Genomic DNA, 124,010 nt, shown 5'->3' with positions numbered 1-124,010 from the left:
AGGGTCTCCTATATCCCCTATGGGCGTAGCTACCATCCCCTAGTTCCCACCCTGACCTGTGGAAGGGCCTTTTCTTTACCGTACATGTTAACCCCCCAGTGTCCATACAGTCAGTGGTCCCCGACAGGCATGACTGCCCACGGCATCTTCCATCTTCTCAGGTCATAACATTTCCATGCCACTAGGAGCCCGTGTATCCATACACGGAGCTCCGACCACCACTCAAAAGGAACAGGGCCTGCTCCAAACCATCCTGCAGGCCCGATAGAAATATGTCCAGCCCAATATCATTGAGGTGGACCACATCCGCGATCATGAATCACCTATTGTCACCCTCCAGCTCGCGGTGACGAACCACCACCCATTCTGGCATTGACCAGGCGGCGAGATCGCTCAATGGCCTCAGCGTCCCTGGCCCCTTGCCACTTGGTACAATCTCTGACCATACCAAAACCAGCTCCGTAAAGAAGCCAGATAACCTCTCCACATCAATTTTTATGACGTTGATGAGCTCCGGAAAACGGGTAAAACAAAGGTCGTTCCCACCGGCATGGACGACCAAGTTCATCGGAGATCATACCATTCCAGCAATGCCCACTGCTTCTGAAAGAATTTGCTGTCAACGCATGCCTGGAATACCACGCCAGTGGGCATCAATGTTCGGAACACCCAACGATCTTCCACCAGGACGGCAACTCGCCCTCTGGGCCGCCCGCTGGACATACGAATACCCCAGGAAGAACACAGAAGCCACCGGAGACTCTGAAACAGAAAACAAGTTAAAGAAGCAACTCCGGACGAACATATCCTGCATAACAAGTCGAACGCCATCTCCCATTGCGTTGAATGTCCTCCACGGCCAGCCCCGCACGTGACGCCTCAGTTGCCGCACCAATCCGAAAGGAATGTGTGCCAAATTCAGCCACTGGGGCACCAACAATGCCAAGGCACCGCTTAAAAACTGCCTGGAACTGGTAACGCGTCAGAGGGGAACCGTCAGCATGCGCGAAAAAATGGTCCCCAACAGTCCAAACCGCCAAATAACCCAGAATCGCCCGAACTCGCCTCCCCGTCCACGGACCGCAAACTAACCCAGGTCCCTTGGCCCATCTGATCCGTTTTCGACCTGCGGATACGAAACTGCAAAATGCCGTTTGAGCAAACGACATCCTCAAACAACAAACCACCCACGCCCGACTTAGACGCGGGAACCAGCTCACCAACCCGAAAAGCACCAAAAAGCGCGGCGCAAAAAGCAGCAGAAAAAAGCAACGACTCAAATTGGGAAGGACAACACTCCTCTGTGGCCGCCAGCAGTGCCACCAACAAGGCATGGGATACCGGACGCCTGCGCTACCGCCGGATGTGGGTCCTCTACCAGCCCTTCAGCGCCTGCTGAATTAAAAAACACTTCGTCACATCTTCCCAACCCAAAAGTTGAAAGTAAAAACTGACGCCCGCCAGCCGACGGCGGGCCACCAAAACGAAAACAGCAGCTGCGCGTAAGGATAACAAATAGTCAATGGTTACCGATAAGCGGGACTCCCCACAGACCTCTACCGGTTGTCCAGCAACCAGGCCCCACCAAGCACACCACGCCTTATCATGTCCTGCCCAAGTAGCAGCCGCTACAGATGATTGGATAAGGGGCATCAATCGACCGTCACCAAGTCCCACACCAACCGGGGGCAAGGAGTTCCCTCCAGGGCCGCGTCCGAGCACATCCTCCGAAAGGCCTGAAACTGAAAACGGGACAAAGCATCAGCAATCACATTGTCAAACCCTGGGACATGGCGGGCCCAAAACTAAATATTCAGCTCCAGACAGCGAAGTACCAGATGACGAAGCAGAGACAACACAGGAAGAGAAGAGGATGTTAGACCATTAACACAGTGAACCACACTCACATTGTCGGACCAGAAAACAACCCGGCGGTTATTAAAAAGATGTCCCCAAAGCTCCACCGCCACCACAATGGGAAAAAGCTCCAGCAACGTAAGGTTCCGACATTGCCCATCCTCACGCCACTCCCGAGGCCACTCCTCGGCGCACCACGCACCATCAAAGAAGGTCCCAAAACCCAAAGACCGCGTCTGTGAACAGTTGCAGTTCACCATTGGGCAATTCAGCCGCCTGCCAACAAGTAAGACCATTGTAGCATCTCAAAAATTCCCTCCAAACCAAAACATCAGCCCGCAACTGCCGGGAAATGCGTATCCTGTGCTCAGGATGACGGGCCCCTCTCGTGGCCAAGGACAGCCTCCGGGAAAAAACCCGCCCCATAGGCATGACCCTGCACGCAAAGACAATGTGGCCCAACAACACCTGCATTTGCCGTAATGTACCCTTCTTAACCTCACAAAAAACTTCCACCAAACCCAACAAAAACTCCAACTACTCACTCGGCAAACGAAAAACCATTTCAACTGAGTCGATCTCAATGCCCAAGAACGACATCACAGTAGCAGGACCCTCTGTCTTGTCTGCCGACAAAGGAACCCCAAGTTTCCTCATAAAGAAACAAAAGGAATCCAAAAGAAAACGACACCTGGAGGACCCGGCTGGGGCAACAAACAAAAAATCATCCAGGTAATGAATAATAGAGGAACTGCCTGTTTCCACCCGAACCACCCACTCCAAAAACGAACTGAACAACTCAAAGTAGTGGCACGAGATGGAACAGCCCATAGGTAAACAAACATCAAAATAAAACAACCCATGAAACCGACACCCCAGCAAATGGTGACCTTCCGGATGAAACGGCAACAACCTGAAAGCCGACTCAATGTCGGACTTGGCCATCAAGGCCCCTGCTCCCGCACCCCTAACCAGGGCAACAGCCCTCTCAAAAGAGACATAGGACACAGACGCATCCTCCTTGGGAATTCCGTCATTCACCGAAGAACCCTTCGGGTACGAGAGGTGATGGATGAGTCGGAACTTCCCTGTCTCCTTCTTGGGCACCACGCCCAACGGGGAAACCCGCAGATTGTAAAAAGGTGGGAAGGAAAAAGGGCCCATACACCTACCCAAAGCTACCTCCTTGCCAATCTTATCCCGCAGCACCTCTGGTCGCTCACGGGCCGATTTTAAGTTATCCGGAAAAACACAACCATCCGTACTCAACACAAACGGAATAAAGAACCCACATTCAAAACCATCCTCCAAAACCACAGCGGCCTCCCTAATGGGGTACCGCTCTAACCACGGGCGCATCTCGGCTACCCTCACCGGGGTCCTTCCCTCCTGCAGCAGACGCCGGGCGGGCTGCTTCGATGCCCAAGGACATCGCACTGCTGCATGTCCCCCGCCGCAGGAGGAACACTCATGCTTGTACTTGCACAAGCTGAGAAATCGGTAGTGGCCCTCATTGAAGAGCCAACAAGCCCCGGGCCTTCGCACGGCCACTGACCCCGTAGCCCCGGGCTGACCAGCGGCCCCCGATTGAAAGGACGGCCCTTTCTGGGACATCATCAGGCGCAACCAGACATCAGTTGCCTTAACACCCCAACCAACCTCCGGCTGCAACGCCAGCCGCCGACGAAATTCTTCATCGTAACGCCACCAGGCAGAACCCCCATGGGCCTTGTAGGCGTTATAAACGGAATCCATATAAATAAAAAGCTCCGAACAATGTTCGGGATGCTTCTCACCCATAACACACCCTAAAACAGCAAAGGCCTGCAACCAGTTACCCATGGTTTTGGCAACCTTAGGCCCAAAGGGTACCGCCTTCTCAGACTGAGGTCTCCGCTCCTTATCTATGGTATGCTGGTCCACAGAAACCAGGGACCACAAATCCACATATGCATTACCCCAAATCTTCCCCTTAACCTAGTCCTCTACATGCACCCCCAAAGGGCTAAGCCCACAAAAAATTGCCTCCTTGTGTACACCCGCTCTGACCGGGGACACTGGTTTTTCCCCCGGCGGCCCCTCCAGCTTGGATAAAACGGCCTTCAGAACAGACAAAACATCAGCAGACCCACCCCAGCACCCCAAGCCCGCGCAAAGTCGAACTCACCAGTCCGCGCAGGAGCACCAGAAGAAGTTGAAGGGCAACTGGAAGAAGCATCAGGCAATGGATCCAACACCGGAGCAGGAGGTGGAGCTGAAGCCGGATCCGGAGCTGGAGCCACGCTGGGCCGCTCGCATCCGTGCGACGACCTCCTAGGGGACCTGGAACATCGCCGACGACTGCCACGCCGGGGAGCCCTCTTATCCGGGCTCGCTGAGCTCCAGGAGCTGTCTCTTGAGAAAGATGGCGATCGCCAGCGGGACGAGCGGGACCTCCGAGACCGCGCTCAGCACCTATGGTCCCGGCGACAACTGCGGTGTGACCGAGCACGAGACTCAGCAGCCTTGCACCGCCTAGAGCGGCCAGAACCCCGGGAGGATGATCTGGAAAGCCGCCTGCGTGTACTCCTAATGGACCCCCTTGAAGCCCGGTCACGCAGGGGCCGGCTGACCCGCTGCTCAGACACCTGACCCCCAGCAAGAGACAGTGAAGGGGCAGTGGGGGGGGGGGCATGAGGTGGAGGTGGGGGCGCTAGCTGCGGGACATTTATAGAAGAAGGGCCAGCTGCATCATCCCCGGGGCCCATACAGTCTCGGGCATCCTCAAATAAGGGGTCATCCTCACCCAAATCTACAGGGGGGGGGGGCACAGCCAGTCCACCACCATGTGGCAGGCTGACTGCAGACACCCGCACCGGCGGCGTGTCCGGAACCTCGTCAGCCAACGAGGAGGCATGAGATCCGGCCGAGGGGGCATTATTATTACCCATATTAGAGGCACCGTACCTCCCACTGAGCTGGCCAGGGACCGCCGCAGGTACTGAGGGTGCGCGCGCGACTAACGGAAGTGTGCGCGCAGGAAGGGGCGAAGCCATCTCCCGGGCCTTGGCAGGAGCCGCAGCAGGCCCGGGCGCAGGCAAAGAGGACAAAGACCGAGCTACAGCACGTCCCCGCCGTCCGCTGGTATTAATCCGCGGCGGGCTGGGACTCAATCTGGATGGGGGATGGGATTGCCTACCCGTCCGGCGCCGAAACCGCCGACGGTGGCAGGGACCGAGCTGAGGAGGGAACAACAGCAGAGGCCAGGTCAGGAAGGAGCCGGGATAGGAGCCCAGGGTCAGCCAGCAACCGCTCCTGGATTGCCAACCACACAGCCTCATCAGCCATAGCGAGCACCTACGTCTCTCGTCGCTGGTGAGGTAAGAGGAAGGGAGGAAGCAGGAGGGTCTCCTATATCCCCTATGGGCATAGCAACCATCCCCTAGTTCCCACCCCGACCTGTGGGAGGGCCTTTTCTTTACCGTACATGTTAACCCCCCCAGTGTCCATACAGTCAGTGGGACCTATTCCTATTACGGACAGGTCCCATACACACAGTTGCTACCAATGGCACAAACATTGTCAAAGCTCTGCGTCGAGGTGGCATGACACACTTTCCTGGCACACATGCTGAATCTTGTCATCAAACGTTTCTTGAGAAATTGTGGTGGTCTCAGCGATGTGCTGGCTATGTGCAGACAAGTTTGCATTCGGTTTAGCCGTTCCTATGTAGTTAAACATGTCCTTCCTGAACTACAGTGCCAAAATAGTTTTCCTCAACACCGCCTCATTTATGACATTCCAACGCAGTGGAACTCAACATTACACATGTTGGGCCTTTGTATCAGCAGTGCAAAGTGTTAAAAGACTTCCTAATGCAACAGACAGACAATTTTTGGAGTGTCTTGAATGTGCAGCACTCAGTGATGTGTCATGAATGTGCCGCCCTCGACAATGTGTCCTGAATGTGCAGCACTCAGCGATGTGTCCTGAATGTGCCGCACTCGACAATGTGTCCTGAATGTGCAGCACTCGGAGATGAGTCCTGAATGCGCAGCCCTTGGCGATGTGTCATAAATGTGCAGCACTCGGAGATGTGTACTGAATGCTCAGCACTTGGCAATGTGTCCTGAATGTGCAGAACTAGGCAATGTGTCCTAAATGTGTAACATTCAGCGATGTGTCCTGAATGTGCCGCACTCGACAATGTGTCCTGAATGTGCAGCACTCGGAGATGAGTCCTGAATGCGCAGCCCTTGGCGATGTGTCATAAATGTGCAGCACTCGGCGATGTGTACTGAATGCTCAGCACTTGGCGATGTGTCCTGATTGTGCAGAACTAGGCAATGTCTCCTAAATGTGTAGCATTCAGCGATGTGTACTAAATGTGCAGCATTCGGCGCTGTGTTCTCAATGTGCAGCACTCGCAATGTGTCCTGAATCACATGACTTGTAAATTAACACAACTTAATGAACTATTGAACAAATGTGCTAGTCTTGTCCAAGCCAATGCATATGACTGAGCTCAGCAGTGGAGCACAAATAGCAAACAGCAGCTTTAACTTTGGGTGAACCTGCCCATCTATGGATTACATGGGTGACCATTTATTTTAGCAGTTAAGATGTAATATCACACTTCACATGTAGTGATGGCCAGCCAAAACGTCAATGGGTGAAATGAGCTGATCCCCAGGGTGGTCTAAATGATACACCTCCTTATATTGTAATATTGATAGAATTGTCTATTTATAGGCTATGAAGTCAGGTTCCTTAGATCCACTGATGTCTCTAATTTTAATCACTCTCAACTGGAACTGATTCTCACCATGCCAGACTCCAGCACAAACCAGTGGGCAACCATAGAAATATAGAATGTGTCGGCAGATAAGAACCATTTGCCCCATCTAGTCTGCCCAATAATCTGAAGACTATCAATAGTCCCTGGCCCTATCCTATATGAAGGATAGCCTTATGACCATCCCATGGATGTTTAAACTCCTTCACTGTATTTGCAGCAACCACTTCTGCAGGAAGGCTATTCCATGCATCCACTACTTTCTCAGTAAACTATCCCATTGACTTGTATGGGACTTTAAACATAAACCCCGTCCCTGGCAAATGGGGGTGAGTAAGGGTTAAATCACCTATCCTATGTTTGTTGTTGACATATAAGTAACATAAGTGCCAAGTTTCATGTTAATATCTTTAGCCGTTTGGACGTGATGCTGGAACATACATACACACATACATACACACATTGAGTTTTATATATATATACTAGCTGAGTAACCGGCGTTGCCCGGTTTTTCTTTCCTAATCCTTTTTGGGGAGGAAAATAAACAAAGGAGGAAGCTTTTTCCCAACCCCACATCCCGACCTCCTATCCCGTTCTCCTATCTCGACCTCCTGTCCCGACCTCCTATACTGTCCTCCTATCCCGTCCTCCTATCTCGACCTCCTATCCCGACCTCCTATCCCGTCCTCCTATCTCGACCACCTATCTCAACCTCCTATCCCGTCCTCCTATCCCGACCTCCTATCCTGTCCTCCTATCTTGACCTCCTATTCTGTCCTCCTATCTCAACCTCCTATCCCGACCTCCTATCCCGTCCTCATATCTCGATCTCCTATCTCGACCTCCTATCCCATCTTCCTATCTCGACATCCTATCCTGACCTCCTATCCAGACCTCCTATGCCGACCTCCTATCCCGTCCTCCTATTCCAACCTCCTTTCCCGTCCTCATATCTCGACCTCCTATCTTGACCTCCTATCCCGTCCTCCTATCTCGACCTCCTATCCCAACCTCCTATCCCGTCCTCCTATCTTGTCCTTCTATCCCGACCTCATATCTCGACCTCCTATCCCGAATTCCCATCTCGTCCTCATATCCCGACTCGTAATATGTGTACCAGGTAATGAAATAGCTCCAGCCGTACAGAAATTATATGGGAACATACATTTCCTATTGATTTGCATGGGACTTAAAAAAAAAACCTGACCCTCACAAATGGGGGTAGTTAAGGGTTAAATTAACTATCCTATATTTTAAGTGGACATATAAGTAACATGTGACCATGTATTATCGAAATATCTCCAGCCGTTTGGAAGTTATGCGGTAACATATATTTCCCATTGACTTGCATGGGACTTTAAACATAAGCCCCGCCCCTGGCAAATGGAGGTGAGTAAGGGTTAAATTACCTATCCTATGGTTGTTGTTGACATATAAGTAACATGTGTGCCAAGTTTCATGTTAATATCTTTAGCCGTTTTTGTGGAACATACATACATACATACACACACACACATGTTGAGTTTTATATATAGATAGATAAATCCTGACTGTTACAACTGCAAGTAACAACCCAATTCTTTAGATGTGATCAGAATGTAGGCCCTAAATATACAGCAGATAGAATATATGACTATGACAAGTGTCCATGAACTGGTTAATAGTTACTGATCTTGTGCTGTTCAGCACTGCCCTCTGGTTTATGAGAATCAGAGAATTGTAGTTTTGTTTCTCTCTTCCTCTCTCAGCCAGTGGCAAAGCTACAGGGTTCATAATATCTGCAATTTTGAACAGGCCCTGTAACCAGGAGGGCCCACAGGGCCCCTTGCCACTATATTACATGGTTCGGGCCCTCTGACTGACTCGTTCCATGCTCTAGTTCCACCCTACCTGGCGCCAGCCCAACGCCGGCGTTTTGCCTTAACTGTAGGGTGAAGAGGGGCATGGTAGAGCCTGTAGGGTAAGAGTAAAACTCTCCTCCCTTAGAGTATACATGTGTATGCTGCTGCACCCGCTACCATCCTGACATGCTGAGGAGGAGGAAGGGGGGGAGGTCACATGGGGACAGGGGGGGACATGGGGGAGGTTACAGTATGGATGGGCTGAGGCAAGATATTGCTGCGGCTGGTGATAGGCTGTAGCGCCGTGTGACGTCTTGGGCTAAGGGAAGTGGGAAGTAGACAGCCCGGCCAACCGATCAGCTGTTGCGGAGCTCCGGGAACATAGGAAGGAAAGTGAAAGTTTGTTTTCTCTTTTTTTGCAGCCCGGGAAGGATGGAATAGAAATAGTCCATACCGGACATCTCGTTTAACCCCTTAAGGACGCAGGACGTAAATGTACGTCTTGGTGCAGTGGTACTTAACGCACCAGGACGTAGATTTACGTCCTGTACATAACCGCGGGCATCGGAGCGATGCCCGTGTCATGCGCGGCTGATCCCGGCTGCTGATCGCAGCCAGGGACCCGCCGGCAATGGCCGACGCCCGCGATCTCGCGGGCGTCCGCCATTAACCCCTCAGATGCCGGGATCAATACAGATCCTGGCATCTGTGGCAGTAAGCGATTTCAATGAATGATCTGATCGCCCACTGCGCTGCTGCGGGGATCCGATCATTCAGAATGCCGCACGGAGGTCCCCTCGCCTGCCTCTGTCCGGCTCCCGGCGTCTCCTGCTCTGGTCTGAGATCGAGCAGACCAGAGCAGAAGATAACCGATAACACTGATCTGTTCTATGTCCTATACATAGAACAGATCAGTATTAGCAATCATGGTATTGCTATGAATAGTCCCCTATGGGGACTATTCAAGTGTAAAAAAAATGTAAAAAAATTTAAAATTAAAAGTAAAAAAAAGTGAAAAATCCCCTCCCCCAATAAAAAAGTAAAACGTCCGTTTATTCCTATTTTACCCCCAAAAAGCGTAAAAAATAATTTAATAGACATATTTGGTATCGCCGCGTGCGTAAATGTCCGAACTATTAAAATAAAATGTTAATGATCCCGTACGGGGAACGGCGTGAACGTAAGAGAAAAAGTCCAAAATTGCTACTTTTTTAATACATTTTATTTAAAAAAATTTAAAAAAATGTATTAAAAGTTTTTTATATGCAAATGTGGTATAAAAAAAGTACAGATCATGGTGCAAAAAATGAGCCCTCATACCGCCGCTTATACGGAAAAATGAAAAGTTACAGGTCATCAAAATAAAGGGATTATAAACGTACTAATTTGGTTAAAAAGTTTGTGATTTTTTTTAAGCACAACAATAATATAAAAGTACGTAATAATGGGTATCATTTTAATCATATTGACCCTCAGAATAAAGCACACATCATTTTTACCGTAAATTGTACGGCGCGAAAACGAAACCTTCCAAAATTAGCAAAATTGCGTTTTTCTTTTTAATTTCCCCACAAAAATAGTGTTTTTTGGTTGCACCATACATTTTATGATATAATGAGTGATGTCATTACAAAGGACAACTGGTCGCGCAAAAAACAAGCCCTCATACTAGTCTGTGGATGAAAATATAAAAGAGTTATGATTTTTAGAAGGCGAGGAGGAAAAAACAAAAACGTAAAAATTTAATTGTCTGAGTCCTTAAGGCCAAAATGGTCTGAGTCCTTAAGAGGTTAAACTGCCCCTTGTTACGCCAAGCGCTCCGGGTTCCCGCTCCTCCCCGGAGCGCTCGCTACACTCTCGCTCCCGCAGCGCCCCGGTCAGATCCACTGACCGGGTGCGCTGCGATACCGCCTCCAGCCGGGATGCGATTCGCGATGCGGGTGGCGCCCGCTCGCGATGCGCACCCCGGCTCCCGTACCTGACTCGCTCTCCGTCGGTCCTGTCCCGGCGCGCGCGGCCCCGCTCCCTAGGGCGCGCGCGCGCCGGGTCTCTGCGATTTAAAGGGCCACTGCGCCGCTGATTGGCGCAGTGGTTCTAATCAGTGTGTTCACCTGTGCACTCCATATTTATACCTCACTTCCCCTGCACTCCCTCGCCGGATCTTGTTGCCATTGTGCCAGTGAAAGCGTTCCCTTGTGTGTTCCTAGCCTGTGTTCCAGACCTCCTGCCGTTGCCCCTGACTACGATCCTTGCTGCCTGCCCCGACCTTCTGCTACGTCCGACCTTGCTTCTGTCTACTCCCTTGTACCGCGCCTATCTTCAGCAGTCAGAGAGGTTGAGCCGTTGCTAGTGGATACGACCTGGTCACTACCGCCGCAGCAAGACCATCCTGCTTTGCGGCGGGCTCTGGTGAATACCAGTAGTGACTTAGAACCGGTCCACTAGCACGGTCCACGCCAATCCCTCTCTGGCACAGAGGATCCACCTCCTGCCAGCCGGCATCGTGACAGTAGATCCGGCCATGGATCCCGCTGAAGTACCTCTGCCAGATGTCGCTGACCTCACCACGGTGGTCGCCCAGCACTCACAACAGATAGCGCAACAAGGCCACGAGCTGTCTCAACTGACCGTGATGCTACAGCAGCTACTACCACAGCTTCAGCAATCATCTCCTCCGCCAGCTCCTGCACCTCCTCCGCAGCGAGTGGCCGCCTCAGGCCTACGACTATCCTTGCCGGATAAATTTGATGGGGACTCTAAATTTTGCCGTGGCTTTCTTTCACAATGTTCCCTGCACTTGGAGATGATGTCGGACCAGTTTCCTACTGAAAGGTCTAAGGTGGCTTTCGTAGTCAGCCTTCTGTCTGGAAAAGCTCTGTCATGGGCCACACCGCTCTGGGACCGCAATGACCCCGTCACTGCCTCTGTACACTCCTTCTTCTCGGAAATTCAAAGTGTCTTTGAGGAACCTGCTCGAGCCTCTTCTGCTGAGACTGCCCTGCTGAACCTGGTCCAGGGTAATTCTTCCGTTGGCGAGTACGCCGTGCAATTCCGTACTCTTGCTTCAGAACTTTCCTGGAATAATGAGGCCCTCTGCGCGACCTTTAAAAAAGGCCTATCCAGCAACATTAAAGATGTTCTGGCCGCACGAGAAATTCCTGCTAACCTACATGAACTCATTCATCTAGCCACTCGCATTGACATGCGTTTTTCCGAAAGGCGTCAGGAGCTCCGCCAGGATATGGACTTTGTTCGCACGAGGCGTTTTTTCTCCCCGGCTCCTCTCTCCTCTGGTCCTCTGCAATCCGTTCCTGTGCCTTCCGCCGTGGAGGCTATGCAAGTTGACCGGTCTCGCCTGACACCTCAAGAGAGGACACGACGCCGCATGGAGAATCTCTGCCTGTACTGTGCCGGTACCGAACACTTCCTGAAGGATTGTCCTATCCGTCCTCCCCGCCTGGAAAGACGTACGCTGACTCCGCACAAAGGTGAAACAGTCCTTGATGTCAACTCTGCTTCTCCACATCTTACTGTGCCTGTGCGGATATCTGCCTCTACCTTCTCCTTCTCCACTAAGGCCTTCTTGGACTCCGGATCTGCAGGAAACTTTATTTTGGCCTCTCTCATCAACAGGTTCAACATCCCAGTGACCAGTCTCGCCAGACCTCTTTACATCAATTGCGTTAACAATGAAAGATTGGACTGTGCCGTGCGTTACCGCACGGAACCCCTCCTAATGTGCATCGGACCTCACCACGAAAAAATTGAGTTTTTGGTCCTCTCCAATTGCACTTCCGAAATTCTCCTTGGACTACCCTGGCTTCAACACCATTCCCCAACCCTGGATTGGTCCACAGGGGAGATCAAGAGTTGGGGTCCCTCTTGTTTCAAGGACTGCCTTAAACCGGTTACCAGTACTCCTTGCCGTGACCCTGTGGTTTCCCCTGTAACCGGTCTCCCTAAGGCCTATATGGACTTTGCGGATGTTTTTTGCAAAAAACAAGCTGAGACTCTACCTCCTCACAGGCCTTATGACTGTCCTATTGACCTCCTCCCGGGCACTACTCCACCCCGGGGCAGAATTTATCCTCTCTCTGCCCCAGAGACTCTTGCTATGTCTGAGTACATCCAGGAAAATTTAAAAAAGGGCTTTATCCGCAAATCCTCCTCTCCTGCCGGAGCCGGATTTTTCTTTGTGTCCAAAAAAGATGGCTCCCTACGTCCTTGCATTGACTACCGCGGTCTTAATAAAATCACGGTAAAGAACCGCTACCCTCTACCTCTCATCTCTGAACTCTTTGATCGCCTCCAAGGTGCCCACATCTTTACCAAACTGGACTTAAGAGGTGCTTATAATCTCATCCGCATCAGAGAGGGGGATGAATGGAAAACGGCATTTAACACTAGAGATGGACACTTTGAGTATCTGGTCATGCCCTTTGGCCTGTGCAACGCCCCTGCCGTCTTCCAAGACTTTGTTAATGAAATTTTTCGTGATCTCTTATATTCCTGTGTTGTTGTGTATCTGGACGATATCCTGATTTTTTCTGCCAACCTAGAAGAACACCGCCAGCATGTCCGCATGGTTCTTCAGAGACTTCGTGACAATCAACTTTATGCCAAAATGGAGAAATGTCTGTTTGAATGTCAATCTCTTCCTTTCCTAGGATACTTGGTCTCTGGCCAGGGACTACAAATGGATCCAGACAAACTCTCTGCCGTCTTAGATTGGCCACGCCCCTCCGGACTCCGTGCTATCCAACGTTTTTTGGGGTTCGCCAATTATTACAGACAATTTATTCCACATTTTTCCACCATTGTGGCTCCTATCGTGGCTTTAACCAAAAAGAATGCCAATCCTAAGTCATGGCCTCCTCAAGCGGAAGACGCCTTTAAACAGCTCAAGTCTGCCTTTTCTTCAGCTCCCGTGCTCTCCAGACCTGACCCATCTAAACCCTTCCTATTGGAGGTTGATGCCTCCTCAGTAGGAGCTGGAGCGGTCCTTCTACAAAAAAATTCTTCCGGGCATGCTGTTACTTGTGGTTTTTTTTCTAAGACCTTCTCTCCGGCGGAGAGGAACTACTCCATCGGGGATCGAGAGCTACTAGCCATTAAATTAGCACTTGAGGAATGGAGGCATCTGCTGGAGGGATCAAGATTTCCAGTTATTATTTACACCGATCACAAGAACCTCTCCTATCTCCAGTCTGCCCAACGGCTGAATCCTCGCCAGGCCAGGTGGTCTCTGTTCTTTGCCCGATTTAATTTTGAAATTCACTTTCGGCCTGCCGATAAGAACATTAGGGCCGATGCTCTCTCTCGTTCCTCGGATGCCTCGGAAGTAGAGCTCTCTCCGCAACACATCATTCCTCCTGACTGCCTGATCTCCACTTCTCCAGCCTCCATCAGGCAAACTCCTCCAGGGAAGACCTTCGTCTCTCCACGCCAACGCCTCGGAATCCTCAAATGGGGTCACTCCTCCCATCTCGCAGGTCATGCGGGCATCAAGAAATCCGTGCAACTCATCTCTCGTTTCTATTGGTGGCCGACTCTGGAGACGGATGTTGTGGATTTTGTGCGAGCCTGCACTGTCTGTGCCCGGGATAAGACTCCTCGCCAGAAGCCCGCTGGTCTTCTTCATCCTCTGCCTGTTCCCGAACAGCCTTGGTCTCTGATTGGTATGGACTTTATTACAGACTTACCCTCATCCCGTGGCAACACTGTTGTTTGGGTGGTCGTTGATCGATTCTCCAAGATGGCACATTTCATCCCTCTTCCTGGTCTTCCTTCTGCGCCTCAGTTGGCAAAACAATTTTTTGTACACATTTTTCGTCTTCACGGGTTGCCCACGCAGATCGTCTCGGATAGAGGCGTCCAATTCGTGTCTAAATTCTGGAGGGCTCTCTGTAAACAACTCAAGATTAAATTTAACTTTTCTTCTGCTTATCATCCTCAATCCAATGGGCAAGTAGAAAGAATTAACCAGGTCCTGGGTGATTATTTACGGCATTTTGTTTCCTCCTGCCAGGATGACTGGGCAGATCTTCTACCATGGGCCGAATTCTCGTATAACTTCAGAGTTTCTGAATCTTCTTCCAAATCCCCATTTTTCGTGGTGTACGGCCGTCACCCTCTTCCCCCCTCCCTACTCCCTTGCCCTCTGGTGTACCCGCTGTGGATGAAATATCTCGTGATCTTTCCACCATATGGAAAGAGACCCAAAATTCTCTCTTACAGGCTTCATCACGCATGAAGAAGTTTGCTGATAAGAAAAGAAGAGCTCCCCCCATTTTTTCTCCCGGAGACAAGGTATGGCTCTCCGCTAAATATGTCCGCTTCCGTGTTCCCAGCTACAAATTGGGACCACGCTATCTTGGTCCTTTCAAAATTTTGTGCCAGATTAATCCTGTCTCTTATAAACTTCTTCTCCCTCCTTCTCTTCGTATTCCTAATGCCTTTCACGTTTCTCTTCTTAAACCACTCATCATCAACCGTTTCTCTCCTAAACTTATCTCTCCCACTCCTGTCTCCGGTTCTTCAGACATCTTTCCCGTAAAGGAGATACTGGCCTCCAAAAAGGTCAGAGGAAAAACCTTCTTTTTGGTTGACTGGGAGGGCTGTGGTCCTGAAGAGAGATCCTGGGAACCTGAGGACAATATCCTAGATAAAAATCTGGTCCTCAGGTTCTCAGGCTCCAAGAAGAGGGGGAGACCCAAGGGGGGGGGTACTGTTACGCCGAGCGCTCCGGGTTCCCGCTCCTCCCCGGAGCGCTCACTACACTCTCGCTCCCGCAGCGCCCCGGTCAGATCCACTGACCGGGTGCGCTGCGATACCGCCTCCAGCCGGGATGCGATTCGCGATGCGGGTGGCGCCCGCTCGCGATGCGCACCCCGGCTCCCGTACCTGACTCGCTCTCCGTCGGTCCTGTCCCGGCGCGCGCGCGCCGGGTCTCTGCGATTTAAAGGGCCACTGCGCCGCTGATTGGCGCAGTGGTTCTAATCAGTGTGTTCACCTGTGCACTCCATATTTATACCTCACTTCCCCTGCACTCCCTCGCTGGATCTTGTTGCCATTGTGCCAGTGAAAGCGTTCCCTTGTGTGTTCCTAGCCTGTGTTCCAGACCTCCTGCCGTTGCCCCTGACTACGATCCTTGCTGCCTGCCCCGACCTTCTGCTACGTCCGACCTTGCTTCTGTCTACTCCCTTGTACCGCGCCTATCTTCAGCAGTCAGAGAGGTTGAGCCGTTGCTAGTGGATACGACCTGGTCACTACCGCCGCAGCAAGACCATCCCGCTTTGCGGCGGGCTCTGGTGAATACCAGTAGTGACTTAGAACCGGTCCACTAGCACGGTCCACGCCAATCCCTCTCTGGCACAGAGGATTCTGGCACAGAGGATCCACCTCCTGCCAGCCGGCATCGTGACACCCCTTTTTGCCACCTATACCTTTTTTATTATTTTGTCTATGGGACTGTGTAAGGGTCATTTTTTTTAATCATATTTGCACTTATCATTTGTTGACTGGACGTAGTGAGATCTACTATTCATAGGGATTTACTCTGTGTGTATGTTCTGTGATAACTTGAAAACCACTTAATAGATTTGTCTCACATTTAAAATCATAGCATATTAGGGGAGGATACACAACTCTATACAATTTGGCAGGAATCGGTCAAGCAGAAGAGGATTAGTTCATATGTTCTAGATAGAAGCCCATGTGCTGCAGTGTTGGATCGATCCATAATTGTAGGTAGTGACTGTGCACTGGTTTGGTCCACAGTTTGCTAAGCTGTGGCAAATCTACAACTCCCAGCATGCACTGATAGCCAAAGAGCATGCTGGGAGATGTAGTTATGCAACAGCTTGAGGCATGCAACTATAACTTCCAGCATGCCGAGACAGCAGTTTGCTGTTCGTGCATGCAGGGAGTTTTAGTTTTGCAACAACTGGAGGGTCACAGTTTGGAGACCACTGCACAGTGATCTCCAAACTGTGGCCCTCCAGATGTTGCAAAACTACAAATCTCAGCATGCCCTGACAGCCAGCAGCTGTCTGGGCATGCTGGGAGTTGTAGTTTAGCAACATAAGGAGGCTCACAGTTTGCAGAAATCACTGCATGGGGACAATTAGCTGATATCGCCTAGACAGGAGCACTAGGATGGGTATGGGGGGTTATAGAGGGCTTTGTGGGCTTGTGTGATGTTTTATTTCACAGCTCTGATTACACAGCTCTGATTCCTCACTGATCTCCCAGCACTGAGGAAATCGGAGCTGTGAAAGGCAATTTTTTCAACTGCCTTTGCTGTGATTGGTCAATCTGGATTGCACAGCAATCGGGGATGGGGCCAGTGGCGGGGGGGGGGGGGGGGGTTGTCCCGCGGACGATGCATGTGATGATCAACTGTCTATGACCGCTGAAGTCACTTCTCTGTCACAGCATGTTTACATGCTGTGATAGTTTAGCTTCAGGACGAGCCTTAGTCGGCAAGCAGTTAAATGGGTTGCAGGATAAACAAAATAAACAAAACATAAAACAACACCTAGGCTGTCTAGCCATTTTCTACACACGTAGCATGCCCTGACTACTAACTGGGGGGGGGGCTTTTCCCTGCCAGTTTAAACATAATAAATCCTGCCACCTTAAAGGGGTACTCTGGTGAAATCCTTTTTTCTTTTAAATCAACTGGCTCCGGAAAGTTAAACAGATTTTTACATTACTTCTATTAAAAAATCTTAATCCTTCCTGTACTTATTAGCTGCTGAATACTACAGAGGAAATTATTTGCTTTTTGGAATGCTCTCTGATGACATCACGAGCACAGTGCTCTCTGCTGATGTTATTATAATAATAATAAGTCTTTATTTATTTATTGTTGCCCTTAGTGGGATTTTAACCCAAGGCCCCAGCACTGCAAGGCAGCAGTGCTAACCACTGAGCCACCATGCTGCCCTTAGCATACATCTGCTATGCATCTGCTATGCATCTGCTATGCATGGTTGCTAAAATGGACAGAGATGTAGCAGAGAGCACTGTGCTCGTGATGTCATCAGTGTTCCAAAAAGAAAGGAATTTCCTCTGTAGCATTCAGCAGCTAATAAGTACTGGAAGGATTAAGATTTTTTAATAGAAGTAATTTACAAATATGTTTAACTTTCTGGCACCAGTTGATTTAAAAGAAAAAAGGTTTTCACCGGAGTACCCCTTTAAGACAAAGTTCAGACACACTTGCCTTTGCCAATGCGTTTGTCATGCACTCCTTTACTGGAAAAAAAGAGTATACCACTTGTGTTTCCATGGCTTGTCACAGTCCACAGTAATATGGGTCACTTCATGTCCACCACAGCCACCTGCTGTGTGCCCGTCTGGCAAAGGGTCATGGTGTGGTGGACCATCGGTGTATGGCGGGACCATGGGTGTAGCGGTGTAGGTGGTGGGATCAGATGGTATTAACCCCAGGGGCAAGATGTTGTTAACCCCTAGTGTTCGTGATGCCAGGATTTCGGTACCGGAACCACACGTATGGTAGCTCTGCTATTCCAATGGATAGTAGTGAAACTCTACAAACCAGATATGGTTTAACATAGGCTTTACAGAGTTTAAGACAGATGTTATTATCTTCACAGCTAGGTCAGATTCCCAGAGAGGTGGCCAGGAACTCAGAAGACCTTGAAGCTTGCTGGGACCAATTATACTTGTTATAGACTTGAGACAATTATCTTGAGGCTTGACTATATGCAGGACTTGACTACTTGTAGTGACAGCAGACAACATAGACTTTTGACTTACTGGAATGACTGTAGCTTTGTGGCCTTCCAGGTAGCTGGTCACTAGCACTGAGATCTGTACTGGCTGGTTCTCAGTAGCAGATGGAATCTGAGAGAAATTATAATGGCCGCCCCTTTATATATTGGGGGGGCTGGACTAAAGCCCATTGTTCAAGTTGCTGGTCATAGGTTAAGCTGGTGCTCTCTGGGAGAACATGTGACAACAAATCATGTGACTGCATAACATAACATGTGACAGACTTACAGGTCCTTGAGACAACCTCTCACAGGTCCTCTGCTCTATTTAAACATTAGGATCCTGTCTATACATTAAAGCAGTATACACAACATTCTGGAAACAACAGGGGGAGACCTTGCAGGGGAGCCTCCAGGTCACTGAGGGTCTCAACCTGACAGGGCCTAAGGGTAGTGCAGGACCATGTCCTGTACTGGGACATTACAAATCCCCCTACTTAACACAAGTCGTCCTTGACGTAGGCGCTGTCAGAGTTGAGGGACGAAGTGGCCGTGGGGCCAGATGCAGTCCTGAGGCATTTTTGCACAAACGTCCATTTCAGGCTGGTGAAATAACGGATAACATTAGAGTCTTTGTATAAATTGTCCATACACACTCTGACTTGTGATTGAACAGGATTAGTGATAACATATAATTTTTCTTTAAGGACCTTTGACTATGCATATAACAACTGGACTATGCATATTACAGTTAACTATACACAACATGACATTTCGACTAGGTACATAACATACTATGCATGACTAGACTATATACTAGACATTGTATACATGACTAGACTTAGAACTTTAAACTTAGACATTTTCTGATTGGGTTGCCTGAGGCTCTCTGCCCAATGCATTGGCTACTGGGGTCCCTTGGCATTTAAAACACATCTCCCCAGAACACTATTAGTTTTTTCTAGACATATCTATGCTAGACAACTGTTATAGATAACATTATGACATTACTGTTACCTCGTATTGACTACGTGCATTACTTTAGTATCAGCAGTACTTTCTGGCCAGCAAAAAGTATCCTGCTGACGAACATAATGATATATGACATTAGATACATTTGACATACGACAACAAGTAGACTGTGAAATGTTGAGTGCTACAGTACTACCGTATGTGACTGAGGTATACAATACTTATGTAAACATGACTGTGTGTACTTTAGTGTGCATTAACCCCTTAAGGACCCAGCCATTTTATACCTTAGGACCCAGCCATTTTTTGCACATCTGACCACTGTCACTTTAAACATTAATAACTCTGGAATGCTTTTAGTTATCATTCTGATTCCGAGATTGTTTTTTCGAGACATATTTTACTTTAACTTAGTGGTAAAATTATTTGGTAACTTGCATCCTTTCTTGGTGAAAAATCCCAAAATTTGATGAAAATTTTGAAAATTTAGCATTTTTCTAACTTTGAAGCTCTCTGCTTGTAATGAAATTGGATATTCCAAATATTATTTTATTTTATTCACATATACAATATGTCTACTTTATATATGCATCATAAAATTGACGAGTTTTTACTTTTGGAAGACATCAGAGGGCTTCAAAGTTTAGCAGCAATTTTCCAATTTTTCACAAAATTTCCAAAATCACAAATTTTCAGGGACCAGTTCAGGTTTGAAGTGGATTTGAAGGGTCTTCATCTTAGAAATACCCCACAAATGACCCCATTATAAAAACTGCACCCCCCAAAATATTCAAAATGACATTCAGTCAGCATTTTAACCCTTTAGGTGTTTCACAGGAATAGCAGCAAAGTGAAGGAGAAAATTCACAATTTCCATTTTTTACACTCGCATGTTCTTGTAGACCCAATTTTTTTATTTTTTCAAGGGGTAAAAGGAGAAAATGTATACTTCTATTTGTAGCCCAATTTCTCTCGACTAAGCACATACCTCATATGTCTATGTAAAGTGTTCGGCGGGCGCAGTAGAGGGCTCAGAAGGGAAGGAGCGACAAGGGGATTTTGGAGCGTACGTTTTTCTGAAATGGTTTTTGGGGGGCATGTTGCATTTAGGAAGCCCCTATGGTGCCAGAACAGCAAAAATCCCCCACATGGCATACCATTTTGGAAACTAGACCCCTTGAGGAACGTAACAAGGAATAAAGTGAGCCTTAATACCCCACAGGGGTTTCACGACTTTTGCATATGTAAAAAAATTTAAAAAAAATTTCAATAAAATGTGTACTTCCCCCCAAATTTCACATTTTTGCAAGGGTTAATAGCAGAAAATAGCCCCCAAAATTTGTAACCCCATCTCTTCTGAGTATGGAGGTACCCCATAAGTTGACATGAAGTGCATTATGGGCGAACTACAATGCTCAGAAGAGAAGGAGTCATATTTGGCTTTTTGAGAGCAAATTTTGCTCAGGGGCATGTCGCATTTAGGAAGCCCCTATGGTGCCAGGACAGCAAAAAATACCCACATGCCATACCATTTTGGAAACTAGACCCCTTGAGGAACGTAACAAGGAATAAAGTGAGCCTTAATACCCCACAGGGGTTTCACGACTTTTGCATACGTAAAAAAAAATAAAAATTTTGCTCGGGGGGCTTGTCGCATTTAGGAAGCCTAAATGGTGCCAGAACAGCAAAATAACCCCCACATGGCATACCATTTTGGAAACTAGACCCCATGAGCCTTAATACCCCACAGGGGTTTCACGACTTTTGCATACGTAAAAAAAAAAAAAAAATTTTGCTCGGGGGGCTTGTCGCATTTAGGAAGCCTAAATGGTGCCAGAACAGCAAAATAACCCCCACATGGCATACCATTTTGGAAACTAGACCCCTTGAGGAACGTAACAAGGGGTACAGTGAGCATTTACCCCCTACTGGTGTCTATCAGATCTTTGGAACAGTGGGCTGTACAAAATTTTTAATTTGCGCAGCCCACTGTTCCAAAGATCTGTCAGACACCAGTGGGTGTAAATTATCACTGCACCCCTCATTACATTCCGTGAGGGGTGTAGTTTCCGAAATGGGGTCACATGTGTTTTTTTTTTTTGCGTTTGTCAAAACCGCTGTAACAATCAGCCACCCCTGTGCAAATCACCTCAAATGTACATGGTGCACTCTCCCTTCTGGGCCTTGTTGTGCGCCCCCAGAGCACTTTGCGCCCACATATGGGGTATCTCCGTAGTCGGGAGAAGTTGCATTACAAATTTTGGGGGTTTTTTTGTTCCTTTTACCTCTTGTCAAAATGAAAAGTGATAGAATTGGGTAGAGGAGACTCCATTTTTGTGTTCAAAGACTCCATTTTGTATGAAGACTTGATTATTCTCGGTCTAAGTGACTGTATTCTATCTTTCTTGTTTTTTTCTACATAACAAACTTTAAACTTTTGAACTAAGAGACGATGGGTACCTTATCTTCAAGAATGCAGACACTTATCTTTTTTCTATCCCAGATGCGTCCTTGAAACAATGGTTCATTATATTTGAGCTTAAGCAATGTATATTTTGTATCTAACTTTCTTCTGCGAAAGATTTATGGTTTTCCTGTGTTTGTTCAATGTAGAGTTTACTGCGCACGCCTAATTGAAAGTGGGCTATAAAATACTCCTGAAAAGAGGGCTAGGGCAGTTCTGCCTTCAGCTTACAGAGACAACACTTGTGTTTGTGTCGTGATTTTGAATGGCAGGTAGTGTTGGAAGGAACGTTGGGTGACTGCAGCCCCATACAGGCTTTCCACACACAAATTGGGCATCTGCCGACAGAAGACGTCTCGGCCTTTGAGGTCGAACCTAACATTATTTGGCGCCCGAACAGGGACCCGCTGGCGAATCACAAGGAGCATCTCAGCTATAGTGCGGGAACACTACGGCTCGGGCCTCCGGAGACCACAGATTGAAATCACCTGGCCAGGTAAGAAAAAGCTTTATTTTTCTTATATCTGTGCCCTCCTGAGATCTGTGGCTGTAGCTCCTGCACTTAGACTGGGATTTAGAATAGCTAAACTCCTGTGATAGTGGGTCTATTTGAATAGACAAAGAACCCGATTCCTTCTGTCGGTTGGATAAGTACTGTGTTACTCCGCAAGGAGACATGGAATGAATGTATGAGCCAAGAGAGGATGGTATGTGATTTTATGAGGGTATTGCCGAACTGATCTGTGAAAGCGCCTAACGGGGTCACAGATTATGCTTAAATCCCATATTATCACATAAACCATTATCTGGTTGTTAGTATGAGCCTGGAATACATCATAAATCCAGGACAGGATTCGTGTGATAAGCCCGTGTATTCTGGGGGAATAAGGTGTGGTAAAACACATCTAGAACGGACACTGACCCTATGAGAGTGATGTGGATGACGGTGAAAAGGCCAGGTGAGCCTTTTAGCATATTAGTCGCCTAGGAGGACGGCAACGAGGGAAAGACACCTTACGAGGGTTTCCCCAATAAGCTACCTAGGAACGGACGGCTAGTATGAGTTAGCTAATGTCTAATACAGAATTGTCATGCATCACAGGTAAAGGAAAGGAGAGCCTTTTAATCAGGTTAAAAGGCCAAAATAGCCTTTTTAACCTACTAGCCGCCTAAGGAGAAGGCAACGAGGGGGGCATACTTTCCGAAGTTCCCCCCAATAAGCTACTTAGGACCGGTCGGCTAGAGATGGGTCAGCAAAAGTCCAAGAATGCAGACGAAGAACCCCAGATACACGCTCTTAAAACAATCCTTGAAGAATTACACGGCAAGGACAGGTTGCCAACCTAGCCCCTGTACACCTACTGAGGGACGAGGTTAGAAAGATGATAGGAGATAACCAGTATCAGACAGTACCTTTAAATAGGCACCTGTATAAACCATGGAGTCCTGCGGAATGTATGGCTCTTGTGCAAAATGCCCCTGACCCACTTACTAAGCCTTTGGGTTTTTGTAGGTACCTGACTCAGGTCATGGAATCTGATAATGCCACATGGCAGGATGGGGAAAACTTTTGCAGGTTAAAAATGCCACCCACCATGTTCTCTCAATTTATAACTGTCACTCATGCAGCTAGACCCAATGAACCCAGGGGAGAGACCTCCAGACAGACGTTTACTAACTCTCTTAAAACCTTTTGCACGCAAAGACAGAGAGAGAGGGGGACGGTAGCAGTGGGCACTCAAACCCCGACCCAGACTGTATCTGACTATTACCTTGGTCTAGAGCAACATTACATAGACGAAGGATTAGACATGGACAGTGACGTAATACAGAGACTGTTTGTACGTGCTTTTGTGGACGGTTTAAGACCCCAGAGAAGGGAACAACTGAAAGCCCAGGGGGTAGGACCTGACCTACGGGGAGCCCCTAAAAAGACTACAATAGCATATGTCTCTGAAAAATCCCAAGGTGGGGGTCAGAATAACAAAGGAGACAGACCGCGGAAACCCCCAATTTGTTATTATTGTGGCAAGTCAGGACACATAAAAAAAAACCTGCAGAAAACGTATTGCTGACGAGGGGAGTGACAAGCAGGACTAAAGGGATGTACGGAGTTAAGAATGAAATCAGAATGTGACAGTGATGGAATACTGAGTAATCAGCGTTTGGAAAGATAGCAGGTTATGGGAATGTTGACAAGTTGAGTTGACTAAAGCTAAGTGAAGGAAATAGAAGCTTTCTGTGAAATCTATGTGTATGTTTGTTATTTCCATACAAATTGTTTTGTCTAGTTGTGTTGTCCACTGTGTATGCAGGACATGGGGTGTTTAACATGCTACATTTTTACGTGAGTCTTGTGATGGTAGAGAACGTGAATTGAAACTCTTTTTTTCTCTTATGTGAGGTATGATACCTTTATGGTCTAAATATGGCATCTAGGGACTAGCCAGCGCCAAAAATTCCAAGAGGAGGAGCTTGTACGTTACATACTGTAGACAAAGAAATAAGTGTTTACCTTATGGGATAGTTTGTGAATACTTTTTAGTAAATGTGGAAGTTGCCGGATTAGTGGAAATTCTGGAGTATGCTATGTTTTAGTTGAATGAAGCGGAATATAATCTCTCAGTGAGACTGTTTTAGAAGGCTACTGATAAGCTTTTTTGCGTCCAAGTATATATATATATATATATGTATATATCTTTGTGTCACTATCAGTTTTGTTTGGTTGTGATTTCTGATCTCCAAAGATAATATTCAATGTTTGTGTTTGAACACTAGGTCTTTGTGACTTTTTTGTTTACTAATCCTGATCCTGTGTCTTTATCTGTTTAATATTATTTTTCCCTATCTAATTGTATGTCACTGATCATTCTTGGATTAGTTATTTAACCCTTGCCTCTTCTTGCTTATGCTGTTCTGTTTAACACCCTTGTATTGTAGTTCAGGAATAGGCTGGTACCTAGTTGTCATGCGATCTGTGATTTATTGCTATGTGAATCCCTTTTTGTGTTTGTATTTTTTGAGTCTTTACGGTCCGTCTGTGTAAAAGTTGATACAGCACTCTAACCTGTGTGTGAACAGCTCGATGCTGCAGAGGGGTGCAGCCCACCTTCCTGTCTTTATCTCTAAAGACTTTCTGTGTGAGAGCGGCATTCCTAGTATGTTTCCCTTTGTTTTTCTTGTGATTATTTAAATGTAGTTTATCTCTTATGATAAAAATATTAAGTCACCTTTTTATTTTGCGTAATTTTGCCATAGTGCTGAAACCTTGTTGTCTTATTGGGTTAAAATTCTGTTCTTGTGAAAGCTTGAGATAATTTCAGAATTACATTTTGGTTTGTGAGAGGGAGTCAACCTGTTGATTCCATTCACTGACTTGTAGCGGCTTGGTAGTCTGGACTTCTTTCCAATCCATTACACTCCTCTGTACACTAGATAACTGTGCCCTTGAATCCAGCTTCATTGCTCTCTGGTGGAGAATGACTGGATTCAGAGGGGGGGAAGAGATGATGGGAGAGGGGCATAATTTATTACAAACTCTGTGTATAATAATGATGATGATGAATGCCTGTATAGAGTTAATATTACAGGAGACAGCAGGGTTCTCACATGATGGGGTATGTATTCTGCATGACACCAAGTAGTCAAAAGAACAAACTCTCTACCTGCTTGCCCAGGGCAATAAGGTAATGATTTGGCTGCACTAACTGGAGCTTACAGACTTGGCTGGGGTAAAACCGCTAACAGACTTATCTGAAAGACTTTTCTCACCTCTTCAGGCAAACCAATAAAATATGCAGAGAGTTGTAGCACTCATGGAGGGGCTGCTAATGTCAGAGGAGGTGGGAATTGTCAGAATTAGGGCCCATATGAAGACTGGTACCTTAGAAGCCAAAAATAATGAGTTGGCTGACACCACTACAGAGGCAGTCGCCGCACTGCCAGTGATATCTGTCAGAGACGTGGAGGTGAGTGTGGAAAAAAAAACCTTCACAACAGGCAGATGTTGCTGTAAAAAGAATCTTGGAGGATGTTAATGGACAGAGGAGAAAAGACGGCATATGGGGGACTTCTGCAAAAGTCTGCCTGCCTAGAACTCTGCTTCCCAATGATAGTCCAAGTAATACATGGTAAAACACATTTGTCTAAAGGGGCCATGCTGCAAGTCATAGACAAATCCTGGATAGCCCCTGGTATCTCCACTACCGTAGTAGCTTTTCTTCAAGCCTGTATGACCTGTGCTTCATACAATCCGGGGAGGACTATACCAGCCCCATGAAAGTATACCCAAAGCCACTCTGTCTGCTCTAGAGAGTCCAGGTAGATTACATAAGCTTGACCCCTTGTTCAGGCTATGTGTTTTGTCTTGGTGTGTGTTGATCTCTTTAGGCTGACCTGAGGCCTACCCCATGGGGAGGATGTATTATAGTTATAACATTTAGTATGAGAATCTGTCCTCATATGTGCAGTTCTTGTGAAAGTATCTGAAACTAACATGTGGGCAAGTGTTGTCTTTCCTTCCCAGATCCGGACAGCATTGAACCCACACGCTACAGCCTGGAGACTACGTGTATGTAAAGAAGTCCCTCGAGCCCTGATTTGAAGGACCATATCAAGTCCTCTTGACTACAGCCAGCTGGATTCATGCGTCACACTGCAAGAAGGCGGTATCTGACCATGACAATACTTTGGTTTCTGTTTAACTGTCTAATATGTTACATCACAACCTTACATGATGAGCTAGAAAAGCATCCAGATTACAAATTCTTGAAACACCACTTAATGGTGGCACAAAATCTCACAGTGACAGATTGCTGGATATGCACACATGCTCCTACATCTGCCCAGAGTATGCCTTATTTGGCTATCCCTGTACCACCACATGAGATGTTCCAGGGGAATTGCTTCAACACATTAGCAAGCAACAAGCCACGGTACACAAAACATTGGAACACTTCAGTGGGGATTCCAATAGTGGGGTGGATTGGGCAACCCTGGTGGCAGGGAAACCTGAGCAGTTTTGGACAAGGACCACAGCAGATACTGACCTTTAAGGGGGGCTCCTGGGTAGCACGTGAAGTCACACAAATACTAGACCTAAGACGAATACCCACATAGGGGATAAAGGTCAGTTTTAGCAGAACATTTGTAAGTACTGATACATTTAAGCCTAATCAAATAGAGAGGGGCTTACATGACAAAAACTGGCTGAATAATACACTTTTTCCTCAAGGTACCGAAGAAGAGTGCCATAACATTACAGGACATCAAAGATGTAATGAATCCTCATATTATCAGCCCTATGACCCGACATGTAATAACCCAGATATAGGTTACTGTGGTACATTAGGACAGAAACCTGGATGGTGCTATATGACTAACGCCTCAAAACTGGTTGACATAGTTAATAAACTGATAAATCAACATTCCTCATATTGGGAACTCCCAAGAGACACATATTGGGTATGCGGAAGGGGGGGCCTACAAGTGGTTACCAGTAGGGGTTAATGGTACATGCACCCTAGCCAGACTCACTCCCTCGACTTTTGTGATACCCAACAAAGACGTTGACATGAGAGCAGTCCCAAGACACATGCTATGCCGAAGAGCAGCTGACAACAAGGAAAGAGAGAATGGAAGACCACATGTAGTTCAGATGGGAACAGCCAATAAACTCTTCAGCACTCTATTTGTATACCCCATGATGATGCAAATATGGGACAAATTAGTTGAGACAACTGACTACCTTGACGACCAAATATATGACATTCTGGAAATCACTAACACCTCTGTGTCTGTACAACTAACCAGCACACAATAGTTCTTGATTACCTTACAGCTGCTCAAGGGGGAATGTGCCAGATTATAGGCCCCACTTGCTGTCATTACATAGACACCACAAGTACCATCCAGATGCACCACCAACTTGAGAACGTACTAAAACTAAGGGAACAGTACGCTAAAAACAATGAGAAAAATAAAGATAAGTGGTGGGGAGATACTTTCTTCATAATGAACCCAGTCACCTGGTTGATAGGTATTGGAGGATGGGTAGGAGGTGCCATACATTTTATATTACAAGTCGCAGTTGTTATTCTTTTATCTTATTTAGTTATAAAGCTTTTGATGATAAGCATAAGTCGCTGTAAATATAGAATCGGTAAATACTGAGTATTGTTTACTTCAAATGAATGGGTTAACATAAACATTTTATGTTGTTTTCCCAGGATGTAGAAGGAATAATGACCAGCATTTGTTTTCAGGTTCTCATGTCTCCTCTTTTTTTCGTTTGTTTTTAGATTGACATCACACCTGAAACACTCTTCCTGGTGAGGATGCCGGTCCATTACTCAGGGGACGGAGCCAATTTAAGAAGACTTGGTTCCCTCAGACAACTCGCGGTCTGGGATAGTACCTGAGGAAAGACCTGCTATACACCTGACCTGGAGGACCCAGTTCTTTCAGATGATGATGTCAAAGGGGGAAATGATAGAATTGGGTAGAGGAGACTCCATTTTTGTGTTCAAAGACTCCATTTTGTATGAAGACTTGATTATTCTCGGTCTAAGTGACTGTATTCTATCTTTCTTGTTTTTTTCTACATAACAAACTTTAAACTTTTGAACTAAGAGACGATGGGTACCTTATCTTCAAGAATGCAGACACTTATCTTTTTTCTATCCCAGATGCGTCCTTGAAACAATGGTTCATTATATTTGAGCTTAAGCAATGTATATTTTGTATCTAACTTTCTTCTGCGAAAGATTTATGGTTTTCCTGTGTTTGTTCAATGTAGAGTTTACTGCGCACGCCTAATTGAAAGTGGGCTATAAAATACTCCTGAAAAGAGGGCTAGGGCAGTTCTGCCTTCAGCTTACAGAGACAACACTTGTGTTTGTGTCGTGATTTTGAATGGCAGGTAGTGTTGGAAGGAACGTTGGGTGACTGCAGCCCCATACAGGCTTTCCACACACAAATTGGGCATCCGCCGACAGAAGACGTCTCGGCCTTTGAGGTCGAACCTAACAAAAGTATAGGGCAACACCAGCATGTTAGTGTAAAAAATTTATTTTTTACACTAACATGCTGGTGTAGACCCCAATTTCATCTTTTCATAAGGGGTGAAAGGAGAAAAAGCCCCCCAAAATTTGTAAGGCAATTTCTCCCAAGTACGGCGATACCCCATATGTGACCCTAAACTGTTGCCTTGAAATACGACAGGGCTCCGAAGTGAGAGCGCCATGCGCATTTGAGGCCTGAATTAGGGATTTGCATTGGGGTGGACATAGGGGTATTCTACGCCAGTGATTCCCAGACAGGGTGCCTCCAGCTGTTGCAAAACTCCCAGCATGCTTGGACAGTCAACGGCTGTCTGGCAATACTGGGAGTTGTTGTTTTGCAACAGCTGGAGGCTCCATTTTGAAAACAGTGGCGTACTAGACGTTTTTCATTTTTATTGGGGAGGGGAGGGGGACTGTGTAGGGGTATGTGTATATGTAGTGTTTTTTACTTTTTATTTTATTTTGTGTTAGTGTAGTGTAGTGTAGTGTTTTTAGGGTACAGTCACATGGGCAGGGGGTTACAGCGATTTTCCCGCTGCGAGTTTGAGCTGCCGCGCAAAATTTGCTGCATCGCAAACTTGCAGCCTGATACTCACTGTAAGCCCCCTGCCCATGTGAATGTACCCTGTACATTCACAAGGGGGGGGACCTCCAGCTGTTGCAAAACTACAACTCCCAGCATGCACAGTCTATCAGTGCATGCTGGTAGTTATAGTTTTGCAACAGCTGGAGGCACACGGGTTGGGAAACACTGAGTTAGGAAACAGACAATGTTTGCCAACCAGTGTGCCTCCTGTTGTTGCAAAACCACAACTCCCAAACATTCTCAGGCATGCTGGGAGTAGTAGTTCGGCAACATCTTTAGAGCCAGATGTTGCCGAACTACAACTCCCAGCATGCTTGGAGTTGTAGTTTGCAACATCTGGAGGACTACAGTTTGCAGACCACCAATACAGTGGTTCCCAATCTGTGCCCTTCCAGATGTTGCAAAACTACAACTCCCAGTATGCCAAAACTGTCCAGGCATGCTGGGAGTTGTAGTTCTGCAACATCTGAAGGGCCAGATGTTACAGAACTACAACTCCCAGCATGCCTGGACAGTAAGAGCATGCTGAGAATGTGTAGTTTTGCAACATCTGGAAGGGCACAGTTGTCTCCAAACTGTGGACCTCCAGATGTTGCAAAACTGCAACTCCCAGCATGCCCAGACGCCAAGGGCTGTCTGGGCATGCTGGGAGTTGTAGTATATAGGGTCCCAATACAGCAATGCATGTCGCTTTACGGCGACGTGCATTGCTGTAAAGGGCCCGACCGCGGCTGAAGATCTACTCACCTGTCGCCGCCGCCGCCATCTTCCTCGCCGGGATCCGGGTCTTCAGGGACGAGGTAAGTACCGGGGCCGGTCCCCAGCACTCCCCCGTCCCCCGCCGCGTTCTCCGGTCTTCCTCCCATCCTCTCCGGACTTCAAGGGGCCGGGCAGGATGGGAGGAAGTAACCGCCCCCCTCCTGCGATTGGTCGGTTAACTAACCGACAGATCGCAGGGAATATAAGGAGGTGGCAGGTTTGCCACCTCGCTCCTAGTCTTCACCATGGTCCTGGCTGTCTGTGACAGCCGGGATCATGCGAAATTACCGGGCGGTCGGGAGAGACCCGATCAGCCCGGTATCGCCGCAGATCGCAAGGGCGATTTCCCTTGCGATGCCCCCCTCGGCGTTTGCCCTGGATCCCTGCTGAAGGATTTCAGCAGGGATCCGCTTCCGATCTCCGCCGGGTGAGCGGCGGAGACCAGGAAAAGACATGACGTATGCATACGTCATGGGTCCTTAAGACCCAGGGTGTGATGACGTATGCATACGTCATGGGTCCTTAAGAGGTTAAGGTATCACACATACTGTTTGTTATATATGTACAAGATGCTGGTAAAGGGGTGCCATGTGCTCCTCCCAACTACATCAGGACAACCCCCTGTAAGGAGACAACCAGACATCAGAAATGGCTGTACACAATGACTTTTGGTGTACAATAACTTATATACATTTTATCTGACATTGATAACACAATATAGGACCATAACATTAGGACCACAACATTTCAGTGTACCTCCGTAACCATTTTTACTGAACCACAATATATTACTCTGAGCATTTACACAACAGTTCATGTACTGCTCAGTAGTCCATGTACACAAGAAGTTCATGGTCCAGTCAACTCAGGGTCCCGGTTCTGAGGAGACTGGTATGCAGCTATATACTGTACAATCTCCTACCTCAAGGAGTCTCTCGGACGGAGCCGGGCACATTACTTACTAAGAACTTTTCTTGACAAAGTCTTGTCAGGCACTAATCTTGAACCTTTGCAGGATCTGAAACAACAAAGGTGTGCTACTGCACAACAGTCAGTCAGTCTTGCAACCAAATCTGGTTATTTTTACTGTACACAAAGTTACTATACAGCTTTCATTCTTTCCCAGTCTTGCCTTCTAGGTGGGGTCCTAGGCTGTAAGATATACCTAGGGTTACAAGACTTGGTCCCTTGCATGGGGTCAACATGGGTGTCCCAGGATACATGGGACAATCTGGAATTGGTGATGGTGGGGCAGACTGTAACCCCCACCTGCACTGCAGTGGCTTGTGCCACAGAGGGATTACTAGTTGGTGTCTGCTCTTCAGGCCAAACCTCCGCCACAATCAGACATCAGAAATGGCTGTACACAATGACTTTTGGTGTACAATAACATATTCATTTTATCTGACATTGATAAAAGCAGAACATACAAGTCCACATAAAGCCAATCATTTGAATCCTGGCCAGGGGACCAACGCTTCCACATCGAAAGAAAGGATCGCAGCACACAGATTTCTGGCAAATTAAGGTGAAATGTATTCCATCCTCAGCACAATAAAAAGAGTGCAAACAATCTCACATCGTCTTTCTCAAGCATGTTCAAGTGAATTTCAGGGGCTCTTTAAATAGTCCAAAAACTGTGTACAATTAATTACATACAGTGAAATCCAATAATACTAAAAGTGCATAATCATAAGTGTATACATAACATCTATAAAAGCTGAGGATCCAAATGTGAACATACAACATAAATGTGCCAGTTACAGCACAAAAGTGAATCATAAAGTGCATGATGCTCAACATATATCATAATTAATAGTTAAATATAATTAATTGGTAAACATACCCTTACCCTGACAGTAGCGGATAATAGAATCATACATAGCGTGGGTAAAAAACAAATGCGCAAGTGCAAGCCTAAAGTCTGCGATCGCATCAGGAGAAAGCCGAAACAAGGCTACGTCAAAGCCAATGATGAAGCTGCATTATGCATGCCACATGATCTTGCGAAGGCACAGAGGTAAGTTTCTGTCATCAAGGTTCCATTTTTAAACCGAGAACAGTCCATAGAAGTTAATAGTGCTTTGCCCATCACATAGATCATTAGGCGAGGAATGAGCTGGTGTAGCGCACATCATACATTGAACCAAGCAAACACATCGGGGCTCATCCATAATTCCAAAATCGGGTAACATACCCTGAAACTGAAACTCAAAGAGATGCTTTGAATATAAATAGTATGCTTGGTGGAAAGCTGCCAGTATCGGCCCCGATCCTGTGTAATGGGGCAGAAGTAGAACTATAGAAGATGAATGATCCTCTTGATGCAGGAGAAAAAATGATGCTATGATTATATATATATATATATATATATATATATATATATAAATATATATATATATATATATACACACATATATACAGTCATGGTTGTAAATGTTGGCACCCCTGAAATATTTCTCACAGAAAAGGATTGCAGTAACACATATTTTGCTATACACATGTTTATTCCCTTTGTGTGTATTGGAACTAAACCAAAAAAGGGAGGAAAAAAAGCAAATTGGACATAATGTCACCAAACTCCAAAAATGTGCTGGACAAAATTATTGGCACCCTTAAACTTAATATTTGGTTGTACACCCTTTGGAAAAATAACTGAAATCAGTTGCTTCCTATAAAAAATGTCGACGGATAGTTCGCGCTGACACTGATGCTCTGTGAGCCTGCAGGACAGCTTGAATATCTTTGGAACTTGTTTGGGGCTGCTTATCCACCATCCGGACTATCCTGTGTTGACACCTTTCATCAATTTTTCTCTTCCATACACGCCCAGCAAGATTAGCTATAGTGCCATGGGTTGCAAATTTCTTGAATTTCTGTTGTCCATGCTTAGTGTGGCACACACAGATACACAATGCAAAGACTAAGTGAACTTCTCTCCTTTTATCTGCTTTCAGGTGTGATTTTTATATTGCCCACACCTGTTACTTGCCCCAGGTGAGTTTAAAGGAGCATCACATGCTTGAAACAATCTTATTTTTCCATAATTTTGAAAGGGTGCCAATAATTTTGTCCAGACCATTTTTGGAGTTTGGTGTGACCTTATGTCCAATTTGCTTTTTTTCCTCCTTTTTTGATTTAGTTTCAATACACACAAATGGAATAAATGTGTATAGCAAAACATGTGTTACTGCAATCCATTTCTGTGAGAACTACTTCATTTTCTAGAAAAATGTCAGGTGTGCCAACATTTACGGCCATGACTGTATGTACATATATATATATATATATATATATATATATATATATATATATATATATAATGTATAGTAACACTCACGGTTCAGTAGACAGGAACACTGGAGGTAGTAGAGCCGCTGGACCTGTGTGACAGATGACGCGGGCCGTACCAGGGAGCAGAGTCTAAGGTGCCGCAGGTTTTCACCTGAGCCCGCCGCAAAGCGGGATGGACTTGCTGCGGCAGGTGGCACCCAGGTCACTACCCCTGGCACGACTCGACCACAAAGGTGGCAGAGGAGATTCGAGGTACAGATGGGAAACAGCAACTTATAGTTTCGTTAGCAGAAGGTCAGGGCTGGCTGCATAAGTGCGTAGTCAGGAACGAAGCAGGAGGTCAGTAGGCAGGCGGCACATGAGCAAGGTCAGGAATGTAGCAGGAGGTCAGTAACAAAGCAAGGCAAAACACAGTAGCGCTTTCTCAATGGTACAAGGCAACAAAGATCCAGCAGGGATGTGGGTGAGGAGCAGGAACTTATAGAGGAGACACATGTGTTGCACATAATTATGGGCGTACTGGCCCTATAAATCTTAAAGCTCTGGCGCGCTTGTGCCCTAGGATACAGGGACATGCACGCTGGAGCTGAGAGGCAGAAGAGGAGGAAGCAGGGGACCGAGGTGAGTGATGGACTGGGATTCACATGCGGGCGCGTCCCGTCATGCGAACCCTAGCCCCGCCAGCAGCAGGAGAGAGCAGGGAAATGCGCTCACAGCCAGCACTGACGGGCAGAGCACAAACCATAAGGGTATGTTCACACTGATTAATATGTGCGAGGAATTCTTGCTGAAAAAATCAGCTCAGAAATTACTTTTTTTCGCGCGGAATGTGCGCAAACATTTTTTTTGTACGAATTCTGCGGGAATTCCGTGCAAAATCAGCACGAATTCCACGCAAAAGTGTGGCGGACTGAAACATTTTTTTACATTGACCACGGTCTTGGTGGCAAGAACCTCTTTGACCTTAAAGATATCAGCAGAGCCAGAGACTTGTGTGGGGACAAGATTCTTTAGTGAAAACCGGTTTATGACAAGGGGCTGGAGGAGAGAAACATGAAATGAATTAGGAATACGTAAAGTAGCAGGCAAACGGAGTTTGTAAAGTAGCAGGCAAACAGAGTTTGTAACTTTTTCAAGACTTGGAAGGGGCCAAGATAGCAAGGACCAAGCTTGTAGCAGGGTATCTTGAACCAAATATACTTGGAGGAAAGCCAAATCTTGTCCCCAGGAGAGAAGGACGGAAGAGATCTTCTACTCCTATCAGCTTGTGCTTTCATGCGTGAGGAAGCATGAGACAGAGACTGACGAGTTTGTTGCCAAATGGAAGTGAAGTCCCGGACAAGCTCGTCAACAGCTGGCACTCCGGAAGAAATTGGAAGAAGGGAACGGAGATGAAGACCATAAACAACAAAAAAAGGGAGGAGAAGACCTTGTAGACTTGGAATCCTTATGATTATATGAGAATTCTGCCCAAGGGGGAAGGTCAACCCAATCGTCCTGGCGAGCTGAAACAAAATGACGAAGATAAGTCTCCAGAATTTGATTAACCCTCTCCAACTGACCGTTGGACTGAGGGTGGTAGGCAGAGGAGAAGTCCAGATTGATGTAAAGACGGGTACAAAGAGCTTGCCAGAATTTATAAACAAACTGAACTCCTGGACCCGGAACGATATGCTGTGGAAGACCATGCACACGAAAGATATGAAGCAAGAAATACTACGCCAGCTGTGGAGCAGATGGGGGCCAGGAAAAGGGATGAAATGTGCCATTTTGGAAAACCGATCGACCACAACCCAAATGACCGTGTTATTATGGGAAGGAGGCAGATCGGTAATAAAATCCATAGCGATGTGGGACCAGGGAGTCTCCGGAATCGGCAAAGGCTGCAAGAGTCCAGCTGGTTTCTGCCGAGGAGTTTTGCCACGGGCACAAGTATCACAGGAACAAAATCGAAAATGTCACGTTCTAGAGAAATTAGGAGTAAAGTTTTGCGTACACCAGGATGACCTGCCAACAGAGAAGAATGACCCCACTTCAGTACCTTGCGTCTCAATCTGGTGAGCACAAAGCATTTTCCAGGAGGCACTTGCTGAATATCGGCAGGAGCGACAGAAATCAAGCGATCAGGAGGAATAATATGCCTTGACATGGAGTCCAAACCTATGACGTCAGAGGACCTGGAAAGAGCATCAGCTCTGATGTTCTTGTTAGCTGGAAGGAAGTGAATGTAGAAATTAAATCTATAAAAGAACAAAGACCACCTTGCCTGACAAGGATTCAATCGCTGAGCAGACTGAAGGTACAGAAGATTCTTATGATCTGTGTAGATGCTGTCCGGATGAGAAGACCCTTCCAATTAATGTCACCATTTCTCCAAGGCAAGCTTAATAGCGAGGAGTTCTCGATCTCCAATGGAGTAGTTCCTTTCAGCAGGTGAGAAAGTCTTGAAAAAGAAATCATAAGTTACAGTCTTACCCTTGGCATTTCTCTGGGTAAGAATGGCACCGGCTCCAACAGAAGACATAAACCTCCAAAGTGAAGGAAAATGCAGACTTTAAATGGGAGAAGGCCTGTTTGGCCTCAGGAGGCCATGTCTTGGGATTAGAGCCCTTTTTGGTGAGAGCCACAATCGGAGCAACCAAGGAAGAGAAATGTGGGATAGATTGATGATAATAGTTTGCGAATTCCAGAAAGCGTTGAATAGCCAATAGGCCAGAAGGACTAGGCCAATCCAATACCGCAGACAGTTTATCTGCATCCATCTGCAGGCCTTGATGAGAAACAATGTAGCCGAGAAATGGGAGATTAGACTTTTCGAATAGGCATTTCTCCGATTTGGCATAGAGATAATTCTTCCAAAGGCGTTGAAGAACCTGATGAACATGAGTACGATGCTCTTCTAAGTTGGTAGAGAAGATCAAGATGTCATCTAGGTACACGACAACACAGGTGTAGAGAAGGTCTCAGAAGATATCATTGACAAATTCTTGGAAAACGGCAGGAGCATTGCAGAGGCTAAAAGGCATCACGAGATAGTCAAAATGTCCATCACGAGTATAGAAGGCCATTTTTCATTCATCTCCCTCGCGGATACAAATAAGGTTATATGCACCCCATAGGTCCAACTTAGAGAAGACCTTGGCCCCTCGGAGACAGTCAAAAAGTTCGGAGAAAGGAGGAAGTGGATAACTATTTTTGACCATAATCTTGTTAAGTCCCCTGTAGTCAATACAAGGTCAGAGAGAACCATCCGTTTTCTCAACAAAGAACAATCCTGCTCTGGCAAGAGAAGAGGACTTACGGATAAAACCCTTTTGGAGGTTCTCCTGGATATACTTCGCCATAGCTTGGGTCCCAGGAACCGATAACGGGTAAATTCTTCCACGAGAATGGTACCCGGCAGTAAATCAATGGGGCAATCATAAGGATGATGTGGAGGTAGAGACTCGACCTGCTTCATGCAGAATACGTCCAAAAAATCTTGGTAAGGTAGAGATAGACATGGTAAAGGAGGAAGACGAGCAACAACTTTAGGCTGGACTGGCCTGAGACAAAGATTTTGACAGTGCTGTCCCCAACGAATAATTTCTCCATTTCTCCAATCAAGTTGCGGAGAATGACGTCAAAGCCAAGGTAGACCAAGAAGAAGCTGAGAGGTACAGTGAGGAAGCACATAGAACTCAATCTTTTCTTTATGCAAAACTCCCACTTGCATGATGAGAGGCTCAGTACGGAAAAGCACTTTACAGTCCAGATTTTGTCCATTAACAGAAGAGATGAACAAAGGCTTGGCAAGGCGAGTAACAGGAAGATGATATTTAAGGACTAAAGATACATCAATGAAATCACCTGCGGAACCAGAGTCCAAAAATGCATTAGCGCTGAAAGAAAACTTGACAGAAGCGTAGCCTTGTACAGGGATGGTCAAGCGAGGAGAGGTAGTATTCACACCTAGGGACGCCTCTCCCTCGAGCCCTAGGTTCGAGTGTTTTCCGGATACTGTGGACGAACTGAACAGTCTTTGAAAAAGTGTTCTGGGCTAGCACAATACAAGCACAAATTCTCACTGCGTTGTCGTGACCTCTCTTGTTACTTAAGACGAGAACGTACTACTTGCATAGTCTCTTCGGCAAGAGACGCAGGAAACCGTAGAGGTAAACGTTGGAACACGGGTGCCAGGCGAGGATATCTCCGTATTTGGGCAGGTTACCTCTCTAACCCTAGTTCTTACTGCCTCTCAGCAAAACGCACATCAATATGTGCGGCCAAGTGGATAAGTTCAGTCAAAGAAGACGGAGGACCACGTGAAGCGAGGGCATCTTTAATCCTGCTTGACAGTCCTTTTTTGAATGTGGCACACAAGGCCTCATCATTCCATGCTAGTTCTAAGGCTAGTGTGCGGAACCGAACCACGTAGTCACCAACGGAAGAATTTGACAGAGGTTCAGCAAAGCCATCTCAGCTGAAGAGGCACGTGCTAGTTCCTCAAAGACACTGCGGAATTCTGCCAGAAAAGCCGTCAAGTTGGAAGATACCGGGTCTACGTGGTTCCAAAGGGGTGTAGCCCAGGCCAGGGCTTTTCCGGACAGTAGGTTAATGACAAAGACACTTTAGCACGTTCTGTCAGAAACTGTTCAGAAATGAAGACTCTGCATAACTTGGAATCACCATCATACTTAGAGGGTAAAGGTATACATAGCTGGGGGCCTGAGGACACTGCAGGGACTGGTGGAGAGAGTGGTGCTGGTTGCGGGTGCTGCTGCTGTTGTTGCTGCATGGCCAATAGGTGTTGCATCATAGCAGATAGCTGTGAGAGTTGCTGCACCTGTTGGGCCAACTGCTGCGACTGACGTACCACAATGGAGGGAAGATGCGCAACTTCAAGCAGGGGTACCTCAGCTGGATCAATGGCCAGATCCTACTGTAACACTCACGGTTCAGTAGACAGGAACACTGGAGGTAGTAGATCTGCTGGACCTGTGTGGCAGATGTTGCGGCCCGTACCAGGGAGAGGAGTCTAAGGTGCTGCTGGTCTTCACCAGAGCCCGCCACAAAGTGGGATGGACTTGCTGCGGCAGGCGGCACCCAGGTCGCTACCCCTGGCAGGACGCCACCACACAGGAGATTCGAGGTACAGATGGGAAACAGCAGCTCGTAGTCTGGATTGCAGAAGGTCAGGGCTGGCAGCACAGGTGCGTAGTCAGGAACGAAGGAGGAGGTCAGTAGGCAGGCGGCACAGGAGCAAGGTCAGGAACGTAGCAGGAGGTCAGTAACAAGGCAAGGCAAAACACAGTAATGCTTTCTCAATGGCACAAGGCAACAACAAAAATCCAGCAGGGATGTGGGGGAGGAGCAGGAACTTAGAGGAGACACAGGTGTTGCACATAATTATGGGCGTATTGGACCTTTAAATCTTAAAGCTCTGGCACGCGTGCCCTAGGAGAAGGGGATATGCGTATCGGAGCTGAGAGGCAGAAGAGGAGGAAGCAGGGGACTGAGGTGAGTTATGGACTGGGATTCGCATGCGGCACGTCCCACCGGCAGCAGGAGAGAGCAGGGAAATGCGCTCACAGCCAGCACTGGCGGCCGGAGCGCAAATCGTAACATATATATCTTACAGCCTATAGATTAAACTTCTAACCTTACAATTACAATGCATATTATTTATGATATTCAGTGTATGACATGAAAAAAATACAATGTAACTGTTTCTTTTTGCATTTTTTTAAATATATCTTATATAGCGCTACCACATCACAAGCCATCACTGTGACCATAACATGATAATCGGTTACTTACTTCACATCACGGAGAAAACAAAACTAAAGTTGTTTACCTTTTCCCACAACCGATCATACGGCTCGATTTCCCTGTGACCCTTGACCTTGGTAAAACTATTCCCTCATCTCTACTGGTAATGTTTTCATTCCAAAAGATATTTATAAAATTATCAAAAAAGAGAAAAATGACAGATGTAATGTCCAAGTTTCCCAGATTCATGTCAGTGTTTTATTTTAAGATGATCTTTTAAGATGATCTTTTATTTCAGTGTTTCTCATTCACTACTAATAAATCCTGACTGTTACTTTAAGAATCTGTAACTGCAAATAACAACCCGGCTCTTTAAATGTGATCACAATGTAGGCCCTAAATATACAGCAGATAGAATATATGACTATGAGAAGTGTCCATGAACAGGTTAATAGTGACTGATCTTGTGCTTTTCAGCCCTGCCCTTTGGAGAGAATTATAAAACCCGCCCTCTGATTTTTGAGTGTCAGAGAATTGTAGTTTTGTCTCCCTTTTCCTGTGTCGGCCATGGCGTCTTCTGCTCTGAGAGACGAGCTGGACTGTTCCATCTGTCTGATCACTTATACAGATCCTGTAATGCTGAGATGTGGACACAACTTCTGCCGGGTCTGTATTGATCGTGTGCTAGATACACTGGACCAGTCTGGAGTTTATTCCTGTCCTGAATGTAGAGAACAGTTTCAGGAGCGGCCTGCACTGATGAGGAACATCGCTCTGAGGAAAATAATGGAGAACTTCCTGGTTACTGATCCAACACCGACAGAACCCGGGATCTTCTGCACTTACTGTGTGGACTCTCCTGTCCCTGCTGTGAAGTCCTGTCTGCACTGTGAGGCTTCTCTGTGTGATAAACATCTGAGAACTCACAACAAGTCACCAGAACACGTCTTATCTGAGCCCAGAACTTCTCTGGAGAACAGGAAATGTTCTGTCCATAAGAAGGTCCTGGAATATTACTGCACTGAGGACGCTGCTTGTATCTGTGTGTATTGTTCAGCAGGAGAACATCGGGGACACCAGGTGGAGATGATGGATGAGGCCTCTGAGAAGAAGAAGAAGAAACTGAGAAATGTTCTCCAGAAACTGATCACGAAGAGAGAGGAAAGAGTCCAGAAACTGGAGGAGCGTAGGAGAAAAGCTCAACAAAAAGCAGCTGGAGAAGTGGAGAGAGTCACTGCCCTGTTTATAGACATCAGGAGACAGCTGGACGACCTGGAGAAGAGGGCACTGAGTGAGATCTCCAGGCAGGAAAAGGAAGAGTCACTGTCACTGTCTGCTCTGATCCATCAGCTGGAAATAAAGAAGGACGAGCTGTCCAGGAAGATGAGACACATTGAGGAGCTGTGTAACATGACGGATCCACTGACTGTCTTACAGGATCCAGACACAGGTGACTTGTGTTATCCTGAGGAGGGGGAAGGGGATGAGGACACAGGGGGACATGATAAGACACATGATGTAGATGATCTGGATGCGACTGTGATCTCAGACACATTCCACACATTATGTGACATAATATCAGGTATAAGGATCTATGGGGAGGATCCTGCAGACATATTACTGGATCTAAACACGGCTGGTAATAATCTCCTTATATCAGATGACCAAAAAACTGCAACATGGACAGAAGAGAAGCAGAATCGTCCAGAAACAGCAGAGAGATTCCAGAAATATCAGGTGATGAGCAGAAGGAGATTTACCTCAGGACGACATTACTGGGATGTGGAGATCAGTAGATCAGGATCGATGTGGAGGGTGGGGATGTGTTATCTCAGTATAAACAGGAGGGGAGATCAATCATCCATTGGAAATAATAACAAGTCCTGGAGTTTATATGGTGAGCAGGGGTATATTAATGAGTATTTAGTGATACATGACGGTAAAGTGACCCAGTTGCCTCACAATATCTCCAGTAATAGAGTCAGGATCTGTCTGGATTATGAGACCGGGCAGCTGTCCTTTTATGAGCTGTGTGACCCCATCAGACACTTACACACCTTCACCACCACCTTCACCGAGCCCCTTCATGCTGCATTATGTGTATGGGGAGGTTCTATAAAGATATTAGGGGGAGGCAGAAACTGGGAGAAACCATCATAACCTAAGAAAATGCTAAGAGAAACAGAGATTCTGATTGGTGGAATATTTAGCGAATGGGATGAATGAGAAGGCGGGGCTACAGTGGATGATTCCTACATGGTCTAAGTGATTGACACATTTCTACATATTGGGGCAGTCAGGTGTTTAGAGGATTATTTCTGCCAAAATAATATTAAAGGGGATTTCACAGGGTAATATTGTCTAAGACCAAAGGGTAGAAATTTATACCTATCATAGTTATAGTGCCCGCTTTAAAGCTTTTACAGTAACCAGCAATGTACACATAGTGCCTCCATAATGTTTTCTCTATTCTGTAGATAACACCATAATAGTGTCTCCGTTTCTTGCACTCTGCATGTGCATGTAAAAGTCTATATTATATATACATATATATACACAAAAGCAATTCCCTTCTATAATAAACCTTGTGAGTCATCCTGACATGATCTAAACAAAAATTAACCCCTTAATGACCCAGCCTGGTTGTACCTAGAAGCATGGGTCAAGTTCTGGAAAAAAAAGTGTGGGAACTCACCCAAGATTTCCACTTAAAGGGGTACTCTGACCCTAAGACATCTTATCCCCTATCCTTTGGATAAGATGCCTGATGCTGGGGACCCCCGCAATCATTCATGCAGCACCCCGCTATCATCAGCCTCCGGAGCGAACATCGGTGATGTGACGTCACGATACTCTGGCCCAGTGATCGTGATTCATCAGAACGGGAGTGATGTTCACTCCGGAGGCTGATGATAGCTGGGTGCTGCATGAAAGATTGTGGGGGTCCCCAGCGGCGTGACCCCCTGCGATCAGGCGGGTGAATTTTTTTAAAATATGCACTTTTGCAACTTTTAGGGGCTTACGTTTTTAAGTAGCGCACATGACTGTAAAACTGGCATGTTCTTTTTACTCTGTGGGTCAATATGATTACAACTATTCACATATATACATAGCTCTTGTTAAATTACACAAACTGTCCTATTCTGACCCCTATACTAATTTTATTTTCTTGTTTATGGGGCTGAATAAGGGTAATTTTTTGTGCCGTGATTTTTAGTTTTTATCGGTACCATTAAGTTTTTTTGAAAATATATATTTTTTAATGATGTAACTGTAATCTGCCATTTTGCCATGTTTTTTTCCCCCCCACTGTTCACCATATGGGATCAATAACATATCTTAATATTTGAAAAAATTCTGCACACAGTTTTATCAAAAATCTGTTGTTTTATGATTTCAGTTTTATTAAGGAGAATTTTTTTCTATTACACTTTTTCAAAAGGCCTTTGGTTGCCATGGAAATCGGGTACCCTCCTTATATGCTGCTGGGGTGCAAATTGGGCACCTGACAGGTTCAGCTCTTAACAATGTAAGCTCTTTTCTATGGATCGTAGCATTTAAGGAATTAAATGACCGACATTACATGATCACTGTGGCAGTCATTGCCTTGAGTACCAGTTGCTGATAGCAGCCATCACTCACCATCTACGAGTTTCTAAGTTTGCTTCATAACAGCATGATGACATTTTCAGCATGGTGCACCAAGGCACAGGTACATCGTAGGTCATTAAGGGGTTAAAGACATTTTGGCGAGTACTGGTGGGAATCCATTGACAGACCTGCATTAGGCTCTGTTCACATTTCTATCAGAGACTCCGCTCTATTTTTCAGGAAGAATAATGCAGCATGGAAGGTAATTCTCTACACCTAAAGGACAGACACCGCACCGGAACCCAAAGATCCTCATCAAATAACTTGGGTCCTTTGGGTGCCGCTGGTGTCAGTTATGTGATGGATCTGGTAAAAGGCTTACACTGAAGCATGCGCAGGGGCTGGCATTCTCCTTGGCTCCACTTGTGATCCATCTGGTAATGCTCTTGCACTTTGTTCTCCTCTTATACATCCTGCACAAGCTCTTTATACTGAGTATTGGAGTAGAGCTTTGTAGTTGTACCTAGTCCATGAGTTATTATTACATGGCGGTCACTGTTTATCTGCAGCTCCATCAGTTTAAGACTCTTGGCTGACTACAAAAAGTGTTTACAAGCTGTGATACTTGCCAAAGGGGGCAGTACAAGATATTAACTCTGCAGGGTGTCCAAACTTTTGCAGACGCCATTTTTTTGTTTTCTGTTATTTTGAAAGTTTGTCATTTGAAATGATGGAAATAAAATCTAACTTTTGTTGACATATTATAAGAATGTCTAATCTGTAATTTGACGCCTTTTGGAGATTTTACCATCTTTCCTTGGATTCTTTACGTACATTCATACACATTTCTACCTGGGGTGCCCAAACTTTTGATCCCCATTGTATTAGGTAAATAATAAAATAAAATAGTTTTAAAAAATTTGAAAAATCCCCTCCCCAATAAAAATTATCGAACATATTTGGTATTGGCGAGTGCATGAATGTCCGATTTATCAAAATATAATGGTAAGGACAACTTATGGTGAACGGCGTAAACGTTAAAAAAAAAAAAAGGTTCAAAATTGCTGCTTTTTGCTCACATCACATTCACAAAAAGTTAATCAAATAGTCACATGTGGTGGCCCATTACGGAAGTTGCTGCCCTGTCAGGCAGCCTTCTTGCAGTGTCCCCCTAGGCACCCTTACACCTGTCCCCTTATGTATATATTGTTTGCCTGTATAATGCATATAGAAAGTGTTGCTACTTTCAGAAAGGTTGACATGTGATCATCAGTTTTCATGTGAGTTGTCATGTGGTTGTAACCCAGGAGGTATCAGAGACCATGTGACCTAAGCATGACCTATGGGACCCCACCAGAGTCCTGCAGCCAAAAGCTACAAGAAGCTAAAGTCACAGCTTAGCCTGTCTCAAGTCAAGTCAGTCACTGTAATTCATTATCAAGTCAGAGGGGCCTGCACTAAATTGTCCAAATCTACTGCAAGTCCCAGCAAGCCCTTAAGGTCTCTGAAGTCACTGGTCACCTCCATCGGCCTGTCTGAACTGTATAGACTTTTCAACCTGTCTAAACTCAGTAAAGCTACCGTTGTCCATAACTTGGCGTCGGAGTCATTATTGCCCCTGTGCCTAGCCAAGGATCCAGCGGTATACCTTCAGATGGTATTGAGGATAAATCACGCCCTGGCCTCACGAATACAAGGGGTTAATGCCATCTGCCCTAGGGTAATTCCACCTGCCCTGCATCAACCACAACTTTTGGTGTCATGAACAGGATATGGGTGTGTGCCTTATGCCTAAAGTCCTCCCCAGTCTGAACTGTGTCCAGTATTGTCAGAGAATCGCATGCCGATGCAAATAAAATTTGTGCCAGAAAGTGTACGGGACTTTGCCAGTGAAAAGTGTTTCACCCGAGGCGCTTGTGAAATAGAGGGGGAGGTGAAAAAAGGACTGTTGTTTGCCATTGGAAAACAGTGCTGAAGTTGTGAATACTATGTGCAAGTAATGTTCCATGCAAATTTGTCTACCACCCATACCTGAAAGGGTTAATCTGTTGGAAGAAAAGGATCCCATCAGCGCAGCCCTGATCCTCCATCCCTAAGCTGGAGGAGCGAGGCATGCAGCGCTCCCCCCCATGGGCATAGAAATCAGGGGGGGGGGGCGCAATGATGACGGGATCCCCGGCAGTAGTAACCAGGGTCAAAATCAGGGCAGGCAGTATTAGGGGGCCCGGGCTGTCTACTTGCTACCTGTAGCCACTGGTTCAGCGGCAGCTTGTTCCAAGTGGCCTGTTTGTTTAGAAGCTCCTGAGGTCAGGTCAGTGAAGCTCCTGATAGCCTGACGCCATCCTGCCGGATCCCGCTCAGCTGCTGGGGGCTCTGAGCCAGAAAGAAAAGCCTGTGGATCCTGACAACAAGTACCTGCAGCAGTGATTGGAGGAGGGCACTCTGGACCTGAAAGAGGTATCCGCGCTGCCCCGACCATTACCTGCCCCTTTGTTAATGATCCTGCTCACCTAAGGGAACCACCCCACCACATGCCTCTCCCCATGTACCTTCTATTAGCAACTGCCCCATACCTTGTGGGAATACCCCTCATTCCCTGTAAGACCTCATCCCTGTACCTTTCCCCCACCTGCCACATTTGACCCTCTTGTACCCAGACCCCATCCCATGTGATGTGACCCTATGTACCTGCCCCCCTCTATAGTACTGGGACATCCCGAGCCTCCAGAACAGTGTTTTCCAAACTGTGCCTCCAGCTGTTGCAAAACTAAAACTCCCAGCATGCCCAGACAGCCAAAAGACAGCAAAAGACAGCCTTAGCATGCTGGAAGTTGTAGTTTTGCAACAGCTGGAAGCACCCTGTTGGGAAAACAGAGCTCTAGACTTTAAGAAGATGCAGTGGAACTGTTGCTTATAGCAACCAGTCAGAATGCCCCTCTAATATTTAACCCCTTAAAGGGGTACTCCGCCCCTAGACATCTTATCCTCTATCCAAAGGATAGGGGATAAGATGTCAGATCGCCGGGGTCCCGCTGCTGGGGAGCCCCGGGATCGCTGCTGCGGCACCCCGCTATCATTACTGCGCAGAGCGAGATCGATCTGCACGTAATGACGGGCAATACAGGGGCCGGAGCATCGTTACGTCACGGCTCTGCCCCTCATGACGTCACGGCCCGCCCCCGTCAATACGAGTCTATGGGAGGGGGCGTGGCGGTCGTCACGCCCCCTGCCATATACTTGCATTAAGGGGATGGGCCATGATGTCATGAGGGGCGGAGCCTTGAGGTCATGCTGCTCCGGCCCCTGTCTCGCCTGTCATTACGCACAGAGCAAACTCGCTCTGTGCAGTAATGATGGCGGGGTGACGCAGCAGCGATAACCGGGGTCCCCAGCAGCGGGACCGTGACGATCTAACATCTTATCCCCTATCCTTTGGATAGGGGATAAGATGCCAGGGGCGGAGTACCCCTTTAAGGGTCTATTCACACGTACAGTATTCTGTGCAGATTTGATGCGCAGTATTTTCTGCTGATGATTTCAATGTAAACTAAATGACTGAGCACAGATTCTAATCCTGCGCATCAAGTCTGCACAGAATACTGTACGTGTGAATAGACCCTAACAGATTTTTCATTTTTGCACTTTTTTCCACTTCACCTTCTAAAAATCATGGGGGAGATTTTTTCAAAACATGTCCAGAGGAAAAGTTGCCCAGTTGCCCATAGCAACCAATCAGATCGCTTCTTTCAGTTTGCAGAGGCCTTGTTAAATCTCCCCCCATAACTCTTTTAATTTTGCACCTGCAGACCTATATGAGGGCTTGATTTTTGCGCCACCATTTGGACTTTATAGTGACATAAATAATTTCACCACAAAATATGCCAGCTGTATCTACTATATACATATATATATATATATATATATATATATATATATATATATATTAGGGGTGTGAATTGGAAAGAATCTGGTGATATGATACGTATCGCGATACACATATGACGATACGATATATCGCGATTCTGCCTCAAAAACGATATATTGCGATTTTTACGCACGCAGTGATACCAAATATGTTTATTTTTATTATGTTTACATGTTTTTATATAGGAATAGGGAGTGATCTGAACTTTTAATATGGAAGGGGTTAATGAGTGTCTTTTACACTTTTATTAAAACATATTTTTTTATTTTTATACACTTTATTAGACTTTTAGGAGGAATCATTAGATGAATAGAGTTCTATTGAACTCCGTTGATCTGTGATCCATTGATAGAGCGTAGTAAAGCCAGGCTCTATCAATGACAGAGCCACGGGACAGCAGGAAGCAGAGGTAAGCCCTCCACAGTGGATCGCCCGCCCGCGATCGCACTGCACTGGGGCGATCCACCCCACTAGCCCACCAGGGAGCATTCACAGGTCCCTTTAGACGCCGCTGTCAGCTTTGACAGCGGCAATCTAAAGGGTTAATAGCCAACCGCGGCGATCGCCACATGCTGGCTATTAGCGGCGGCCCCCGGCTACTGGATGCAGCTGGGGGCTGCAGAGTATGGAGCGGACGGCAGGAGTCCGGAGCCCGCTGCATACAGACTGCTGAGCGCCGCATGCTGGCTACTAGCGGCAGCCCCTGGCTACTGAAATCAGTCGGGAGCCCGCTCCATACACCCAGAGCGCCGCCGCACTTGTCTGGTCCGGCCCTTCTTGCACGAGCTGGAAAAATACACCTGCCCGGCGCCCGTAACTGCATGTCCCAGGCGTCGGGAGATACGAATTCCGCATCCCTAAAAAGATTGATTAAAAAATATTTTTAATCGATACAGTATCGCCAAATGAAAAATCGCGATAATCGAGTGAATCGATTTTTTCTTACACCCCTAATATATATATATATATATGTATATATATTATACACATATACAAGAAAAGGCAGAAGCGGCACTCCAATTCAAAGTGAAATAAGTAGGTGTTTATTCACACATCTGTGATACACGCAACGTTTCGGCTCATCAATAGAGCCTTTCTAAAGCATTCTTAATATGCTTGAGAAAGGCTCTATTGATGAGCCGACACATTGCGTGTATCACAGATGTGTGAATAAACACCTACTTATTTCACTTTGAATTGTAGTGCCGCTTCGGCCTTTTCATATATATATACGTGTGATTCTGTATCCTAAACTAGTGTTTGGTACAGTGTGTCACCCCAGTAGTAAGGAGATTATATGAGGAGGAGGTTTGTTACAGTGTGTAACCCCCGTAGTAAGGTGATTATAGAAGGAGGAGGTCTGTTACAGTGATTCATCCCATTAGTAAGGCGATTATATAAGAAGGGGGTTTGTTACAGAGTGTCACCCCAGCAGTAAAGTAGGGCGTGTCAAAGGGTGGAGCCAATGGGCGTGGTCAAGGGGGATGGCAAAATAAGCTTTCATCTAGGGTGGCAAAAATCCTTGCACCAGTCCTGTGTGAACCTGCTTTCATCTGTGAAGAGCACAAGGCGCCAGTGGCGAAATTGCCAATATTTGTGCTACCACTAGAATGAAAGCACCGCCAGCATTCAAAAGTGACCAAAACATCAGCCAGGAAGCATAGGAACTGAGAAGTAGTCTGAGGTCACCACCTGCAGAACCACTCCTTTATTTGGGGGGGGGGGGGGGGTCTTGCTAATTGTCTATAATTTCCACTTGTTGTCTGTTCCATGTGAAATTGATTGTCAATCAGTGTTTTTCCTGAGTGGACAGTGTGATTTCACAGAAGAGTCATTGACTTGGAGTTACATTGTGTTGTTTAAGTGTTCCCTTTATTTTTTTGAGCAGTGTGTTTTCTGTAGGTTTTGTATATTCTTATGTGGTTGTCGCTATATGATCTTTTTTGGATGTATTATCCTAGGTTAGTGCAGTGATATAGCTTCCACACCACCATATACAGGCTTTTCACACTGTACACATAGGTTTTGTTATGACGGATCTGGCAGAGCGTTGTGGTACGCTCCTGGTATTTTATCTTTTTGCCCGTATCATGCACACTCACCATCACTAGTCGTATGAAGACATCCTCGTAAGGAAGTCCTTATACCCCAACTGAGTACAGTGGTCCCTCAACATACGATGGTAATCCGTTCCAAAGGGACCATCGTTTGTTGAAACCATCGCATGTTGAGGGATCCGTGCAACTTAAAGTATAGGACAGTGGTCTACAACCTGCGGACCTTCAGATGTTGCAAAACTACAACACCCAGCATGCCCGGACAGCCATTGGCTGTCCGGGCATGCTGGGTGTTGTAGTTTTGCAACATCTGGAGGTCCGCAGGTTGAAGAGCACTGTTAGAGGAAGTTGTACTCACCTGTCCCCGCCACTCCGGACCGTCACCGCTGCCCGGGATGTCGCCGTCCATCCCTGTCGCCGCGTCCCCGAGGTGTCCCCGACGCTCCGGCAAGGCCTCTGCTTCCCCGGCATCCGCGCGCTCCGTCGCCGCCATCACGTTGTTATGCACTCCGTTCCTATTGGATGATGGGACGGCGTGCGCAGCGACGTGATGGCGTTGATGGAGAGCGTCGATGATGCAGGGGTTTCCCAAAGAGGACGCGCCGGAGCCCCGAGGACATGCAAGAGACATCACCGGAGCACACGGGGCACCGTAAACGACTGAAGCAGTCTGCGCTGTCAGATAGCTGTTTATGCGATGGCCCCGACATAAAAAAGCATCGCATGTTGATGCTGCCTTCAACATGCGATGGCCTCTGAAAGGCCATCGCATGTTGAAATTATCGTATGTCGGGGCCATCGTAGATCGAGGGGTCCCTTTAGCTCCGTGTTGTCCCGAGATCATGTGATCCTCATGTGATGTCCCTTTCCTCAGAGAAGACACCGCACACCTCTGGTTCCTGTGAAGCCAGAACATAGACTGATTTATTGAGGTAAAACAAACAGTTTTCATATCCCCCTCACCAAGGCATGAGGTAATCAACAGTTTCGAATCCCCCCTCAAGGCAGGTCACATGACAAGATCACATTCCATTGCCCTGTGTGTCTGTTGTTGCCGGGCAGAGTCTCCGCAGGGGATGGTGGGAGACACACATTTCTGACCAGGGCTCCAGTCCTGCAGGAACACACAGGAACGGAGTTCCTTTGCTTTTTCCAGAGGAGGAAGACCGTCCCTGTTACATTAGTCCTGCAGGACCCACCTCTGAATTATTCTTACCCTCCCTCATCTCCCCTGGCCCAGACGGCTAGATGCTGGAGGTGTAGGACCTGTGATGATGTCACCATCACATGTTGGGGGCGGAGCTTAACTGTGGAGGAGAGAAGAGATCTTGGCTGAAGGACCTGTGTGATGCTGTGGAGGAGAGGAGAGGTCACATGTCACCACAGTGAGGTAATTACATGAGAAGGTTTGTTACAGTGTGTCACCCCAGTAGTAAGGAGATTACATGAGGAGGAGGTTTGTTACAGTGTGTCACCCCAGTAATAAGGAGATTACATGAGGATGAGGTTTGCTACAGTGTGTCACCCCAGTAGTAAGGTGATTACATGAGGAGGAGGTTTGTTACAGTGTGTCACCCCAGTAGTAAGGAGATTACATGGGGAGGAGGGTTTGTTACAGTGTGTCACCCCAGTAGTAAGGAGATTACATGAGGATGAGGTTTGTTACAGTGTGTCACCCCAGTAGTCAGGTAATTACATGAGGAGGAGGTTTGTTACAGTGTGTCACCCCAGTAGTAAGGTGATTACATGAGGAGGAGGTTTGTTACAGTGTGTCACCCCAGTAGTAAGGAGATTACATGGGGAGGAGGGTTTGTTACAGTGTGTCACCCCAGTAGTAAGGAGATTACATGAGGATGAGGTTTGTTACAGTGTGTCACCCCAGTAGTCAGGTAATTACATGAGGAGGGGGTTTGTTACAGTGTGTCACCTCAGTAGTAAGGAGATTACATGAGGAGGTGGTTTGTTACAGTGTGTCACCCCAGTAGTAAGGAGATTACATGAGGAGGAGGTTTGTTACAGTGTGTCACCCCAGAAGTAAGGAGATTACATGAGGAGGAGGTTTGTTACAGTGTGTCACCCCAGTAGTAAGGATATTACTTAAGGAGGAGGTTTGTTACAATGTGTCACCTCAGTAGTATGGAGATTACATGAGGAGAAGATGTGTTACAGTGTGTCACCCCAGTAGTAAGGAGATTACATGAGGAGGAGGTTTGTTACAGTGTGTCACCCCAGGAGTAAGGAGATTACATGAGGAGGAGGTTTGTTACAGTGTGTCACCCCAGTAGTAAGGAGATTACATGAGGAGGAGGTTTGTTAAAGTGTGTCACCCCAGTAGTAAGGAGATTACATGAGGAGGAGGCTTGTTACAGTGTGTCACCCCAGTAGTAAGGAGATTACATGAGGAGGGGGTATTTTACAGTGTGTCACCCCAGTAGTATGGAGATTACATAAGGAGGAGGTTTGTTACAGTGTGTCACCCCATTAGTAAGGAGATTACATGAGGAGGTGGTTTGTCACAGTGTGTCACCCCAGTAGTAAAGAGATTACATGAGGAGGAGGTTTGTTACAGTGTGTCACCCCAGTAGTAAGGAGATTACATGAGGAGGAGGTTTGTTACAGTGTGTCACCCCAGTAGTAAGGAGATTACATGAGGAGGAGGTTTGTTACAGTGTGTCACCTCAGTAGTAAGGAGATTACATGAGGAGGTGGTTTGTTACAGTGTGTCACCCCAGTAGTAAGGAGATTACATGAGGAGGAGGTTTGTTACAGTGTGTCACCCCAGTAGTAAGGAGATTACATGAGGAGGGGGTATTTTACAGTGTGTCACCCCAGTAGTATGGAGATTACATAAGGAGGAGGTTTGTTACAGTGTGTCACCCCAGTAGTAAGGAGATTACATGAGGAGGAGGTTTGTTACAGTGTGTCACCCCATTAGTAAGGAGATTACATGAGGAGGTGGTTTGTCACAGTGTGTCACCCCAGTAGTAAGGAGATTACATGAGGAGGAGGTTTGTTACAGTGTGTCACCCCAGTAGTAAGGAGATTACATGAGGAGGAGGTTTGTTACAGTGTGTCACCCCAGTAGTAAGGAGATTACATGAGGAGGAGGTTTGTTACAGTGTGTCACCCCAGTAGTAAGGAGATCACATGAGGAGGTGGTTTGTTACAGTGTGTCACCCCAGTAGTAAGGAGATTACATGAGGAGGAGGTTTGTTACAGTGTGTCACCCCAGTAGTAAGGAGATTACTTGAGGAGGAGGTTTGTTACAGTGTGTCACCCCAGTAGTAAGGAGATTACATGAGGAGGAGGTTTGTTACAGTGTGTCACCCCAGTAGTAAGGAGATTACATGAGGAGGTGGTTTGTTTCAGTGTATCACCTCAGTAGTAAGGAAATTACATGAGGAGGAGGTTTGTTAAAGTGTGTCACCCCAGTAGTAAGGAGATTACATGAGGAGGAGGCTTGTTACAGTGTGTCACCCCAGTAGTAAGGAAATTACATGAGGAGGAGGTTTGTTGCAGTGGGTCACCCCAGTAGTAAGGAGATTACATGAGGAGGAGGTTTGTTACAGTGTGTCACCCCAGTAGTAAGGAGATTATATGAGGAAGGGGTTTGTTACAGTGTGTCCCCCCAGTAGTAAGGAGATTACATGAGAAGGAGGTTTGTTACAGTGTGTCACCCCAGTAGTAAGGAGATTACGTGAGGAGGAGGTTTGTTACAGTGTGACACCCCAGTAGTAAGGAGATTACATGAGGAGGGGGTTTGTTACAGTGTGACACCCCAGTAGTAAGGAGATTACATGAGGAGGAGGTTTGTTACAGTGTGTCACCCCAGTAGTAAGGAGATTACATGAGGAGGAGGTTTCTTACAGTGTGTCACCTCAGTAGTAAGGAGATTACATGAGGAGGAGGTTTGTTACAGTGTGTCACCCCAGTAGTAAGGAGATTACATGGGAGGAGGTTAGTTACAGTGTGACACCCCAGTAGTAAGGAGATTACATGAGGAGAAGGTTTGTTACAGTGTGTCACCCCAGTAGTTAGGAGATTACGTGAGGAGGAGGTTTGTTACAGTGTGTCACCCCAGTAGTAAGGAAATTACATGAGGAGGAGGTTTGTTACAGTGTGTCACCCCAGTAATAAGGAGATTACACGAGGAGGGGGTTTGTTACAGTGTGTCACCCCAGTAGTAAGGAGATTACATGAGGAGAAGGTTTATTACAGTGTGTCACCCCAGTAATAAGGAGATTACACGAGGAGGGGGTTTGTTACAGTGTGTCACCCCAGTAGTAAGGAGATTACATGAGGAGAAGGTTTGTTACAGTGTGTCACCCCAGTAGTAAGGTGATTACATGAGGAGGAGGTTTGTTACAGTGTGTCACCCCAGTAGTAAGGTGATTACATGAGAAGGAGGTTTGTTACAGTGTGTCACCCAAGTAGTAAGGAGATTACATGAGGAGGAGGTTTGTTACAGTGTGTCACCCCAGTAGTAAAGAGATTACATGAGGAGGAGGTTTGTTACAGTGTGTCACCCCTGTAGTAAGGAGATTACATGAGGAGGGGGTTTGTTACAGTGTGTCACCCCAGTAGTAAGGTTGGGCGTGTCAAAGGGCGGAGCCAATGTGTGGGGTCAAGGGGGCGGCAAAATTAGCTTTCGCCTAGGGTGCCAAAAGTCCTTGCACCAGCCCTGCTGGTAGTTTCAAAACTACAACTCACAGCATGCCCAGACAGCCAAAGGCTGTCTGGGCATGCTGGGAGTTGTAGTTTTGCAACATGTGGAGGACCGCAGTTTGGAGACCACTGTGCAGTGGTCTCCAATCTGTGCTCTTCCAAATGTTGCAAAACTACAACTCCCAGCATGCCCAGACAGTACAGGCATGCTGGGAGTTGTAGTTCTGTAACATCTGGCCCTTCAGATGTTGTCAAACTACAATTCCCAGCATGCCTTGGCAGTCTGGGCATGCTAAGAGTTGTAGTTTTGCAACATCTGGAGGGCTACAGTTTGGACACCACTACAGTGGTCTCCAAACTGTTCTCCTCCAGTTGTTGCAAAACTATAACTCTCAGCATGCCCTTCGGCTGTCTGGGCATGCTGGGAGTTGCAGTGTTTCTCTACCTGTGCGCCTCCAGCTGTTGCAAGTCTATAACTCCCAGCATGCACTGACAAACAGTACATGCTGGGAGTTGTAGTTTTGAAACAGCTGGAGGTGCACGGGTTGGGAAACACTGAGTTAAGTAACAACTCTCAATGTTTTGCAACTAGTGTGCCTCCAGCTGTTAACTACAGCCCCCATGATGGAAGTTGTAGTTTAACAACATATGGAGGCTCCCTTTTTAGGTACACGCTGCATTATGTGCGCTTTTCCCAGGGGAGAGCACAAAAATGTACTAACCCATATTTCTTGTTTTTCTTTTCTTCTCATTTCAGATACGTGAATGCGGAGGACTACTTCGGATTCGGTGGAATGCGACGATGACCAGCATTTTTTTTTAATTTCAATAAAATGGTTAACGAGGGCTGTGGGGGAGTGTTTTTTTTTAAATAAATTTTTTTTTCAATGTGTCCTTGTTTTTTATAATTGGATTTTAAGGGTTAGTAGTGGAAGCCGTCTTATAGACGGAATCCATTACTATGCCAGGGCTTAGCGTTAGCCCCAAAAACAGCTGGCGCTAACCCCCAATTATTACCCCGGTACCCACCGCCACAGGGGTGCCGGGAAGAACCGGTACCAACAGGCCCAGAGCGTCAAAAATGGCGCTCCTGGGCCTAGGCGGTAACAGGCTGGCGTTATTTAGGCTGGGGAGGGACAGTAACAATGGTCCTCGCCCACCCTGGTAATGTCAGGCTGTTGCTGCTTGGTTGGTATCTGGCTGATACTGAAAATAGGGTGAACCCTATGCGTTTTTTTTTCTTTCTCTAAATTAATAAAAACGTGTGGGGTTCCCTAATTTTTTCAGTATCAGCCAGATACCAACCAAGCAGCAACAGCCTGACATTACCAGGGTGGGCGAGGACCATTGTTACTGTCCCTCCCCAGCCTAAATAACGCCAGCCTGTTACCGCCTAGGCCCAAGAGCGCCATTTTTGACGCTCCGGGCCTGTTGGTACCGGCTCTTCCCGGAACCCCTGTGGCGGTGGGTACCTGGGTAATAATTGGGGGTTAGCGCTAGCTGTTTTGGGTGCTAACGCTAAGCCCCAGCTTGGTAATGGATTCTGTCTACAAGATGGCTTCCACTACTAAGCATGAAAAGTCAATTATAAAAACCACAACACATTGAAAAATAATTTTTATTTAAAAAAACTCCCCCACAGCCCTCGTTAACCCTTTTACTGACATAAAAAAAAACGCTGTTCATCGTCGCAATCCACCAAATCTGACATAGTCCTCCGCATTCACGTATCTAAATTTCGAAGAAAAATAAGACAACAAAAAGTTTCCAAACCCCAGCAAAAACGCTACAAAAAAATGCAAGAAAAACTGACAAAACGCAGGAGAAAGCTGGGACCGTTTTTCTGGCATTTTTGCTGGTGGACAAAAAACCTCAATGGAATCCTGACCTCACAGCAATAGAACAAAATCCCTACGTCCACTTTTCCTGTGCGGTAGAGAAGGAAGGTGTACGGTAGAGCGAGGGGGGGCGATTCTATATCTGCACAAGATTTATCAAAGGAGTGTACAGCCTTAGTAAATTCTGAGCAAGAGTGTAAATTAGACAAGAAGTGTAAAGGGGTAGAACTGTGTCTACAATAGACACATAATGATACATGTCCCCCAATGTGTATATATATATATATATTGTGGCAGTGTGGCAAGGAAAGGGTGTATTTCCCTTGCTATCTCTGCAGAATGCTCCACTTGTGGCCTGATTAATGAGGTATCAGGAAGGGAAAGTGTGTGTTTAAAAAGAAAAGGAACAGAATAGTTGGGGCTCTTCCTAGGAGACAGCATGTGGGCTGTAGGGAAGAGACAGAGGCTGCTGAGGAGTACACAGCCCGAGCTATGAGGGGCTCAAAGAGAGTGACATTGTGAGTAGAAGGTTGCAGGGGGACATATGTTTAACCGGCTGAGGGAAGCTCAGCGGTTGTTAGTCAGGACAAGCTGATCTGTTTAGTCAGTGACCAGACGGTCTAGGATTTTGTTTTGTTCCTGCTTTTTGTTTATTTCTTTCCCTGCAACCTGTCTAATAAAACTGGCAAGGTGCCAGATTTGCATTATAAGCGTTTGTTTGCTGGTTTATTGAGAAGAAACGCATCCTGTGGCCTGGTCCAGGACGATCCCCGAGCTAATCCCCAAGACGGATCGTCACATTTTGGTGGAGGATGCGGGCATACACGTTGCTAGGAGCAACCAGTGGTCAAGTTGCAGTGAAGTTGTTGCCAAGAGAAAACTACCGTGCATGGTGCAAGGGTGTACTCTTTCTCAGAGAGGAGACAGTGGGACGAGCCCAGCTGTGGAGTACAAGAGCAGGACTGCGCCTGTGGTGAAGTTGTTGCTAGGGGCAACAGATCGCATCAAGCGAGTGGGCACTCTTTCTCAAGTAAGGAGACAGGTGGACGGGCCACCTGCAGAGTGCAGATTACGTTTTGAGACTGTGTATGAAGGCGTTGCTAGGGGCAACGGAAAAATTTTGTTGGCAAGCGGCTAACATTTCGGCAGAGGACTGTACTGTGTTTGCAAGGTTTGAAGTGTTGCAAGATGGATGTCCTGATAAGTGCTTTGTTGCAGACTGCTGCAGCGCAGGAGGAAGCAAGCTTTGCAGAGTTTGAAAGGATTGCTACACATGAGGCATGGCCCAAGACACACTGGGGAAACTTGGTGTTTGGATTCATTGGAGGAGATGCCCAAAAAGTTCATTGTGAACTGGATCCAAAGATATTACGGGACTATGAGAAAGTCAAGACAGAGATCCTGACTAAAGTGGGAGTAAGCCAAGCTGAAAGACTACAGTGTGCACTGCAGCCTAACAATGACACTGGGTTTAAGGTTGCAGAGCTACTTAAAGAGCAAGTGGAGCGATGTTCTGCAGCAGAGAAGCAGGTGAGAGGTGTCCAGCACCAGCCCTTAACTGACTGTCACGATTCGGCTGGCAGGAGGTGGATCCTCTGTGCCAGAGAGGGATTGGCGTGGACCGTGCTAGTGGACCGGTTCTAAGTTACTACTGGTTTTCACCAGAGCCCGCCGCAAAGCGGGATGGTCTTGCAGCGGCGGTAGTAACCAGGTCGTATCCACTAGCAACGGCTCAACCTCTCTGACTGCTGAAGATAGGCGCGGTACAAGGGAGTAGACAAGAGCAAGGTCGGACATAGCAGAAGGTCGGGGCAGGCAGCAAGGATCGTAGTCAGGGGCAACGGCAGGAGGTCTGGAACACAGGCTAGGAACACACAAGGGAACGCTTTCACTGGCACCATGGCAACAAGATCCGGCGAGGGAGTGCAGGGGAAGTGAGGTATACATAGGGAGTGCACAGGTGAACACACTAATTAAACCAACTGCGCCAATCAGCGGCGCAGTGGCCCTTTAAATCGCAGAGACCCGGCGCGCGCGCGCCCTAGGGAGCGGGGCCGCGCGCGCCGGGACAGGACCGACGGAGAGCGAGTCAGGTACGGGAGCCGGGGTGCGCATCGCGAGCGGGCGCCACCCGCATCGCGAATCGCATCCCGGCTGGGGGCGGTATCGCAGCGCACCCGGTCAGTAGATCTGACCGGGGCGCTGCAGTAGCGAGGATGTTGCGAGCGCTCCGGGGAGGAGCGGGGACCCGGAGCACTCGGCGTAACACTGACTGGACGGCAAGAGATTCTGGTAAGACTGTTCCAGGGGTTATGGGGGCCATGTTTAGTGACTATGAGACTGTGCATAAAAATGATGGGACTGTGCATAAAAAGGCTGAGTCGGAGGGTGGTGTTTCCCTAGTTGACTGTGTGAACAGTGTTCAAGGTGGTACCAATATATGTCCAGTTGCAAAATCATGTGAGGGTGGAGAACCCCTCATGGAGACTGATGGGACTGTTCACACTGTGCAGATCGGATTGAAAAAATCTGGTGAACAGAAAATGTTAAATGCAGGACTGGGAGAAAATGTAACAAAACACACTTTGCCTGAGTTAGGTCCTAGTGCTATGAACTGTCCTGTAAATTTTGAACATGTGCAATCTGATAATGTTTTTGTTGAAAAACTTATGTTGATGTGTTCAGATGTAAAGAGTACTGCTGCCACCTCTGACAGGACAAAAGAAAACCTGTGTGAGCTGGAAATAGAAGGTAAAAAGATGACGGTTTTGTTAGACCCTAGATGTGTAAGAAGTCTGGTAAAGTCCAGCAGGAGAAAGCCAGACCCCGCTATAATGTCTATGCAGGCTGGTAATTGGGGTTATAAAATGGTTAATGTCTGTATTTCTACTCCCTATGGTACTATAGATCACAAGGTTGCAATAGAGCCCTCCTTGGAGTATGATGTAGTACTGGGGACGGATTTTCAATTTTTTTCAGCAATTATGGGAAGACTGTCGGGTAACTAGAGCAGGTACACCTGATAGGCCCACAACACTTGACTTGCACCACACACTAGTGGAGAGTTACTCAGCAGAGGCTGAGGACGGGGAGTGTCAGCAGTCACTAGATGTAGGTCAGATAGGGGTCTGCCAGACTGCTGGGGGAGCTGAAGACCAGACCCTGAGTCAAGTCCAAGAGGATCCAGCGACTCAAGTGACAAGTGTGCCTCTGACTGAAACAAAATCTTCAGTGAAACCAGAAACGGATCAGGTACAGGAACATGGGTTCCATCTGCCATCTGAAGATGAGCCCAAGTTGGGGCTAGAGTTGCACGGTCATCTGGAAGAGGTGACTGGAAAAGAAGCTACAGAGATGTCTGTGGATAATGCAGACGTACTAAAGAGAGTACATGTGGAGCTGGGTGCTGCGCTTACTGTCACAGACAGAGTCCTGAGTGAAGGAGATGTGATGTCTGGACCAGAGATGGATCGTGACCAGGAAGGTCGAACCACTGGACCCAGGAGCCCTAGACCTTTCTGCTGGGCAGCAGAGAGATAGTGTTGAAGTGAAAGAGAAGTCTGCCAGTGAGCAGAGAGACAGTCCAGAGAGACTGTCCAGGAACTACCCTGAAGCCCAAGTGACCAAGACCCTTGAAAAGGGGGAGACTACTCCTAAAGGTGGAAAAGAGTCTGAACGAGTTGGCTTGAAGGAAGAGACAGGCCAAGCACAGGTGACTGTCAGAGGACAAGAGAATGTCACAAGGTCCAGCAGCGAGAGTAAGGAGACCGCTGTAAGTAAGAGATCTCGGAAAAAACGCGCTGGTCTTGGTAAAAAAAGGGAGCAGATCCAGAACCTTGAAGAAACCTTACAGATGGTTTCTGCTAAATTGTCTCAAAAGGAAGAAGTGGTTCATCACCTGACAGAGGAGAAAGAAAAAATGCTTGCAGACTTGAATAAAGAGCAGGAAGCAACGCTTCAGCTGCAGAAAGATATGGAGCGCCACAAAAGTGAGTTTGCGGCTCTGCAGGATGAACTGTCCCGCTCCCAGGGTCTTATGACCAGCAAGGAGAGAATTGGAGATTCTGGCCAAGCAGATCTCATTCAAGGATGAAGAAGTGAATGTCCTGTGTGGGGCATATCTGGCTCTACAAAGTGATCACAAGGCTAGGTTGGTAGCCATGGAAGAGCTGGAGAAGGAGAAAGTGGTAATGGCTCATAAGGTGCAGAGCCTGAAGGCGCAGAACGAAACGCATATTAAGTCTCGCGCAGCTGCCTTGGATTCACTGGGTACTCAGCTCTCTGAACAAGAGGCTCAGCTAAAAGTCTATGAGCAGAAAGTGTCCAAGATGGCGCAACTGAATAAAGACAATGAGCAGATGAGAGAACAACTGCTGTCCCTGGAGGATACTGTCAAAAACTTGACAGAATTGCTGGAAAGTGAGAAGAAGAACTCTGCTAAGCTCAAGAGTGAGCAGCAGAAATGTTTAAAGCTGGAAGGGGACATGAAGGTCCTAAAAGAAAGCAGTGACCAAGTTATAGCAGAATTGGCTAACGAGAGGTTAAAAGTGTCTCAGATGGAAATTGAGGCCAAAGCCACAGCGGTCCATGTAAAAGAAGAAAAACTGCTTGTGAGGCAAAAGCTACTGGAGACAGGGATGCTTTCTCTAAAAAAAGCGGAGTGTGAACAATGGACGCAAGAAACAGTAGAGTCTGAAGACCATGAGAAGAAGCCATATGAAAGGTCCTCTGAAGCTGATACTGAGGTGAAACCATATGGGAAGTCCTCTGAAGCTGAGACTGAGGTGAAACCATATGGGAAGTCCTCTGAAGCTGCAGAGATATTAACATTGCATGGTGAAAATTCTGAGGAAGAGAAGTTCTCTGAGGTAGAAGTTAAACCAGAGATAACTGCAGAAGCTGCAAGTAAAGTCAGTGACACATCTGAAGGTGCAGGTGAAAAACTGGCTAAAGGAGCCAAGAGTTCTCAGCCTAAAAATGAGCCTGTGAAAGTCTGTGTCCCTAAAGAAAGGGCTAATAAGAAAGCAGAGTCCTTAAAAAGAGGTCACTGTGATAGAAGACTGGGTCGTGGTGGAAACCCTGAGAGGCACTGGATTAGAAAACACTGGAAGAAAGTCCGCAGAAGTAGAATTTGGAGAAGAGTCCGTCTCAAGGAGAAGAGGGACAGGTGCATTAAAGGGAAGCCCCCTGAAATTGTGGAGGATGACTTGGAAGACCTGCAAATGGGTGATACAGGCTCGGTTGGCCACCAGCAAAGTTCGTGCAATGGTCATACCAGTGACAGAAAAAAGACAATGGCCTAGAGCATCTGCCTTGTCCGCACCTAGAGTCCAGAGCACTGCACAGACCAAGATGAAGAACCTGGTGTTGGAAAGGTGTGACATGAATGGAGCTTTTTACAAGGAATTTGTCAAAGGTGACCAAAAGTCTTTTGTGCTCGGTGGCTGATGAAAGTGCGAATGAAAGAAGGGTGCACCATTGAAGTGGTGCAGATAAAATCTACTGATGAAGGAAGCCAAGTGCCTCAAAATCTGTTGGACTTAGTTGTTCAAGGAAAAGGAAAGGCAGTTGGACTCTGCCTTTTGAATACAAGTGCTCCTTCCCGGTGGTCTGAGCAGAGGGGGGGGGGGGGGGGAATATGTGGCAGTGTGGCAAGGAAAGGGTGTATTTCCCTTGCTATCTCTGCAGAATGCTCCACCTGTGGCCTGATTAATGAGGTATCAGGAAGGGAAAGTGTGTGTTTAAAAGGAAAAGGAACAGAATAGTTGGGGCTCTTCCTAGGAGACAGCATGTGGGCTGTAGGGAAGAGACAGAGGCTGCTGAGGAGTACACAGCCCGAGCTGAGTGGCTCAAAGAGAGTGACATTGTGAGTAGAAGGTTGCAGGGGGACATATGTTTAACCGGCTGAGGGAAGCTCAGCGGTTGTTAGTCAGGACAAGCTGATCTGTTTAGTCAGTGACCAGACGGTCTAGGATTTTGTTTTGTTCCTGCTTTTTGTTTATTTCTTTCCCTGCAACCTGTCTAATAAAACTGGCAAGGTGCCAGATTTGCATTATAAGCGTTTGTTTGCTGGTTTATTGAGAAGAAACGCATCCTGTGGCGTGGTCCAGGACGATCCCCGAGCTAATCCCCAAGATGGATCGTCACAATATATATATAGGTATATGATAAAGGATATATAGTGATGTGTAATGAATGTATATAATACTAATATAGGATATATAAATATTGATATAAATATTGTATACTATTCCTCCTTCCTTCCTTCCTTCCTTTTCTAAGTGTTAACAACCTTCTAGTCTCCCTATGTAAAATGTACGGTTTAAGTAATTCCCAACACAGGGTTAATAATACAAAGGTTTATTCACTAACACACTATATAACTTTAGCTAACATATATACATATCCGTATAATATCAATGTATCTCAGTGTATACAACAATGGTAACTTCAATACATTAACATTATACTAGTCACATTACAATTTAACCCAATACAATATCTTACCCACCCACCTAATTACACACCAATACACAAGCACTCAATCCAGAAAAGCTTTCTGTCCCTAAGGCTATAGGAGTTAGTGATAGTAATGAGAGGGTCAGTGCTTGAACAGGGAGAGAAGGGGTTTGTGGGTCTTGGGATAGGAAGGATAGGGTTAGACTGTGGAGTGGAGGTTACTAAGAGAGGGAAGTTGGGGCAAAGTTATAGGTTGCAGGGAGGAAAGAGGATGAGATTACTAAGAGAGGGAAGTTGGGACAAAGGTAGAGGAGGAAAGAGGATGAGATTACTAAGAGAGGGAAGTTGGGACAAAGGTAGAGGAGGAAAGAGGGTGCCCAGGATTATACTTAGCGGATTATCAGAGTGTTGGCAGATGAGGCAGGACAGCAGTCTATATTTCTTGGGCCTGGATCCTCACTGCCTCATGGAGTTGTTCCCGTGTTGGTGACTGCCTCTCAGGATGACTCTTTCCCTCCCATTCAGCTTGGTATATATATCTAACGTTATACAATATCCTAAGACCCTCCTATCTGGCCAAATATCCCCAGGTACCAACACAGGTTTGGTGGGCCCATACCAGAGAATGTTTGTAGACAATGCCACCTGTGCTTTGGCCTCTCTATGACCTGGCCAGATATCCCAAGGCTACCATGATACGTGTATGGAACAGGTTAGGTGGGCCCATATTTTGGAATGTTATACAACATCCCAAAATATGCCCCTGGTCTAATGGCCATTATATTGTGTTTTATGACATGCCCCAAGTCATGTCCTGTTTGTACAACATTTCTATCCTACAAAGGTCTTATATAGGGCATAGTTGATGTGAGATAGATTAATATAAATATGATTATATGACGCTTCCCTTCACAATCCCCCTGTTGTCGGGAACTCGACAATGCAGTTTGGGAAGTGTCATATTGGGATGTATTTACCACCTCAACCCTGTATGTTGTTGGCAATGGTCCAGGATGGAATGAAGTATAATTTTACATTTAGGTACTTAGACACCACCCATTTCCACAGGTGCACTTTTACTGCCAGTCACCGTAACCCACCATCTCTATCCACAGAACACACAGTCTTTGCATTGATCTTCCTTCTTCTTTGTTGGGTCTAGATTGAAGTCCTTTTAATATGAGTCCTAACTTTGCCCGGACATTTTCTGTGTCTGTCAACAGCCTATCCTGATGTTGTCTCCATTTAAGTTTATCTGGTCAGACTCAGGAATGGCCTCATTTATTCAACAGCAGAGTCTTTGAGTCAACCTGGGCAGCTTTAACCTTGGCTTGTTACCCAGTCAACATGACAGTCCATTGTGCTGACACAGGCGGCACCACCTTGGTCCTCAGGTGTCATTAGCGCAGAGTGGCATCTTTACAACTTGTCGCAGGCATGACTCTTTTTTTTTTAAAGCTTCTCCTTGTCACTTTGATTGAAGTAGGGATTTTCATTGGTTTGGTAGTCTCCGTGGACAGATAAGCAGGTCTTTACCAAGGCAGATCAGAGCCTGAGTAGTGGGGAATGTCTCAGTACCTAAGTCCTAATTTTGGGGGGAATACCACCTTCCATTCCCCTGTTGCTGACACTCAGTCCATCCCTTATGAACCATACCATTCTGAGGGTTGAAAGGGCAATTACCTTGAATAATGTGGGTACCTTACCTGTCCCTATGGGTCCAAACACACCTACAGTACACTCGGACATAATGGGGACTACCCACACACACACCCATATATCTTTAAAGATTTAAAGAATATTTAAAAACAATACACCCAACCCAAATCAAATGATGGTTATTGACTCTGGTACACATAGAGACTCGTGCCAAATAGCACATCTGGTCTACACATTCAAAAACACATGGGTCACAAACCCTTGTGTAATTGGGCTGTAAATGTATGCAGACCCATGTAGGTGGTCACCCACTTACATCTAGAGTGTCTATATGTACTCTTTAAAGTAAGCACGCAACATAGATAAAAATAACATAATTAACATTTACAATAGATTCATAGATATCTTCAAGTATGTAAGGACCGTATCAGTATGTATTATGTCCTTGACCCCTGTCTTCGCAAAAGTTCATGATGCTGTGTCTGACCGTGCTGTAATTGGTCAGCCAGCCTCTTTGTTCTTCTGTAAATTAAGAAGAGTCCTATATACATGAGGGCAACCAGGATTAGGAGAATGATGATTGGATGAATAAACAAGTTAACGAAAGATGTGGCTTTTTGGCTGTATCCAAAAAAGGCTCTCCCACCAGGACACAGAAGAGTCTCTTTCTAAAGCATGCACAACCCCTGTAATCTTGGTTGTGTCATGTTGTAACTGGATAGTGGCTTGACTCTCCGTCTCTCTCAGCTTCTGCACAATCTTCTCTTCGCTGCTAAAATCTAAAAGAAGACGCTTTAATTCTGTGCCAAAGCCGAGAGGAATCTTCTGAAGCCTCACTGGGGTGTCAGGGCGGATGTCGAGTCTCTTCTCTGGAGTGATTGGAGTTCTTCCTTTTTGATCAGCTACATCAATTCCTAGAACGGGATTAAGGGTACAATATGCTCCTGGGAGGAGTTCTCGTGATAAATGATATATATATATGTGTGTGTGTGTGTGTGTGTGTGTATATATATATATATATATATATATATATATATATGTATATATGTATGTATATACACAGTATGTATAAATAGTGATTCTATAGATATATATACATATATATTTAAATAATTAAATAGTGATATGTGTATGTGTGTATATGCATATATGTGTATGTAAAAAAAAAAAGTAACCGACCCCTAATAGGTCCCCAAGGGTCTGCTGTCACCTGATCTGTGTGACCCGGGGCCCTATTAGAGGTTCAGGGTGCTGCGTGTGCCACCATTATTTATTTATTTTTGGCCGCAGCTTTTTTTTTTCCTGTTACAGTTACACCAAGCACCACACACTACATACTTCCCTGCATCCTCCCCCCCCCCCGCCACCATAGAAAAAAGGCGATGGCCCGCCGGGCATTTTCGGCAGCGGAGGCTTACGCTTTTTTAGACTCTGACTCCGAATCTGCCAGTGAGGACCAGGAAGATCCTACTTTTTTGTGTTCTTCCTCACCTTTATCATCATCTAGCAGTGATGATGAGTACCCTGTACTGCGGCTGAGACGCCGCTAGGCGAGGCCACGCACCCCCCATGAAAGTGACCCAATGGCCGACACGTATGCCGCAATGCCGCTCGTAGTAATAGTCCGGCCCCCCAAACATGTGCAACGGAGCCCCCTTCCGGTGACCCTGTCTGGAGCCCCCAGAGGGTTATCAGCCATAGATTCTTGAGTATGTTGGCGACTCAGGAATCCGGATTGACCATGCTGGATTCACTGAAATAGACTTTTTTACGTTTTTTTTTTTTCAGTGACAGCCTGGTCAATCTAATGGTGGAGCAAACGAACTTGTTCGCCCAGCATTTCATTGCCCATCACCCAGATTCGTTTTTGGCCAGGTCCAATGAATGGCGCGCCATTGATGCAGTGGAAATGAGGACATTTCGGAGCCTCACTCTGCATATGGGTCTGGTCAAAAAAACAAGTGTCCGTCGTTACTGGAGCGGGGACATCCTCTATCAGACCCCGCTTTACAGTATGGCGATGACACGGAAGCGGTACGAGGCGATACGGAAATGCCTGCATTATGCAGATAATGCGGCATATCCGCCCCGAGGTGATCCCGCCCTTGACCGGCTTTACAAAGTGTGGCCGGTCATCGATCACTTTGGGGCCAAATTTTTGGAGGCCTACGTACTGCTCAGGGACCTCTCTGTAGATGAGTCTCTCAGCAGTTTTAAGGGGAGACTCATCTTCTGCCAGTATATTCCCTCGAAGCGGGCGCGGTATGGCGTGAAACTCTACAAACTCTGCGAGAGTACCTCCGGGTACACTTGCAGGTTTAGAGTATATGAGGGACGAGATTCCCGTATTGAACCCCCAGAATGTCCCCCCAGTCTGGGTGTTAGCTGGAAAAACGTTTGAGACCTTGTTGGACTATATAGTATAGGTAAGTGTTTCTAAAACTAGGGATCCTCTAGCTGTTGCAAAACTACAACACCCAGCTGACAGCTGTTCTTGCATGCTTGGAGTTGTAGTTTTGCAACATCTGGAGGGCCATAGTGTGGACACCACTGCCATATAATGATGCCAGACAGCTCAGCAATGCCCAGGGTATTTGTAGGAAAAATATCAAAAGGGCCGGGGCTCAAGCCCCCATTCTAGTCAACCTTTACACGTCCCTGGCTATGTGAGAGCAGGAAATAGCCAAAGGCAGCACTTCGGCTCTCCCATAGCAGTTTGAACAAACAGACCCCCCCCCCCCCCCCCCCCCACAGCGATCTGAAACGTATCCACTATCCTTAGGATAGGGTATAAATTGTTAATCCCAGAGTTCTCTTTTAAGTTTGTTACTGTGAGAAATGTAAGTTAGTGTCTTTGAATAATAGTATAACACAAGAAAAACTAAAATACTGTAACCAAATTAAACTTACTTTTATTAACACTTATAAAAACAGGTCACGAAAGTAAAAAACTAATGACTGATCAAATTATAACATGCCAAATTTTAACAGAAAAACAAAGCTAAAACTTTTAAACAATATATTATAATAAATGTATAAAGAATGTTTTATACAATTTTTTGTCTTAGGATAACTATAGTAGAATAACAATTTTCAGATAAAAAAAGAATATAAAAAACAATATGAAATAAATAACGTTACTATTCTGATTCAAATCTGCTGGAGTATTATTTCAGTAATTCTTCTCCATCAGGTCTAGGTATAGGAGCAATATTGTCTGGCAGACTTTCCCTTCTTGATTTCCATTGACTTATGTTTGGATCACGCACAACCTCCACAATGTCATCCAAAACATCAAACAAAGTTCTGCGAGGTCGATTCATACACTGCCTTCACTATCCAGGCTATCCTCGCCTTCAAATATTCATACTTGTGGCGTAGTGTACCAGTCGGGTCGCCTGATAGTGTTGCCTTTTTCACAATTGCCTGAATTCGTTCAACATTACGATTATGGTCTATGGTGGCTATCTGTGTCCTAGCCACCGTAGAATCTATAAAAAAATTTATCCTTTTCGGACGATACTTGAGGACAAGGCTGTGGTACACTTCTAATTCACCTGTGTGACAGAATGATGACAACTGTCTGATATGCTTTAGTAGTATTGGATTCAGGGCGATTTTTGATAATACTTTGTGTGCTGGTAGTTTGGGTATCAACCATTCCGTGTTAGAGTCTTGCTCTTCGGTGAGAGGAGGATGTTGGCATTGTGTATATTCAGAATCCTCATCATTCCACTGATGTTCATTGCACACATGATGAACCACTGACTTCCATCTATCCACTAGCACTTGTGGATCTTTTTGGCAGGTACGAGCACACCACCATAAGTGTTTTTTTATTGGCTGTATCCATTTCATGAGAATTTCAGTTTATTTATTCTTTGCTCCTGCTGCAATTTCATTACCTACAGATTTAGCCAAGTGCCACACATCAAATTGGTATGTATGCATACTTTTCTCGAATAATTTTTCTAATCGATACATGTCGATCTGTTGCCAACATAGCTATCTGCACATCATTTGCTATAAGTTCCTCAATTGTCTTTACAAAGGTGTTTTTTTCAAGGGCAACTGATGTAGTTCCAGCGTGTAGTTGCTCAACATTGAAGGCACAAATTTTTTTGCTGTCTGTATCCATCAATGTGTATGTTGTATATTTCGCGGAAAATCCAGGGGATTCCGATTGGCCATCTCCTGTTAGATGAGCCGGAATCAATTTTACATCGTCCAGTACATTTTTTTGTTCTTTTCGCTACTGCATATCAATCCCGGGAAATACATATAAGTTTAGATTTTTGTAGAAAGTACTTTGCAAAATCGATAACATGTTTAAAAATTTAAGAAAGTTGATTACTTTCAAAATACTGCTTCCACTCACAACACTTGCAGCAGAAATTAGGATATTTCTGGCAGAGCAGCTTCTAATAGTGGGCTGAGACTTCCATAATTTTCTTACATGACCTTTGTTGCATCGTACATCAATAGAGAACATGCTTCCCTGTATATATTTTTTGAAGTATGTTAGACGACAGTCACTTTTTTTTTCTTGACTGGGCAGGTGTTACGCCGAGCGCTCCAGGTCCCCGCTCCTCCCCGGAGCGCTCGCAGCATCCTCTCATTCGCAGCGCCCCGGTCAGACCTGCTGACTGGGTGCGCTGCAATATCACTCCCAGCCGGGATGCGATTCGCGATGCGGGAGGCGCCCGCTCGCGATGCGCATCCCGGCTCCCGTACCTGACCCGTTCCCCGTCTGTCTTGTCCCGGCGCGCGCGCGCCGGGTCTCTGCAATTTAAAGGGCCACTGCGCCACTGATTGGAGCAGCAGGCTTAATCAGTATGTTCACCTGTGCACTCCCTACTTATACCTCACTTCCCCTGCACTCCCTCGCCGCATCTTGTTGCCATTGTGCCAGTGAAAGCGTTTCCTTGTGTGTTCCTAGCCTGTGTTCCAGACCTCCTGCCGTTGCCCCTGACTACGATCCTTGCTGCCTGCCCTGACCTTCTGCTACGTCCGACCTTGCTCTTGTCTACTCCCTTGTACCGCGCTTATCTTCAGCAGTCAGAGAGGTTGAGCCGTTGCTGGTGGATACGACCTGGTTGCTACCGCCGCTGCAAGACCATCCCGCTTTGCGGCGGGCTCTGGTGAATACCAGTAGCAACTTAGAACCGGTCCACCAACACGGTCCACGCCAATCCCTCGAGGATCCACCTCCAGCCAGTCGAATCGTGACAGCAGGGTACCATTCTGATAAGTTTTTAAAGGCTGATTCAAATATTAGGAATTTCTTATCCATCTTCATTAATTGCAAATGTCTTCAAAATCATCAGGAATAGTTGGTTCATCCTCATCACTAATAAATTCTAACAATTCATCTGGCTCATCCTCCAAGTCACTCCCGTGAAATGAGGTCTCATGTGGATCAATATATGTAGAAATGGTGGTGGCATGTTCCAACATTTCATCAATCCCCTCCTTAATTACATTTTCTTCCAATTCTTCTGTAACTTTTATTGGTGATACTGACTGTATATCTTCCTCTTCTGTTTCTACTTCTGGTAGAACACTTTGATTTGACTGAGGGTACAGTTCCATCTCTATGGGGTTAGATTCCTCTAGTTGGCAAAATTTTACACAATAATTTTGCTCCTTCATGAACTGTAGATATTGTAGAGTATAGAGTCATGTGAGAAGATTTTTTAGGCGTTGATGTTCTTGCAGATGATAAACTATGCTGAGTATCTGAAGTTTTTTATAAATCAAATGTATCTGATTGTAGATCTTGTTGCATTACAGCTGCATTCATGTCAAATAACATTGTCGCAGGATCTTCAGTATCTGTTCCGCTTTCAGTTCTCACCGATTCATCTGCCACAGCACCCTTGGTACAAGATGATCCTGCTATTGCAGCCGATGTACTCGGTCCGGCATCAGAAATGTCCTCTTGATGAATAAGTTTCCTACATAACTTACTCCTTTTTTTTTCTTGCCACTGTAACTCTACTTGCCTTGAGTTGGTAAAAAAGAAATGGTGTTGTGTTAGTGGCCATATTGACTCTTTGAGGACCACATAGTCTTTTGCGTCTATTTAGAGATTCTGACATTATTTTGCTTGGAGTTGTTAGACCTAGTGAAGTTGTAAATGATGTTGAGTCTGAAGTGAAAGAAGTAGAAACGATGTTGTAGGAGTTTCTGTTATTACCTCAGGAACTGTTGGAGGATAACTTGACACATCGGATGAAGTAGTCATCTGAGATGTTTTTTGCCTCTTGTGTACAGGTGGATGCTCAAAAGTGCTCTTTGTTGACCCTGTTATAACTGTCGAGGTTTTCGGTAGGACTGATGTCATTGGTATTGGTAGTTGAGATGTACTACTGGTTACCGTGACAGTTCCTGAAGATGCAAGAGTCCAGGTCACAACTGTACTTGTAGTAGCCACTGAAATTAGTTGACTTGCTGTACAACTTGATGTTGATGAACATGTGACAGTGCAGGGCAGAAACTGAGGGACAGTCGATGGTGAAGCAGATGTTTAAGTTCCAGGTCTTGATGGTGTATGAGGAAAAATGGTAGGGACTGCATCCTTTCGTAGAGTTCTTCTTCTTTCATCATGGGTGTCTGAGAAATTGTCAAAATGCAGTGAACACATACGAACGCTATCATTCACCTTGCCATTCAGGACCTGTTGCACTTTTTCATCAAGGTTCTGAGTAAACTGCCCGGTATTTTGCAACCAGATTCTTATTCGTTCAGGATCCATTGGAAAGCTATGTAAGATGACTCCAGAAGTACGTTTGCGCCATGTAGTTGGGCATCCCTTTACAATACAAGAAGGCATGCTATAATTTTGAAAGTACAGTGGTCCCTCAACATACGATGGTAATTTGTTCCAAACGACCCATCGTTTGTCGAATCCATCGTATGTTGAGGGATTCGTGCAATGTAAAGTATAGGAAGTTATACTCACCTGTCCCCGCCGCTCCGGACCAGGTCCTCACCGCTCCCGATGCTGTCCCAGGGGTTCCCGATGCTGTCCCGCTGCTCCGGCATCTTCTTCGGGATCCTCCGGTGTCTTCCGCATCTTCTCCAGGGTCTGGGCCTCGCTTTCTGGTGACGCTTCCGGCACGGCGAGGCCCGGACCCTGGAGAAGATACAGAAGACACCGGAGAATCCCGAAGTGGACCCGGAGCAGCGGGGATAGGTAAGTGAACCTGTCCGGGATGCTTAAACTGCTTAAGCATTTTGCGCTGTCGGATAGCAGTTGATGCGATGGCCCCGACATATAAAAGCATCGTATGTCGATTTGATCATATGTCGGGGCCATCGCATGTCGGGGGGTTACTGTATAAGAAAAAATATTATTATTTATCCATATGAATTACTGTTTATAGTATTTTGTTTTTTATTATTTTTTATATATATATATATATATATATATATATATATTTTTTATGAAAAGCTGTATTGGAACATCCCCTTTTTATATTTGGCTGTTTGGACAGACTTAAAAAAAATGTATAATTAAAATGTACAATCTCATCGGTTGCCATGTACAATCTCATCAGTTACCATTCTTCCTGTGAAGACGTTTGTATAAATACCCCACATACTTTTTACAGGATGGGGAGTTCCCTTTGTCTATTCTTTGTATGATATAGGGATAGAACAAATGAAAGATTTCATAGGAGATTGGGATAGGCCAAAAGATGGATGCAGGGAAATTTTGTACAAACTATGGGAAATGAAGAGTGGTGAAGTTGCCCATAGCAACCAATGAGATAGCTTATGTTATTAATAAAAATTATTTGGAAAAATAAATAAAGCTATATGATTGGTTACTATGGGCAACTGTACTAGGGTACCTCTGCACTGTTTTTGATAAATCGCACTAATAAGTCAAAGGCTACTTTTCATATAAGAGAGGGATATATATATATATATATATATATATATATATATATATATATATATATACTGTCCTTTTTTTTCCTGAGACGGATAAGTTTGAGGATTACTAGATGGGTGGAAGAAGGGGGATGCATGGGAGGGAGGACTGGACATAACGTCTATTTTTCATATAAGAGAGGGATATATATACATACAGGGATGTGCACAGGGTGACTATGGGGGGCTCCAGCCACTGCCGCCCTTTTCATATTTCTCCTAAAAGAGCCCTGGGCTATCATTATATGGCAGTGGTGTCCAAACAGTGGCCCTCCAGATCTTGCAAAACAACAACTCCCATCATGCCTGGACAGCCGTCAGCTGGGTGTTGTAGTTTTGCAACATCTAGAGCAGTGTTTCCCAACCAGGGTGTCTCCAGCTGTTGCAAACCATGGTGCCTCCAGCTGTTGCAAAGCTACAGCTTCCAGCATGCCTGGACAGCCAACGGTTGTCCGGGCATGCTGGGAGTTGTAGTTTTGGAACAGCTGGAGGTGGGGAACCACTGACCTATAGTATATTGTCAGGTTGGGAAACACTGACCTATAGTATATCGTTCAACATGCTACAAAAAACTACAACTCCCAGCATGCCCGGACAGCCGTCAGCTGGGTGTTGTAGTTTTGCAACATCTAGAGCAGTGTTTCCCAACCAGGGTGTCTCCAGCTGTTGCAAAACTACAACTTTCATCATGCCGGACAGCCAACAGCTGTCCGGGCATGCTGGTAGTTGTAGTTTTGGAACAGCTGGAGGCTCCCCAGGTTGGGAAACACTGACCTATAGTATATAGTCCAACATGCTACAAAAAACTACAACTCCCAGCATGCCCGGACAGCCGACAGCTGGGTGTTGTAGTTTTGCAACATCTAGAGCAGTGTTTCCCAACCAGGGTGTCTCCAGCTGTTGCAAAACTACAACTTTCAGCATGCTGGGAGTTGTAATTTTGCAACAGTTGGAGGCTCCCCAGGTTGGGAAACACTGACCTATACTATATACTACTATATAGTCCAACATGCTGGGAGTTGTAGTTTTGCTACATCTGTAGGGCCACAGTTTTGACACCACTGTTATATGGGCATTTATATAAATTATTATGGGATGTGCCCATTTTTTTCCCCAGTTCAGCCCCTGCCCCCAAAATGTCTGTGCACATCCCTGTATATATGTATGTGTATATATATATATATATATATGTATGTAAATATATATAAATAAAAAAAATAAAAAATAAAAAATATATATATATATATACATATATATACACACACAAATATATATATATATATTCATGTGTTATATATATATATATATATATATATATATATATATTAAATCATGTAATATTTAGCATAATTACCTTATGGTGATGAAAAGGACAAATTGCTGATAAATCCAGAAAAGAACAGATACTAAGTTTGGTCAAGGAACAATGAAAGTTTATTGGAAACACACTGCTTTTATACAAAGAGGGCAGATACAATGCAAATTACAATTTATTTAGGATGAATAAATTATTCTTACTTATCCATGCTAGATAACACAGGGTAACAAACCTCCAATGGGAAGTCTGCTTTCCCTGTTGCCAAGGGGAGACAGACTTCACCAGCTATGGCGGCTGCGCTCGCTAGTTGGACCAGGGATGTGGAATTCCTATCGCCCGACGCCCGGGACTAGCAGTTTTGGGCGCCGGGCAGGGGAATTTGTCCGGCCCTTAGTCCGGCTTCGGGCAAGCAGGGCCGGACCTGACAAGTGCGGCGGCGATCTGCAGTCTGTATGGAGGGGGCTCCCGACTCCTGCCCGCTCCATACTCTGCAGCCTGTGTCCTCCGAAGCAGAGCTCTCCAGACGTGCGGGGGGAGATGAGGGGGCGTGGCTTCTTGCTCCCCATGCAGACCTGCGTCCTCTGCCTTCACTCCCCCACAGCTGTAGCTTCGGAGAGCTGAGGGGAGGAGGCACGTTTGCACGGGGAGATGCATGCGGCGCTCTGCAGTATGTATAGAGCGGGCTCGGGATTCCTGCCCGCTCCATACTCTGCAGCCCCCGGCTGTTCTCAGTAGCCGGGGGCCGCCGCTAATAGCCAGGATGCGGCGACCGCCACGGCTGGCTATTAACCCTTTAGATCGCCGCTGTCAAAGCTGACAGCGGCGTCTAAAGGGACATGTGAATGCTCCCTGGTGGGCTAGTGGGGTGGATCACCCCCCCCCCCCCCGCAGCGCGATCGCAGGGGGGAGATCCACTATGGAGGTAGCCGGAGGGCTTACCTCTGTTCCCTGCTGTCCCGGTGTGAGGTGGTTTTTTTGCGCCCCCCGTAGATCCATGCGTCCGCTCCTCCCCCAGCTCTCCGAACATTTCCGAAGCTAGAACCGGGGGAGGGCAGAGCAAGGGGAGGGAGAAGGTCCACGCCCCTCCCTCATCTCCCTGAGCTCGGCTGGACGCAGATCTCTACGGCCAAGCCCCCTCCCTGAGGACATAGATCTCCACGGCAGGTCCCCTCCCTCATCTCTCCTCCCTGAGGACATAGATCACCACGGCAGGTCCCCTCTCTCATCTCTCCTCCCTGAGGACGTAGAGCAGTGCTCCCAATGAGCTCTATGTGTAAAGGGGGACATACTGCACGGGCTAAATGTTCCCCTTTAGCCCGTCCTTGCTCTGCCCTCCCCCAGTTCTAGCTTCGGAAATGTTCGGAGAGCTGGGGGAGGAGCAGACGCATGGATCTACGGGGGCGCAAAAAACCACCTCACACCGGCTCTGTCATTGATAGAGCCTGGCTGGACCAGACTCTATCAATGGATCACAGAGCTCACAGATTAATAGAGTTCAATAGAATCTATTCATCTGTCTGAGGAATCTAATGATTCCTCCTATAAGTGTAATAAAGTGTAAAAAAAAATTAAATTAAATTTAAAAAGTTTTAATAAAAGTTTGAAAGACAGACATTAACCCAGTGGTCTTCAAACTGTGCCCCTCCAGATGTTACAAAACTACAATTCCCAGCATGCCAGGACAGCCGTTGGCTGTCCGGGCATGATGGGAGTTGTAGTTTTGCAACATCTGGAGGGCCACAGTTTGAAGACCGCTGCATTAACCCCTTCCATGTTAAAAGTTCAAATCACCCCCTTTTCCTATATAAAACATGCAAACATAATAAAAATAAACATATTTGGTATCGCTTGGTGCGTAATTGTACAACCTATTAAAATATAACATTATCTATCCCGTACGGTAAATGTAAAAAAAATACCAAACCACAGATTTGCAATTTTTATAATATCCCAGAAAAAAAAGTTAAAAAGCGATTAAAAATTCAGATCATTACCAAAATGGTGCCGATACAAAAAACTGATTATGGCGCAAAAAATGACCCCTCATACAGCCTGGTATGCGGAAAAAAAATAAAGCTATAGGGGTTAAAAAATGGCATTTAAAAAAATTAGAAAACGTTCAGTATTAGTAAAACATGACGTAAACGATACAAATCTGGTATCGCTGTAATCAGGCGCCTAAAGTGTAAAACTAACATGTCACCTCAACCACAAGGTAAATGGCGCAGAAAAGAAAACCACCAAATCTGCAAAATTATCTTTTACTATTTCAATTTCACTTCCCTTAATATATATATATATATATATATATATATATATATATATATATATATATATAATATATATTTTTTTTTTTTTGGGTTCAGAGAATATGTTATTGAAAAATTAAAAGGAATCATTATAGTAGGTAGTTATGGCTATTATAGGGCGAGGAGGAAAAAATTAGAGCGTAAAAGCGAAAATTGGCCCGGACAAGTGGATCGTCATGAGGGACAAGTAGATTTTGCTCCATTTTAGTCCCGTGGACAAGTAGTTTTTTATAAAATTTCCACACCCCTGTTGGACGCATGGCGCATGCGCGAGCGGCGAAAGTCTATTGCTTCTATGCGCTGTGACAGGGGTATCACGGCGCTTGCGCGTAGCCCGCAGACCGATTGGCTACATGCGGCAGCACCGCAGGGCCAATAGCTGATCATTGTCCCCGGACACAGGGGGCGGATTACAGGCGAAGGGGGAGGATGAATATTGATTACATGGGCATGGCCACAGCGGTGGCATGGCGGGTATCTGGGCGCAAATACATCACGTGCTGACCACAAAATGGATGCGGACGCTCGCAATGCTGTGGTCGACTGTCAGAATTCTATAAGACTCTATGGGACTTCCGGTCAGGCAGATCAAAGCAAAAAAGGGATATTTAGCTTCCATATCAGTAACGTAAGTGCATTGAGATGTTATATAGCTTTTCAATTACTAATGATATTTACATAATTTTTCAGTCCTGGAGTTCTCCTTTAACCCCTTAAGGACTGAGCCCTTTTTCACCTTAAGGACCATTTTTTGCACATCTGACCACTGTCACTTTAAACATTAATAACTCTGGAATGCTTTTAGTTATCATTCTGATTCCGAGATAGTTTTTTCGTGACATATTCTACTTTAACATAGTGGTAAAATTTTGTGGTAACTTGCATCCTTTCTTGGTGAAAAATCCCCAAATTTGATGAAAAATTTGAACATTTTGCATTTTTCTAACTTTGAAGCTCTCTGCTTGTAAGGAAAATGGATATTCCCCCCCAAATTTTTTTTATTCACATATACAATATGTCTACTTTATGTTTGCATCATAAAATTGACGTGTTTGAACTTTGAAGCCCTCTGGTGTCTTCCAAAAGTAAAAAGTTCATTTTTCACAAAATTTTGAAACTCACTTTTTTTAAGGGACCAGTTCAGGTTTGAAGTGGATTTGAAGGGTCTTCATATTAGAAATACCCCATAAAAGACCCCATTATAAAAACTGCACCCCCAAAGTCAGCGTTTTAACCCTTTAGGTGTTTCACAGGAATAGCAGCAAAGTGAAGGAGAAAATTCACAATCTTCATTTTTTACACTCGCATGTTTTTGTAGACCCAATTTTTGAATTTTTGCAAGGGGTAAAAAGGAGAAAATTTTTACTTGTATTTGTAGCCCAATTTTTCTCGAGTAAGGACATACCTCATATGTCTATGTAAAGTGTTCGGCGGGCGCAGTAGAGGGCTCAGAAGGGAAGGAGCGACAAATGGTTTTTGGGGGGCATGTCACATTTAGGAAGCCCCTATGGTGCCAGAACAGCAAAAAAAACCACATGGCATACCATTTTGGAAACTAGACCCCTCGGGGAACATAACAAGGGGTAAAGTAAACCTTAATACACCACAGGTGATTCACGACTTTTGCATATGTAAAAAAAAAAAAAAAAAATTTTTCCCTAAAATGCATGGTTTCCCAAAAGTTGTACATTTTTAAACAGGGTAACAGCAGAAAATACCCCCCAAAATTTGAAGCCCAATTTCTCCCGATTCAGAAAACACCCCATATGGGGGTGAAAAGTGCTCTGCTGGCGCACTACAGGTCTCGGAAGAGAAGGAGTCACATTTGGCTTTTTTGAAGGAAATTTTGCTCTGGGGGCATGCCGCATTTAGGAAGCCCCTATGGTGCCAGGATAGTAAAAAAAAAAAAACCACATGGCACACCATTTTGGAAACTAGATCCCTTGGGGAACGTAACAAGGGGTAAAGTGAACCTTAATACCCTACAGGGGTTTCACAACTTTTGCATTTGTAAAAAAAAAAAAAAATTTACCTAAAATGCTTGGTTTCCCAAAAAATTTACATTTTTTACAAAGGGTTAAAGCAGAAAATACCCCCCAAAATTTGAAGCCCAATTTCTCCCGATTCAGAAAACACCCCATATGGGGGTGAAAAGTGCTCTGCTGGCGCACTACAGGTCTCAGAAGAGAAGGAGTCACATTTGGCTTTTTGAAAGCAAATTTTGCTCTGGGGGCATGCCGCATTTAGGAAGCCCCTATGGTGCCGGAACAGCAAAAAAAAAAACCCACATGGCATACCATTTTGGAAACTAGACCCCCCGGGGAACGTAACAAGGGGTTAAGTGAACCTTAATACCCCACAGGTGTTTCACGACTTTTGCATATGTAAAAGTAAAAATGTTTTTTTTTTTACCTAAAATGCCTCTTTTCCCAAAAAATTTACATTTTTAAAAAGGATAAAAGCAGAAAATACCCCCCAAAATTTGTAACACAATTTCTCCCGAGTACGGCGATACCCCATATGTGGCCCTAAACTGTGGCCTTGAAATACGACAGGTCTCCAAAGTGAGAGCACCATGCGCATTTGAGGCCTAAATTAGGGACTTGCATAGGGGTGGACATAGGGGTATTCTACGCCAGTGATTCCCAAACAGGGTGCCTCCAGCAGTTGTAAAACTCCCAGCATGCCTAGACAGTCAGTGGCTATCTTTTTGCAACAGCTGGAGGCTCCGTTTTGGAAACAGTGGCGTACCAGACGTTTTTTATTTTTATTGGGGAGGGGGGCTGTGTAGGGGTATGTGTATATGTGGTGTTTTTTACTTTTTATTTTATTTTGTGTTAGTATAGTGTAGTGTTTTTAGGGTAAAGTCGCACGGGCGGGGGTTCACAGTAGTTTCTCGCTGGCAGTTTGAGCTGCGGCAGAAAATTTGCCGCAGCTCAAACTTGCAGCCGGATACTTACTGTAATCCTCCGCCCATGTGAGTGTACCCTGTACGTTCACATTGGGGGGGGGGGGGGGGACATCCAGCTGTTGCAAAACTACAACTCCCAGCATGTACGGTCTATCAGTGCATGCTGGGAGTTGTAGTTTTGCAACCGCTGGAGGCTCCGTTTTGGAAACAGTGGCGTACCAGACGTTTTTCATTTTTATTTGGGAGGGGGGCTGTGTAGGGGTATGTGTATATGTGGTGTTTTTTACTTTTTATTTTATTTTGTGTTAGTGTAGTGTAGTGTTTTTAGGGTACAGTCACACGGGTGGGGGTTCACAGTAGTTTCTCGCTGGCAGTTTGAGCAGCGGCAGAAAATTTGCCGCAGCTCAAACTTGCAGCCGGATACTTACTGTAATCCTCCGCCCATGTGAGTGTACCCTGTACATTCACATTAGGGGGGGGGGGGGGGGAGAAACATCCAGCTGTTGCAAAACTACAACTCCCAGCATGTACGGTCTATCAGTGCATGCTGGGAGTTGTAGTTTTGCAACAGCTGGAGGCACACTGGTTGTGAAACACCGAGTTTGGTAACTGAAGGCACACTGAGTTATGTAGGCATGCTGAGTTATGTAGCAAACCAGTGTGTCTCCAGCTGTTGCATAACTACAATCCCCAGCCAAAGTAGTATGCCTCCAGCTGTTGCAAAAGCTACAACCCCCAGCATGTACGGACAGCGGAAGGGAATGCTGGGTCTTGTAGTTATGCAACAGCTGGAGGCATACTACTTTGGCTGGGGATTGTAGTTATGCAACAGCTGGAGACACACTGGTTTGCTACATAACTCAGTGTGCCTTCAGCTGTTGCAAAACTACAACTCCCAGCAGTCACCGACAGCCAACGGGCATGCTGGGAGTTGTAGTTATGCAACCAGCAGATGCACTACTACAACTCCCAGCATGCACTTTAGCTGTTTGTGCAAGTTGGGAGATGTAGTTACACAACAGCTGAAGGTACACTTTTCCATAGAAAAAATGTGCCTCCAGCTGTTGCAAAACTACAGCTTCCAGCATGCCCTTTTTGCATGCTGGGAGCTGTTGCTAAGCAACAGCAGGAGGCTGTCACTCACCTCCAACGATCCAGCCGCATCACATCAGTCCCTCGTCGTCGCCGCCGCTGCTCCTGGGGCCCCTATCCCAACATTGATGCCGGGGATCGGGGTCCCCAGCTCCCGGGGTGCACGTCCCGCACCCGCTGACGTCCTCCGGAAGAGGGGCGGAGCGGGTTGCGGGAGTGACACCCGCAGCAGGTGCCCTGATCGGTCGGCCGGGAAACCGGCCGACGAATCAGGGCGATCATGAGGTGGCACCAGTGCCACCTCACCCCTGCAGGCTATGGGTGTCCGAGGCCGTCGGAGACGGCCCCGAACAGCCTGTAATTCCGGGTCACCGGTCACTGGAGACCCGATTGACCCGGAATCTGCCGCAGATCGCTGGACTGAATTGTCCAGCGATCTGCGGCCATCGCCGACATGGGGGGGGCATAATGACCCCCCTGGGCGATATTCCCCGATGCCTGCTGAACGATTTCAGCAGGCATCGGGCACTGGCTCCCCTCCGGCTAGCGGTGGGGGGCCAGGATTTGACAGGACGTACTCAAACGTCCTGAGTCCTTAAGGACTCGGAAAAGGGGCCGTTTGAGTACGTCCTGCGTCCTTAAGGGATTAAGGTTCAAATGGGCTCAGTCCTTAAGGGGTTAAGAATCTTTAACTGCAAGTAACAACCCGGCTCTATAGATGTGATCACAATGAAGGCCCTAAATATACAGCAGATAGAATATGTGGCTATGAGAAGTGTCCATGAACAGGTTAATATTGAATGATCTTTGCTGATCTGCCCTGCCCTGTGGTGACAAGTATAAACCCGCCCTCTGGTTTCCGAGTGGAGAGAATTGTAGTTTCGTTTCTCTCTTCCTCTGTCGGCCATGGCGTCTTCTGCTCTGAGAGACGAGCTGGACTGTTCCATCTGTCTGATCACTTATACAGATCCTGTAATGCTGAGATGTGGACACAACTTCTGCCGGGTCTGTATTGATCGTGTGCTGGATACACAGGACCAGTCTGGACTTTATTCCTGTCCTGAATGTAGAGAAGAGTTTCAGGAGCGGCCGACACTGATGAGGGACATCGCTCTGAGGAAAATAATGGAGAACTTCCTGGTTACTGATCCAACACCGACAGAACCCGGGATCTTCTGCACTTACTGTGTGGACTCTCCTGTCCCTGCTGTGATATCCTGTCTGCTGTGTGAGGCTTCTCTGTGTGATAAACATCTGAGAACTCACAACAAGTCACCAGAACACGTCTTATCTGAGCCCAGAACTTCTCTGGAGAACAGGAAATGTTCTGTCCATAAGAAGGTCCTGGAATATTACTGCGCTGAGGACGCTGCTTGTATCTGTGTGTCCTGCACTTTGGTCGGAGAACATCGGGGACACCAGGTGGAGATGATGGATGAGGCCTCTGAGAAGAAGAAGAAGAAACTGAGAAATGTTCTCCAGAAACTGATCACAAAGAGAGAGAAGACTGAGGAAAGAGTCCGGAGTCTGGAGGAACGCAGGAGAAAAGCTCAAGAGAAATCATCTGGAGAAGCGGAGAGAGTCACTGCCCTGTTTATAGACATGAGGAGACGGCTGGACGACCTGGAGAAGAAGGTCCTGAGTGAGATCTCCAGGCAGGAGAAGGAAGAGTCACTGTCACTGTCTGCTCTGATCCATCAGCTGGAAATAAAGAAGGACGAGCTGTCCAGGAAGATGAGACACATTGAGGAGCTGTGCAACATGGCGGATCCACTGACTGTCTTACAGGATCCAGACACAGGTGACTTGTGTGATCCTGAGGAGGGGGGAGGGGATGAGGACACAAGGGGACATGATAAGACACATGATGTAGATGATCTGGATGTGACTGTGATCTCAGACACATTCCGCACATTATGTGACATAATATCAGGTATAAGGATCTATGGGGAGGGTCCTGCAGACATATTACTGGATGTAAACACGGCTCAGAATTATCTCCTTATATCAGACGACCTGAAAACTGCAACATGGACAGAAATAACACAGAATCGTCCAGAAACAGCAGAGAGATTCCAGGATTATCCTCAGGTGATGAGCAGAAGGAGATTTACCTCAGGACGACATTACTGGGATGTGGAGATCAGTAGATCAGGATGGGGGATGGTGGGGATGTGTTATCCCAGTATAGACAGGAGGGATCAGTCATTGATTGGAGATAATAACAAGTCCTGGGGTTTGAGGAGGTATAATAATAATAATGATGAGTATTCAGTGATACATGACAGTAAACAGATCCAGTTACCTCACCAGATCTCCAGTAATAGATTCAGGATCTGTCTGGATTATGGGGCCGGGCAGCTGTCCTTTTATGAGCTGTGTGACCCCATCAGACACTTACACACCTTCACCACCACCTTCACCGAGCCCCTTCATGCTGCATTATATGTAGGGGAAGGTTCTATAAAGATATTAGGGGGAGGCAGAAACTGGGAGAAACCATCATAATCTAATAAACTGCTGAGAGAAACCAAGATCCTGATTGGTGGATTATTTAGCCAATGGGATGAATGAGGAGGCGGGGCTACAGGGGAGGATTCCTACATGGCAGCCGTCCCTATGACTAGATCACATGGTCTCATTGATTGACACATTTCTACATATTGGGGTAATCAGGTGTTTAGAGGATTATTTCTGCCTTAATGATATTAAAGGGGATTTCACAGGGTAATATTGTCTAAGACCAAAGGGTAGAAATTCATATCCCCCATACTCATAGTGCCCCCTCTAAAGCTTCTACAGTAACCAGTGCTGTACATATAGTGCCGCCATAATGTGTCCTCTATTCTGTATATAGCCCCATAATAATGTCTCCCAAAGTGCCCCATATAATTATGTTATATATATATATATATATATATATAGTGCCGCCATAATGTGTCCTCTATTCTGTATATAGCAACATAATAATGTCTCCCAAAGTGCCCATATAATTGTGTTATATATATATATATATATATAGTGCCGCCATAATGTGTCCTCTATTCTGTATAGAGTACCATAATAATGTCTCCCAAAGTGCCCATATAATTGTCTTATATATATATATATATATATATATATATAGTGCCGCCATAATATTTCCTCTATTCTGTATAGAGTCTCCCAAAGTGCCCCATATAATTGTGTTATAGATATATATATATATATATATATATATATATATATATATATATATATATACCGTATAAGCCGACCCGAGTATAAGCCGAGACCCCTAATTTCAACCCAAAATCCCAGGAAAAGTTATTGACTCGAGTATAAGCCTAGGGTGGGAAATACCTCATCCCCCCCCTGTCATCATCCAGACCCGTCATTAACATCCTCATCATCCCCTTGTCATCATCCCACACATCCCCCCCTTCATCATCCCCTTGTCATCATCCCACACATCCCCTTATCATCCCACACATCCCCCCTTCATCATCCCCTTGTCATCATCCCACACATCCCCCCTTCATCATCCCCTTGTCATCATCCCACACATCCCCTTATCCCACACATCCCCCCTTCATCATCCCCTTGTCATCATCCCACACATCCCCTTATCCCACACATCCCCCCTTCATCATCCCCTTGTCATCATCCCACACATCCCCTTATCCCACACATCCCCCCTTCATCATCCCCTTGTCATCATCCCACACCCCCCCCCTTCATCATCCCCACCCCCCTTCATCATCCCCACACCCCCCCCCCCTTCATCATCCTCTTCTCATCATTCGCCCTCAGTGGTCTTCAACCTGCGGACCTCCAGAGGTTTCAAAACTACAACTCCCAGCAAGCCCGGGCAGCCATCGGCTGTCCGGGCTTGCTGGGAGTTGTAGTTTTGAAACCTCCGGAGGTCCGCAGGTTGAAGACCACTGCGGCCTTCAACATCATCCAGCCCCCTCTCACCCCCTTTAGTTCTGAGTACTCACCTCCGCTCGGCGCTGGTCCGGTCCTGCAGGGCTGTCCGGTAAGGAGGTGGTCCGGTGAGGAGGTGGTCCGGGCTGCTATCTTCACCGGGGGCGCCTCTTCTCCGCGCTTCCGGCCCGGAATAGAGCCGTTGCCTTGACAACGACGTATCTGCGTCGTTGTCAAGGCAACGTGACTATTCTGAGGCCGGGCCGGAAGCGCGGAGAAGAGGCGCCCCCGGTGAAGATAGCAGCCCGGACCACCTCCTCACCGGACCACCTCCTTACCGGACAGCCCTGCAGGACCGGACCAGCGCCAAGCGGAGGTGAGTACTCAGAACTAAAGGGGGTGAGAGGGGGCTGGATGATGTTGAAGGCCGCAGTGGTCTTCAACCTGCGGACCTCCGGAGGTTTCAAAACTACAACTCCCAGCAAGCCCGGACAGCCGATGGCTGCCCGGGCTTGCTGGGAGTTGTAGTTTTGAAACCTCTGGAGGTCCGCAGGTTGAAGACCACTGCGGGTGGGGGAGTTCACTCGAGTATAAGCCGAGGGGGGTGTTTTCAGCACGAAAAATCGTGCTGAAAAACTCGGCCTATACTCGAGTATATACGGTATATATATATATATATATATATATATATATATATATATATATATATATATATATATATATATATATATATATATATATATATATATATATATATATAATATATATAGTACCGCCATAATGTTTCCTCTATTCTGTACATAGCAACATAATAATGTCTCCCAAAGTGCCCATATAATTGTGTTATAGATATATATATATATATATATATATATATATATATATATATATATATATAGTGCCGCCATAATATTTCCTCTATTCTGTACATAGCAACATAATAATGTCTCCCAAACAGCCCATATAATTGTGTTATAGATATATATATATATAGTGCTGCCATAATGTTTCCTCTATTCTGTACATAGCAACATAATAATGTCTCCCAAAGTGCCCATATAATTGTCTTATAGATATATATATATATATATATATATAGTGCCGCCATAATGTTTCCTCTATTATGTACATAGCACCATAATAATGTCTCCCAAAGTACCTTATATAATGTGTTATAGATATCGGACCAACTTATTGGGCAAATATGAATACAGATCTATATCACAAGGTGGGGGGGGGGGGGGGGGGTAAATATTATTGTATATACTCGAGTATAAGCCAAGTTTTTCAGCACGATTTTTCGGGCTGAAAACACCCCCCTCGGCTTATACTCGAGTGAACTCTCTGCCCTCAGTGGTCTTCAACCTGTGGACCTCCAGAAGTTTCAAAACTACAACTCCCAGCAAGCCTTGCTGGGAGTTGTAGTTTTGAAACCTCTGGAGGTCCGCAGGTTGAAGACCACTGCGGCCTTCGACATCATCCAGACCCCCCACCCCTGCCCCCTTTAGTTTTGTGATCGCCTCCGCTCGGCGGGACGTTAGCGTGCGCTGGTCCGGTGCTGCAGGACTGTCCAGTGGGGAGGTCGTCCGGTGGGATAGTCGTTCTGGGCTGGCCATCTTCACCGGGGGGCCTCTTCTCCACACTTCGGCCCCGGAATAGTCACGTTTCCTTGACGACGACGCACGGGGACGTTCAATAGCAACGTCCCTCTGCATCGTCGTCAAGGTAACGCCTCTATTCTGGGCCCGAAGCGCGGAGAAGAGGCCCCCCCCCCCGGTGAAGATGGACAGCCCAGAACGACTATCCCACCGGACGACCTCCCCACCGGATAGTCCTGCAGCACAGATGGCCCACCAGCGCACCATAACGTCCCGCTGAGTGGAGGTGAGTACAAAACTAAAGGGGGTGAGAGGGTGGGGGGGCAGGATGATGTCGAAGGCCGCAGTGGTCTTCAACCTGCGGACATCCAGAGGTTTCAAAACTACAACTCCCAGCAAGCCCGGACAGCCGATGGCTGCCCGGACTTGCTGGGAGTTGTAGTTTTGAAACCTCTGAAGGTCCGCAGGTTGAAGACCACTGTATCAGACATTGACAAGCGGTGATGATGAAGGGGGGGGGGGGGGCTGATGACATGTGGTGATGATGACAAGGGGATGATGAAGGGGGGGTGTGGGATGATGAAGGGGGGGTGTGGGATGATGAAGGGGGGGTGAGATGATGACAAGGGGATGATGAAGGGGGTGTGTGGGATCATGAAGGGGGTGTGTGGAATGATGACAAGGGTATGATGAAGGGGGGGTGGGATGATGACAAGGGTATGATGAAGGGGGGGGTGGGATGATGACAAGGGGATGATGAAGGGGGGGTGTGGGATGATGACAAGGGGATGATGAAGGGGGGTGTGTGTGGGATGATGACAAGGGGATGATGAAGGGGGTGTGGGATGATGAAGGGGGTGTGGGATGATGACAAGGGGATGATGAAGGGGGGTGTGGGATGATGAAGGGGGGGGGATGATGACAAGGGGATAATGAAGGGGGTGGGATGATGACAAGGGGATGATGAAGGGGGGGGATGATGACAAGGGGATCATGAAGGGGGGGGGGTGTGGGATGATGACAAGGGGATGATGAAGGGGGGTGTGGGATGATGAAGGGGGGGTGGTGTGGGATGATGACAAGGGTATGATGAAGGGGGGGTGGGATGATGACAAGGGGATGATGAAGGGGGGGGTGGGATGATGACAAGGGGATGATGAAGGGGGGTGTGTGTGGGATGATGACAAGGGGATGATGAAGGTGGGGTGTGGGATGATGAAGGGGGGGTGTGGGATGATGACAAGGGGATGATGAAGGGGGGTGTGGGATGATGAAGGGGGGGGTGTGGGATGATGACAAGGGGATGATGAAGGGGAGTGTGGGATGATGACAAGGGGATGATGAAGGGGGGTGTGGGATGATGACAAGGGGATGATAAAGGGGGGGTGGGATGATGACGAGGGGATGATGAAGGGGGGTGTGGGATGATGACAAGGGGATGATGAAGGGGGGGTGGGATGATGACAAGGTGATGATGAAGGGGGGGTGTGGGATGATGACAAGGGGATGATGAAGGGGGTGTGTGGGATGATAAGGGGATGATGACAAGGGGATGATGACAGGCGGTGATGATGAAGGGGGGATGATGACAGGGTGATGATGATGAGGGTGTTAGTGACGGGGGTCTGGATGATGACAGGGGGGATGATGTATTTCCCACCCTAGGCTTATACTCGAGTCAATAACTTTTCCTGGAATTTTGGGGTGAAATTAGGGGCCTCGGCTTATATTCGGGTCGGCTTATACTCAGGTATATACGGTAAATGGGGGAGATTTATCAAAACCTGTAGAGAGGCAAAGTAGCCCAGTTGCCCATAGCAACCAATCAGATCGCTTCTTTCATTTTTCACAGGCCTTGATAAGAATGAAATAAGCGATCTGATTGGTTTCTATAGGCAACTGGGCTACTTTGCCTCTCTACAGGTTTTGATAAATCTCCCACAAAGTCCCTACAGACGTTCCTAACACTCACAGCTGACCGAGCACACGCTATCTATTCTAATACTCTGCATGTGTATGGGAAAGTCTACAGAGGTAATTCCATATATTTGTACATAAAAGCAATAAATCTACATTTCTATAATAACCCTTGGGAGTCCTTCTGTCGTTCTCTTTATTCTGTGAGTCAATATGATTACAACAATCTATATAGTGTCATCTTGGGCAGGGAATAGTGCACCCTGAGCTCACTTACAACCTCTTTCCTTGCCTAACTGCCCTAGACAGCAGTTCCACAACTGGGACTAAAGTGCAGGGGCAACACGAGATAAAACAATAAAAAGAATTGTATAGAGGTCAGGCATCAGATCATGACACAATGGGTTAATCAAAGCACAATCCAGAGAGCACAATACGGCAATGAGACAGATAGACCAACAAAGCAGAGTCAAACAGGCCAGAGTCAAAACCAGAAGGTAACGCAGTACCAAAACACTTAGCGAAAGGAAAGTCAAATGCAAACAAGGGTCAAACCAAACAAACTACAAGGCACAGAATGGCAAGAAAAAGAATGGTGAATAAACAGGGAGGAGGTCAGAGACACATATAAGGCAAAGCAGACAGAAAGCCAGAGACTGAAGCCTTAAAAAAAACAGCATAGGAGGGTACGGTCACTAAGACCAAAGCCGATAGGCCCTGTGCCTGCAGCTTCTGAGAGGCCTGAGCGCAGCACTAGAAACCTGTCCAGATGCTATTATTAAAGTAACCCTCCTTTTATGAGGAGCTGCCAGACCCTAAACAACCGGAGAGGGCAAAGGTACCGATTTACTCAAATCAGGTCCATCAATATCCTCATTGGTATCTTCCTTCTCGATATCACACCAATCATAAGTATCCGACCAAATCCCTCTCCTCGGCATTATAAAAATCATCTGTGTCTTGATCATCTCCCTTCTTCCCAGACACCAGATCAAGGGTAACATCAGGTACACTAACACCCCCTAGAGAGACATGATCAGCAGTGGGGTAACAATAAATTTGGGGGCCCCCGCTACGCCACTGATGATCAGGCTTAATATGTTTTGAGGGTGAAGGAAATGCTTGATGACTACTTGGACGCGGATGCTTGGTGCAGAATGTGATGAAATAATTGTCCCCTCCGCAAAAGAAGCCCAACCCCTTGCTACAATGTATCCTTTTGCACTCCTGCAGGGTCAGGAAGGAACCTAGTTGCATGGGTTTCACCTAGGGCGCATGTTGGTAAATAGGAACTGGAGAAGGGTCAGGCAAAATAAGAGAGAAGTAGAGCATTCCCGCTTATGTTCACGAAGATGTCTATCTACTCGCACAGCTAACGTCATAGCTTGGTCAAGGGTGTCAGGAGGGGGGTAAGTAACCAGCATGTCCTTTAGGGAGTCAGACAAGCCCAATCTAAACTGACAAATCAAAGATGGGGTATTCCATTTGGAAGCCACACACCATTTTCTAAAGTCAGCGCAATATTCCTCCATGGGTCTTTGTCCTGGTTTCAAGATATATAGCTCAGCGTGCGAAGCTCTATCTGGCCCAGCACATGGGGTGTCAGAGTCAATGAAAATTCCCACTCTTGGTAACCCCCTTGCAGATGGGACATAATCAGTGGCGTTGCTATGTTTGATGTCGCCCAGTGCGCTAGAAAATCGTGTCACCACTAAAGGCTATGCAAGCATGCTGGGAGTTTTAGTTTTTGTAGTTTTGCTAAAGCTGGGGGCACCCTGGTTGGGAAACACTTATCTATCCTTCAGGGTTTGCCAACCCTTTATCTGTTGCAAAACCACAACTCCCAGCATGCCCACACAGAAGAGGCCACACTGTGAGTATGTTTTTTTTCACGAGGGGCTGCTGTTACTACTACTACAACCTAAAGGGGGCAAGGAGCTGCTGCTACTACTGTAGTCCTGAAGGGGGCTGCTATTACTGCTGCCACCTAAAGGGGCTAGGGGACTGTTGCTACTATTACCACCTAAAGGGGGCTAGGGGCTCCTGTTACTACTACCACTACCTAAAGGGGGCAGCTGTTAATACCTTTACCATCTGAAGGGTGGCTGCTACTACTGCTAATACCCCCTAAAGGGGGCTGCTACTACTACTACTACAACCTAAAGGGGGCTGTTACTACAACTTTTATCTAAAGGGGGCGGCTACTACTGCTACTATCACCTAAAGGGGGCTGCTACTACTGCCACTATCTAAAGGGGGCTGCCACTACTACTACTACCACCTAAAGGAGCTGCCACTACTACTACTACATAAAGGGGCTGCCACTACTACCTAAAGGGGCTGCCACTACTACTACTACTAGCTAAAGGGGGCTGCCACTACTACTACCACCTAAAGGGGGCTGCCACTACTACTACCACCTAAAGGGGGCTGCCACTACTACTACCACTTAAAGGGGGCTGCCACTACTACTACCACCTAAAGGGAGCTGCCACTACTACTACCACCTAAAGGGGGCTGCCACTACTACTACCACCTAAAGGGGGCTGCCACTACTACTACCACTTAAAGGGGGCTGCCACTACTACTACTACTAGCTAAAGGGGGCTGCCACTACTACTACCACCTAAAGGGAGCTGCCACTACTACTACTAATTGAATGGGGCTGCCACTACTTCTTCTACCTAAAGGGGGCTGTTAGTACTACCTGAAGGGGCTGCTGCTTCTACTACCTAAGTGGGGTTGCCACTACTACTACTACCACCTAAAGGAGCTGCCACTACTACCTAAAGGGGCTGCCACTACTACTACTACTAGCTAAAGGGGGCTGCCACTACTACTAGCTAAAGGGGGCTGCCACTACTACTAGCTAAAGGGGGCTGCCACTACTACTACCACCTAAAGGGGGCTGCCACTACTACTACCACCTAAAGGGGGCTGCCACTACTACTACCACCTAAAGGGGGCTGCCACTACTACTACCACCTAAAGGGGGCTGCCACTACTACTACCACCTAAAGGGAGCTGCCACTACTACTACTAATTGAATGGGGCTGCCACTACTTCTTCTACCTAAAGGGGGCTGTTAGTACTACCTGAAGGGGCTGCTGCTTCTACTACCTAAGTGGGGTTGCCACTACTACTACTACCTGAAGGGGGAGATTCTACCACTATTACCTAAATGGGGCTGCTATGACTACTACCTAAAGGGGGTGCTATTCTACTACTACCTGAAGGGGGCTGCTGTTACTATTACCTAAAGGGGGCTCCATGCTACTACATACAGGGAGCTTCTGCTACTACTATATATAAGGGGGCTGCTACTACTATAAACAGGGGACTGCAGCTATATACAGGGGGGCTACTATCTACAGGGTGACCTACCTACAGGGAGTAACCCCTACTTATAGAGGGCTGCTACTACCTACAGGGAGTAACTACCTACAGGGGGCATCTTCATGACATTCATCTTCTGGGCTGGATGGAGAAGAAAAAGAAAAGTGAAAAAAGAGAAGACGTCACCTGTGAGTCATCGAATGTAACTGCACTGTAAACACTTACATAGTCTGCAGATCATGTGTACAGCTTACATCTACCACTGTATGGGGGTCATATTTCCTACTTGTATACTGGTATTATTGGTAATATTGGTCTTAGTATTGCTGGATTTGGTCAGTAACAGTATGGTAGTAATTGTATTGTATTGTTGTAAGACTATGTGACTATGTGAATTGTATTGTATTGTATGTAAGACTCTGGGGTGTTTCCTGCTGCTGCTACTAACTAATTACTGTGACGCGATAAAGGGGGCGGAGCCTCCTAACAACCCCGTGTCTCGGGGACTTAAAATGTGAGACGGTGGGAGCGCTTGTAGCAGATTATCGTTACCAATGTCAATCAACTGATTTAGGCTAAGGGGCAATATGAGAAAAAGGGTTAAAAAGAAAGAAACTAATCTGAAAGGACATCTCGTCACCACATAATAGATATAGGTGTTCAGCATAAATCCAGATGCATCATAGCAAAGAGATATATTTAGTAGTGGGACCACGCTACTCTTAAAGGGCCACACATATAAAAGTGTGTAGTAACCAATAGCAACCATACATAAAAGCCTGATGTGATCCTTAATCCAGATAATAGGTGGCAGGCAGATATGTATAGTAATATGTATAGTAACCACATTACTCTTAAAGGGCCACACATCTGTAAATGTATAGTAATCACTAACAAACATTGTATAGTAATATGTATAGGAACCACATTACTCTTAAAGGGCCACACATCTGTAAATGTATAGTAATCACTAACAAACATGATAGTTTCAAAGTAGGCAAGATCTATAAAGAGTCCAGTAAAGCATGTATTGGTAAAAATCACCAACATACTGAAGATTATAGAGGGCGTATTAGCCCCAAATATGTACCAATATATGGGATTATTACAGAGATAACACTAAATTGGTACATTGGTTGAATGTACATGGAAACTCTGTATGTATAACACAGGCCGTATGTCAGGTCATTAAAGAGGTACTCCACTGCCCCAGTGTCCGGAACATTTTCTACCGAACGCTGGGTGATGTCATGCACACGCCCCCTAGTGATGTCACGCCCCCCCCTCAATGCAAGTCTATGGGAGGGGGCGTGGCGGATGCCACGCCCCCTCCCATAGACTTGCATTGAGGGGGCGTGGCGTGATGTCACTTGGGGGTGTGTGCATGACGTCAGGACCCCTGTAGCCCGCACCCAGTGTTCAGAACAAAATGTTTTGGACACTGGGGCAGTGGAGTACCCCTTTAGCGGGGACTAGAGTAGTAATAAATTCCTAGTAATATTAGAAGTCATGAACATAATGGTCGTGAAATATGAAAAATATATGAAAAATCATATACATAAATATATGGGGTGAGCGTAGGACATAAATATATGCTATAGAGCGTAGGACCAGGAGAAAATCACACCCATATACGTATGCAATCACCGAGGCCGCGGCAGGAGGACAGAAACAAAAGAAGGGAAGGCCCTAGATGGACGATTAGGGTGGTATTAATTGTAGTTCCCGGGAGGGGATCATCTATTTGGCCTTTTGTACATGTGGCGAGAAATATATAAGAAAAACCATTCGAGAATTTCGTCGTAGAGTGTTAGAACATCTTGGGGATATACGGAATCAGAGAAACACTCCTGTTGCAGTACATGTGAACACTCATCATCAAGGCCATACTGATCAGATTACGTTTGTTGGGTTAGATCAAATCAATCCCCCAATTAGGGGTGGTGATTGGGATAGGATGTTATTACAAAGGGAATGAAGAGGGATTTACCGTCTACAGACCATGGCCCCTGTTGGCCTTAATGAACAACGTACCATTGTTCCCTTCATATAGACCTATAGCTTACAGTCTGATATTGCGGACAACGGGGCTGCGATAGTTTCATGGGTGGCCCATTAGGTAGTCAGGAAGTTTTATATGGAAAAAAGCAGAGAAAACAGGCGCAGCAATGTGCCGTTACCCTTGGCAACCAGGTCTCAACATATATACATCAAAGGTTCTGCTCACCTTTTGGTGTTGCACTCTGGGCACAACACCATGTAGCGCTTATTCGCCAAGGCAGTCGGCTGTTAACCGTTGCAGGAACCCGGGAGTGCTGCCGGCACCACTCCGTTCTGGAGATCCGCTGGACGGTCTGGGAAATTGGATACTAACCACCACGGACTGGGGTTGAGAAAAAGGTGCAAGGCGCTCTTCTCCGGTCAGAGGAGTTCTCCTTCCAATCGCAGAGGAGTTGACTCAAGGGATCCAAGAGGAATGTTTGATGTCGAGAGATGAACATTGAGAATGCATGCAGGCACGGAGCACTGTGTGACTACTGAGTAGATCTCACCCTGTGCATGGGCACAACAGGCTGGCATGGGATGCCACAGGGAGCTGGAATTATCCTCTGGTTCTGCATAGCCTATTGGAGTGTTACTTTTTCCTCCTCCTATGTCACAGATTCTGGGGTTGACACCTTCTCCACAGTAGTTGGTGCACACGTCTGTTCATCTCTCGACCTCAAACATTCCTCTTGGATCCCTTGAGTCCACTCCTCTGCAATTGGAAGGAGAACTCCTCTGACCGGAGCAGAGCGCCTTGCACCTTTTTCTCAACGCCAGTCCGTGGTGGTTAGTATCCATTAGGTAGTCAGGGAAGATCCTAGTGGATCTCTTTTTTCTAGGGCCACCATTATGGTAGGGTGCTATAGGGTTTTCTCAGGAGGTTCCTGACTTACGGTACCGCCCTTTTAAGGGCGTCCATGCCGTTTAGGAATGAAAATTGAAAATCTACAGAGGGGTAAGTCCTTCAGGCTTTATTACCATAGTATGTTTCTTTTTCATTTCCAGGTCTTTGCATCTCAGACAACTGAAGACTAATTATCCTATAGGGCACACAGTGGAGATGGTTCTTTCTTCTTTTTTTCTGTTATTTATACTAATCAATTTTGCTATGGCCAATATTGGCAATTACTAGTATGTGGCTGACTTTATATTAGTACATGTGGACTCTGCTCGCTTCTTATCAGTGTTTTTATACCCAGCGTGGTTAATGGTGCGGTGCATTAATATTGCACGCATTTTGGATTATACCATTGAGGTATAGAAGCGTTAATTAGATATGGGGGGGGGGGGGACTAGCTTAACCAGAAGCAGATATAACAATTGTACAGCTATACAGTATACAGGATGTAGGATCAGGGCAGTCCTTGCTCTATTTATTCCTTTGTGGAGAATGACTGTGCAGAAATCAGAGCTCAGCCTATCCGCTGCCACATAATCTTATCAGGGAATTTGGCAAGGAAGAACCCTCAAGGCCAGACAGTGTTACATGAGGGTGGAGCACGGACTGAGTATATACAGCACATAACTCATGTAAACAGCTGCCAGACAGCACAGGACACTGGGACAAACATCACCATGGCACTGAAGCCGAACTCCTATGTCCTGCTGAATGATGGGAACAAAATGCCGGTGATTGGATTTGGCACCGCTGCCCTTGAAACGGTGAGTGAGTGTGAGGGTTGTCATGGAAAGGGTGGTCTGATCCTGAGAGAAAGTTGTAATAGGGGGCAGAAATGGAGTTCTAATCAGGTCCAAAACAGGCTTTATAGACTATATAAGTGATTACAGTGCAGTTTCATCCAATGACTATAGGGGGTGTCTCTGCAGAGTTTTCCTCCCAGAAATCTTTGGTTCTTCCTTTTTCTAGCACCTTCACTAGAACCCACTTTACAAAGCTCACATCCTGCTGCCCCTTTAGCAGTACCATTTGACTGTTTCTCCCCATGCCTGCTGCTATTCCTGGTGCACTCATAACTAAAGTTCCCCCCCCCCCCAAAAAAAAAAGCCCTATAAGGACAATAAGAATGCCTCCTTTGTGACCCACACAATAATAATGCTCTTCTTTGGGTCCACACACCATAAAAGTTCCCCTTAGTGCCCTCCTAACAGAGTGCCCTTTTACTCTCCTTACACAGTACGAGTGCTTCTTAGCGACTAATAGTAAAAGTGCCCACACAGTAATGGTGTCCTCCTCAAATTGTCCTCTCCTGAGGACACAAATAGAGTTATAAAGACCCCCCCTGCATTTGTGAGTTATTAGCCGCGTAGGTGAGCAGCAGCGCACTTGACTTTATGACTGACCTGTAGATCCGACCTTTTTCTTTGCATAGCTCTACATAGACTATGCAGAGAAAAAGGTCAGATTTGATTGACAGCTGGCTGATAGCTTTCATTGCTTTGTTGTTATCAAAATGTTTGATATGTCAGGGCAACATGCCAAAAGTTTTAACGACAGTAACCCTTTAATCCTATTTTTCCTCACAGTACACCAAAGAACAAACTGTGGAGAGCACCAAGTTGGCCATTGAGGTCGGGTATCGCCACATTGACAACGCATTTCTGTATGGTAATGAGGTCCAGATCGGCCAAGCCATCAGATCCAAGATTTCTGATGGGACAGTGAAGAGAGAAGACATTTTTTACACTGGGAAGGTAACTGACCCCGTTTTCCTTCAGGCTTTTAAATTCTTACCAATCAAACTTTTCTAGTTTTACCCCTTTTCCTATTACCTTGGCCACTAGGGGGCAATGTCCTGTTGCAGGCATGTTTATTTAAGACTTTTTTCTGCAGCTCTGGAATAATAGCCATGCTCCCGAGAGGGTCCGACCTGCCCTGGAACGATCCCTGAAGAACTTACAGCTGGATTACATGGATCTCTATCTTGTTCACACACCCGTGGCGCTTAAGGTTTGTCCGACTATGGATATTGTGATTTGTAATAGTTTTTTTTATTTTTACTTGTTGAGAAAGGCTTTGTGCACATTTGCAAATTCTGTGGTAAATTCCATCAGATTTGATGCAGCGCTATTCTTAAAGGGGTAGTCCGGTGGGAAACTTTATTTTTTATTTTTTATGAACTGGTGCCAGAAAGTTAAACAGATTTGTAAATTACTTCTATTAAAAAAAATCTTTACCCTTCCTGTACTTTTTTAGCAGCTGTATGCTACACAGGAAATTCTGTTCTTTTTGAATTTCTTTTTTGTCTTGTCCACAGTGCTCTCTGCTGACACCTGATGCCCGTATCAGGAACTGTCCAGAGCAGGAGAAAATCCCCATAGCAAACCTATGCTGCTCCGGGCAGTTCCTGACATGGACAGAGGTGTCAGCAGAGAGCACTGTGGGCAAGACAAAAAAGAAATTAAAAAAGAACAGAATTTCCTCGGTAGCACGCAGCTGCTAAAAAGTACTGGAAGGGTAAAGTTTTTTAATAGAAGTAATTTACAAATCTTTTTAACTTTCTGGCACCAGTTGACTTATAAAGACCTAAAAAAAAAAGTGTTTGCCACCAGAGTACCCCTTTAATAGATATCATAATGGAACCCTCATGGGCCCCATTACAAGTCATTGAAGATGGATGATTGGCAGTGGTGTACGGTGGATCCTGTGAGTGTAGGGACTGTTATAAATGGAAACCAATACATACTGCAGATGTGAACAATGCTCAGCTTGGCTGATGCTTTGCTCTTCTTGCCTTGTATTCAATAGTTATGTTATTTTATTTATGCTCAGTCACATTTAAAGCAGCACAGCATGCTTCACCATAGAAACTGAACCAGCAGGGGGAAGCTATATTATCCATTGATCAGTGAATATGCATGAACAAAAAGTATTTACAGTGATCCCTTAACTTACAATGGCCTCAACATACAATAGTTTCAACATACAATGGTCTTTTCTGGACCATTGTAACTTGAAACCAGACACCACATACACTACTACGGACAGAATCAGAATGGGCATTCACTGGTAAAACACCTGTATTACTGAAGTGTATGCACTGACTGGTGTCTGGTAGCGCCCCCTACAGTACAGGGAGGTATTACATGTTCTGTACTCTTTACCTGTATTACTGAAGTGCATGCACTGACTGGTGTCTGGTAGCGCCCCCTACAGTACAGGGAGGTATTACATGTTCTGTACTCTTTACCTGTATTACTGAAGTGCATGCACTGACTGGTGTCTGGTAGCGCCCCCTACAGTACAGGGAGGTATTACATGTTCTGTACTCTTTACCTGTATTACTGAAGTGTATGCACTGACTGGTGTCTGGTAGCGCCCCCTACAGTACAGGGAGGTATTACATGTCCTGTACTCTTTACCTGTATTACTGAAGTGTATGTACTGACTGGTGTCTGGTAGCGCCCCCTACAGTACAGGGAGGTATTACATGTTCTGTACTCTTTACCTGTATTACTGAAGTGCATGCACTGACTGGTGTCTGGTAGCGCCCCCTACAGTACAGGGAGGTATTACATGTTCTGTACTCTTTACCTGTATTACTGAAGTGCATGCACTGACTGGTGTCTGGTAGCGCCCCCTACAGTACAGGGAGGTATTACATGTTCTGTACTCTTTACCTGTATTACTGAAGTGTATGTACTGACTGGTGTCTGGTAGTGCCCCCTACAGTACAAGGAGGTATTACATGTCCTGTACTCTTTACCTGTATTACTGAAGTGTATGTACTGACTGGTGTCTGGTAGCGCCCCCTACAGTACAGGGAGGTATTACATGTTCTGTACTCTTTACCTGTATTACTGAAGTGCATGCACTGACTGGTGTCTGGTAGCGCCCCCTACAGTACAGGGAGGTATTACATGTTCTGTACTCTTTACCTGTATTACTGAAGTGCATGCACTGACTGGTGTCTGGTAGCGCCCCCTACAGTACAGGGAGGTATTACATGTTCTGTACTACTCTTTACCTATATTACTGAATTGTATGCACTGACTGGTGTGTGGTAGCGCCCTCTACAGTACATGGAGGTATTACATGTTCTGTACTCTTTACCTGTATTACTGAAGTGTATGCACTGACTGGTGTCTGGTAGCGCCCCCTACAGTACAGGGAGGTATTACATGTTCTGTACTACTCTTTACCTATATTACTGAATTGTATGCACTGACTGGTGTATGGTAGCGCCCCCTACAGTACAGGAAGGTATTACATGTCCTGTACTCTTTACCTGTATTACTGAAGTGTATGTACTGACTGGTGTCTGGTAGCGCCCCCTACAGTACAGGGAGGTATTACATGTTCTGTACTCTTTACCTGTATTACTGAAGTGCATGCACTGACTGGTGTCTGGTAGCGTCCCCTACAGTACAGGGAGGTATTACATGTTCTGTACTCTTTACCTGTATTACTGAAGTGTATGCACTGACTGGTGTCTGGTAGCGCCCCCTACAGTACAGGGAGGTATTACATGTTCTGTACTACTCTTTACCTATATTACTGAATTGTATGCACTGACTGGTGTCTGGTAGCGCCCCCTACAGTACAGGAAGGTATTACATGTTCTGTACTCTTTACCTGTATTACTGAAGTGTATGCACTGACTGGTGTCTGGTAGCGCCCCCTACAGTACAGGGAGGTATTACATGTTCTGTACTACTCTTTACCTATATTACTGAATTGTATGCACTGACTGGTGTCTGGTAGCGCCCCCTACAGTACAGGGAGGTATTACATGTTCTGTACTCTTTACCTGTATTACTGAAGTGCATGCACTGACTGGTGTCTGGTAGCGCCCCTTACAGTACAGGGAGGTATTACATGTTCTGTACTCTTTTCCTGACACCAGGTGAGGGCGGCTCCATTTTACTTTTTTAGGACACTGTGTGTACTGTACAGGACCCGAAAGAAACTTCGTTCCTCTACATATACCAGGGTTTCCCAACCAAGATTCCTCCAGCTGTTGCAAAACTACAACTCTCAGCATGCCCGGACAGCCTTTGGCTGTCCGGGCATGCTGAGAGTTGTAGTTTTGCAACAGCTGGAGGCACCCTGGTTGGCAAACACTGACATAGACAGTGATTTACAGCTCCCAGCAGATCTTTATTACTTTTTATATATAAGGATTTGCTTTATCTATATTAGTAATCTACTTATTTTTGTTCAATCCTCACTTTTTTCCTATTTTTGGATGACATTTTGGGGGTTTCAGAACCAATTACCAGGTTTCCATAGAGTTATGATCTCAACATACAATGGTTTCAACATACAATGGTCGTCCTGGAACCTATTAATATTGTAACTTGAGGGAGCGCTGTACAGTTCTGGTTGTGACTAAAGAAGACATGATGTAACATGGCTGATACATGACGTTTTTTCTCTCGCTCTCCTCCAGCCTGGAGAAGATCTTATGCCCAAGGATGAAAATGGGAAATTCCATTTTGATTACACAGATCTCCGGGATACCTGGAAGGTAAATTATGGAAACTGGTGGCTCCAGACAAATATACTCTTCACAGGGTTATCGGGGGTACGTAGAAGGCGGTCCATCGGCTGAGAGTTCCCGTGATCTCCAGAAGAGAGCCCGTCTTCTACCTCGGAGCTCTCCGTCCTTATCTGCCGTGACAAACTGGTTTCAGTTTCGAGTGACGGGCGCCCTGTCAATCACGGGGCGCAGATTTGTCCCACCGCAGCCGGTGATTGGCAGAGCCATCCGACACTCCTGAAACCAGTTTGTCTCAGATGGCTGGGGGCCGGAGGTAGAAGACGGGCCCCGTTGTTTAGATAGCAGTCCGACCCCCTCCCGTAGGCTTGCATTGAGGGGCGGAGGCGTGACGTCACACGGGGGGAGGAGGGGTGACATCACACGGGGCAGGAGGGGTGATGTCACACGGGGGCGGAGGGGTGACGTCACACGGGGAGGAGGGGTGACGTCACACGGGGGAGGAGGGGTGACGTCACACGGGGGGCGGAGGGGTGACGTCACACGGGGGGCGGAGGGGTGATGTCACACGGGGGGCGGAGGGGTGACGTCACACGGGGGAGGAGGGGTGACGTCACACGGGGGAGGAGGGGTGACGTCACACGGGGGAGGAGGGGTGACGTCACACGGGGGAGGAGGGGTGACGTCACACGGGGGGGCGGAGGGGTGACGTCACACGGGGGGCGGAGGGGTGATGTCACACGGGGGAGGAGGGGTGACGTCACACGGGGGGCGGAGGGGTGACGTCACACGGGGGGCGGAGGGGTGATGTCACACGGGGGGCGGAGGGGTGACGTCACACGGGGGAGGAGGGGTGACGTCACACGGGGGAGGAGGGGTGACGTCACACGGGGGGCGGAGGGGTGATGTCACACGGGGGAGGAGGGGTGACGTCACACGGGGGAGGAGGGGTGACGTCACACGGGGGGCAGAAGGGTGACGTCACACGGGGGGCGGAGGGGTGACATCACACGTCGCCGGCCCTGTGGTCGCCGGTAATCAGACCCGGAGCGAACACGCTCCGGGGACTGATTACAAACGGGGTGCCGCGTGCAAGATCCCGGGGGTCCCCAGCAGAGGGACTCCCGCGATCAGGCATCTTATCCCCTATCCTTTGGATAGGGGATAAGATGTCTAAGCACCGGAGAACCCCTTTAAAATTTTAGTTTAGGCCTTGGCTGTGCAACTGTGTAGATGAGGTTTACGCATTTTAGGAAACTACAAAAAAAAAAAAAAAAAAAAAATGCGTTTCTCCATATTTTTGGGAACAAATGCACAGTAAGCAAACGGGGTTCAGCCAGTAGCGCGGGGGTTTCTACTAGCGCTTCCAGATACACATATTGCTCTACAGAGACACTAAGAAAATGAGTGGTAACTTGGAAAATAGTATGAAAGTTTTATTGACTTTAAAAAGTTCTAAGTGAGCTCCAGCCAAAAATAAGAGAGAGCAAACAGACACGTCCTTAAAGTTGGCACATGTCATGGAGTATCACGGGTAAGAGTCCAGCAATCCCCATGGCACTTACTATACACTGCAGTTTCATAAGCAAAGTGAGGTTGGGTTCACACCACGTTTTGTGAATACGAGGACCGGATCCAGAGGGGGGGAGCGAAAACCGGGCGCTCCCGTACCCCAGCTGGTCCCGTTCTCATTCTGAGAATAAGGCTCCTATCTGACAATCATAGAAATATAGCCCAGATGGTTAAAGGGGTTAGAGATGAGTGAACTTACAGTAAATTCGATTCGTCACGAACTTCTCGGCTCGGCAGTTGATGACTTTTCCTGCATAAATTAGTTCAGCTTTCCGGTGCTCCGGTGGGCTGGAAAAGGTGGATACAGTCCAAGGAAAGAGTCTCCTAGGACTGTATCCACCTTTTCCAGCCCACGGGAGCACCTGAAAGCTGAACTAATTTATGCAGGAAAAGTCATCAACTGCCGAGCCGAGAAGTTCGTGACGAATCGAATTTACTGTAAGTTCGCTCATCTCTAAAAGGGTACTCCGGTGAAAAACTATTTTTTTTTTTTTTTTAAATCAACTGGTGCCAGAAAGTTAAACAGATTTGTAAATTACTTCTATTAAAAAATCTTAATCCTTCCTGTACTTATTAGCTGCTGAATACTACAGTGGAAATTCTTTTCCATTTGAAACAAAGAGCTCTCTGCTGACATCATGAGCACAGTGCTCTCTGCTGACATCTCTGTCCATTTTATGAACTGTCCAGGGTAAAAGGAAATCCCCATAGCAAACATATGCTGTTCTGGACAGTTCATAAAATGGACAGAGGTGTCAGCAGAGAGCACTGTGGTCATGATGTCAGCAGAGAGCACTGTGCTCGTGATGTTAGCAGACAGTTCTGTGTTTCAAAAAGAAAAGAATTTCCGCTGTAGTATTCAGCAGCTAATAAGTACAGGAAGGATTAAGATTTTTTAATAGAAGTAATTTACAAAAAGTTTTTCACCGGAGTACCCCTTAAAATCATAATTTACCATGATGGTACCAGAAGTTCATGAAAGTCTATTGGTTACTCTCAGGCTGCGGAGATTGTCCGGGAGTTTTAATCATCCTGCCACCCAACCAACTTCATGGTAAAGTATATTTTAACTGTCTGCCAGGCAGGTGCAGAGAATAATTAGTGCAGGAACAGTGGAGGGGATAGAGCGGGTGGCGTAGAGAACATTTATTGTGGGCTGAGAGAAGAGATGGGTAAGGGGGAAGACATTAGCACGGGGGGCAGGGAGAGGGCATGGCAGTTTTGCTTTGGTGAGGAATGCAGTGAGGACGAACAGCCTATCACTTCTGGGGCTTCAAGAGACTGGGAAAGCTGGGTGGCACGCAGTATGCATGCCACCCAGCTTTACCAGGCTTCTGAAGAGCTCAAATTTAACTTTTTTTTACTTGAGAGATATTCTATTCAGGAGACTGGCAAAGCTGAGCGGCAGGCAGTACACAGTACAAGACTTACAGTACACCCCCCCTCCCCCACCTCCTTTCTGTCGCAGTCTCTGGAAGAGATCATCTGTCTGGTGAAGGAGCCAAATTGGAGACATGAAGAGAAGTAGCAGATATCACTGCTACATTTTCTGAAGTGGCATTGATTTAATTATTGATAGTTAATAGAATTCATTATTCATTGACTAATTTAACGTGTGAAAAGGCCTTCGATAAAATGTAAAGCTATCGGCCAAATGCAATCAAAGGCGAAAAACAAATAAAATAAAAGGACTGATAGATGAATACCGGACAATAGGTCAGAGGGAAAAGATCAAAGTATAGCGATCCTGGACATGTGCGCCACCGCAATCCCACGCCTTCCATTGTTCTCTAACAACATCCAATGGGGTGTAAGTGATTTTATATACAGAAGTGACTGGTCTATAGTACAGAGAACAACTACAGGTGCGCATGCGCAGTATTTCTTATACAAAGATTAGTCAGTGCGCATGCACAAAGCATAGATCCAGCGTTCAAAGGGTTACTCCAGTGGAAATTTTTTTTAAATCAACTGGTGCCAGAAAGTTAAACAAATTTGTAAATTACTTCTATTAAAAATCTTAATCCTTCCAGTACTTATTAGCTGCTGAATACTACAGAGGAAATTATTTTCTTTTTGGAGCACAGAGCTCTCTGCTGACATCACGAGCACAGTGCTCTCTGCTGACATCTCTGTCCATTTTAAGAACTGTCCAGAGTAGGAGAAAATCCCCATAGAAAACGTATGCTGCTCTGGACAGTTCCTAAAGTGGACAGAGATGTCAGCAGAGAGCACTGTGCTCGTGATGTCAGCAGAGAGCTCTGTGTTCCATAAAGAAAAAAAATTCCTCTGTAGTATTCAGCAGCTAATAAGTACTGGAAGGATTACAATTTTTTTATAGAAGACATTTAAAAATCTGTTTAACTTTCTGGCACCAGGTGATTAAAAAAAAAAAGTTTTCCACCAGAGTACCCGTTTAAGAGTAGCTGCATGAAGGTATTGCGCCTGCGTGTATCACCAAGGCAATGCCCACGTGTGAACTAACATCCCCATAGCGTGTGCGCAAATTACTGTGCAGGCGCTAATTCTGTGACTACTAGGTCTCGTGCCTATACGAAAAACTCAGACCACATTGTACACGAAGGATATCTGTGTGTCCAAAGACGCATCAATGAAATTATAATTGTAAAGAAAAATACCAATAAAAGGAAAGAAATGATGGCAACATAACGAAATGAAAAGTAAAGGGTAGAGAATGATAATTGGGAAGGTAATAGATAAACAGGGGGAAAAAGTTCATGTGAATGAGAAAAATGTATTCCTAGGCTATGGAAGCGTGCATAGACGCCGGGCTGGTCCGATCCATTGGCGTCTCCAATTTTAACCGCCGACAACTGGAACTGATCCTCAATATGCCAGGACTGAAGTACAAACCAGTCTGCAACCAGGTGACTATTATATATTCTTACTCCCCCCCCCCCCCCCCATACGAGTTATAATGGTCGTTCTCTTCCATTCATACATCCATTTCTCAGGTCTATCATCTCCTAGGAAAGACAACCCTGGCAAGAGCTGCTATAGCGGCCATATTGCTTGTCATAAAATGTAAGACCTTATATCCCTATACAGGTAGAATGTCACATATTCCTCAATCAGAGCAAATTACTGAAGTTCTGCAAGTCTAATGATATTGTGCTGGTGGGATACAGTGTACTGGGGTCCAGCAGAGCAGAGGGCTGGTAAGTACAAATATACTGGTTTACTATAATACTGCTTTTTATGTACAAAAATAAAACTCCTATAACACTGCTCCTATGTACAAGAATATAACTACTATAATACTGCTCCTATATACAAGAATATAACTACTATAATACTGCCTCCTATATACAAGAATATAACTACTATAATACTGCTCCTATGTACAAGAATATAACTACTATAATACTGCCCCTATATACAAGAATATAACTACTATAATACTGCTCCTATATACAAGAATATAATTACTATAATACTGCTCCTATATACAAGAATATAACTACTATAATACTGCTCCTATATACAAGAATATAACTACTATAATACTGCTCCTATATACAAGAATATAATTACTATAATACTGCTCCTATATACAAGAATATAACTACTATAATACTGCTCCTATATACAAGAATATAACTACTATAATACTGCTCCTATGTACAAGAATATAACTACTATAATACTGCTCCTATATACAAGAATATAACTACTATAATACTGCTCCTATATACAAGAATATAACTACTATAATACTGCTCCTATATACAAGAATATAACTACTATAATACTGCTCCTATATACAACAATATAACTACTATAATACTGCTCATATATACAAGAATATAACTACTATAATACTGCTCCTATATACAACAATATAACTACTATAATACTGCTCCTATATACAAGAATATAACTACTATAATACTGCTCCTATATACAAGAATATAACTACTATAATACTGCTCCTATATACAAGAATATAACTACTATAATACTGCTCCTATATACAAGAATATAACTACTATAATACTGCTCCTATATACAAGAATATAACTACTATAATACTGCTCCTATATACAAGAATATAACTACTATAATACTGCTCCTATATACAAGAATATAACTACTATAATACTGTTCCTATATACAAAAATATAACTTACTACAATACTTCCACCTATATACAAGAATATAACTACTATAATACTGTCCCTATATACAAGAATATAACTACTATAATACTGCTCCTATATACAAGAATATGACTACTATTATGCTGTCTCCTATATACAAGAATATAACTACTATAATACTGCTCCTATATACAAGAATATAACTACCATAATACTGCTCCTATATACAAGAATATAACTACTATAATACTGCTCCTATGTACAAGAATATAACTACTATAATACTGCTCCTATATACAAGAATTTAACTACCATAATACTGACTCCTATATACAAGAATAAAACTACTATAATACTGTTCCTATATACAAAAATATAACTTACTACAATACTTCCACCTATATACAAGAATATAACTACTATAATACTGTCCCTATATACAAGAATATAACTACTATAATACTGCTCCTATATACAAGAATATGACTACTATTATGCTGTCTCCTATATACAAGAATATAACTACTATAATACTGCTCCTATATACAAGAATATAACTACTATAATACTGCTCCTATATACAAGAATATAACTACTATAATACTGCCTCCTATATAAAAGAATATAACTACTATAATACTGCTCCTATATACAAGAATATAACTACTATAATACTGCTCCTATATACAAGAATATAACTACTATAATACTGCTCATATGTACAAGAGTATAACTACTATAATACTGCTCCTATATACAAGAATATAACTGCTATAATACTGCTCCTATATACAAGAATATAACTACTATAATACTGCTCCTATATACAAGAATAGAACTACTATAATACTGCTCCTATATACAAGAATAGAACTACTATAATACTGCTCCTATATACAAGAATAGAACTACTATAATACTGCTCCTATATACAAGAATAGAACTACTATAATACTGCTCCTATATACAAGAATAGAACTACTATAATACTGCTCCTATATACAAGAATAGAACTACTATAATACTGCTCCTATATACAAGAATATAACTACTATAATACTGCTCCTATATACAAGAATATAACTACTATAATACTGCTCCTATATACAAGAATATAACCACTATAATACTGCTCCTACATACAAGAATATAACTACTATAATACTCCTCCCATATACAAGAATATAACTACTATAATACTGCCTCCTATATACAAGAATATAACTACTATAATACTGCCTCCTATATACAAGAATATAACTACTATAATACTGCTCCTATATACAAGAATATAACTACTATAATACTGCTCCTATATACAAGAATATAACTACTATAATACTGCTCCTATATACAAGAATATAACTACTATAATACTGCTCCTATATACAAGAATATAACTACTATAATACTGTTCCTATATACAAGAATATAACTACTATAATACTGTTCCTATATACAAGAATAACTACTATAATACTGCCTCCTATATACAAGAATATAACTACTATAATACTGCCTCCTATATACAAGAATATAACTACTATAATACTGTTCCTATATACAAGAATATAACTACTATAATACTGCTCCTATATACAAGAATATAACTACTATAATACTGCCTCCTATATACAAGAATATAACTACTATAATACTGCTCCTATATACAAGAATATAACTACTATAATACTGCCTCCTAGCTGAGAGGTTGTGTCTGTGTAGCTCTCCTGATGTCTGGAGAAAGCCCAGGGAGGGGCCACCCTGGGTGGGGAAGCTCCCCAAGCAAGGCCCAGGCTTCTCGGCCTATTCTGGGAATTAATCCCCAGACACCACAAACCATGGATGAAAATCCTAAAGTTTCTCTGGATGTGAGAAATGTTCAGAATGTTGTCAGTTCTGGTGCAGTAAGAAGCACAGATGAGAAGAAAGCTGTGGAAGTGAGGAAAGAAACTTCATCAAGTAAGGTAATGGCTGCAGGTACAATCCACCCCTCCTGCAGTCAGACAGAGGAGAACATCCCTGGAGAAGCAGACCATGCAGGAGAATCTGCAGCAGCCTGTACTGATACCTTCTGACCGCACACGATACGGGAGCAGCGCAAAAGTGACAAGCACGCCAGAGGGGACCAGAGGGAGTACACCAGGAAGGCTTCAGGGGGCCACAAGTGCGGTCACTGAGAAGAACCAGGGGCCCAGTCCCCAGTCTGGAGATTGTGACCCTGCAGCAGTGACCACAGCAACACCGAGACAGATCCCACCTCAGAAGCAGAGTCCTGTGAGTACCCCACTAGCGCGGCCCCCCAATACTCAGCGGGCGCCTGAACTATGTCTGGCCGAGCAGATCCCAGCTCTGGTAAAGAGACTTGAGACTTTAAAAAAGACTAAGTTACAGCTGCAGAAACAGATAGACTGTATATACAAGCTAAAGGCAGCAAACCCCAATAACCAGGCTGTACATGACAAGAAGCTGAGCTCCCTCGCTGTGCAGCTCGCTGACACTGTGCAGGACATGGAGGACGTATTGGACCAGATGGGACCAGTCGCTGAGACCTTCAGAAATCAGCAGCGATTTGAGGGATATAAGGAAAGACCAGCGCCAAAGTCATCTACTGCTGCACCTAAGTCTTCAGCCTCACCAGGGGACACCCAGCAGTCCTGTACAAGACAAGAGGACATCCAGCAGTCCTGTGCAAGACCACTCCTCAGACCAGCCAGCTTCCCTTTTGAGAAAGGAAATTTGTACAGACAAGCAGAAGCAAGCGTCCAGCAACATCAGAGACCTGCAGAGACTCCTCCAGAGGTACCACAAGTCCCAGCAGTCAGCACGGTGAAGCAGGACTATGGACTTCTACCAGAAGGTAACTCTGTAACCGTTGTGCAGTCACCACAAGCCCCTGGGGGCAGTAGAGAGCAGCAGGACTGTGGACTCTTACCTGAAGGCAGCAGTGCAGCAGAGAGTTCACAGGACATGGCTCTGCAGGGCTTGCTGGGCTCTGTAGTGCAGGATCATACTGCCAGTGACTTCACTGATATGACTGTATGTGATTTATCTGATAATGTGTCTGCAGAGGGGGGCGCTTCACAGTCTGTGTGGGATCTGGGGTCATCTCTGGGGTCAGGTCCACCATTAGTTCAGCCTTCAGAGGCTTGTGACCCCCAGAGTATAGAGGTTGATGGTGGGGAGGGGGCTGTACAGTCTGATGCACAACACTTCCCCCCTTTAGTCACACAAGTATCAGACCCCCCTAGTACGGCTGGTCAGCAGCCACCACAGCGCCCCCAAGTACAGCAGGAGGGTAGAAGTAGTGGCGCCTCCTCTGGTAATGCCTGGAGTCGTGGGTCACCATTCATGTCTAATGTAAACTACACGGGTCAGGCTTTCAAGAGGAGGAACGTGGTCAGGTTCAGACATAGAGGGGCCAAGGAGGAGCTGCCTGACAGGAGGTTTGTGGTCCGTGAACTTCTGTGCCACCAAATGGGCTTCCTGCCATCTAACATCCTGGCAGTGATAAACCTTCCTGACAGGCAGGGCTATGACGTCAGCTTCAAACTCATGTCTGACCTGGACCGCTTCTGGGCCCATGTCACCCGGGTGAGAGATGCTGATGGCTGGAATAAGTTCAGCTTTGTCCCCATCTCCAGACCGGACACAGCGAATGTCACCATTATATTCTGGAACGAGTCTGTCCCCCCCCAGGATATTGTTGTATGGTTAAAGAGACACTGTGACCTAATGTCAGACCTGACTAAGACCAGGGATGAGGACGGCATATGGACGGGCGGGTGGAAGGTCCTGGTGAAGTTACGGCAGATAAACAACATAACCCAACATCTGCCCAATTCTTTCTTCATTGGCCGGGAGAAAGGGGTTTGCTTCTATGCAGGTCAGCCCAGAAAATGCTTCAAGTGTGGGAAGACCGGTCATATCGCGAGTGTGTGCACCCTGGTGAAGTGTAATTTATGTGGGGAGATCGGCCATGTCAGCGCCACCTGCCAGAATATCCGCTGCAACCTCTGTGGTAAGACCGGTCACTCCCATAGGGACTGTCCTGACGCCTGGCATAACATCTGTAAGGACTTCCCTGATGAGGACCTGCTGGAGGGGGCAGAGGACCTGGAGGAGGAGACGTTGGTGTCAGGGTCAGCAGTGACACAACCTGAGCCTCAGCATAACATGGGTGACACTAGAGGTGACGATATGGGTGACAATATAGGTGACACTAGGGGTGACAATATGGGTGACAATATTGGTGACACAGTGCCCGACCAGTCCCAGCCAGGAGCCACTGAGGGGAACAGGGAGGTCACTGAGCAGGTTGTGGCCATGTCTTCTTCTGCCCCAGCATCAATAAATCCGCAGAAGAGACGGAAGAAAGACAAAACCAGCCGTAAGCCTGAGGAGGGATGGACCACTGTCCAAAAACCTTCCAAAAAGAAAGTAGACCCCGGGTCAGGTGTCATGACCATCACAAATAGGTACAGTGTCCTATCAGAGTCAGACGTTGAGGAAGAGATGGAGAGGGAGCTAAAGAGAGTGATAGATGAATTTAATGAAGACCAAGAGGGTGATCCCCCCACAAAAAAGAGACCCCCACGAGCAAAACGTCTGTCCGAATCGGACATGGAAACAGGTGGTCAGCAGGAGGGCTCAGACTCAGATCTGTGATGATGGGGGTGACATCTCTGCACTTTCTTCTTTCCGTTGTTATGATGGCTGACTTTACCCTTAAAGTGTTCTCCAGTAATGTGAACAGTGTCAGAGTGAGGAGGACCAGACACGCGGTTTATGACCATCTAAAGTCTATTGATGCTGACATCTTCTTCTTACAGGAGACACGTTTAAATACTCAAGGACTGTTACGTGAAGCAGAGCGTGAATGGCGGTCTGGTCCATCCTTTTGGTCACTGGCTGTGGAACCAAGTGCCGGGGTCTCTATCCTGTTTACCACCAATGATGTAACTGTACATAGGCTGACAGAGGTATTGATGGGAAGGTGCCTAATGCTAGAAGTTACTATTCGGGGTAGAAGGCTCCGACTCATTAATATCTATGGTTCACAGACAGTGACTGAAAGGGTTAACCTTTATAATGAAGTGAAGCCATATCTCTTCACGTCTGTCCCTGTCATCTTGGCCGGAGATTTTAATGCCTCCAGAACAACTAGTGACAGATCCTCTAATAGACCTCTAACCCGAGACTCCAAGGTCTTAAACAACATCATTCTACAGGCCGGGTTGTCAGATGTGTTTGTGCAGGGTGGTCGGAAACCAAAATTTACCTATTTCTGTGGTGGAAGAAGTAGTCGTATAGATTTAGCTTTGGTTAGTCCCACAGAGACCATTGGTGAGAAGGATGAGAAGATCGTCCCTTATTCTGACCATCTGGCCTTATATTTTTGTCTGGGTGTCACACAGGGTCCTGAGACAGGTAGAGGGTTGTGGAGACTGAATTCCAGTCTATTAGAGGATCCTTCTGTGCAGAGACAGGTTCACTCTCTTATACAGAGTCAGCTAGAGAGGGTGGACTTCTATGATGATATGGCTGCCTGGTGGGAGGATGTCAAGGATGAGATCAGAACCCTCTTAAAGAGACTGTCAGTTATAAAGGGGAGGAGTAAGTATGGCCAGTATCTCAAGCTGCGCAAAGAATTGGAGTCACTGTATTCGGCGGGTGGGGACCAACAAAGGATAGACCGGCTGAAATCTGAGATAAGGCAGTATCAGTACAGCAGGTATACCTCCCTGGTTCTTGAACGGGATTATGGGTCCTTAGGGTCTCCTGATCCCTTTGAGAATTGCCGGGAGCGGGTGGCAAATAAATCTGTCACCGGTCTCACTGACTCCCAGGGTGTTTTGCAGGAATCTCGGGAGGGTATCCTGGGGGTGGTGAGATCGTACTATGCTGACTTGTTTCAGAGGAAGGTTTTGGATAGAGACAAGATGACCCAATTCTTGGAGACAACTCCGCTCCCTGATACTAATGATTTGGACTTTTCTCCTTTGACAGCAGAATTGACGGTGGCAGAGGTCAAAGAGGCCATTGATAAGTTACATCTGAAGAAGGCACCAGGTCCAGATGGGATAACAGCAGAATTCTATAAGACATTCAGAGACCTCTTGGCTCCAATCCTCGTGGATGTTTATACAAATTGTCTAGAAAGTCACCTGATGCCTCCATCCATGAGAGTGTCCTCGCTGATTCTGCTGTCTAAAGGTAAAGAGCCGAGTGACATCAAGAACTGGAGGCCAATTGCCCTCTTGAATGTCGACAGGAAGATTCTGGCAAAAATCCTGTTTTCTAGGTTAGTTTGTCTGTCCCCGGCACTGTTGGCAGGCTGTCAGTATGGCACAGTAAAAGGGCGGAACATCTCTGGGGCAGTGATCTCCATAAGGGAGATGTTCGAGAGATGTAAAGCTCTGAGGTGTGGGAGATATGTTGTGAGTCTTGACCAGGCTAAAGCCTTTGACAGAGTAGATCACGAGTATCTATGGGCCACTTTGTCAAAGTACGGTATTCCGGGACAATTCATCGATTGGCTGAAGACTTTGTATTGTGAGGCCGAGAGCTTTCCTCTGATCAATGGTTGGCAGGGTGACACGTTCAGGGTTGAGGCGGGGGTGAGACAAGGTTGCCCACTGAGTCCGCTGCTGTATGTATTTGCCTTAGACCCGTTTCTGAGGTCACTGCAGGAGTGTGGTTTTCAGGGGGTGCCGGTCCCCCACTGCCTACCCCTGAGTGTTGTTGCCTACGCGGATGATGTGACCGTAGTGATATCTGAGCCTCGTGAGGTGGAGATGTTGTCTGCGGCCATCAAAAGTTACTCGGAGGCCTCAGGGTCTCTGGTCAACCTTGAGAAGAGTCAAGCTCTCTGGGTATCAGATACTGATCCAGATTTTGATCTGACCCAATTTGTGAGAGCCTCCTCCTATATTAAAATCCTAGGGGTCAAATTCGGGAGGGACGATAACGCCAAACTAAATTGGGAAGAGAAGTTGGAAATCGGAAATGCAAAGGTTCAGCGATGGAAGAACTGGAGGCTGACCTATAGAGAAAGGGTTAAAATGTTGAAGACTTACCTGGTCCCCGTCTTCTTGTATGTCTCTGTTGTTTTTCCTTTGCCAGAATCTTTCTCTGCTCGGCTCTTTAGCCTGTTCTTCCAAATGTTCTGGGGGAACAGGTTGAACCTGATAAATAGAGGGGTCACCTACCTACAGAGGAGAGAGGGTGGGTTGGATATGCTGAATCCAAGGGTGTTCTTTGACTCCATGTTTCTAAAAGTTAATTTTGGTTGCCTGGACTCAAACAACAGCTCCCTGTGGGCGAATAGTATCAGGGACTGGATATTGCCTTTTGCAGAGTCTTGGGTGCGGGGCGGCAGTCTCAAGAGGGGGAGATGGACGCGTGACTACCTCCCCCCGTACCTGGAATACGGGCTCAGATGTCTGAAGAGATGGCGCAATGAGAAGTCCTATATAGAGAGTAAGCCAAGGAAGGATCTATACGTAAGGGTTTGTAGGGCTTTCTTCTGTTCTCCACTTGCCTTGAGGGACTGTGTGACCAGCACTTTACAAGAAAGTCTAAAGTTCCTCAATGGGAAACGACTCCCCGCAAAATTCTTTGACATAGCTTGGCTGTCGCTCCATGGGAGGCTCTTTGTCAGGGGTAATCTAAAGTATCTAAGCGTTTCTGATAGGAACTGTCCTCTGGGTTGTCAGCAGGAGGAGACCATGGAGCATTTCATATCTGACTGCAGGGCCGGGAGGAGGATATGGGAAGAAGTGTCCGGTAAGCTAAACATCCCATTACTGCAGAACCTGGCGTATCCTGACATCATCTATGCTGTACCATCCAGTAACAGGACTGTAGACAGGGGGACAATGTACATAATTATAACAATCATTAAATATTACCATTGGCACATGAGAACTAGAGTGTCCATACACAATGAGCCATTCCATCACATCACAGCAGTAAGCCAGATAATGTCTGAGCTCCAGTGGGTAAAGTCATTAGAGATACGGAGGAACCAAAATAATGGGAAATTATGGAGGAATGTCTCTTTGGTTTAACACGGATGATTTATTAAATTTTTTTGTGTTTTTCCTTTTCCTTCAAATGTGGACTTTCTAAGTTTAATATTACTCTGTACATACTCTAGTTGAGTAGTCATTGTGTGTACAATGCTTGTTATCTTTGTTTTGCATTGTAAGAATTTATGTTAATTGTAATTTTGTTTGTTTTCACAATAAAAATTGCCTCCTATATACAAGAATATAACTACTATAATACTGCTCCTATATACAAGAATATAACTACTATAATTCTGCTCCTATATACAAGAATATAACTACTATAATACTGCTCCTATATACAAGAATATAACTACTATAATACTGCTCCTATATATACAAGAATATAACTACTATAATACTGCTCCTATATACAAGAATATAACTACTATAATACTGCTCCTATATACAAGAATATAACTACTATAATACTGCCCCTATATACAAGAATATAACTACTATAATACTGCTCCTATATACAAGAATATAACTACTATAATACTGCTCCTATATACAAGAATATAACTACTATAATACTACTCCTATATACAAGAATATAACTACTATAATACTGCTCCTATATACAAGAATATAACTACTATAATACTGCTCCTATATATACAAGAATATAACTACTATAATACTGCTCCTATATATAAGAATATAATCACTTTAATACTGATATAAATACTGAACATTTTTGCTTGCTGTCTGCAGGATTGACCAGAATTCCCCTAAAGTGCTTGAAGACCCCGTATTAAATACAATCTCTAAGAAGGTGAACCGCTCCCCGGCCCAGGTGGCCATGCGATATCTGTTACAGAGGGGAGTTGTCCCCCTTGCAAAAAGTTTCACCCCTGAAAGGATCAAACAGAACTTCCAGGTAAAAAAAATAAAAAAAATACACTTTGTAGATTATATGGTGTCCATTTTAGGACATCGTCAGCCATATCTCCGTCTTCCGTCAGGCAAAACAGCGTCCCACCTCTTTCTTCGGAACAATCTCCGTCAGGCGTCAGCCACAACTCCCTCCTCCCTCCTTTGTCATCCTAAAGTCTCTCGTCCAAAACTCTGTCATTCCTCAGACGAAAAACCTTCCTGCCGTGTAGCAGAGCCGAGTCAGTGTTGGCTTTCTGCTATACGGGTTCTGCTGTACATGCTATTCAATGTCGGGTTGCGTCTGAGGGAGAATCTTCTGAGGCATGACGGCGTTTTGGATGAGGGACTTTCGGATGAGGGAGTTGCGGCTGACGACTGACGGCGATTGGTCAGAGGGAGGAGTCTCAAATAAACGGGGATTTCAATAAGAAGACCTTATTATGGGCCACTAGGGGGGCATCACATTTCTAAACAGATGGTGGTTATTAATGGCAATTATTCTAATTGGGTGACTGTTACTAGTGGGGACCACAGGGGTCAGTCTTGGGTCCTATTCTATTTAATATATTCATTAATGACCTTGTTGAGGGATTTTATAGTAAAGTAGCAATCTTTGCAGATGATACTAACTCTGTTAAGTGGTTAACAATAAGATAGAGGACAGTGCACTGTGTATAACAGATAACACAATAGAGGACAGTGCACAGTGTAAAGTAGATAACACAATAGAGGACAGTTTACAGTGTATGGTAGATAACACAATAGAGGACAGTAAACTCTGTATAGTAGATGACACTATAGAGGATAGGACAGTGTGTATAGTAGATAACACTATAGAGGACAGGGCACTGTGTATAGTAGATAACACAATAGAGGGCAGTGCACTGTGTAGAGTAGATGACACTATAGAGGATAGGACAGTGTGTATAGTAGCTAACACTATAGAGGACAGGGCACTTTATATAGCAAATAACACTATAGAGGATAGTGCACTGTGTATAGCTGATAACACTATAGAGGTTAGTGCACTGTGTATAGCAGATAACACTATAGAGGATAGTACACTGTGTATAGCAGATAACACTATAGAGGACAGTGCACAGTGTATAGTAGATGACACAATAGAGGACAGTGCACTGTGTATTGTAGATAACACAATAGAAGACAGTGCACTATGTATAGTAGATGACACAATAGAGGGCAGTACACTGTGCATAGTAGATAACACAATAGAGGACAGTGCACAGTGTATAGTAGATAACACAATAGAGTACAGTGCACAGTTATACATGGATCTAGATAGACTGGAGGTTTGTGCTGGGAAGTGGCAGATGAGGTAACACTGATAAATGTAAGGTTATGTACATGGGGAGCAACAATCCACGGACGTATATTTATGTCCGTGGCCGGCTCCCTCGTGGTGACCACGCGTCATATCAGGTCGGTCCTGGCATGTAACTGAAGCCGGGACCTGGGGCTAATAGCGCGCGCCAGCGATCGTGGTGCTGCACGCTATTAACCCTTTAGACGCAGCGTTCAAAGTTGAAAGGCGCTTCTAAAATCAAAGTAAAACCTTCCCGGCTGCTCAGTGAGGCTGATCGGGACCACTGCAGTGAAAGTGCGGTGTCCCGATCAGCTAGGACGCGAGCGGAGGGTCTCTCGCCTTCCTCCGGCGCGTCCAATCGACGATTCAGCAATCGACCGCCGATAACACTGATCAATGCAAAGCTATGGCCTTGCAGTGAACAGTGCATGCAATGTGTATGCAGTGTATGCAATGTTATAGCCCACTATGGAGGCTATAACATTGCAAAAAAAAGTGTACATTTTTTTTTATAAATGTGATTTAACCCTTTCCCTAATAAAAGTCCAAATCACCCCCCTTTTCCCATTTAAAGAAAAACATGTAAATAAAAATAAATATAAACATATGTGGTATCGCTGCGTGCGGAAATGTCCGAACTATAAAAAAAAAAAAAAAATTGCGTATTCTTGGTCACTTTTTATATCATGAAAAAATGAATAAAAAGGGATCAAAAAGTCAGATCAATACAAAAATGGTACTGATAAAAACTTCAGATCACGGTGCAAAAAATGAGCCCTCATACCGCCCCATACACGGAAAAATAAAGAAGTTATAGGGGTCAGAAGATGACAATTTTAAACGTATAAATTTTCCTGCATGTAGTTATGATTTTTTCCAGAAGTACGACAAAATCAAACCTATATAAGTAGGGTATCATTTTAATCGTATGGATCTACAGAATAAAAAGAAGGTGTCATTTTTACCAAAAAATGTACTGCGTAGAAACGGAAGCCCCCAAAATTTACAAAATGTTGTTTTTTCTTCAATTTCGTCGCACAATGATTTTTTTCCCGTTTCACCGTAGATTTTTGGGTTAAAAGACTGATGCCACTGCAAAGTAGAATTGGTGGTGCAAAAAATAAGCCATCATATGGTTTTTAGGTGCAAAATTGAAAGCGTTATGGTTTTTAAAAAGTTAAGAGGAAAAAACAAAAATGCAAAAACTGAAAAACCTGTGGTCCTTAAGGGGTTACATTTCAGGGTAGCACTTTTTTCACCCCAATATGGCACAATATGAGGTTTATGGAGTTTTTGACAATTCCGGCTGTGACCTGGTGGATTAGGTATGGGATTAAATATATATCACAAATAGTGGAGGAAGGAAATCTCCTTAGTTTTGAGGCTTTGCAGAATTTGTATGGAATAAATAAAAGGCACTTGTTTAGGTAAAATCAAACCTTACACGCGTTTAATTGCACTGAGAATAAGGAAGGGTTCAAGATAACTATTTAATTGATATGATTCACAATGGGGTAGAGGGGAGAAAAATGACGGTAAATATCCATAGATCTATTACTAGGGAAGTCTCAGCAACACATAATAGGAAGCTTAGGAATCAATGGTCAGAAGAAGTTGGGGATATTAGTGAGACCCAATGGCGAGATACTCTAAAGAATGTTAGGAACATCTCAGTGAATGGTAATTACCAGCTAATTCAGATGAAAATTATATATAGGATTTATAGTTCTCCTTAACAATTAAAATCGTTTGGGTATAAGGAATGTGACCAGTGCCCTCGGTGTATGTATTAGGGCGAACCTTTTATGATTCATGTTGTTAGACTATTTTTGGGTATATTTTGCATATGAAAATAAAAAATTTAAGGAAAAAAAAAAAATAAGAGAGAAATTTTTGGAGGAATTTAACCGCTTGTGACTTTTCTTCTACAGATTTTTGACTTTCAATTAAAAGAGGACGACATGAAAACTCTTGATGGAGTCGATAGAAACATGCGTTACTCGAATTTTGATTTGTGAGGACAATCAACTTTTCATGATTTTAGTTAAAAAAAAGATTTATCTTAGGGTGCACGCACACCAAGTTTTCAGGCTACGACTGGGGGAGGGGAAAAGCGTGCGCTCATGTACCCCCCGGACCGGCGCGGAAATCCATTGACTTTAATGAGACGACCGGAGTCACCGTTTGACTCCAGTCAAACAGTGACTCCGGTCGGCTCATTAAAGTCAATGGATTTCAGCGCCGGTCCGGCTGGGGTACGGGAGTGCACGATTTTCCCCTCCCTCAGCCAGATCCAGCAGCTGTAGCCTGAAAACGTGGTGTGCATGCAAGAAAAAGTAAGTGCACCCATTAGAATTACATAGATTTTTCCTCTAATTACTAATAAAATGTGATTTGGTTGTTATCCCAAATACTGGCATACAAAGCATTTTGAAACTAATAACTGTTACGCCGAGCGCTCCGGGTCCCCGCTCCTCCCCGGAGCGCTCGCTTCACTCCCTCCGCTGCAGCGCTCCGGTCACGTCCTCTGACCCGGGGCGCTGCGATCCTGCTGCCAGCCGGGATGCGATTCGCGATGCGGGTAGCGCCCGCTCGCGATGCGCACCCCGGCTCCCCTACCTGACTCGCTCCCCGTCTGTTCTGTCCCGGCGCGCGCGGCCCTGCTCCCTAGGGCGCGCGCGCGCCGGGTCTCTGCGATTTAAAGGGCCACTGCGCCGCTGATTGGCGCAGTGGTTCCAATTAGGGTTTTCACCTGTGCACTTCCCTATATTACCTCACTTCCCTTGCACTCCCTTGCCGGATCTTGTTGCCTTAGTGCCAGTGAAAGCGTTCCTTGTGTGTTCCTTGCCTGTGTTTCCAGACCTGCTGCCGTTGCCCCTGACTACGATCCTTGCTGCCTGCCCCGACCTTCTGCTACGTCCGACCTTGCTTCTGCCTACTCCCTTGTACCGCGCCTATCTTCAGCAGCCAGAGAGGTGAGCCGTTGCTAGTGGATACGACCTGGTCACTACCGCCGCAGCAAGACCATCCCGCTTTGCGGCGGGCTCTGGTGAAAACCAGTAGTGGCTTAGAACCGGTCCACTAGCACGGTCCACGCCAATCCCTCTCTGGCACAGAGGGTCCACTACCTGCCAGCCGGCATCGTGACAGTAGATCCGGCCATGGATCCCGCTGAAGTTCCTCTGCCAGTTGTCGCTGACCTCACCACGGTGGTCGCCCAGCAGTCACAACAGATAGCGCAACAAGGCCAACAGCTGTCTCAACTGACCGTTATGCTACAACAGTTGCTACCACAGCTTCAGCAGTCATCTCCTCCGCCAGCTCCTGCACCTCCTCCGCAGCGAGTGGCCGCTCCTGGGATACGCTTATCCTTGCCGGATAAATTTGATGGGGACTCTAAGTTTTGCCGTGGCTTTCTTTCCCAATGTTCCCTGCATCTGGAGATGATGTCGGACCTGTTTCCCACTGAAAGGTCTAAGGTGGCTTTCGTAGTCAGTCTTCTGTCCGGAAAAGCCCTGTCATGGGCCACACCGCTCTGGGACCGCAATGACCCCGTCACTGCCTCTGTACACTCCTTCTTCTCGGAAATCCGAAGTGTCTTTGAGGAACCTGCCCGAGCCTCTTCTGCTGAGACTGCCCTGTTGAACCTGGTCCAGGGTAATTCTTCCGTTGGCGAGTATGCCGTACAATTCCGTACACTTGCTTCAGAATTGTCCTGGAATAATGAGGCCCTCTGCGCGACCTTCAAAAAAGGCCTATCCAGCAACATTAAAGATGTTCTGGCCGCACGAGAAATTCCTGCTAATCTACATGAACTTATTCACCTAGCCACTCGCATTGACATGCGTTTTTCTGAAAGGCGTCAGGAACTCCGCCAAGATATGGACTCTGTTCGCACGAGGCGTTTCGTCTCCTCGGCTCCTCTCTCCTCTGGTCCCCTGCAATCTGTTCCTGTGCCTCCCGCCGTGGAGGCTATGCAGGTCGACCGGTCTCGCCTGACACCTCAAGAGAGGACACGACGCCGTATGGAGAACCTCTGCCTGTACTGTGCTAGTACCGAACACTTCCTGAGGGATTGTCCTATCCGTCCTCCCCGCCTGGAAAGACGTACGCTGACTCCGCACAAAGGTGAGACAGTCCTTGATGTCTACTCTGCTTCTCCACGTCTTACTGTGCCTGTGCGGATGTCTGCCTCTGCCTTCTCCTTCTCTACAGTGGCCTTCTTGGACTCTGGATCTGCAGGAAATTTTATTTTGGCCTCTCTCGTCAACAGGTTCAACATCCCAGTGACCAGTCTCGCCAGACCCCTCTACATCAATTGTGTAAATAATGAAAGATTGGACTGTACCATACGTTTCCGCACGGAGCCCCTTCTTATGAGCATCGGATCTCATCATGAGAGGATTGAACTTTTGGTCCTCCCCAATTGCACCTCGGAGATTCTCCTTGGACTTCCCTGGCTTCAACTTCATTCCCCAACCCTGGATTGGTCCACTGGGGAGATCAAGAGTTGGGGGTCCTCTTGTTCCAAGAACTGTCTAAAACCGGTTCCCAGTAACCCTTGCCGTAACTCTGTGGTTCCTCCAGTAACCGGTCTCCCTAAGGCCTATATGGACTTCGCGGATGTTTTCTGCAAAAAACAAGCTGAGACTCTACCTCCTCACAGGCCTTATGATTGCCCTATCGACCTCCTCCCGGGTACTACTCCACCCCGGGGCAGAATTTATCCTCTCTCTGCCCCAGAGACTCTTGCCATGTCCGAATACGTCCAGGAGAATCTAAAAAAGGGCTTTATCCGTAAATCCTCCTCTCCTGCCGGAGCCGGATTTTTCTTTGTGTCCAAAAAAGATGGCTCCCTACGTCCTTGCATTGACTACCGCGGTCTTAATAAAATCACGGTTAAGAACCGCTACCCCTTACCCCTCATCTCTGAACTCTTTGATCGCCTCCAAGGTGCCCACATCTTCACTAAATTGGACTTAAGAGGCGCCTATAACCTCATCCGCATCAGAGAGGGGGACGAGTGGAAAACGGCATTTAACACCAGAGATGGACACTTTGAGTATCTGGTCATGCCCTTTGGACTGTGCAATGCCCCTGCCGTCTTCCAAGACTTTGTCAATGAAATTTTTCGTGATCTGTTATACTCCTGTGTTGTGGTATATCTGGACGATATCCTAATTTTTTCTGCCAATCTAGAAGAACACCGCCAGCATGTCCGTATGGTTCTTCAGAGACTTCGTGACAACCAACTCTATGCCAAAATTGAGAAATGTCTGTTTGAATGCCAATCTCTTCCTTTTCTAGGATATTTGGTCTCTGGCCAGGGACTACAGATGGATCCAGACAAACTCTCTGCCGTCTTAAATTGGCCACGCCCCTCCGGACTCCGTGCTATCCAACGCTTTTTGGGGTTCGCCAATTATTACAGGCAATTTATTCCACATTTTTCTACCATTGTGGCTCCTATCGTGGCTTTAACCAAGAAAAATGCTGATCCCAAGTCCTGGCCTCCTCAAGCAGAAGACTCCTTTAAACGACTCAAGTCTGCCTTTTCTTCGGCTCCCGTGCTCTCCAGACCTGACCCTTCCAAACCCTTCCTATTGGAGGTTGATGCCTCCTCAGTAGGAGCTGGAGCTGTTCTTCTACAAAAAAATCCTTCCGGGCATGCTGTCACTTGTGGTTTTTTCTCTAGGACCTTCTCTCCAGCGGAGAGGAACTACTCCATCGGGGATCGAGAGCTTCTAGCCATTAAATTAGCACTTGAGGAATGGAGGCATCTGCTGGAGGGATCAAGATTTCCTGTTATTATCTACACCGACCACAAGAACCTCTCCTACCTTCAGTCGGCCCAACGGCTGAATCCTCGCCAGGCCCGGTGGTCTCTGTTCTTTGCCCGATTTAATTTTGAGATTCACTTTCGTCCTGCCGATAAGAACATTAGGGCCGATGCTCTCTCTCGTTCCTCGGATGCCTCAGAAGTTGATCTCCCTCCGCAACACATCATTCCACCTGACTGCCTGATCTCCACTTCTCCTGCCTCCATCAGGCAGACTCCTCCAGGAAAGACCTTTGTTTCTCCACGCCAACGCCTCGGAATCCTCAAATGGGGTCACTCCTCCCATCTCGCAGGTCATGCGGGCATCAAGAAATCTGTGCAACTCATCTCCCGCTTCTATTGGTGGCCGACTCTGGAGACGGATGTTGGGGACTTTGTGCGAGCCTGCACTATCTGTGCCCGGGATAAGACTCCTCGCCAGAAGCCCGCTGGTTTTCTTCATCCTCTGCCTGTCCCCGAACAGCCTTGGTCTCTGATTGGTATGGATTTTATTACTGATTTACCCCCTTCCCGTGGCAACACCGTTATTTGGGTGGTCGTTGATCGATTCTCCAAAATGGCACATTTCATCCCTCTTCCTGGTCTTCCTTCTGCGCCTCAGTTGGCTAAACAATTTTTTGTACACATTTTTCGTCTTCACGGGTTGCCTACGCAGATTGTCTCGGATAGAGGGGTCCAATTCGTGTCTAAATTCTGGAGGGCTCTCTGTAAACAACTCAAGATTAAATTAAATTTTTCCTCTGCATATCATCCCCAGTCCAATGGACAAGTAGAAAGAATTAACCAGATCCTGGGTGATTATTTGCGACATTTTGTTTCCTCCCGCCAGGATGACTGGGCAGATCTCCTTCCATGGGCCGAATTTTCGTATAACTTCAGGGTCTCTGAATCTTCCTCCAAATCCCCATTTTTCGTGGTGTACGGCCGTCACCCTCTTCCCCCCCTCCCTACCCCCTTGCCCTCTGGTCTGCCCGCTGTGGATGAAATTTCTCGTGACCTTTCCATTATATGGAGAGAGACCCAAAATTCTCTCTTACAGGCTTCTTCACGCATGAAGAGGTTCGCGGATAAGAAAAGAAGAGCTCCCCCCGTTTTTTCCCCTGGAGACAAGGTATGGCTCTCCGCTAAATATGTCCGCTTCCGTGTCCCTAGCTACAAGTTGGGACCACGCTATCTTGGTCCTTTCAAAATTTTGTGTCAAATTAATCCTGTCTCTTATAAACTTCTTCTTCCTCCTTCTCTTCGTATCCCTAATGCCTTTCACGTCTCTCTTCTCAAACCACTCATCCTCAACCGTTTTTCTCCCAAATCTGTTCCTCCCACTCCTGTTTCCGGCTCCTCGGACGTCTTCTCGGTCAAGGAAATTTTGGCTGCCAAAAAGGTCAGAGGGAAAAATTTTTTTTTAGTAGACTGGGAGGGTTGTGGTCCTGAAGAGAGATCCTGGGAACCTGAGGACAACATCCTTGACAAAAGTCTGCTCCTCAGGTTCTCAGGCTCCAAGAAGAGGGGGAGACCCAAGGGGGGGGGTACTGTTACGCCGAGCGCTCCGGGTCCCCGCTCCTCCCCGGAGCGCTCGCTTCACTCCCTCCGCTGCAGCGCTCCGGTCACGTCCTCTGACCCGGGGCGCTGCGATCCTGCTGCCAGCCGGGATGCGATTCGCGATGCGGGTAGCGCCCGCTCGCGATGCGCACCCCGGCTCCCCTACCTGACTCGCTCCCCGTCTGTTCTGTCCCGGCGCGCGCGGCCCCGCTCCCTAGGGCGCGCGCGCGCCGGGTCTCTGCGATTTAAAGGGCCACTGCGCCGCTGATTGGCGCAGTGGTTCCAATTAGGGTTTTCACCTGTGCACTTCCCTATATTACCTCACTTCCCTTGCACTCCCTTGCCGGATCTTGTTGCCTTAGTGCCAGTGAAAGCGTTCCTTGTGTGTTCCTTGCCTGTGTTTCCAGACCTGCTGCCGTTGCCCCTGACTACGATCCTTGCTGCCTGCCCCGACCTTCTGCTACGTCCGACCTTGCTTCTGCCTACTCCCTTGTACCGCGCCTATCTTCAGCAGCCAGAGAGGTGAGCCGTTGCTAGTGGATACGACCTGGTCACTACCGCCGCAGCAAGACCATCCCGCTTTGCGGCGGGCTCTGGTGAAAACCAGTAGTGGCTTAGAACCGGTCCACTAGCACGGTCCACGCCAATCCCTCTCTGGCACAGAGGGTCCACTACCTGCCAGCCGGCATCGTGACAATAACACACAAACTGTAAAACTTTTCATGCCTTTTATAGACAATGTTGAGTAAACATCCACAGTGCAGGGAGAAAAAGTTAGTGAACTCATGTATTTAACAACCTGTATTTTCCCTTCTGCCATACATTTGCTGTAACTACAAATAAGCTTTGTGCAATGCTGAGGTAAGTTTGGACAATTTCACCCTGCGCCTTGATTACTTATAAAGGTGCATGCGCGCTGTCCGTCCCTGCATCATGGGCATCACCACATATGCGCCTCTATCAGTAAGTAGGGTGCAGGGTTTAGAGATTGGGATTTTAACTGGAAGCTCCCCTCTTTCTGTTCAGGTGTACATAAAGGAGCAGGGACTCCTGTCAAAAGACAGGTGTCCCTTCTCCTGTATTGCACACTTATCAGCAAGGCATACAGTGTATGAATCCAAATTTTGGGAGGAAATTCGGAGCGGAATTTGAGTCTATCAGAATACATTAGCTCATCTCTAGTTACTGTAATTGTTTTCTTTTTTGCTTCCAGACTTTTTGCTCTTTTTATTATGAGAAAGTTCTTCCTAGTTCCGGTGAAACAGTTGTTAAAGTTGCAGACAGTTTCCTAAAACAGAAAAAAAAATGATTCTACCTTTACCTCTGACACATTTCCCGTCTCACCTCCTTAATTGAAACACCTTTTTCCAATTAGCTCTTGAATATGTTATTAACATAAAGGTTCACTTACATTTTCTTATTGCACTATGGAAGTTTACTTGAATGTTTTCAAATCAACTGGTGACAGAAAGTAATACAGATTATAAATGACTTTTATTCAAAAGTCTCAACCCTTCCAGTATGTTTCAGCTGCTGTATGACCTGGAGGAAGTCATGTAGTCCTTCCAGTTAGACAGAAAGCTCTCTGCTGCCACCTCTGTCAATGTTAGTAACTGTCCAGAGCAGTAATAAGTCCCCATAAGAAACCTCTCCTGTTAGTTCTTGACATGGACAGAGGTGGCAACACTGGTTCTCGGACACTACAACTTACTTTTTCTTGCAACCTAATATTTATTTCTTATTTTTCTTGTTAAATAAAATTTTATTTTTATATTCATTTGTGTTAATTTTTGTATTTCAGCTGGAGAGAACACCCTGACTTTCCCTTTCATGATGAATATTAAGAAAATTATGGAGCACATGGTGTGAGAAATTCGGAGCTGGATTGAGATGCTGTGAAATATTTGATCTGCAATAGATCAGCAGCAATACCTCTATGTGTTACATGTAGATTTTGCTGTAGATTCCCCATGTGCTTAATGTACAACATTCCTTTGTATTGCAATAAATATGTAGCAAAGTAGCAACTTATCTTGAGTACGGCAAGTCAGCTGAAGTCCCTGAGTTCTTTATAATTTCCTTTTACATTTCATTTACCTCAGTCTCCTAAGGGCTGAGAACCTGTAATGGCATCAGTGATTGTACCCATAGCGGTCCCTCAAATTTCTTAATATTATGAAGTTTATATCAATCTGCATTGTATAATTTACTTCCATTCACTCTTGTATGTTTCTTTTTTACTGTCTCACCCATACATGTGTCAGGCTTTAGTTTTTCTTAGGGTCTCTTAGCTACTTTATAAATGATCATGCATCACTGAACACATCTTTAGGACACATTCACACACAATAAAAAAAAATTATCTTTTTGCTTTGCAGTCATTTGGAATTATCGCTATCGTAATTACCAACATTTTTTTAAACAGTGAACAACATTTGTTTAAACAACTGCTGGTACCCCCCCCCCCCCCCCCCATGATCTCTGGAATGGCACCCTAGCTTTTAGAGAGAGAGCCTGTGCTCCATTAATTTGTATGGGAGCACCAAAGATACCCAAGTACTCATGCGTCTCTGGCGCTTCCTTACAAATGAATGGAGTG

At 46.0% G+C, this 124,010-nt stretch overlaps 3 protein-coding genes across 5 annotated transcripts; all 3 read left to right on the top strand.

The window, feature by feature from the left end:
* The first annotated feature begins 39,169 nt into the window (after window positions 1–39,169).
* LOC130267616 (E3 ubiquitin-protein ligase TRIM11-like) lies at window positions 39,170–42,527 on the top strand. Its single transcript, XM_056517652.1, has one exon. It carries the CDS (start codon window positions 39,667–39,669, stop codon window positions 41,257–41,259), a length of 1,593 nt encoding a protein of 530 aa, XP_056373627.1. The 5' UTR covers window positions 39,170–39,666; the 3' UTR covers window positions 41,260–42,527.
* Window positions 42,528–49,756: 7,229 nt separating this feature from the next.
* On the top strand, window positions 49,757–123,442 carry LOC130267638 (aldo-keto reductase family 1 member C1-like). Of its 2 annotated transcripts, none has more exons than XM_056517689.1 (9): window positions 49,757–50,062; window positions 94,152–94,319; window positions 94,459–94,575; window positions 98,018–98,095; window positions 102,403–102,525; window positions 102,707–102,816; window positions 112,548–112,713; window positions 115,965–116,047; window positions 123,213–123,442. In XM_056517689.1, exons 1-9 carry the CDS (start codon window positions 50,021–50,023, stop codon window positions 123,253–123,255), a joined length of 930 nt encoding a protein of 309 aa, XP_056373664.1. In that variant the 5' UTR covers window positions 49,757–50,020; the 3' UTR covers window positions 123,256–123,442. The 2 variants fall into 2 exon arrangements, with proteins under 2 accessions (XP_056373664.1, XP_056373665.1); XM_056517690.1 differs by lacking the exon at window positions 49,757–50,062 and adding an exon at window positions 93,091–93,329.
* LOC130267613 (E3 ubiquitin/ISG15 ligase TRIM25-like) lies at window positions 79,575–92,959 on the top strand. Of its 2 annotated transcripts, none has more exons than XM_056517647.1 (2): window positions 79,575–80,955; window positions 92,673–92,959. In XM_056517647.1, exons 1-2 carry the CDS (start codon window positions 79,771–79,773, stop codon window positions 92,700–92,702), a joined length of 1,215 nt encoding a protein of 404 aa, XP_056373622.1. In that variant the 5' UTR covers window positions 79,575–79,770; the 3' UTR covers window positions 92,703–92,959. The 2 variants fall into 2 exon arrangements, with proteins under 2 accessions (XP_056373622.1, XP_056373623.1); XM_056517648.1 differs by having other exon boundaries at window positions 79,583–80,665.
* Window positions 123,443–124,010: the final 568 nt, after the last annotated feature.

The sequence above is a fragment of the Hyla sarda genome, chromosome 4 (genome assembly GCF_029499605.1).
Source record: "Hyla sarda isolate aHylSar1 chromosome 4, aHylSar1.hap1, whole genome shotgun sequence".
Classification (NCBI taxonomy): domain Eukaryota; kingdom Metazoa; phylum Chordata; class Amphibia; order Anura; family Hylidae; genus Hyla; species Hyla sarda.
This window is presented reverse-complemented; position numbering and strand designations above follow the sequence as displayed.

Excerpts from the sequence above, each read along its gene's own strand:
- LOC130267638 (XM_056517690.1), top strand. The coding sequence starts at position 93,243 with ATGGCACTGAAGCCGAACTCCTATGTCCTGCTGAATGATGGGAACAAA. Across the intron at positions 94,576-98,017 it reads ACACACCCGTGGCGCTTAAG|CCTGGAGAAGATCTTATGCC; the intron begins GTTTGTCCGACT and ends GCTCTCCTCCAG. Across the intron at positions 102,526-102,706 it reads ACAAACCAGTCTGCAACCAG|GTAGAATGTCACATATTCCT; the intron begins GTGACTATTATA and ends ATCCCTATACAG.
- LOC130267616 (XM_056517652.1), top strand. The coding sequence starts at position 39,667 with ATGGCGTCTTCTGCTCTGAGAGACGAGCTGGACTGTTCCATCTGTCTG.
- LOC130267613 (XM_056517647.1), top strand. The coding sequence starts at position 79,771 with ATGGCGTCTTCTGCTCTGAGAGACGAGCTGGACTGTTCCATCTGTCTG. Across the intron at positions 80,956-92,672 it reads GATTCCAGGATTATCCTCAG|GTCTTTGCATCTCAGACAAC; the intron begins GTGATGAGCAGA and ends TTTCATTTCCAG.